The 143010-nt window shown below is 37.1% G+C and overlaps 10 protein-coding genes and 2 pseudogenes across 17 annotated transcripts in view; 7 read left to right on the top strand and 5 right to left on the bottom strand.

Moving 5' to 3' along the window:
- DIN10 (Raffinose synthase family protein) overlaps window positions 1–976 on the top strand; it is a 2914-nt gene extending 1938 nt beyond the window's left edge. For both annotated transcript variants that reach the window (XM_089145456.1, XM_089145457.1), the window contains exon 4: window positions 1–976. This exon is cut by the window's left edge and continues 1104 nt beyond it. In XM_089145456.1, coding sequence (XP_089001582.1) covers window positions 1–976 — 976 coding nt within the window.
- On the bottom strand, window positions 906–8658 carry LOC149025229 (zinc finger BED domain-containing protein RICESLEEPER 2-like). The gene is made up of 2 exons (XM_089145459.1): window positions 8450–8658; window positions 906–3831 (listed from the first exon to the last, which is right to left on the bottom strand). Exon 2 carries the CDS (start codon window positions 3815–3817, stop codon window positions 1793–1795), a length of 2025 nt encoding a protein of 674 aa, XP_089001585.1. The 5' UTR covers window positions 3818–3831; window positions 8450–8658; the 3' UTR covers window positions 906–1792.
- Window positions 8659–32323: 23665 nt separating this feature from the next.
- Window positions 32324–34974, bottom strand: LOC149025228 (purple acid phosphatase 2-like). The gene is made up of 8 exons (XM_089145455.1): window positions 34765–34974; window positions 34051–34251; window positions 33831–33942; window positions 33483–33712; window positions 33232–33370; window positions 32893–33113; window positions 32645–32766; window positions 32324–32519 (listed from the first exon to the last, which is right to left on the bottom strand). Exons 1-8 carry the CDS (start codon window positions 34951–34953, stop codon window positions 32324–32326), a joined length of 1410 nt encoding a protein of 469 aa, XP_089001581.1. The 5' UTR covers window positions 34954–34974.
- A 6369-nt stretch (window positions 34975–41343) lies between these two features.
- On the bottom strand, window positions 41344–43951 carry LOC149025227 (purple acid phosphatase 2-like). The gene is made up of 8 exons (XM_089145454.1): window positions 43742–43951; window positions 43057–43257; window positions 42837–42948; window positions 42489–42718; window positions 42246–42384; window positions 41913–42133; window positions 41665–41786; window positions 41344–41539 (listed from the first exon to the last, which is right to left on the bottom strand). The coding sequence occupies exons 1-8, from the start codon at window positions 43928–43930 to the stop codon at window positions 41344–41346; spliced, it is 1410 nt and encodes a 469-aa protein (XP_089001580.1). The 5' UTR covers window positions 43931–43951.
- A 5361-nt stretch (window positions 43952–49312) lies between these two features.
- LOC149025226 (purple acid phosphatase 2-like) lies at window positions 49313–52062 on the top strand. The gene is made up of 8 exons (XM_089143097.1): window positions 49313–49525; window positions 50092–50292; window positions 50414–50525; window positions 50640–50869; window positions 50969–51107; window positions 51190–51410; window positions 51482–51603; window positions 51731–52062. Exons 1-8 carry the CDS (start codon window positions 49328–49330, stop codon window positions 51924–51926), a joined length of 1419 nt encoding a protein of 472 aa, XP_088999223.1. The 5' UTR covers window positions 49313–49327; the 3' UTR covers window positions 51927–52062.
- Window positions 52063–53931: 1869 nt separating this feature from the next.
- On the bottom strand, window positions 53932–57251 carry LOC149025225 (purple acid phosphatase 2-like). The gene is made up of 8 exons (XM_089145453.1): window positions 57005–57251; window positions 55922–56122; window positions 55723–55834; window positions 55378–55607; window positions 55138–55276; window positions 54808–55028; window positions 54540–54661; window positions 53932–54414 (listed from the first exon to the last, which is right to left on the bottom strand). The coding sequence occupies exons 1-8, from the start codon at window positions 57200–57202 to the stop codon at window positions 54219–54221; spliced, it is 1419 nt and encodes a 472-aa protein (XP_089001579.1). The 5' UTR covers window positions 57203–57251; the 3' UTR covers window positions 53932–54218.
- Window positions 57252–62792: 5541 nt separating this feature from the next.
- On the top strand, window positions 62793–77071 carry LOC149025224 (PX domain-containing protein EREL1-like). 2 transcript variants are annotated; one of them, XM_089145451.1, is made up of 10 exons: window positions 62793–63341; window positions 68657–68767; window positions 69710–69808; window positions 69993–70079; window positions 71813–71921; window positions 72122–72918; window positions 74234–74398; window positions 74483–74725; window positions 76002–76220; window positions 76350–77070. In XM_089145451.1, the coding sequence occupies exons 1-10, from the start codon at window positions 63252–63254 to the stop codon at window positions 76617–76619; spliced, it is 2190 nt and encodes a 729-aa protein (XP_089001577.1). In that variant the 5' UTR covers window positions 62793–63251; the 3' UTR covers window positions 76620–77070. The 2 variants fall into 2 exon arrangements, with proteins under 2 accessions (XP_089001577.1, XP_089001578.1); XM_089145452.1 differs by lacking the exons at window positions 62793–63341; window positions 68657–68767; window positions 69710–69808 and having other exon boundaries at window positions 71818–71921; window positions 76350–77071.
- A 1699-nt stretch (window positions 77072–78770) lies between these two features.
- On the top strand, window positions 78771–83929 carry LOC149025222 (homoserine O-acetyltransferase). Of its 2 annotated transcripts, XM_089145450.1 has the most exons (3): window positions 78771–79114; window positions 80752–80980; window positions 83438–83929. In XM_089145450.1, exons 1-2 carry the CDS (start codon window positions 78872–78874, stop codon window positions 80953–80955), a joined length of 447 nt encoding a protein of 148 aa, XP_089001576.1. In that variant the 5' UTR covers window positions 78771–78871; the 3' UTR covers window positions 80956–80980; window positions 83438–83929. The 2 variants fall into 2 exon arrangements, with proteins under 2 accessions (XP_089001576.1, XP_089001575.1); XM_089145449.1 differs by lacking the exon at window positions 83438–83929 and having other exon boundaries at window positions 80752–81383.
- On the top strand, window positions 82293–83444 carry LOC149025223 (calmodulin-like protein 3 pseudogene; annotated as a pseudogene).
- A 2317-nt stretch (window positions 83930–86246) lies between the features above and the next one.
- On the top strand, window positions 86247–88911 carry LOC149025221 (pentatricopeptide repeat-containing protein At3g26782, mitochondrial pseudogene; annotated as a pseudogene).
- Window positions 88912–90939: 2028 nt separating this feature from the next.
- On the top strand, window positions 90940–123228 carry PDS3 (phytoene desaturase 3). 3 transcript variants are annotated; one of them, XM_089145445.1, is made up of 15 exons: window positions 90940–91069; window positions 92382–92632; window positions 92724–92856; window positions 93733–93821; window positions 94729–94786; window positions 107938–108093; window positions 110610–110758; window positions 112397–112516; window positions 116507–116720; window positions 116799–116901; window positions 118224–118271; window positions 120425–120470; window positions 121551–121738; window positions 122215–122377; window positions 122537–123226. In XM_089145445.1, the coding sequence occupies exons 1-15, from the start codon at window positions 90979–90981 to the stop codon at window positions 122606–122608; spliced, it is 1881 nt and encodes a 626-aa protein (XP_089001571.1). In that variant the 5' UTR covers window positions 90940–90978; the 3' UTR covers window positions 122609–123226. The 3 variants fall into 3 exon arrangements, with proteins under 3 accessions (XP_089001571.1, XP_089001574.1, XP_089001572.1); XM_089145448.1 differs by having other exon boundaries at window positions 90982–91069; window positions 92368–92632; window positions 122537–123228; XM_089145446.1 differs by lacking the exon at window positions 90940–91069 and adding an exon at window positions 91084–91243 and having other exon boundaries at window positions 122537–123228.
- Window positions 123229–128356: 5128 nt separating this feature from the next.
- Window positions 128357–134958, bottom strand: LOC149025219 (adenine phosphoribosyltransferase 5-like). Of its 3 annotated transcripts, XR_016171706.1 has the most exons (8): window positions 134709–134958; window positions 134507–134617; window positions 132595–132687; window positions 132052–132201; window positions 131868–131926; window positions 130832–130903; window positions 129038–130645; window positions 128357–128833 (listed from the first exon to the last, which is right to left on the bottom strand). XR_016171706.1 is itself a non-coding variant. In XM_089145443.1 (7 exons), exons 1-6 carry the CDS (start codon window positions 134803–134805, stop codon window positions 130847–130849), a joined length of 567 nt encoding a protein of 188 aa, XP_089001569.1. In that variant the 5' UTR covers window positions 134806–134958; the 3' UTR covers window positions 128368–128833; window positions 130832–130846. The 3 variants fall into 3 exon arrangements, 2 of the variants coding, with proteins under 2 accessions (XP_089001570.1, XP_089001569.1); XM_089145443.1 differs by lacking the exon at window positions 129038–130645 and having other exon boundaries at window positions 128368–128833; XM_089145444.1 differs by lacking the exons at window positions 129038–130645; window positions 134507–134617; window positions 134709–134958 and adding an exon at window positions 133825–134477 and having other exon boundaries at window positions 128362–128833.
- Between the last annotated feature and the right edge of the window lie 8052 nt (window positions 134959–143010).

Here is a 143010-nt window from a genome sequence, read left to right as displayed (position 1 = left end):
TACTGATGCACTCTACAATTCAAAACAGACGGCTGTAGTGAGAGCTTCGGATGATTTCTTCCCTCGTGATCCGGTGTCACACACCATACACATAGCAGCAGTTGCATACAATAGTTTCTTCCTTGGCGAGTTCATGTTGCCGGATTGGGACATGTTCCATTCGCAACACCCAGCTGCGGATTACCACGGTTCGGCCCGGGCCATCAGTGGCGGGCCGATTTATGTAAGTGATGGACCAGGAAAGCACAACTTTGATCTTTTGAAGAAGCTTGTGTTGCCGGATGGTTCGATCCTTCGAGCCAGATTACCCGGTCGGCCCACCAAGGATTGTTTGTTCGCGGACCCGACTCGTGATGGGGTCAGTTTGTTGAAGATTTGGAATATGAACAAGTACACTGGGGTAGTGGGAGTGTATAACTGCCAAGGAGCTGCGTGGTGTAGCGTAGAGAGAAAGAACGTTTTTCATCCTACTGGGACGGACGCTTTGACGGGTTCCGTTAGAGGCCGTGATGTGCATCTTATCGCAGAGGCTGCCAGTGCCACTGACATTGACTGGAATGGTGAGTGCGCTTTCTACCGTCACCGTGACGGTGAGCTGGTGACCCTCCCTTACAATGTGTCAATGGCGGTGACCTTGAAGGTGCTGGAATACGAGATATTTACTGTGTCGCCGGTGAAGACAGTGGCGGCGGATGTCAGGTTTGCGCCGTTGGGTCTTATAGACATGTTTAATGGTGGTGGAGCAATTGAGGGGCTGAAGTACCAACAAGTGAATGGAGAAGGGAACCTGGCTTTGATGGAGGTGAAGGGTTGTGGTCGACTCGGTTGTTACTCGTCCCTGAAACCAAGGAGTTGCAGAGTCGGATCCAGCATTGTTGAATTTGCTTACGATTCTTCTTGTGGGCTTCTGACTCTAAACCTGGATAATTTGCCAGAGGAAGGGCAGAAATTCCACATTGTTGAGATTGACTTTTAATCTGATTAGTTGTGGTGCAATCGTTATGTTCGTGATTTCAACACTCAAGAAGGAAAATGGTGGGGTTTGTATTGCAGAGATCATATTTCAGAAGAACCGTGTACTAGTTAAAAGAAACGGACGGTAGATTTTATTAACTATTCCACGTTTTCTTCTTCTCACTTCCGTGATATGCTATCATGCTGTATACTACATTACTACCCTCACTTATACTTATCTGTGGACTAACAAGCCTCCGGTAAAGATTACCCCAACATGAACAATTTCAATCAAATTGATAACCTGTTAATAGTAATGAATAATAGAGCAAAAAGAGGCCTGTTATGAGAGAGAGCATCAATCATTCATTCAGACATTATTAAAGATGAACAGACTACGCACTTACAGAATGTAATGTTAAAGCAAACCATCAGCTAAGCTTGATCGCGGAAGAACTCAAGGCTGCATCCTCCCATGCTTTTTCCTACAACTGCAACTCTTCAAGTAAGCTCTTCATTTTAACTATGATCACTTATAACCATTCAAGCTGACCAATCCGAATTCTATTTCTTCTAAGCAAAGCTGCACATTTCCAGGCTAAGCTCTTCGTCAGTCCTGAATGAGCTGAGCTTGCACATTCAAAGGCTTGGATGATCCTCACTGAGGATATGCATGAACAAAGCTAAACCATGGTTAAACAAACATTTAAGTATTTAACAAATATACTACGAGCCTACGAGTCTGAAAGAAGTAAACACAGCTCCACAAAACAACCTTCTAAATACAGTACAACGAAGGGTACAACAATGGGAGCACAATAAAGAAAAACTACAGGTACTAAAATTCCATTTTCACAATTGATTTCGTCATCTCTGTGGGTGCAGGCTGAAGCCAATCCCTGGCACAAATAAGTGCCTCCAATGTCTCTGGTCGTAGGGAAGCCCGGTAGGAATCAAGCACCTTTTGGCCAATATCAAATACATCATCATCACCAGTTGTGGACACTGGGATTGATAAAATATCACGAGCCATCCTCGAGAGTGTAGGGTACTTGAGGTTGTTCAGTTTCCACCAACCCAATGTATCAAACTCCTGGATCCGAGGCACCAGCGACTCTTCCAGGTACTGATCCAGCTCAGATTTTGACTGTTGGCTTGCTGATATCTCAGAGATATAGACATCAAAATCTAGAAGTCCATCACCAGCAGAAAGAAGTGTTCCTCCAGGAGACGTCTCCCCTTTGGTGGGACTACTGGAAATCCCATGCTCTACGTAAGTAGGTGTAAGTGGAAGTGGTTGTGCTACATAGTCAAGGAAGAGTTCATGAATACCCTCATCTATAATCTTGATGTATGTGCTGGCATCTTCCCCATATATCTTTGTGAAGCTGAACTCCACAAGTTTCATCTTGAACCGTGGATCCATAACTACAGCAATAGCCAAAGACAGGCAGCAGTCCTTCCAATATTTATCAAACTTCTCATGCATTGGCTTGGCAAGGTTGCTAATAAAGGGATCCTGGCTCACAGCTGCGTGTGCCAGCTCTAAATGGATTTTCCACACTTCATGAAAGAACATATTGGTAGTAGGATATGTTGTAGCTGTTAAAATGCTAGCTGCATCATATAGAAGCTTCAAGTATGTGCAGAGAGTCTCAACCTGTTTCCAGACCTCCATCGAGACCTCCATCGAGGGGGTTTCCTTGTAATCATCCCAAGTGTCCAAGCAAGAAAACACTTCCTTTAACTCTAAGGCAGCCACCAGCATGAGATACGTTGTGTTCCATTTGGTTTGATCATCAAGAAATAGGGACTTTTTGCTAGGGACCTGAAGCTGTTGTTTGAGCTCAATAAACTTTTCTTCATGACTCTCTGATGTCTTCACAAACTTAATACTGACACGAACTCTGTTGACAGGTTCCGACACTGCTGCTAGTGCATCTTGTGCAAGACTGCTTAAAACATGGGCATAGCAATGCCCAACTAGTAACTGGCCATTGAGCATAAATGGATTCTTGACACAGAAAAAAGATCTAAGCTCCCCAGTTGCTTCATCATTCGAGAAGCGCTGATCAACAGTGATGGTAAATAACTTGTTCTCCAAACTCCAATCAGAGAGGAATGACACTACAGCTTGAGTCAAGGCATTGCCAGAGTCGGGATTTGGTACCATAACAACATTAAGTATCAGCCTATGCAATCTCCAGTCAGCATCAATATACTGTCCCCTTACCATAACATAGCCAAGGTTTTGATTTGATGTCCACACGTCTAATGCAAGGCTGATGCGTCCAGACATTCCCCCAAGAACCTTTTGAAGGCTTTGCTTCTCCCTTAAATAAATGGCCACAGCGTCCCCTTGGACTGTGCTGAAGCTTACCATATTGAATCGAGGCTGGAGATTATGCACGAAAGATATAAATCCTGGATGTTCTACTATGTCAAGTGGGTACTCATGCATGATGATCATCTTAGCAATCTCCTGGCGGCAGCGGTCCTGATCAAATGGGAAAAATGGTGAACCAGGACTTGCTCTACGTTTTTTTGGGGGAGGATCAGTAGCACTCCCAGTTCTAGTTCCTGGAGAATATGGTGACAATTGATTCTTCTCCTGATTACGACGGGTTACAGGACAGGTCCCCATGGCTATGTGCCGTTTGAGGTGGCTGGTGCCTGCTAGTTTTGACCCAGTACTGTATGCAAATGTCTGTTTGCACTGCTTACAACAAGCCCTTGTACATCCAGGGCCCACAGGTTCAATGGTGAAATGTTCCCATACTATGGACTTCTTCCTCCGACGTTTGTTGTTAGGTGGTGTTTCTTCACTGACTACTAGCTCATTATTTTCACCATTAGCTGACATCTTGAAGACTAGTACTGAAAGAGGAAACCAGACAATGTTAGAAAGGTCATCAGATAAATTCACCTTTCAAATTATTCACGACATCCATCAATGTTACTCTATCCCAACATATCAAATGAATCTACAAGAACTAAAATTAATTACAGCTTTTCTTTGACTAATTTCCCTTTGCCATTAACCGGCCCAAGTACAGTGTCATTCTTCATCAATGATGCAAGCAGATCATGGAACTTAGATTGGCTTCGAGAGTGGTGGCCACTGATACTGAAACTTAAATTCTCAAACTACCTTTACCACTCTTCAAGAAGATTCAAGAGTTTGGTCATTATATGTAAGTGGGAATTTTTCAGTAGCATCAGCATATTGGTTATACCAAGCTAGTTCTCAGCACAGTTCAGACAAGGTTGCTTGCGACTTGGCACCTCAATCTAGCACCTAAAGTAATCATTTTCATCTGGAAGATCCTACACAAGAAACTTTCAACACAGGATCTGCTACACTCATTGGGCTGCAGAACAGAAATTCAATGCCTGATCTGTGGAGCTTCAAGAAATGATGATGAACATATCTTCTTATCCTGTTCAATTAGCATTCAGGATTGGTCTCTAATTCACTTAACAGCCTTCAATCATCTCCAATCATTGCATTAGCAAGTGAAAACTCTCATTGAACACGAGAAGCAGAATGCAACACAAAAAAATATGGTTCTGTTGCAACTCAATTGTCTTTGGATTATTTGATTAAACTGCTATAACACGATCCATAAGAGGCAGCATTTGACACCATGGCAAATTGCTCGACAAGCCTTCCTCTGTATGTCAGACTACTGCAGCATTTTACCTCATAAGGAACTGTTAACAGACGAGAAAATTCATATGGAAACCGCAACAAGAGGGATGGCTGAAAATCAACATTGATGGCTCAGCAATCCAACAAGCAAACAACAGCATACAAGTGGGTCTCGAAGGCATAAGCAGAGACCATCAAGGACAAATGCACGTGTTCCTAAGAAGATTGTGGAGATAGATCAGCTCTAGAAGCGGAGGCATTGGCAGCAAGGAAAGCTCTCATTTGGGCACAAGATCTAGGACTGTTGAACCTGATTATCAAAGGTGATAGCGCAGAAGCAATCAGCCTACTCAACAACAAAGACGGAGAGCCACCATGGAGGATCAGAGCAATGATCCAAGGCAGTAGGTCTCTGACATTGGGATTTGACTCTATATGCTTCATGCACATCTTAAGGGAAGGCAACAACTTAGCAGACTTATTAGCAACACAAGGAGCAAAATCAACGTTCTGGAGTGATAGTGTCCCTCCCCCACTTCCTGCCCTGGCCAATGTTACTAGACAATTTAGGCTGTAATTTGGACAGGGTTATTAAATTTAAATAAATCCATTTTCACACCACCACCCCCCCCCAAACCAAAGAAGAAAAAAATCTTAGCAGAGATCAGTGACTTGATGATGTGGCTATCCTTGGAAGTTAAAAGCATCATTTTAAGGTACTGTTGCAACACTTAAGCATGCCATGCACCCAATGAAAAGTTTCCAGAAATAAGACCTCAAGCAGATAATGTGCATCCCAGTGGGACTCAAACACACTGCATAGGTGTCTTATTAAACTGAGAGCTGAAGGAAGAGTGGAAACTAAGAACCTCTGAACAATCTCTGAGCTTGGTCAAAGACAAAGGCCACCAAACCTTGCAACTCATGGCAAGGACAGGGAAAGCATGTACGTTGTGTCACACTTCTGCCTCCCAAAGGTGCCCAGAGGATGAGCCAGACACAGCAGAGTGACGACCTAGGAGCAAAGGTTTTAGATAGAAAAAGCCAATCTCAGAAAAAACTGAGACCACTTGCCAAAGGATCTGGAAGACCTTTATCCCATCAAGACCCTTTTCCTTTTCCCCTTCAGCAGACTGACAACCTAGGAGCAAAGGTTCTAGAGAAAAGAAGTATATCTCAGAAAAAGCTGAGACCACTTCCCAAGGATCTGGAAGACCAGTATCCACCAACCTCCTTTCCCTATTCCCCCTCAGCCGTGTGTGCACTGCACTTCAGAAAGGTCCTACAGGGCGCACAGAAGTAGTGGGCACTATAGCACAAGAACTAACAGTAACGAGTTACAAGTGATCAGGCTAAAGAACTACATTGATGCCACCAATACAATTGTCACTTCGATTGCTACTACCATGGGAACATAAAGCTATTAAAGCACAGGTTGAAAATTCTAGTGACAAAGTAAAGGTATGTTTTCTCTTTTTTCTTTTTCTAGTTTGGGGAAGGTGGGGTTTCATGGCAAGCAGCAGCATAGAAGTTGCAGCTCACAGCCAAAATAAAAAAAATGATGTAAGTGAAATTTTGACAAGTGCAATTTAATAGAGATTTTCATGCAAGCAGCCCAGACATAAATAACCCAGGGCTTTGAAGGACAATCCAATAATCTAACTAAAGCGATTAGAAAGAAAAGCAGGGACTAGCAATATTTAACAAAAATCAGAGGAAGATGTCATGCAAGCAGCAGGGTCTTCGATAAGAACAAATTAACGAATGTCATGCAAGCTGCAGGGCTCTAAAGGAAATTCACTCATCTAACAAAAGCAGTCAGAAAAGGGCAGCTGGGACATGGGATGTCGAAAAATCAAAAGAGCATCTACTTTTGGGTAGACCTATAAATGGATAACCAAAATCCACCTCCGAAATCGCATTCGTATTCGTTTAAGGGTGTCCGTATCCGAAAATTTTCTTACCGAAAAATATCTGTATCCGTCCGTTAAGCATTCGGATTTAGATAATTGCTTATCGGATCGGATAATATGCGGATAAAAAATTATTCGGATAGAGTAAAGTATTCAACATTTTTTTCTTTGAAAATAGATGATAATTGGATTCGGAAAACTGGTATTCCGATTCGGAAAGCGGTAATCGGATAATTGAAAATAAAAAATTATCCGGTTAGAGTAAAGTATTAAACATTTTTCACAAAAAAGGGCTGATAATTGGATTCGGATTCCAGTAACTGGAAATTGTAAATAAATAAAAAAAAAAAGATAAAAAAAAATGACAATTACCATCAATAATCGGATAGTTTATCGGATATCCGATAAAGTTCCGGATTTGAATTCGGCAGCCTTCTCTAAATTTCTGTCGGATTCGGATAGCGGTTTTGCTAATCGGATTCGGATTCGGATATTGGTGTATCCAAGCCAACGAGCCATTCACAAGTCTACTTCTGGGTCTAACCCCGGTAGGTTCTGGGAATATTCTGTAGCATTTCAATCGGTAGATGCAACAAACTCTGGAAAGTCTATGATTGCCGAAGGTCCACATAACATGAGTTATTTTGATAAAAACACATACAGATGTGAAAATCTGACACTTAGAGTCAGCCTAAGCAGACTGACATAGGGGCATGCAATTCAAGATTTTAACCAAGAATTACAATCAAGGATCAAAGTATAAGATCACGTTTGGTATCTTGCATTATTATTTCAGAGATCAGGTCTCTGATGTAGGTTTGATGTCTTCGCGTAGATTTGTCACTAGAAACACATAGCTTCTCAACTATCCAAAAACCATAGACCATTCCTACCCAGAAAAAGAACAACAACCACCACAGATTGAACCAAAATTGGGTAGTCGAGACCCTTTGATATCAACTATAATTGGTTGAACAGGCATAACATTCTGTGAGCTACAGAAATATGAATGGGACTGAATACCAGCATTGGTGGGAAACCGACAGTATATAACAACTCAATTTGTTAGAGAGAGAGTTTACAATCGCAAAAACATAAATTACATGCATGCATCCTAAATCAAAACACACCTAGAACTAGGAAAACATTCATTTAAAATAGCGGCTCGCATGTCCCAATGCGCAATAGCTGCCTAATACAGAGTTTTTATGGTTATCTCAGAAACAATACCATGTTGAGACGTCATCATGAGGCCCAGTCCAAGTCAACTGGGCTGGGCCTTAATAATGATGCCTGGGCTTCAAAAGCTAAAGCCCATTGCTGCGGTCCTTCATCTATACCTTGGCCGGTTCCGGTTGGGAAAGAGTAAAGGCTGAGCCGGCTGGCTAGACCATGAGAAGCTCCGCCGGTACATGAAGCCCACTGTCAAAGCCCAAGTCAGGGTAGATCGAATTTTGACGAGGGCTTCAGCAGATCATCATTACTTCACTGGAATGGGCTAAAATCTTTTGGAAAAATACCCGTCGATGAGCTCAGATATGTTAATTTAAATGATCGCATTCGGCCTCTCCAGGAATTTCAAGAAGAAATTCGAAAACCCACAATATCTTTCAAAGTTGCCGACAGTAACTGGTAATTAGGGCAAAATTCTCTACCAGAAATCCGATCTTTCTACCGTTATATCGAGAGAAACTAAGATGCTACTGTAGAATCTGCGTTTTCGTGTTGTCTGAAGTAAAGTACTTAAGCTAAACAGATCAAACAAGCGAACAAAAAGACATCTAACTAAATCCAGCCATACATAATCACGAACATGAACAACGAAAAAAGAAGATCCATGTTTCGAAGATGAAAAAAGCAAACAGAATCATGCTAACCTCAGTAAAAGTGATGGAAAGAAGAACAGAGAAAGAGACGCTAAAATTCTCACCTGCAAAGTTGCACCGAAGATTCGAGAGGAGATGCACGGAGATCAGTTCCTCCGGAGGTCAGAAGGAGCTCCGAAGCACAGCGAGATCTAGGGTTTGCAGGAACGGAGCAGGCGAGGGGGAACGGGGAGCGCGCGCGCGAGAGAGAGAGTGTGTTAATGGGCTTGAGCCTAGAAACCTAATGGACCCAAAGCTATGGCTATGATAAGGGCAAGTCTTTGGAAGGAATGAAAAATATATATTGGTTATTGGATTTGGACTTGAAGTCCATCATCATATAAATCTCCAATGGATCATAACAAAACACCTCTACCACCCGTACATGTAGCATGTAGCCCACCAAACTCAAATTCAACTCTGGACTTCACCCCAAAACAAAATTTAAAAAGGAAAAGAAAAAAATCAACTCTGGACACTTCCATGGGCCCACTCTCTTTGTCTCCGTCACGTTGATGAATAGTCTCCAAACCAACATAAACATCACCTACACTAGTGAAGTATAAATATTCACTACGTGGTGAACTATTTTGTTCACTACCCATTGTGAAGCGTAGTTGCCCACCAAGTCCTTTTGGGCTTCACCATACACGTGGAGCGTGACACATGACCGCACCTCTGCATGTCGAAGTGTAAATTTTGGAGTCTGGATCTACGACCCTGTCGGGTGTGCTCCTCGACGGCTTTTCCACCCCAAAATACAGGGGACCTAAAGGTGGGTGATGGGAGTTTTTTTTTTTTTAAATAATTTTCAGCTGTGGGCCCATCAATTTTGTGGTGGTAAAACTGTCGGAGAGCACTTTGTGCTCCCCGACGGGGTGATGATCCGGATTCTAAATTTTGATCGCAAGTTATGAGTCTAGACCCTCTATACCTTAATAGTTAAACCTAAATTATTTCAATTAATTTTATTCTTAAAACTCCTATATCCTTAAATGTATATTTGTTTCTTTCATTTGTTAAAAAAAAAATGGAAAGGAAGGAAACATAAGATAAGTGACTGATTTTTTTCATTAATTTTTTTCCTTTTTAAATGAAAGAAAAATGTCCACATTAAAGAACATGGGGATTTTTGGATTCTAAGAAAAAAAAATTGATAGTGATTTAGGGTTTTAATTACAAAGATAATTGAGGGTAATTTAGAGTTTTAATAATAATATTAATTGAAGGTAATTAGAATTTTAACTATTAAGGTAATTGAGGGTAATTTGAGATTTAAAGTAAAATATATTTTCAATTAAAGGAAATTTGGAGTTTTAGAAACATATTTAACTCTAAAATTAGAATTTAATTGAAAATATTAACAGAATAGAATTATTTAATACCCTTGCAAGGAAAGAGAGGAGGTAAGTAATATTGTTCAACTAACAGAGGGTCCAAGTGTCATTTGGTCAACTAAGAAGGAAAGTAAATAATATTTATCCTAATAATAGTTGATACTAATCGTTAATAGTATATCATATACTACTAATGAAATAGGTTTTCTAATTTTTTTTTTTTTAAAATTCTTGTGTTTTTCACTTTGAATTGAATTTTAGTCTAAAATTTATATATTTGTGAATAAGAAAATGTATATCAAGAGGATTTTTTTTTTGGTAATTATATTTGAATGTATCTCAAGAGGAATTGAGATTATATTAAAACAAACTTAAATTATAACTCTCTAAGGGCCTGTTTGGTTACATGAGTCTGAAGATTTCAAATATCTAGAGATTTCAAATCTATGGAATTATAATTTATAAAATTAGATGTTTGGTTGTGGAATGAAATATGTGGATTCATCCTAAAAAAACTATTTGATCGACGTGATTTTTGTGAATGTGCAAATGTATAGTTTTTTTTTGAAATCTCTGGATTTCACCCCTTACCCATAAATCTACAGATTCACGTTTTTAGTGTAAAAATGTGAATCTCTAGATTTCATGAATCTAGAGATTTTTACAACCAAACGAGTATAATTCTCAGATTCATGAATCTAGAGATTTGAAATCTCTGGATTCATGTAACCAAACAGGCCCTAATAAATAAATGTTAAGATTAAAATGAAATGATTGATTTGAGTATAGCACTTCGAACATTAAAACGAAACTCACACTAACTTCAATGGGAACTCGAGTGTCAATCCGATGCTAAAAGTAAAGATTGATGCAATCAACTTAAAGTCTTTTCAAGCTAATCTCAAAGTTCCCACTCACATAAACTGAGTCCTCATTTATTTTCTGTTTCCCATCTGCAAAAATAACCCTAAACTTGGCAGCCATTCATGAGCTCTTATATCACTGATAGTAGTATATTTTTTTTATATATATAAAAAATATTTATATATATATATATATATATATATATATATATATATATATATATATATATATATATATATATATATATATTTTGGTAAAGCTATAAAATTGAATAATGAGGTTTCAAATCACAACACCTTTTCGTTCATTTTGATTGTGGATTCGGATAATCGGATATGAACCCAAACTTCAAAGCCCATAACTCCATATCTAATATAGTTTGCCTTTCAAGGCTATTCTGCATGGCTGGTGGATTTCTTACCTCTAGGTTATTCCTCTGGGTAGTTTTTTTTATGAATGCAGTTTTATTACAAACAAAAGAAAAATAATAATAATAAAATAAAATATAAAAAAATCTCAAAAAATCATATATTTCTTTTAGGTTCATTGAATGTCTTAGATCGTGGATTATTCCAATAATTATATGACATACGATATAAAGGCTTGAATTCGATGTCGTAGAAAGCTTTATGAAATGGATTGTTTGCTTTGTTGCAAGAAGATGTCTTAATCAAATTGTTAAGGCAACTTAGAGGGGGGTGAATAGATTACAACTAGTAAAATTGCCCAATTTTTCGGTTTGATTGCAAATATAAGATGTTGTAAATTTCAATGTAATAAGATAGTGCAATCAACCACAACACAAAAATATATAGTGGTTCGACTTTACAAGTGTACGTCCATTCCTCTCTTGACTTTAAAAGATATTTTCATTAGTGATTCTCTTTCAATATAATGGGTAGAAGTATAAATCAAATCCTTACAATCTATGTTCACTAGAACAAGAGCACCTTTTATAATATTTGTTCTAAATAAGGCAATAGCATCCTTTACAATCTTTGTTTATTCTAAGGCAACAACATTCTCTTCAATATTTGTTTACGAGCAATAGCATCCAAAACCAATTCTAGTCTACCTAGACTTAGAATTGAAGACAAGTAATATGCAAAAGAAGGACGTTACCTAACAAGAGGTGTGACACTTTATCTCTTATGTGAGTATGATGCAATGAGAGTGTATGCTCAAATGGAAATGATTACATCACCAACGCCTTGAATCACCTCAAGTTTGGTTTCTTCCTTAGTATGTTCTTCAAGGTTGAGTGAAGATGATAGATAAAATCCAATTGATATATTATAATTCGAGATCTTGAGAATACTTGGGGAGTAGTTGATCAATTGGCAATGTTTAATGCTCTCAAATGGGGTTGGTTGGGCTTATATAAATAACATTCAATTACTTGGCCCAACCTCCCAACACATAAAAATTTCTATGAAATTTCAGTCCAGACGAACGTCCGTTTAACTCCGACGGAGATCCGTCTCAAAATAACCGTTTAAAAAATAGCCGTTGGGCTTAAGTCAGGACCAAACGGACGTCCATCTGGCTTGCTATAGTCAAACGAAAATTTCGTCTAGCTCTCTGTGACTAGACGGAAGACCGTCTGCAGCACATAGTGCACAATACTGTGCATTTAGGGATTTGATTGGGTTTTTAGGGTTTTCTAGCCAATCCTAAGCCTCATACACTCTCCTAACATGTCTCAAGTCAATCTAATGAAATGATATGTGCATAATTGAATGCAATTACATATGAGTGTACATAAAGTGACTTAGGTCCTAATTTGTTAAATCTTTTTGTTTGAGTTTGAGTTGATGATCATTAATGTTCTTTGAGTTTTCTTGTACTTCATTCTTCATGCTCATCTTGACTTAGACTTCATGTCCATCTTGACTTGGTCTTGGCCTTGATTTGGGCTTAGGCATTCAACATTGAGTTGGATTTGATCTACGTACTCTCATATTAAACTAGACAAATACAACTCAGTATAGCCATTAGTAATTTATGTTTGTTATCATCAAAACTAATAGAGACTGATGTAGCAATGCTGACATGGCATTTCCCAACACAAACGTTGATCATCTAAGGTAGAAAAACTATCAAAAGCGTACTCTTTTTGAGAGTAAGAAAATTGCTTTTACGCAATCTAACCTACTACCCTGTGGCGGCACAAGAATTTCAAAGCTGATGAATCAGTTCCTTGGGGCGACTGGTGTGTTTTTTCCAATCCCTTAATAATTTGTTCTAAGTTCCCAGGTTAAAATCTTAACAATTACATTCTGTTATAGATACTAATATTTCCACTTTCCCTTGCAAGCAAAATCAAAAAAATTTCAGAATCAAATCTTCGTCTTTCCACATCTTCTCACCTCCTCCTCTGGTGGGCCTATGGGCCCTGGTCCTTGGGAACGAGTTGGTGATAAAAAAAATAAATAAATAAAATGACGGATGTAACATATTAGTAGTTAGAACTATAGAAGTCTCCACTAGTCAACCTTTAAAAAAATGGACAAAACCAGTAAAATATGTCCCATATTTAACAATTACAGCGACTTGATAGAAGATCCAGCGGTGACAGCAACAGCAAAAATAGTGCATAAAAGAAAAGAGGGTAAGGAGATGATTGGATAATATTTTATCATAAAATCCAAAGAAGTGGGTAAGTGGGTGAAGAGTGTTGCATGTGTGTGTGTCTGTTTTAGCATATAAAGTTCTCCAAAAGCCTTGTGATCTGTTAGACATGCTAAGAAAGCTTTTCTGTATAGAGTTCATTTAAAAAACAGCCCATGAACTTAGCACAATAGAACAAGAAAGGAAGCTCTCAAATTAAAATTTTTAATTACAATTACGGATCCATTAACCAAGGAAGATAGTGACAAATAAAAAAGACACTAGTGTGGAAGTGGATCGATTAGAAGTTTTATATGTTAAGTTCTTCTTTTGGGGTTTAGGGGACATTTAATATCTCAGGTTAGCTGCAGAGGTTTGGGGATGTTGACTTGTATCTCCCCTTGGCTAGATCTCAAATTATTTTATATGATAAATTACAGAATAATTGGTTGAGATGGTAAAAGCTATGTGGATTAGAAGCTTTTATATGTTTTAGTACGTACGGAAGGGTGATTTGATTAAGAAGAAAATTTTTGATAGAAGATTTGAATCAAACTTGATGAACAACATGAACCTGGGAGAAACTGTGTTGCAAGAATCAATTAACTTGGAATTGATTGGAGAACAATAATTCATAAAAATGGGTGGACTCAATGCTCAAGGCAGGGACAATTTTGTTACTTAGTCTTAGCAAAACAATTTTTGGTTGAGCGATTTTTTCGATTCCTTGACCTTAGACTAAATATACTAAAGGAAAGTTCATTTAAAAGGCCCTAGACAACTATTCATTCTCCCATGTGGATGGTCACGTGGTATCACAAAGATAACACTTAACATGATGGCACCAAACACCGAATGAGCAATTCATGGTCTGACAGATTGGTTGTCATGCGACACTCTGTAGGAACTAGGAACCCCCTTGTCATCTAGAAATCGGTCTGATCACGATATTATTCCAAACCGAATTGAATCTTTGGTTCAGCTAGTTTAGACTCAGACTCGAGAATTAGACTGGCGATTCGCCCTTTTTTGACCCAATAATCACAAAGCAAAAAAAAGAATATGATTAAAGTAGAAATTTGAATCCATAATCCTCTATTCATCAACAGTGTTGGAGAATTTAGATCATTGTTGATGTGGGGTTGGATTGTTATGGCTATGACCCTATTCTTAACTTACTTTATTCTCTCTATCTGAATTCTTCACAAGGACTACAAAACTTACACAATATTTGCAAAGATAGGAAGGAAGTTAGAAGTTAGAAGTTAGAACAGTCCAATAATCCAGACAACAAAGACATAAAACTTAGCTGTATACCCTATACGGCTATACCTACCCCCAACATGGTGAAGCTTCTTCACCCACTACACTATCTTCCAAGTTCCAACCAATGCATCACTGTAGTCTGAAAACGACAGCCATTGGCCATCACCAAAAATTCCTGGAAAACTACTAAATGGGTCCTGACAAATTTGTGGGTTAAATCAATCGACAAACCCTTCAACCGTGTCGGGCATGGGTGATGGGTGTGTGTCTCTCTGCACCCATGGAGAAAATCTCAGAAAGAAGAAAGAGATTAGCTAAGTAATTATTAATATTATTAACGAAAGATTAGTGATAGTGGGCCTGATTAGTGTTGGACAGCTATCTAAAGCCCACTAAGTTTTTTGTTTTGGAGTTTTTGTTTGTACACGAGTGTTGTGGTTGTATATATATATATATATATATAGTACAAATACAAATGTCTGCCAGGCCGACAACAGTAGTTTTGCCTTCCGAGAAAACCGGGGTTTATGTCAAAAAACACACACGCTCCGATGGTGGGCCAGGCCCAACTTGGTTCACATGCATCCATGTGGCCCAGAATTTCGAATCATTTGAGGTTCATTTAGTCTTAATTTAGCCCTTCAAATTATAGAATTTAGCAGTTTTACCTGACAGATCTGATGTGGGTCCCTCGGCCTTGTACCCCACAAAGGGTACAGCCACCGTTGGATCCGGCAGGTTTGTATCAGAGCCACGATTATCTATGTCAAATCCTCCCCTTTTATTTTTTGTTTATTCTAAATTTTTCTTCTTGGTTAATGGGCCCGAAAAGTCTAACAAGTTTTTTCTTTTTCTTTTTCTTTTAAATTGGGCTTAATATTCTTTTCGGGATTGGGTTAGAAATCTTCTTTCTTCTGCTATAAATACATGTCTCTTCTGAACCCTAAATCTTCATCTCCTTCTCCTTTCCTCTCTTCCTGACTTTGTACGATAAGTGTTCGCTTGTTCACCTTATCTCATCATCTATTTAGGGCTAGGGTTTGCTCAGAGGATGTTTGGATATTCTGTAGGGGGAATCTACATGTGTCCCTCTTCTTATTCTTCCACAGCTTTCTTGAACTGCATGGCATCGCAGAGTTAATTAAATTATACTCTTACAGTGATATGCAGTTCGGCTATGGCTTCTGCGGTTCAATAAAGCTGTGGGAAGATAAGGATAGGGCCTTATCAGTTCTACACAATCAATCCTTGGATCTTCCATTCAGCGTATCTCTCTGCAATACTTGTCCTCTTTTTTTTTTTTTTTTTTTTTGGGTACTTTTTGGGAATGATTTTTCTGACAAACATGTTTCTCTTGTGGTGTAGGTTTTCAAGATTTCCAAGTTCTATTTCTCTCCATTTGCCTGGTGTGGCTTATGTTTATAGTTTTCAGTTTTGGGTTTTGCTTAGTTTAGGTTTTTGATGTTAATGGATCAAAGAATCCAGCGATTAGAATTCTTAATTCAGTTCCCCCCTTCATGTATTGCTATTGCTATTTTTAAGAATTTAATTTGATTGTTAATCATTAAAGCAGTCTCATCTCTTAGATCTAAGGTGCACTTATTCTCATTCTGGAGGATTGACTCTCTCGATCTCTCTTCCCTCTGGATCTCTCTTCCCTAGGTTTCCACAACTCACTAATTTCTTATTCCTTCCTTGAACAATAATTGCAAGGAGAACAAGTGTAAGAAAAAGGATATTTTATTTTTGAATAAATATGGCGAAAATTAAAGTAATACTATTCTTTCTGATTTTGATGCCTGTCTTTTCTGGATTGTTGTATTCATGGTTTATTTGAACATTTCTTTTTGTTGAAACTTTCCTGTAGGACATGGTTTGTATAGTCCAAGCTTTAGATTCCATAGAACGCAATGCAAGAACTCCGAAAGATTGTACACAATGGTCTTGCATTAGCATAGAACCAACAAACTGGGTTGATGCTTGAAGTAGCAAATCCAGTTATTTCCACTCATTCCCAATCTGGGAAAAACTAATTACTGCAATCGAGAAACCAACAAACGATATTTGCGCTTAAAACAAACAGACCCGGCCAGTAATCTGTCTGCTTTGCTGATAATAATCCCCCCCCCCCCCCTTCTCAAAATTCTGGAATTCCATCTTTAAAGTTTGTTTGTGTCCATCATATGAAACTTTTTTCAATTATTCTTCTCTTCAACGTTTTAGTGTTTATTGAATGAGATCCAATCATGTTCATTCACACCTTGTTATATAGACTGTGGTCCCAAAATTGCTTTGCCTTTTACTCATCTGGAACCCCATCAGCACCACTTAGACAAGCTCCTATCTAGCTGATTGAGATGAAGAACAGTAGTTTGGTGAGGCTTTATGAAAAGAAATAGTGAAAGCACTTCTCTCTATTGTTTATCTTCCAAAAGGCAAATCAACAAACAAAACATGGAGAAAAAGAATTTGTTTATTGAGGCTTAAGCAAAAGAAAAGTTAGCTTTCCTCTAATAATACCCACCTCATGGTTTTGGAGATATATAAAAACTGAGGATTATGGACAATTTCCATTGATTTTAAAGCCAGGGAGGTCCCTTAGATCAGCTCCTGTTGCATGTGTGTTTTCTACAATGGTGGTAACAGTAATTGTGTTTATGACAACCTTGTGTTTTATACCATGTACGTCTTTAAGAAGCAGACCCAAAATGTACTGTTTTTAAGTCAGCATCTGGAAAGCTGCATTTATTATATGCGCTGAAAAATGTAGAGACATGATAGAAAGTTAGAAACTGGAAATTTCTACTACGCAAAAAATTAGATGAATAAGATTATCTTAATTCCTGCTTAACCTTGAATACTTTTAAAGTTTAGATGCTAATTTCATAGTTAAAGAACAATCAAGAAGTCCTCTCTCTTTTTAAGGTTTTGATTAATTCGTTTCTCACAATGATGGCTATTTCATGGTTTCTTGTCGATAGGTAGCTACTTTACTTTTAAGGGTCCAATTAATGATTCTTGCTGCTAATTGAGCTCACTTTTGAGTTAAAATGTCGAATTAAACTTAAAATAATTAAACTTTTTTTTCTTCCCCCCTCTCGTTGATTAGATTCATATATTATCAGTGATTAAGTAAAAAGATTGGTTTTTGGTTTGGTTTGATTGATCTCTTACAACTGACGCTACACTACTTTGAAGAAACAATGACAAGGGAAACACGGGAATATCATGACTGTTTGTTGTTAAAAAATGGAAAGCAAAAGCGATAGGTCTTAATTGAAACAAGAGAAAGTGAAACTAAAGAAGTTTAGTGAATCTAATGCAATCTTCCCACTTTGGGAGAAGATGGCACCCTAACCCTAGCTAGTATTCTTTAATATCTATTTTCATTTGAATCAAATGCAAAATCTGGCTGTGTATATCATAGCTGAAACATCACCTGATGCAGTACCCAAGCGCCTTCATTCCTTCTTCAGTTGTATAGGTAGTACACTGCTTGAAAATCAACTGTTCCTGCAACTGATGGTGGGCTCAAGCATCTTGCTGCAAATATACCGTGCATGAGTCCTGCCGCATGAAATTATATAATCAAATCTTGATTTTCAAAGTCAAAAAGCAATGGAAGAGCGAAAATTTTCTCTCCAATAGGTGGGTGCATGTAGAGAATGAAAATTTATGGGCACTATCAAGTTTAGTCCATGATCAAGAGAGAACTAAGTAATTTCATCTGTGTTTCTTGAAGCGTATTTCTTCAGTTGCTGATTTCGTGCATACAAGAAGGCTGAATATTCAGGTTCAATCTTGTTAGCGACAAAATATATTGGAAGCTTTCTGGTGCCATTCCGCAGTTTTGGTTGAAACTCAATGGATACTCATTGGGAAATTCAGGAAGAGCAGGGACTAATGTTCTAGACAATCATGCCCAGGTGGTTTTCTCTTTTATACAGTTAATTGGCGTCTCCATGAATTTGAAGCTGAAATTTGATCCCTTGTATTTGGGCTTAGAGAATGCTTCTAGGCTGAAATCTCTTAGTCCATTTTTCAAGAGGAGGTGGTGCAATTCACTAGCAAATACAAGCCAATATGAAATAGAGTGAAAGGCATGCATCCATAACTTCTCCTTTTGCTTGCATTCTATGGCTTGGCATGGCTTTCATAATTATGCATATAACATTACTGCTTAGCTAAGCCAGACTGGTTCAGGATCTAAAGACACTTGAATTGTGAAAAACACGTACAATGAACTTCATTACCAAAATCTACTATTCATGCTCAGAACTTCAAGATCTTTGATATGACTATTTGAGGGCCCTCTACATTTAAGAGGTGTATTTTGCGACATTTTTTGGAACTACAATTAAGGTGTTCAGAAAATGTTCTAACGCTGTATTCATGTTTCTTCTTCTTCTTAGTGAAACTATCACAGAGCTCAATCGTAAACATAACTTTCTGGTGAACTACGTAAACTTTCGTCTTGCATATGTATTTTCTCCTTTTTCGTTTTTATTGTACAGCTTTGCTAGCATACCGAATCGATAAATCTTGAAACCAAATGATTTTGTCAATGGGCATTAGGGCCCATTCAGCTTCCATTTTTTTCAACTTCTCCTAACAGCTACTTGCTAGTAATTATGAAAGTTTCGGCCTTTGTTATTCTCAAGCTTTTCTTGTCAAACTCAAGCATCTCAAGACATTTCATTTGGGGAAGCTGTGATGGAGACATATATTCTTTCTTGGACCACCATCGCACAATCCAATGTACAGGTTTTCTGTTCATCCATAGTTTCCCTATTCATATGCTTCATAAGCCAAACATAGTAAGAATTATAATTAACAAGATTCCTGTATATTTCTAGCAAGTTTAAGTGTTTATTTTCTTGTGTCCTTTTAAAGCTTCAATTTGGAAGGAAATTTATTGGGACCCTTTGTTCCGATAGCAAACAATAGTCACAACTGCCTTGATTGAAGTAAAATGGGTTGCAGAAAGTGTTGGAGGTCACTGGTATTGTTGCACATGTAGCCAAGATGGCTTTCGGTGCTAGTTATACCATCACCATTTGGCAAGACGGAAAGACTACAAAATCAAACATCGCATCATTATGGAATTTGGTTTGATATAGTAAACAAGAGTAGTGGGTGTTTGGAAATCAAAGGATAAGAACCAGGAAGCAATTGGTTTTTAGTCTATCAGTGGGGTATACAGATTATGTGGACTCTTCTGTAGAGCTTCGTTTGGCCTGTCTAGTGGGACTTAGGCCTCTTTTGCATGTTGTGTTGATGTTGTTTAGCCTGTAGAAATTGTTCTTCTGTGGTCTGTGTAGGGCAGCCATATCTGATTTGCTTGTTTTGATTTTGCCTCTATTTGGGTTTTCTCATTCTTCTTCTTTTTAGGGTTAATAAAATTTACATTCAACAAAGCGTAAATTGCAACAACTCTCAGAAGGGAGTCAAACTTAGAGAGTCTCCTACTCACAAACCTGCAATTGATTCTCTTTCTTGCTAATAAGTTTGATATCTTCAAAAGAAATTGTTCTATATTAAACTCAAAACGAATGAGAATAGATCCTTACATATATGCTTGTTTTTCTTCATTCTCTTTCTCTCTAAGCATTTCTGAAGAAGCAAGGGAGATGAAATGAGTATATATCCACCTTCCAGCTCCTAATTGCTCTTAAGCAGACTCTTACAGTTAACAAGTTCCTCAAAATCACAGGTCATTGGTAAAATATGAGCTACCTTAAAAACCCTTGTAGCAATTTGCCACAAGGCAGAAGAACACACTCACACAGAGACACAGAGACACAGAGACACAGAGACACAGAGAGAGAGAGAGAGAGAGAGAGAGAGAGAGAGAGATCTTACATATTGAGAGAGATCTTACGTATGGACAAGAGAATACCTTTTCTCATTAGATATAAAAAAGCATAAAAATTAACCCAAAGGACCAATCTATGTTCACAGGAAGGAAAGCTATCTGTGAAAACTTCCTTGTAGGGTGCAGAACACCATCTAATTACCGGATTATGGGAAAGAAGTAAAATAGAAAACCTGAAATATTCTTGAAACCCTGTTTATATGAAGTCAATATATAAATTAAACAAATTAACAGACAAGAAGCAATTTAATAACAGATTATCAATTCACCTTCTCCTTCATGCACGCCTCCCAGCGATCTACCCTTAGATTTTTCCTTGGGATTTCTTGTTGATGGATTTATATGCTTCCCATCAAAATCATCAAAAAAATATAAGAAAAAGAAGGAAGTTATATTCAAGTACTACCCAATTTGCAAAAATATAGTTTTGAAACCTAATGCAACCTCAGATAGTTCTATCAAGAACTGATGATGAATTCTGAGAAAAAATTGAGGTACCATAATTGTTTGTGATATTTGTCTGTAGATGTTGAAGATCCAGCAACTTCCCTTGATCCAAGTCCAGATAAAATCCTAACTTGCCATATCTTCCCACAGCTTTCTTGAGCTCCTATGCCGGACAAGGAGACTAGTAGAAGTTCAAGAAAGCTGTGGAAAAGCATGACTAGGACTGCAGCGGGAATCATCATCTCTCCTGATCCTCGGATTCTACAGACCTTCATAAGAAAAAGGAAGAAGAAGAAGAAGAAGAAGATCCAGAGAGAGAGAGAAAGAAAGATAAAACCCCATACACTTCTCTTGGGCCACTCTTCCCTGTGATCTTTCCACCAGCTTTATATCGGATCCAAAGATCAAAAACAGCAAGAAGAGGGGAAGATGGAGAAGCCAAAGTGGAAAACTGGAAACCTAAATAAGTAAACAAAATTGAAGAAGAGAAAACATTAAAGATGAACATGATCATATTTTCAACCACTGGATTGATATTACAAGAACTTAAATATTAAATACTGACAGAATACAAGATAAAACACCATAGATGGAAGAACAATCTAAAAACAATCCCATCCTATCACATGGTGGCATGTGATGAAGGCCTCTCCTTCCAACCCCCCTTTTTTCTGGGAAATAAAGGTGTGAGGGGAGGGATGGGAAGCTGTTAATGGTCCCCCAACCATTTTTTTTCATAAACAATAAATGAAAAAAAAAGAGAGTAGGGATTATGGTATGGCATAACATTTCATCATCCTTGCTATAAGACAGTTTAGTTCACTAATTAATTTTTTGACCCATGATCAATTATAATGGAAGCCAATTAAATTTATGGAAAAGAAATTTATTTTGGTGTGATGGGCTCATAGGAAATATGTTATGTGGACAGAAAGACACAGAGAGGGAGAGGGAGGGGAAGTCGGAGATTTGATGGAGTGGTGGATGCTAGTGGTGGATAATAGGGCCCACAAGTCCCAACTTGGTTGGATTATTTAAAAAATTCACAAGCCTTGCAACTGTCAATCCACCTAAGGCACCAACCTATTCTGTGGCAACCTTCACATTTACTTTCTTTCTCACTTGGAATTTAATACAGAAAAATTGCTGTCTGTTGCTGTTGCTCTAACCAAAAGCCCATACTTCATTACTGGTCGCATGCAGATGGGCCGAATTTGACTGGACCAGCCCGGCTCAACCATTTGTGTTCAGTTCCGACAATACAATCTCACGCTATTTTGGGCCCCATGGACAAGATCTAGGCCCAACTCAACCCATTGGTTAATTGCACTGCGGTCCAGTTTTGGAGTGACGTAAGAGCTTTTGTGAGTTACGTCCATCCATCACCATCCACGAAGCAATTTCTGTTTTAGATTGTTTTCACTTTTCACGTGCTGGTGATCAGTTTGTCTCGCCCACCCAGGCATTCATTATGGCCTTTCATTCCCTAATGAACACCACTGCACTTAGTCACTTACGGTGTGTTCTCGAAATTACACTTTTGACCTCCCCCCACTATTAGAGTTGTGGATTTGTATGAGTTGGAAACTTGCTATTGGCTGCAATGCTTCTGACCCCACTCAATCAATGAGTAATGATCTCTGCCTCCATTCTTCTTCTCAGTGCCTTACCCACTTGTTTGGAACCCTTCGTGGTTCCTCTATCTCTGTGTCTCATGATCGTCGCGTCGACTTGGTTTGGTTTGCTTTTAATTAATCGTTTATGATTGGACCAAATTGAGATCAGATTTATAAGTTGTTCAATCTAGGAAAACCAACTGAAACTGATAACATTAGTCCGGTCGACTTGGTTCTGTTATTAATCCCCTAATGCTTTTGGTTGGTTTTCTTTGCACCAAACTAAACCAAACCAAACCAAAAAAAAATATGTGAACCGGAATAAAGAGCAATATGTATTCGTACTTGCATAGCTGATCATAGCGATAAACGTTAATATGAAATTTCAAAGCTTCCGTGATTTTGCTTATTCAGTGAATCAGGTTTGATTCTCTGAAACGACTTGTCTTGTGTCTTTTCTCTTGGGTTTGAGGTAGGCCCTTAACCATGTGCTGTGCTCTAATGTTGAGGGCTTGTTTGTTTGAAGTTTTTTTAACATGCTGGCAGTGTAGGACAAAATCTGTCATGCCAAGTTAATAACAACATGGAAGGACTACCGTATATGACTTGATACAATGGGCATCAGGAGTGGAGTCGAGATTTAAAATGAGGGAGGATGGGCCGTATGGTGGTACGCCTTGATTTATACCAATCTATTGTATTTATTGTTAAAAATTTTCTCCAATCGAGGAGACGAGAGGGGAGAGTGCTAAGCATTTTCATGCATGGAAAGAGGATCGGAGCCTCATAGAGGTATTTATACAGAAAAAAAAAGAGAAGGAATTTAGTCACAAACCCCTGGCCCTAAGGAAGTTTCACCCGTGATTGGCATATAGAGGGTTTGTATGTTAAAAGGGGATTATAGGGATGCTGCAATAAGGTTGAGTCGAGTCGATCTTGTCAAAATATTGACTGCCCTTGATTCTCATTCTAAAATGTCCTTGTGGTTAGCATCTTGAGCCTAAATCCTTTTGAAACTCAAACAAGTTGAGACGGATTGAAACTATTAGATCAATATCATTAATCAAAATACTAAAAAATTCGTCAAAAAAAAAAAATACTAGAAAACTATTTTTTTAAAAGACAATTAAAAGGAAGGGAAAATTACATATAGATCCCCAAATTTACAATCAATTATATCTACTATCCCTGAAAATAAATCAATCACAAATGCTCACTAACGATTAAGAATTTATTTAAGTGATGATGTCATCATTGAATAAAAATTCAAAAACCCAATTTTACCTTTATTTGTTCAGACATTTCTAATATAGCAACTTTCATGGTAAAATAAATTGTTGAATTTCAGTCATTTCAGCGAGTGGAGAACTGGCGAATATTGCGGAAATGTTGAAGGTCCATCGATCCATGGCCACCACACACCACCACTCTCCACTATTGCTTTGAATTATCTTCCTAACAATGATGAAGCTTTAACCAAGAGCATTGATAGTTATTTTGAAGGATTGACTTTGCAAGTGCGGCGTGGATCTTGTCTTCGAGAATTTAACCTATGTGTTGTGGCTAGGGATCTTCCCTTAGGAAAACGTAAGTAGATATTCGTCTTCTCCCTTGCCCATGCATATGAACCCTATCCATTTTCTCTGATATCATGGTGTGAAGATCTCCCCAACTCATCTTTTCCGAGTTTGCGCATAGCCAGTGACACTTATTTGACTTGCCAATCTTCTTCTCTCTACTTCACCCAACCTCTATATCTTGTTTTATTTACTTCACCGGCGGTGATTGTTTTCTCCACAATTAGGGGCTCTGATCATAGATTCAATCTAGTGATGGGTATTAACATATTTTTTCTCTTAGTTCCGAATTATCGTTGAAAATGTCCTCATAAATTACTAAAGAAGTGGGTGAAAGGATTTCCTCTTCACCCATCTCTTTCCTTAACCCTGCCCGAAATCACTCATCGGCCCCACCTTACTGGAAATCACTGCCATGTAAACAAATTTTCGATAGGGTGGGACTCATGGATGATTTTTAGCTGGATTAAGAAAAGGGATGGGTGAAGAGAAAATCCCTTCTCCCATATTTTTAGTAATTTTTGAGGGTATTTTAGTAATTTAATATGTGAATTAAAATTACTATTATGAGAAATGCCTGAACAAAAAAAAGGTAAAATGGGCTTCTAAAATTTTATTTAGTGGTGACAATATCAATTAACCTAATTCTTAACTGTAAAGAAATATTTGTAATTAATTTTTCTCATAAATAATGGATGTAATTGATTACAAATTGAGGAGGTCTATATGTAATTTGTTAAGAGCAAATAATTTTTGTGAGGTTGAATAAAAACAAATAATTACAAAAGGGTAAAAGACCCAGAGTTGAAATAATAAATAAATAACAAATGTGAAATAAAGAAAAGTTAAAATAAAAGAGCAGCCATACCCTACTACGGACTTTTAAAAGGAAAAGGTACAGAGAAGTATAGAAAGACGCAGTTGTTCTTTCTTTCTTCTCCCTCTGCAGAACTGAATGGTAGTGGGTTGTGGTCTTCTCACTTCTGGATGAGAGAGAGAAACAGAGAAAGAGAGAAAGAGAGAAAGAGAGAGATTTTAAGTTGTACTGTTTAACTGTCACTCACGATCCTTTTGCTGCGGTGTTTTTCCCTTCTTCCTTATTCTCTTCCGGTCACGTGTGCTGTGGGTCTGTCACCTCTTTCTCTTCGCTTTTCTCTGCATCGCTAGCGTATGAGAATGGGATGTACTAGATTAATAAATTCTGGGCCGATCACCTAGGCCCACTATCATCACGGTTTGTCGTCTTCTTGTTTCCCTTTTTAAGTTATCGGAATCGCACCATTCACAAAAATCTTCTTCTCTTCTGCTACCTGCACCAACGGCCAACGCCATGGAAAAGCTTCTGCTTCATTTTCTTTGGAAAGTTGAGGTGAAACCAAAGCTCATGGGACCCGGATGAATACTCTTTTAACCCGACGACTCAACTCGGAATCTACTTAATTCATGATTAATCCAAGTTTTACTTAATTTAGAAACTGTACCTTGGATCCTAATGGTGGTTCAACTAAGAAGACAATTGAATAAAAGATATATAAAAGTGGGAGATGATTCTTTCCACCATAGTATGTTACAGAGTGGTCCATCTCTAAATGCTGATTTAGACCACTCGGTCCTGTCCACCATAATCCGATTTTGCTGAAGATAATTGCAAACCACACACAACTACCCACATTGCTTCACAGACCCAGCTCCTTGCTGATGTTAATGTATTGCACCCATTTTGAAGTATGTTTCAAATTTGTTCTCAGTTACAAGAAGATTAAGAAAAAAATAGAGTTGAGTAAGCAAAAACACTTGAAAATTATGTCAAATTGGCAATGATCTCCCAAAACGTCTCTTAAATTTGTACAATATACACTCTATTAGCAAATTCTATTGAATTATGCTTAGATAATTTCTTTGTTTTTGAATTGCCTTAATCTCTCGCTACTTTTCAATGTAGTGCTTAATAAAATGGAGTACCAAATTTCATCTTTGTTCTTTCTCTATGAGTTTCTTCTTTTTCTTATTCGTCATTTTATATTATAATGTATAAAATAATACAACTAAGGGTATATTCATCGTTTTCTCTAACCAGCTAATAGTATTAATGGAAAAGGGGGGAGACTACCAATTTAATATATTTTTAGAATACCTATGCTCTTATCAATTGTTTTGGGGGTATTTTTAAAATTCTCTAAAATCAACATAGGTGGAGGGGATGTTTGTAATAGGATAAATACTAGAAACAAACATTATATTTTATGCAAATTACATATAGATCTCCTAGTTCTACAATCAATTATTTACTATCTCTGAAAAGAAATTAATTACTAATACTTCTTTACTATATATTAAATAATAAAGCTGCATGATATTAACATTTTAACAACAAATGAATATTTATAATTGATTTTTTAGAGATAATACATATAATTAATTATAAATTTAGGCAGTCTATATGCAATTTACAAAGTAAGGTTGCACTTGTAATTCTCTCAGGGTACTTTTTGAATGAGTAGTGTTTGGGTGGCGAACACCAGTGACAGTAACGCAGGCTCTAGATTCTTTTTAAGTACTGGAAATACTATAAAGCTGCAACTAAACACTAGCTACTAATTTCCAGTGATTCTTATGGCCCACTTGGGCCAACATCAGGACTGAAGAATTGGAAAACTTACATGCAAATTATCATGTAGGTACGTAATGACATTGCAGAATAAAAATAATAATAAAAAAAAAACTCTGTGACTAGGATAAACAGTGCAAAATTTGGCAACAAGCATCTTGTGGGGTCTAGATGCTTAGGAGTTTCTGTTGTAAACAACCCAGAAAAAAAAAAAAGTCCAAAACCCTAAGCATGCGATGGATTCTGGTACACCATTAGTCGGGGCATAATAGGATAATTCTGATCGCAGTGATTCCATTATACTATACCTACTATGCTAATAATTGAATGGTGATGGGTCCCACAAACAGAAGGTCCACTTCACCAACAGCCCAATCAAATTTTGCCATTTTATGGAAAAAAACGGGCTATGTAATGCATCATAGCTGGATCAAAGATTGATCAATCAATGAAATGAGTGGTTGTGATTGCTCGATATATTTTATGGACCACAAGTACAAGAGGGACATGGGGGTAGTATAATACAGTGGCCCGGCCCGGCCCAGGCCCATGTGGCCTATGAAAAGCATTGAAGGGGAGCCAATGGAAGTAAGGAATCACGGGTTGGACAGAGAACGGGACGGAGTGTGATTGTCTTTATCCGTTAACGTCGTTGTCATGGGTCCGTTCACAGGCTGTGAAACCTCCATGGTCCGTAACGGCATCTTCTTTATCATTAATCAGTAGCGTGGCTTTGTGAACGGTGGTGGTGGTGGTCGCCGTTAATCTATACCATCATAAGGTTGGGGGGTTGGTGAGGAAATGAAATCAACAAACCTGGCCCCACACCTCCACCTCCCCCCACACCCACACCCCCACCCCCACCCCCACCTGCCCCCCAAAAAAAAATCTAGTGCTCTCCAACACCCCTAAAGCTCAATAATGTTCATCACCCCTGGATAAATCTTTTTCTCTGGGTTAAATGCATCCAGGTGTCATTTACTTATTGGTCCAAAAGCTACAAACGTTGGGAATTTACCATTTTTTTTTTAAGTGTATGCGTGTGAAATCTCAGGTAGATTCATGGTATAAAGTCTTGCATGCCCAACATAAATTGTGTTACTTGCATGGATGGCTAGTGTGTAGGGAAGCAACAACAGTCAGATCCGGACTTCTCTTTCTTGTTCGTTTGATCGTTGGATGGAAAACGTGTGGACGGAGAGGATGGCAACCGAAAGGCTGAAACGGAATCATTCTGTCTTCAAAAGGTATTCTCTCCATCTGATGGTTACTATCCTTTTTCATCCACACATCACCCATCCGACAGTTGAGAGGGAGAGAAGCTTTTAAAAAAAAAAAATCTGATCCATTCAAGCAATAATGGGTTAAAATAAAATTAAAAAAAAAAAAAAAAAAAACACGAAAAATGGAAAGACTTCCCCAGTTGTCTTCGTATCCCATAAAAAGGAAGTACTGGACTGAAAAAACAAGAGACATGAGCTTCCTGAACAAAGCCGAATGCATTTGCATTCTCTCTATCTCTCCCTTTTCTTCAATTGGGTTTTGGTGCTCTTCTTCTTCTTCTTCTTTTTCTTCTTTTTCTTGTTCCATATGAACCCTTTCATATTTTTCCACAGCTTTCTTGAACTTAAGAAATCAGAAGTGGGTGGCAGTGATATCGATGATGAAGAGAAGTTGTTGCGATTCTACAGTTTTCAAGTTCAAGAAAGCTGTGGGAGAAGATGGACTGGTTCAAACGTCTACAGTGAATCAGCATTGGTAGATCTTCTCCAGTGTGAAGGTAAGTCGCATTACTTCTCAGTTTCATACGAATTTTTAGTTTTATCAAGATCTGTAAGCTGCGACAAGACAAAGAGGCCATGGCCATGGCCATGGCTGTTCCTTGGATGAGCAGCAATACAATGACCAAGCAAATTAATTATTCTGACATGGGAGAAAGGCGTCTATAATTTACTTATTGTGTGTTAGTTGCTTGTTGGGTTAGATTGGGTAGTTCAGATGTTTTTGCATTTGGGTTGATGGTCATGGATGATTGGTTGCACCACAGATCTGGATGCAAAATGTCCTTTGCAAACATGTGATGTATCAAGCTCCCTCAATTATTTGGGAATGGGCACCTTTCAGATCTCTTCAAAAGCTGAAAGGCTAGCCTAGCTAGCTATAGCCAAGCCCAGCCAAGCTAAAGATCTTTTCCACCTCTGAAGATCTCATTTGGTATCAGTAAATTTGGTAAATTTCGTTCTACCTAGGATGACAATGTAGTCATCTCACCACCCATGTAAGAGACTGAGAAGGAAGGGATGAAACTTGAAAGGGTTCTGTACCTTATCTTGATCCTAACCACCCATCCACCTACCTGATCCTGCAAGAGAGAACCGAAGATGAAAATTTGAAAATTGGGTGTCATTAGTGTCTCATTTGAAAGATCATTCGAAGGCATTTGATAAAACCTAAAGTTTAGCATAATCTGAAATATGTCAATTTAAACTTTCTTTATGGTTTGGGTTTCAATTTGGATTTTCTTTCGTTGGTGCTGATGTTGTTTTGGTATATGAGACAAAATCAGAGATTTAACACAAAATTGGACCCCTTGAGACCGATTTTAGAATCAAAAGATTTGCTGATAAGCAAAATAAAGATGAACTATTGCATGGTTTGTACCTTCCATTACATTAGAAGGATAATGTGGTGGTGAAAATGGATGAAAATTGAGTTCTATGATTATTTTCGGAATCTGAAATTAAATCATAAATAAATATAACTTGGTGTAGAGGATGGTTTTTTACAGAAATTAACATAAGATGAATAAAATGGAGAGATGCATCTAGAATGGTTTTTGATTTACTTTCTTTAAAACTTCGAGGCTAATTCGTTTTGGTAAATTTTAGGCTAATTTTTAAAGATGAATTTACTATCATTATGATTTATATATGATGTAAAATGTTGGACAATTGTAGGGCATCATATAGATAAATTCAATGTTGTGATGAAGATGTTCAGGTAGATACGTGGTTGAACTTATTTATTAAATAGTTCTGGCATGATTACCAAAGTCTACAGAAATCTTTAGATGTTCTAGTATAGAGAAATATCAAGTTATTTGACTTCAAATAGGGTTCAACTGTTCTGCCCAAAATTATTTATTTTTTGTAACATATACCGCTAGGGAGAATTGAACAGACCTATTCACTAAGAGGCATTGATCGTTGTGAATGGGCAAATCTTTAGTGTTCAACCAAAATTATTTATTTTCTACATGAATGGCGATTGTGAAACCTTGACATTTGAATGTTTAGAGCATCATGTGAATTTAAATAGCAGGTCTCTCTCAAATGACACTACCCTTTCTCTTCTTCTTCTTCTTCCATTTTTTTTGGCTTATCAGTTGGCAAATTTGTGTTTTGTAAGAATAAGTAATCTTTGCCACATACATTCCCAAAGTTCCAGCCCACTTGGACTGCCTTGTGATAGTAAATGAATGAAGTTTTGCTTCTGAAGGAGGAGATGCTTAGACCCTGCTCTGATAAATTATTGAACAAAAAGGAGAAACATAGGAGGGGCAAGTTGCTTCCAGTACTTGGAAACAAAACAGAGGGAAAGAAACAAAATAGCAAAGCACTATACGAACTTGATCACACCACTTTAATTCACTGGACAAGTGGGTCAACCCAGATTTATTTGTGTAGTTTGTTAGGTGTATCATGGGAAGCTACAAAAAAAATTAAGTAACCTGAGAACCATAAGATAACTAACCAACCCAAAGGCCATAGCATTTTCTTTTCTTTCAAGAAGTTTCATTGATTATTAAGAGGAAACTTCCATGGAAAAACTCCTGCAAGAAACAAAAGCAACTGATTTACAAACCTTAAGAAAAAAGAAGGCCTGGAACTACTAGAGAGGCTAGGAATTGAAGTCAGCTAAAGACTTAAGATCTCTCCAGCGAACCTAAAAGTAACATTTGATTTTCCTGCATGCTTGTATTATGGGTTCTTAAATGCATAACTGGGTTGTCTTTAATTTGTAGGGTCATATGAAATTTGGTGGTCATTTTCGTTCTAAAAATGCAGTGGTTCTATACGTGGTTTGTTATGTGTGACTTTAAGTTATTGTATTCAACTTTGAAGATTGACCTGCACTTATATATTTTAATGAATAACCTAAATGACCCAGGGGAAACTATGATAGACTCCACCCAACGAACACTCGTTTACCAGATTAAAAACCTATGCACTGAACCTCAAGATCACTTTATTTTTCAAGAAAAGACGATTAAAACGGATCTTTAGACCAAGACAAGCATATTCTTTCTTTGAAAATTGTTGGTCTTCTTTATTAATGCCGTTCATGTACAGCTAACCAATGACTGGGCACTACATGATAGATTGATGGGGGTCTCAGCCGTTCATGAAAGCCTGCACAAGATCAGTTAAATGCCATAAGGAAATCAATGAGAGTAGATTTATATCATGATCAAGAATTTTAATTTACATGGTCAATGTTGAAGTAGATGAAATTAAAGACAGTTCTACGAAGCTATTATTGCTCAAACTCGTATCCAAACTTAAATGTATGTGATATATGCATCAGTTGCAGACCACCTGAACCTTAATTAGGGTTATGTGAACCGAAAAATTCTTCTTTCATCTGGTTGGAATCGTGAGATAGAGCTATATTAATTTCGAGTGGTTCAGTTATAAACAAATTATGTTCAATATTGTAGTTTAATGTTCTCCATAATTCAAAGTAATGTATTACACATTTACACGCTTATGAAAGGATCTCTATGTGCTTCACATCATGAAAACCTAAGTTACTAAGTTATATTGATAGGATTTACAAGACTTTGAGTTTAAGTCAAATTCATCTTGAGCTGTTATCTTATGTGAAAAGAGTTCCTCTTAGTTATGAATTGTTATGGCATGTGACAGTTTAGGGTTTGAACTTTTAGTTTGTGCAAACACTTCGTGCAATGAAATTCAATAATCCATTAGGATTAGGACTTCTGTTTAGTTTGTGCAATCAATCTTTGTGAATATTTATCCTTAAACATCCTATATACTAAACCGATCAAATACTTGAAGTACGTACATACATAGATATAATGTACAGCTCATTGCTCTCACCATGCCCCAATTCAAATGCTCTCTTCCTGGTGTTTGACATCGGCATCAAAGTATTCCCACCCATCAAGAGCATTTTTGCAAGCAAAATATTGACTCCATCTCTTCTGGGTAAAAACTAGCTTGCCACAAAAGAACGGTTATGATAATCTCTTATTGGTGAATGAAGGGAAGACCATGACCCATATGATGGTTGGAGTCCTCCCTTCCTCAGTGTTCTTTAAAAATCTAGAGGGCTACACTAAAGCTAACTTTTATTGCAGCCAAGAATGGATATTAGGCCCAATTGGAGATTGACTTATTTTTTGAAGCCCAATCAAAAGATCTGATACTGTGAGGTGTACCCATAAGCTCTGGTGATCTGGACTCAATGAAGATATAGCTCATCAACAAGTCCAGAAATTAAGCACAACCAAATTCTCAATTTATGATCGATTAAAAAAAAAAACAAAACAAAATGACATATATGCCTCTGGGGAGAGAACCCTTAATTATTACAAAAGAATTGAAAGCCAGGAAGCTAATACAGGGAGAGGAGAGACATTTAAGATCGATAGTAGATAAGATCAGGGTCCATATTTATTGAAGAGATGCATAGAGGCAAGCACTCGATCTGTCATCAATACATTGCGAGTGTCTCATTCATTGGATAATAGATTCTGTTGTAGAACCATAAATAATCAGATTCAACAGCATATCCATCTTGATTGCGATTCCAGCTGAAGTAAGCATGAGTCCGATTCTTAATGGAAATCATGCCATGACCAAAGGCTGCCTCTCTAAATGCAGAGTAACTTGGTTGTGGCTGTGTGTAGCTGTAGAATTTATAAACAACACAGAAGAAATTAAGCATGATATTAACCACAGATTCATTTAAGATTCAATGAGGAATAGGAAAATGAATTCTTCAACTGAAAACAAGTTGTTCTATTAAACTTACACGCTGGCTAATCCTTCTATATTTCCTCCATCACCAATAGTTAGATATACAGGTGCAAATTGGTTAGGTATTGGGGTGCACAAGCCATTTGTTATGTTGTACGCAATGTTCGATATGCGGTGCTGTAATATTATGAGAAAAAACAATGAGTTGTAAAGTTAGTCATTTGCAATGGATGGAAAATAGAGCAGATCAACAGAAAACACAAGTTTTGTTTTGGAGATCATGATCAGATAATTTGCACTTACGGATCTTTCATATGCGTGAACATGACCAGCAAATACAGCATCAACTTTGTATTGTACCAGCATTGATTCGAATTGTACTCTCATAGTTTCACCCTCCATATAATGGGTAACATCACTGTTATACCAAGGTGCGTGCACAACGATAAATAGCCAAGGTGTCTCAGTCCTGTTAACTTTGGCCAATTCTGCTGCAAACCAGGTGAATTGAGGTGTAGATCTCCCTAAAAAAAAATACAATGGAAGTTAACATATATGAATATGAGTTAGTCTAATCTCACAACTAAACCGGATTTTAGGGATAAAAAACTTTTCCTTGTTTTTGTAATTTGGCATGTTTACCATAAGCTGAATATGATGCTAGTACGATAATATGTGCTGAAGCTCGCTTGATTGAGTAAAAGAATGGCTCAGTACTTCCAGATGCATTATATGGAGTGTGATAACGGCTTGAGAAAGGCTTAAATGGTACTGGTTCACCCTGCAACAAATTCCCAGGCCACCATTATTAGCCTAATGAGCTTCTGGACTATATATAATCTTCTCCTGCTTAACATTAATTGTACTTTGATATAAGTCAACTGAGAACTTACAAGTTGAGGTGCAAACTCAATCTCATGATTTCCAGCAGCCCATATCCATGGTTGATAAGCAGCATTTTTTTCAATAAGTCTGCCAAAAGTGTCCCACTTGACACCGTCATGGTTTGGCCAGTCATCTGCATAAGAGAGATCACCAAGATGCAACACTGTCTGTCCTTTTAGTGGATCGTTTATGTAATGATCCAGTGTCATATTCGAGTCATACGTCTGCCCAAGATCTCCTGCACCCACCAAACTTAATCATTTAGTTTCAAATGTTCAACACAGAGAGATTAAAAATACCCCATTAATTAAGATGGTTAGCAAGCTTGCAAATTTTACTAGAAGAAGGTACTTCACCTATGAGACCAAAAGTGTAGGGCACATCAGGACCAACTGGTGGAGGAGTTGTGAAATCGAACTGCCTTGTGGTGTTTCCAACTCCTACCTCGTAAAAGTATTTGGTGTTATACTGCAAAAAATTATAGAGTAAACAGGAAGACATAAGTTTCTGTTCCAAGTAACTTGAAGTAGAAATTGAAATGTAGGTTAAAATTTAGAGAAATCAAAGAAAACCCACATCCAGATTGAGGAGAGTGGTGTGATGGATGTAGCCTGAAGTGTAGTTATAGTATTTGTAAGTCAAGTAGTAGCCCTCAGCAGTGTAAATCTTTGTGGTGTTGGCAGCCCAATAAAGCACTGTGCTGGAACCGGGCTCAACCGGAGTGATCCAGGATACAATGATTCCTTGTCCTAGATAGTCTCCTTGGGTTATATGAACCTTGCAAAAAAAAAAAAAAAAACAATTCAGAAACATAGAAGAAGGCTCATCAACTTGTAGTTAAAATAGGGAATCACATACGTACACAAATTTAATGTAGGAAAAGTCACTTGAAGAATGTAGTCATGCAAAATGCCTTCCCTAGATTTTTAAAAGGATGAAGAACTTATCTTCTACTTCCCCAAAAAAAAAAAAAAAAAAAAACAGAAAGGGTGTGTATTGAAGAAGTCAATTGGGCTGTTCAGGGTTCATGCCATCTTGAATTCTTAAATGGCCTAGCTTGTACTTGCGAAATGGATACACTCGAAATCCTTTTTTCTTGTTATAGTAATATGCTCAATATCTATAGATATATAATGTGCTTAATTAAGATACGAACATTGATAAGGCTATAATTGGTTAGCAAAATGACTACACCAATAAAATCTTGTCCCTGTCAGTGGTTAGATTTCAACCCATCTGTATGCCCTAAGGAACAAAATTTCATAGGAAAGAAAGAAACTTAAAACCCACCTGCTCAGGCGCATTATAACCTGGAGGAACATAAAAGGCAGGACTGTTGTATGGCATATCAACAGATGGAGCTACTGCTCTAACATAACTTCCAGTGATTCCTCCATCGCACAACAAAGCTGAATTCAATGTCAAACCCACAAGAACAACACAGAAAGCACTCAACGATGAGAACTCCCACTTTCCCATCTTCTCAATCTCTGAACCCAAGTTTCCTTGACTTTGAGAATGGAAGCTTATTCATGGCATATTTATAATCACTTCCTTGCATTGACTTTGAAAAAATGCGGCGGATATTCACAGTTTAATCCTCTTGAAGAGAAGAAGAAGAGGTAACAGCACAGGAGAGAGATGGCATGCTTCATTCTATTAGTAGAGATGTACAACTATCCCATTCTGATCATGCATGATGAATGCCATCAACTCGTTCGCTTATTTGCAGCTCTGATCATGGAGTTCCTTTTGTTCATCTCTCGTATCTAAGACACTTCTGTTCTACGGAAATCATTTTAAAGAAACGTGCTCAAATCTCAACAGGACCACCTGCCTTGGTCTGTTCCAAATTTGTATCATACATTGTTTCGTGTAACGTATTTTCTTTCCTTCTTTCAGTTTTACATAGAGAGAGGACCTGTCTGATAACTCACCCAAAAACAGATTGTATTGTTTCTTGCTTTGAGAAACTAAAACATTGGTCAGAAACCGATTGATTAAACTATTTTGTTTGTAGTGACTTTTGCAACACAAATTGTAACTTATGAAAACTTCTCCTTCACGAAACACAACTGATGCAACAACAAAAAGTTAGTCAGTCAAAATCTAAGTGAAATAGTTTTAGAAAGGGATATATATCCAAGGAATTTGGCATCCTAAACATAACCTGTCAAAACCCTTTTCATACTGTGATAAAACCCTTCCATTCATTTGCTTTTTCAATCGATCCCAATGATATCGATCATTCAGTTATTCATCTTTTCTATTTCTGTTGATTCGCTTTATCTTCTCTATCTCTAGTTAAATCCTAGCCCTTGTCTTTATGAATTTGAATTATTCATCACTTTATCTTGATCAGTTACCATGATAAGATGCCTGCTACTGCTAGTCTTGATTTTGCTTTAGAAACTGAAGTTTTATCAAATCATATCATACTACTGTTATAAAAGCATGAATTCAAGTGACACAACTGTATATCTGTTTCCTTAAATTCCCTTATCTATTCTTTCAAATAGACTTAATTCTCTAATAAACGATGTCCAAAATTGTAATTTTAATTCATAAATATAATAGCAATCCTCCATCATTAATCCTTTTAATATTAATTGTAATTCTCTTTCGAAAAATTATTCTGATAACTCCTAGATGTCTCTTCATGTATTTCTTTATTAAAAGATAAATTTCTTATTTTTGTTAGATTTTAGTATAGAGATTTTTTTTTTCAGACAAAAAAAAGTAAAAAGATTTTTTTTTTGGGTAAATGTTAATAAAAAGATCTCCTATCACAATCCATTTGTAGAACCTTATAACCTTCTATAAATACAAGAAGGAAAGAAAAATCCAAGAATCTCAATTCCCAATAGAATGAACTATATGAAGACTTCTCTCTACCCAAAAAAAAATTATATGAGGACAATTTATTTAACTAAAAAAGAAAAAAAAATTATTCCAAAAGCAAAAACATTTGATTATTAGAAAAGAAACCGAATGGTTTCATTACTTTATCCAAAAAACAAAAACATTTGATTATTAGAAAAGAAGAAACCCAACGGATTTCTCTTGCTGGAGTATTAAGGGGAAGGACATAGGAGACAGTTCGGCATTCAAATATATGATGACTCAACGTTGTTGGTCAAGTCCAGATGATGACATGTTCTCATCTATTTGTATTTATTTAGTTATTATCCCTAGGCAAGTCATAATTTGTCAAGTTAATGCATTTTAGACTTGATTAATACCAAAGAAATATGTGTTGCATTCATTTTAGTTTATTCAGACCTAATTTCCTCCCGCCCCTCCTATTTTCGTCTCTTCCATTGCATGTTCTTGCAATATGTTTTGTATTATCTTGAAATTTTACTTTGAGTGGCTTGTTAGTTGTTTTCATTATATGCAATTTTGGTTCCTTGAAGCAGGGTTTCCAATTGATACTAGGTCAGTTCATATACTGTGTAGATACCAAGGGAAGTATGTTTTGATGCAAGAAAAGCCACTGTGAAGTAGTTTGGTTCAAGTGCCAAAGAATTTTTTTTAGGAATATTTAAAGTGATAAAATATTAGCGACTAATTAGATCATTCAACAATTGTTATATCCCTCCCCATATTCTCCGCTATCCAAACGAATGAAAGTGAGATGATGACCAGCGAGAGGAGAGAAGGTGGTAAACTCTTAATTTAACTAGTTTAAAACCTCAAACTGATATAACATTGATTTTGACTTTTTCTTTTTAGAGCTCTTGAAGCAAGACTAATACTTCATCAGTTACAAGCATTATAGGTAATATAAGAATAGAAAGAGAGATTTCTTATAAACTAATTGGTATTGATGTGGACATGAAGTATCCAACAATCAGCACCTGGATTTTGCAAAATATTGATGATCGCCTGATTGCTTTGAAAAATTTGTAGGTTTATGTAGGAAACTCGAGTGCGGATATTGGTCTTCGAAAAATACCTAACTTTGCTTGAGAAATCTTTGAGAAACCAGAGTGGTTTTTTTTAGCTAGATAAATATAATCTTTAAGTGTAGAGTGAGCCAACCCATCCCTGATTAATTAGTATGAGGAGTTCATGGCCAATTCAGCTTTGAGTGACTGAGGTGGCTCAAGGTTTTTGATAGCTATATGTTATATAGTCTTAGTTTTAATGTTCTCAAATTTTGAATTGACCCAACAATAGAGATATATGTTTACTTTCTATTTTGAAGATGGTCTTACCTCCCATGAGAGACATTCCACCTAAGACATGATTTTTTTCATATATCTAATATTCATTGGATACTTCCTCCATAAATTTTTTTTTTGCTGTTAGCCATGGCTGTTGAAGGTTGACAAGAAGACTAAGATTGGAGCTTTGCATTCTCAACTTCGGGGAAGATAGCTCAATCATCGGCTTCAAATTCAAGTGGTCAAGAACTGATTGGGACACAGGGTTTTGTATAAGGCCCATGTTATTTAATATGTTCAAAACCCATGAAAGTATACAAACTACTTTTTATTTGACATGAGTTTACACAGAATGGTGGGAACTTAGATGCCATGCAACATTCGGTACAACTTCCTACTCTGCCTAGAGGGTAGTGAATTTTGCAGTATTTCATAAGCAATCTGAGTAAAATTTAGAGCAAATTGCACTGGCATCCAAAAATGGAGGCCTTAAAGCTATGACACCCCACTTTATATTTAAAAAGCACATAGACCCCAAAATTGAATTTTTATTGGATATATTTGTCAAATTTATCACTGAAAACAGGTAAATCACTGTTTTTTTTATTTTTTTTTATTTTTTATTTTTTATTCTTGACAAAAGAGAGTAAGTGGCAGTTTCTTTATAGATTTCAATAGTGATCATCACTTTGTTCACTTTAATTGAATCCTTTTTTTTTGTACACTAACGATAGAAACGTAGAATAAATAGCAACCCAAACAAGATGGGTTTCCTATTTCAAATTTCATGGCTTAAGGGTTCAATTTGAGGTATTTGAGTCAAATGTTACCCATCTTATATACCATGCATATGATTTACAAGAAGGGGCTTTGATCAACTAACAAACCCAGCCACTTAAGAGAAATCATATTCTAGATTCCATGAGCTCCCTTTTAACACCTCTATCTTTTTCTGTTAACAATAGAGAGTAAAGAAAAGAAAGATATTAATAGTATTAAAGAGGATCGATGGCACTTGAAAGAAGAGAGACCATACCAAAATTGTATTGTGCACTTGGTGCATTCCCTGAACCATGTTGCATGCATCGGCCCTCGTCAGTGTTATTGCTATTTTCGCCCCTTGGAGGTAGCATAGGAAAGAAGAGGATCTTTTGTACTGCGTCTGCTAACGGAGCCATGGACACCTTCTTCAAGAACCCATCTTGGTATTGTGCTTAATTAATGCTGAGTGAACTCCACGTACTACTTAGAAATTTCAAAGAGAATTTCTCTTCTTCTATTCACTGTACACGAAAGGCCAACCCCACCCCATCCAATAGAACAACCAACAATTATTCCTGATAAACGCGCCAGAAAACTTGCCTGGGGAACAATTATTGAAGTCAAGATAAGGGATTCAAATGGAGCAAAACTGATAGGCAGTGAAAGAAACCCAAATAGCTCCAACTTTATTGTTTTTAGATTCCATTCAATCCGTTTATATCAGCCAGCACGAATATTGTTGCAACGAACCATCCCTTTAAGAAATTTCTTGCCATTCCTTTTCTGGAAAGTGCAAGCTTTACACGCATCTTTGCTTTTGTTCATGCGCGGTTACTTTGCGCAATCCGCAATAGCACATGGTAAGATCAGCCGAAGCGATCAGAAGAACACTAAATATTTTCTTTGGAAATCACCATTATCTCTGCAGTGGATTTACGGCTCGATGGACAATCGGCAAAGAAAAATGCGTTCGTGACCGTAAGAACTGATTTAGATAACCAGAGATCGAGAGCATGGGTAAAAAAGCTGCGAGCAACTTAACATGGAACGAGAAGTTAGAGTCATAGTTGCTCTTACCTAGCTCGATTCAGTTAATTACAGTGGAGATGCATGCGTGAATTTTCAAATTCTGAAGTTTCCTTGAGATCAAAGGAGAAAAGAGCACGCCAGGTTTTTCGGTTGCAGTTTACTACCACCACACTTTTCTCTTCTCTCTCTCTCTCCAAGGACAGAAACTTGTTTGTCCTCGTCTCAATCTACACAGAAGAGTTTCTAATAAAATAAGCAAAGCATGGCACGCATGATGAGCATGACCAGAAGAGAGAGATGGTCTTTGAGGTCGATGCGATGAAAAGTTCAATTGTCTCCAACTGCTCCAATTGCCTGAGCAGGGATGTGGGAGGGACCAAAATCTGGTCCATTCCTTACAAGGAAATGGACTCTCAAAAATGGACCTGATAAACTTTCGATGTGGGAGGCCATGGAGATGAGATTGGTATCACCAACAAGCGCTGCGTCAAATCTTTCACTCTCAAGCTCACATTGACTGAAACTCACAATAAAATTCAAAATGCTTTAAGATTGTTAGAGTTACGGTTTAAGCCCAAGGTTGCTAAAAACATTACACTCTGAGTATCTAGATTGCAATATTCAGATCGTTGCTTCCACCTAGTATTTATAGACCAACATTAGATTCTACGGTTAGTTGGACTCTCCCACAAAGACTCATTACAACAAACTGTTGGATTGTAACTGATCCAATGGCATATATTAGAACATACATTGAGTATAACTCAAATACCTCAACCATATTTGAATAAGACTCAGATACCTCAACAACATAGTTTCTAATATCGATGGAGTTTATAAGAGCTTGAGTTCAAGTCAGATTCAACTTGAGCTCTCATGTACATAGTTATTTAATTCTGCGGATAATTTGCGAATTATTTTCTCGAATCCAAATTTTCTCCGTTGATTGAGTAAAATTTTCGTCTTTTACCCATATGAATAAAATTCATGATTAATTATGGCTTAACCGAATTATATATGAATAATTTTGGTTAATAATGTCATGAAAAATAGTGAAAATCATTCCTTCTACAAATGATTATGCACATTCTTCTATCGATTGATTGAGATTTTCAAGTTGAGAACGACAAATGAAGTTGAGAGGCCAAGGGAGAGGCCAAGTTACCTGTTCCTTCACCACTTTTTGATCCAGTAAAATCCACAGCCATAGTTTTTTTTTTTTTTGTATGTATAATTAACTTCTCTGTTGGGTGTCAATGGTAGTTTTAGATTTTGATAAACTATTGAGTGTAGATTGTGTTTGTTAAATAGAAGAGTTTTTTTCACTATTTATATAATTAATTTCTCTTAAACTTAGTTTCTCTAATCATACAAAAGATCCCGGCCAAGTATACTGGCTTCTCTATTATCTATATGGTTATACTCATACTCTGAATTTTATTAATATTTGCTCGACTTAGACATCTGAATTTTTTACCTGATTTTTCTTTTAGCAAACGAATAATTCTCGAATCTGAATTTAAATTTATGCACTTCTTTTGACTGCTTTGTTGACTGAACCTGAAAATTCATTGATTGAATCACTCCGAAAATCCCCGAATCCGAAATAAATAACTGTATGAGCAAGTAGCAGATCAAAAGACTCATATCATTAGTTAACTACACTTGAGCAATGAAGATATATATAGCTAGTTAAGAACCCAGAAAATAAGTATAATCAAATTCTCAATTTGACACAAAATGACATATATGCCTCTAGGGAGATCCCAAGAGATTCCTTATTTATACAAAAGAATTGAAAGCCAGGAAGCTAATACAGGGAGAGGAGAGACATTTAAGATCGATAGTAGATAAGATCAGGGTCCATATTTATTGAAGAGATGCATAGAGGCAAGCACTCGATCTGTCATCAATACATTGCGAGTGTCTCATTCATTGGATAATAGATTCTGTTGTAGAACCATAAATAATCAGATTCAACAGCATATCCATCTTGATTGCGATTCCAGCTGAAGTAAGCATGAGTCCGATTCTTAATGGAAATCATGCCATGACCAAAGGCTGCCTCTCTAAATGCAGAGTAACTTGGTTGTGGCTGTGTGTAGCTGTAGAATTTATAAACAACACAGAAGAAATTAAGCATGATATTAACCACAGATTCATTTAAGATTCAATGAGGAATAGGAAAATGAATTCTTCAACTGAAAACAAGTTGTTCTATTAAACTTACACGCTGGCTAATCCTTCTATATTTCCTCCATCACCAATAGTTAGATATACAGGTGCAAATTGGTTAGGTATTGGGGTGCACAAGCCATTTGTTATGTTGTACGCAATGTTCGATATGCGGTGCTGTAATATTATGAGAAAAAACAATGAGTTGTAAAGTTAGTCATTTGCAATGGATGGAAAATAGAGCAGATCAACAGAAAACACAAGTTTTGTTTTGGAGATCATGATCAGATAATTTGCACTTACGGATCTTTCATATGCGTGAACATGACCAGCAAATACAGCATCAACTTTGTATTGTACCAGCATTGATTCGAATTGTACTCTCATAGTTTCACCCTCCATATAATGGGTAACATCACTGTTATACCAAGGTGCGTGCACAACGATAAATAGCCAAGGTGTCTCAGTCCTGTTAACTTTGGCCAATTCTGCTGCAAACCAGGTGAATTGAGGTGTAGATCTCCCTAAAAAAATACAATGGAAACATATATGAATATGAGTTAGTCTGATCTCACAACTAAACCGATTTTTAGGGATAAAAAACTTTTCCTTGTTTTTGTAATTTGGCATGTTTACCATAAGCTGAATATGATGCTAGTACGATAATATGTGCTGAAGCTCGCTTGATTGAGTAAAAGAATGGCTCAGTACTTCCAGATGCATTATATGGAGTGTGATAACGGCTTGAGAAAGGCTTAAATGGTACTGGTTCACCCTGCAACAAATTCCCCACCATTATTAGCCTAATGAGCTTCCGGACTATAATCTTCTCCTGCTTAACATTAATTGTACTTTGATATAAGTCAACTGAGAACTTACAAGTTGAGGTGCAAACTCAATCTCATGATTTCCAGCAGCCCATATCCATGGTTGATAAGCAGCATTTTTTTCAATAAGTCTGCCAAAAGTGTCCCACTTGACACCGTCATGGTTTGGCCAGTCATCTGCATAAGAGAGATCACCAAGATGCAACACTGTCTGTCCTTTTAGTGGATCGTTTATGTAATGATCCAGTGTCATATTCGAGTCATACGTCTGCCCAAGATCTCCTGCACCCACCAAACTTAATCATTTAGTTTCAAATGTTCAACACAGAGAGATTAAAAATACCCCATTAATTAAGATGGTTAGCAAGCTTGCAAATTTTACTAGAAGAAGGTACTTCACCTATGAGACCAAAAGTGTAGGGCACATCAGGACCAACTGGTGGAGGAGTTGTGAAATCGAACTGCCTTGTGGTGTTTCCAACTCCTACCTCGTAAAAGTATTTGGTGTTATACTGCAAAAAATTATAGAGTAAACAGGAAGACATAAGTTTCTGTTCCAAGTAACTTGAAGTAGAAATTGAAATGTAGGTTAAAATTTAGAGAAATCAAAGAAAACCCACATCCAGATTGAGGAGAGTGGTGTGATGGATGTAGCCTGAAGTGTAGTTATAGTATTTGTAAGTCAAGTAGTAGCCCTCAGCAGTGTAAATCTTTGTGGTGTTGGCAGCCCAATAAGGCACTGTGCTGGAACCGGGCTCAACCGGAGTGATCCAGGATACAATGATTCCTTGTCCTAGATAATCTCCTTGGGTTATATGAACCTTGCAAAAAAAAAATCACAATTCAGAAACACAGAAGAAGGCTCATCAACTTGTAGTTAAAATAGGGAATCACATACACAAATTTAAATGTAGGAAAAGTCACTTGAAGAATGTAGTCATGCAAAATGCCTTCCCTAGATTTTTAAAAGGATGAAGAATTATCTTCTACTTCCCCAAAAAAAAAAAAAAAAAAAACCAGAAAGGGTGTGTATTGAAGAAGTCAATTGGGCTGTTCAGGGTCTGCCATCTTGTTCTTAATGGCCTGCTTGTCTTGGTGGATGCCTTGATCCTTTTTCTTGTTATAGTAAGCTCAATATCTATAGATATATAATGTGCTTAATTAAGATACGAACAGTGACAAGGCTATAATTGGTTAGCAAAATGACACCAATAAAATCTTGTCCCTGTCAGTGGTTAGATTTCAACCCATCTATATGCCCTAAGGAACAAAATTTCATAGGAAAGAAAGAAACTTAAAACCCACCTGCTCAGGCGCATTATAACCTGGAGGAACATAAAAGGCGGGACTGTTGTATGGCATATCAACAGATGGAGCTACTGCTCTAACATAACTTCCAGTGATTCCTCCATCGCACAACAAAGCTGAATTCAATGTCAAACCCACAAGAACAACACAGAAAGCACTCAACGATGAGAACTCCCACTTTCCCATCTTCTCAATCTCTGAACCCAAGTTTCCTTGACTTTGAGAATGGAAGCTTATTCATGGCATATTTATAATCTCTTCCTCGCATTGACTTTGGAAAAATGCGGCGGATATTCACAGTTTGATCCTCTTGAAGAGAAGAAGAAGAGGTAACAACACAAGAGAGAGATGGCATGTTGCATTCTATTAGTAGAGATGTACAACTGTCCCACTCCGGTCATGCATGATGAATGCCATCAACTCATTCGCTTATCTGCTGCTCTGATCATGGAGTTCCTTTTGTTCATCTCTTGTATCTGTACACTCCTGCTCTACGGAAACCATTTTAAAGAAACGTGCTCAAATCTCAACAGGACCACCTGCCTTAATTGGTCTGTTCTGAATTTGTATCATACATTGTTTCGTGTAACGTATTTTCTTTCCTTCTTTCAGTTTTACATAGAGAAGAGGACCTGTCTGATAACTCACCCAAAAACAGATTGTATTGTTTCTTGCTTTGAGAAACTAAAACATTGGTCAGAAACCGATTGATTAAACTATTTTGTTTGTAGTGACTTTTGCAACACAAATTGTGACTTATGAAAACTTCTCCTTCAAGAAACACAACTGATGCAACAACAAAAAGTAAGTCAGTCAAAATCTAAGTGAAATAGTTTTAGAAAGGGATAATATATCCAAGGAATTTGGCGTCCTAAACATAACCTGTCAAAACCCTTTTCATACTGTGATAAAACCCTTCCATTCATTTGCATTTTCAATCGATCCCAATGATATGGATCATTCAGTTATTCATCTTTTCTATTTCTGCTGATTCACTTCATCTTCTCTATCTCTAGTTAAATCCTAGCCCTTGTCTTTATGAATTTGAATTCTTCATCACTTTATCTTCAGTTACCATGATAAAAACACCTGCTAATTTTGTTTTTGTCTACTATAAAAGTGTTTTTAACCCAAGAAATACTAAATCTACTTCCCATGTTTCTTGAAACAGAAGCACTTGGTGGATTTCTGTATCCACTCAACTAGTAATTTTTGTTGCAGTGTTTTCATTTTGTAAAGGTCTAAATATGAATAAAAAACGAGGTATAATTGGTCTGTACCATAGTAGGTTGACTATTAAATTTCTATTTGGCTTTAACGAAGTAAGCACAATTTTAAATTTTTTAAATATATATGTTGTTCCATATGTAGTTTAGCTTCTTTTTTGGTACTTTGCTAGGTCAATGAATAAATGATTTGATACTAATTAAAAAATAAAAGAAATTGATAAATTATAATCTAACATAGGACTGGAATTAGGATTTAATTTTTATTTTATTTTATTTTATTATTTATTTATTTATTATAAAACTGAAGAGTTAGTTATTACATATAATTAAATATAAAGTGGGGCTTTGCACTTGGCCTTGAAAGGATTCAAACCTTTAACCTCATACTATGAGGCGGTGCTGGTCTTTTATCGAGTTACCTGGTTCCAAAGGCTTTCAGATTTAATCCTAATGGTCATAACCCACGTGTAGGGTTGGAAAATCCAACCCTCTGGTAGTCATTATACCCTAGTCTAGGGCAAGAGATTGATTACATCGTCATTTGTTAAAAGGCAAATTCACTGTTAAAGACTTCCCTGCAAATAGATTCTAAAGGTCAATTTTCTTATGTAGTCTTATCCTAATAATTTAAAAAAAAAAAACATTTTAATATATTGACTTTATATTACAAATGTGATCCAATGATCATTGGACCAAGGCCCACCCCTCATAACCTGGCTTCTTGCTAATCTTTGTCAATATGGCCACCAGAATACAAGCAACATTGATAATAAATTTTAAAGGTTACGTAAACAGGTAAACAGGTATCGTAAAAGATGCTAGGAACAATGGAAAGGAAGACTAGGGCCGGTGCTATATTGTGGAGACCACAGACAGTGACTAGCTATGGAAATGCCTATTCTTTTAATATGGTTTCCTTAGGAAATAAGTGACGTTGATGCTGAGTTCTCTGATTTATCAACCATACAGGTAGGAAACCCCATTGGAGTTATGCAGATGGATATATGGGATGTAATGCATGAATAGAAGAGAATGTAACAGGCCATTTATAATCTTTTCTTTCTCATCTTAACCAGTATAAAACCGTGAATAATCCGCCGCATATTTCTGAAGTCAATGTGATGAAAACATTATAAATATGCATGCCATGAATAAACTTTCATTCTCAAAAGTCAAGGAAGCTAGGGTTCGGAAACTGAGAAGATGGGAAAGTGGGAGTTCTCATCTTTGAGTGCTATATGTGTTGTTCTTGTGGGTTTGATATTGAATTCAGCTTTGTTGTGCGACGGAGGAGTCACTGGAAGTTATGTTAGAGCAGCAGCTCCATCTGTTGATATGCCATACAACAGTACTGCCTTTTATGTTCCTCCAGGCTAGAATGCGCCTGAGCAGGTGAGATTTAATAATCTTTGGTTCCTTTAACAAATAATAAATATCAAGGATTAAATATTTTTTGTTCTCTAATTGTGAGTTTTGTTTTGCAAGGTTCATATAACTCAAGGAGACTATTTAGGGCAAGGAGTGATTATATCTCGGATCACTCCAGTTCAACCCGGTCCTAGTACTGTGCTTTACTGGGCTGAAAACACTACAAAGGTTTACACTGCAGAGGGCTACTACCTGACCTACATGTCACGGCCTTAGTTATTAACTAAGCCAACCGTGCCGGAATTTAGCACTTATTTGCACTAAGTCAGCCTAAAACCCAACCAGAGAGAGTAGAAGAAAGCTTAGAGCTCAAAGAGAACCTTGAGAGAACTTATATTAATCACTTGGTTGATGCTTTGTACAAATGAGTCCCTCCTCTATTTATAGGTGAGGTAAGATACAATGAATGATTATGATTTGTACAAGTGTCAATAATCTAAAGGTTAAGAATATTCTAGTGGGTCTAGATATTCCTAGGGATATTTCTAAAGACAAGATACTTTATAGATGTAGATTCCTCTAGAATCTCCTTCATTTTTAGAATGTGGGCTAAGTTTAGCCCATTAATAACTTTAGCTAAGTTGGGATAGACCATGTATGGTCCATTAATATTAATATCATTGGGCTTATGATAAATTAGGCCTTGTCATTCTAATTGAGCCGTGTCACACAGCTACTACAACTCTACATTTGGTCATGCCATGTTCTCCGTTAAGAATCGGACTCATGCTTACTTCAACTGGAAGCGTAATCAAGATGGATGTGCTGTTGAATCTGATTCGTTATGGTTCTACAACAGATACTATTATTCCATGAATGAAACTCTTACAAAGTCCTGATAAATATGAATCCCTTGTATTAGCTTTCAGCTGGTTCTAAATTCTTTTGTATAATTGAGGGTTCACGTACTCGTGGCCGGGAGGTATGTATGTCGAATTTTATTTTTTTATAACTTGGAATTTATAATACACTTAATTGATGGGATGATATTAATCCTTCATATTGAATACTAGAGCAAATTATAGTTCCTAACTCGTGGAGGTTCTCTAAAACCTATAAATTAAAGGGTTTTACTGGTCTGCACAAGGTAAAGCAGCCAGTCGATCATCCCAACTTAATGTAGCACGCCATGCCTGGTTATAGTGATGGAGCCAGGATTTAACATTGGTGGGGCCGGATAATGAGAGTTTGGATCATCTCCCCTGACGGAGAACACTCTACTCCCCTGACGGTGTTGCAACCATAAATTATGTGGGGGCTATAAGTACAAAATACTAAAACATTTTTAAAAAATAAATCCCATCACCCTAACCCTGTAGGCCCCTTGTAATTCGTGGTCAACAGTTGTCGAGGGAGATGATCCAGACTCGATCATCTCCCCATTAGAAGAGCACTAATGTTTTTCACCACACATTGTATGGATTCATGTAGGACCCACTAAAGATCCCACCTTTAAATTATATTATCATGTTTAGACATGACCTTCACACATTAAAAATATAGGTAATCATTAATAATGATATTTAACCCTTACAAAAATATAAGTAAATTATTTATCCAAAAGAAAAAAGTAAATTAAAATACAAGGATGGCTAACAAATAAATATCTTAAAAAAAAACTTTTGTTTTAATTAATTTTTTTATTAAAAGAAAGATGATTTCAATAGTGGAAGGGTAGAAGCAAACCAAACAAATCATGGTAGTTGCTTATTTTACAAATTCTAAATGTTCAGTTCACAATATAAAAATAATAACAAAAAAATAATCAAGAAAGAGATATCATATAATTTCAAATAAAAAAAGAGAGATAATAGAAAAGGGAGAAAGAGCAAGAGAACAAATCATTGGTAGATTTTTTAATAAAAAAAATCCTTTCCTTAACCTTGCTTATTTTTGAAACAAGGATTCTAGAATGGGAGAGATAAATCGGGAGAGATTCACAATATAAAAATAAGAATAACAAATGAAAATAATCAAGAATTGAGGATGATGTTTATGCTCATCATACCTCAAAAGTTTCAATATTTTAAAAGGAGAAAAGTGATATTTCAAATGTAGAAAATGGAGAAAGAGTAAGAGAATAACTGATTATGGAGAATATTTTAGAGGCCCCAATACAACCTGGTTAATATAGAGCCAAACTTTTTTGAACATGTGGAGTCTATTTATATAAAAGGGTGTTTTTATATACATTACTCGTGGGAGATGGTGGGGGCTATTACATATACACTAAGAATGGTCAAAACCGTGAGAAGAAGATGAATAATAGGTGGAAAGAGAGAATATTGGGAGGGATTTTAGAGATTAGCAAATGAGTGCTGTTTCCGGTCCCCCGGTTATAAACATGTTGAGTCTATCTAATGGACCATGCAAACATGGATATCTAGGAGAAAGAAAAAAAATTTTTTAAAAAAAAAAATTGGTAGGCTGTGCCATATCCCAAACTCTCTGCATCTATCAGAGGTGTTATAAAATATGTCATTCGGATAAAAGAATTTGGTTACGATTGTTCTATTTTGTGCACCGAAGACAACTCTCTGTTCGCAGATTTGTGCCCCACATGATTTGTTGTTTTGGTATTATTAATTGAGCTTTCGCCTCCAAGCAGCCCACTTGGAGAACCTATTCCATAATAATAATAATAATAATAATAATAATAATATAAAACATGTTATGAACAATGATAGGAAATTCATCCAAAATTGGAGAAACTAGGAACGGACCACCAGAAGGGACAGATGGACATTGCTAGGACTGCTGGAAGGTGAACGTGCATACCATTTATAATGTTTTGTTTATCTTCTTGAACAGTATCCAACACTGGATATCCTCTGCCTGTTTTCTCAAGTCAATGTGAGGAAGATTATAAATAGCATATGAAAAAGATTTCATTCTCACAGTTAAGGAAGCTTACTTGGGCTCCGTGATGGTGAAGATGGGAAAGTGGGATTTGCCATCATTTGCTGCTACTTGTGTTCTTCTTGTAGCTTTGATACTGAGTTCAGCATGGCTGTGCAATGGAGGACTCACCAGCAGTTTTGTCAGAGCAGCAGCTCCATCAATGGATATGCCTTACAACAGCCCTGCGTTCTATGTTCCTCCTGGTTTTAATGCTCCTCAGCAGGTGAGAGAATTAATTTTCCTTGATTAATCCTTTTCAGTTGACGTGAGATAGAATCATGAGTGTTACAGTTTATATATCGCCTAAATTTCCAGACGAAATTCTTTTCCAAAATTTTATTATTAATGCATTACGTGCAAACAATTATAACTAAGGTTCCTATCAAAGAAATCCAGTAAAAACTGTAGGAAATTCTTCCCTACATATTTTGGTCGTTTATATTTTTTAGTATTAAACAATATTACTTATATTGGTAGGTATTTAGTGTTGTGAGGAAGCCTAAATAAATTGGGTTTTTTCATTTGACTAAGATATTAGTTAATTTAATGATTATACACTAATCGGTAGATAATGAGAAATGATTTAACCTTGTTTGGTATGTTTATAACCTATTTATTGTTAAATTGATGGTATTTGGTTTATTCTATAATATTGCCATTATCTTATGAATTGACTTCAATTAAGATATTACAGTATTTTGTTATGTATCGTATAATATTGTCACTACGTACCTTCATCCATAAGGATCCATTTTGATCCTAAATTGTGGGTTTGGATTGTTTTGCAAGGTACATATAACTCAAGGAGATTATTTAGGGCAAGGAGTAATAGTGTCTTGGATCACTCCGGTTGCACCCGGGTCCAGTGTGGTCCGGTACTGGGCTTGCAACAGTAAAAAGATACAAATGGCAAAGGGATACTATTTGACCTACACATACTACAACTACACTTCAGGCTACATTCATCACTGCACTCTTCTCAATTTGGAGGTGGGTTTTCTTTGATTTACCTCAATTTCAATCTTTCTTTCCCCCAGAAATATACATACATGCATTTCCAGTTCGAGTAACTTGTGCCATCTTAGTTACTCTTCTTCTCATTTTTTTACAGTACAACACCAAGTACTATTATGAGGTTGGGGTTGGAAGATATGCACGGCAGTTCTATTTCACAACTCCTCCTCCAATTGGCCCTGATGTGCCCTACACTTTTGGTCTCATAGGTGAGATTACCTTCTTCTAGTAAAATTTGCAAGCGAGCTTGCCATGTTAATGGGATATTTTAATCTCTGTGTGTTGAACATTTGAAACTAAATGATTAAGTTTGGTGGGTACAGGAGATCTTGGGCAGACGTTTGACTCAAATATGACACTGGATCATTATATGAACGATCCACTACAAGGACAGACAGTGTTGTATCTTGGTGACCTCTCTTATGCAGATGACTGGCCATATCATGACAATGTCAAGTGGGACACTTTTGGCAGATTTATTGAAAAAAGTGCTGCTTATCAACCATGGATCTGGAGTGCTGGAAATCATGAGATTGATTTTGCACCTCAACTTGTAAGTTCTCAGTTGACTCATCAAACAATTAATATTAAACAGGAGAAGGTCATAATTCTGTAGCACATTAAGCTAATAATTGTGGCGAAATTGTTGCAGGGTGAAACAGTGCCTTTTAAGCCTTTCTCAAGCCGTTATCACACTCCATATAATGCATCTGGAAGTACTGAACCATTTTGGTACTCAATCAAACGAGCTTCAGCGCACATTATTGTACTAGCATCTTATTCAGCTTATGGTAAGTATTTATACAGATTTGAGATGAAAGTTGGTTGCTTCAAAAAATTCATATTAATTCCAGTTCCAATTACTTTTTTCAGGGAGATCCACCCCTCAATACACTTGGCTCACATCAGAATTGGCCAAAGTAAACAGAACTGAGACACCTTGGTTGATTATTATTGTGCACGCACCTTGGTATAACAGTGATGTTACTCATTATATGGAAGGGGAAACCATGCGAGTACAGTTTGAATCATTGGTTGTGAGGTACAAGGTTGATGCTATATTTGCTGGTCATGTTCACGCATATGAAAGATCTGTAAGTGCCATCTTTCTGCTACTATTTTTAATATTCATTTCGCAAAACTGATTGGTGTACATTAATTACAGCATCGCATATCAAACATCGCGTACAACATAACAAATGCCTTGTGCACCCCAGTACCAAACCAATTCGCACCTGTATATTTAACTGTTGGTGATGGAGGAAACATTGAAGGACTAGCGGGCGTGTAAGTTCAATACTAGAACATAACATGTTTTACTATTTCAAACTTTGATTAAATTTTTGAGTAGTTCTGTATATGATTGATCGATGTTATGGTCTCCTCTTTTGTTGTTTATGAATTCGATCTACAGCTACACACAACCACAACCAAGCTATTCTGCATATAGAGAAGCAGCTTTTGGTCATGGCATGTTTTCCATTAAGAATCGGACTCATGCTTATTTCAGCTGGAAGCGTAATCAAGATGGATATGCTGTGGAATCGGATTGGTTATGGTTCTACAACAGATACTATTATCCCATGAATGAAACCCTCTCCAAGTATTGATCACTGAGAAACGAAATTGTCTCCTCCAGCTTCCGTCCCTCGAAATAAATATGGACCCGCCCCGATGTTTCTCCTTATCAGTTGTGTTAGCTTTTTGGTTCTAAATTCTATTGAGTGTCAATTTTTGTTGTAATTTGGAAATTTATTCAATTTAATTACTAAGGTTGTTGACAAAATGCATTTCAATCACTATGTCTCCAATAGAAAGCGATGAATAGGGCGGGATTGGGTTGATTTTCTTCATTCATATTGTTAGACCGGATGACCTTAATTGCCAAATAAATATCAAAAGAAAAGTTAGCCCGGATGGCAATCCCTGTGAGGAAGGAATTGGATCTTCTCCACCCAATCTACGCATACAGATGCAGTTATACACCACACTCATCCACGCTACCCTGTCCTAAGTGTGGGTCAAGTCCAAATCCTCTCCACCCGGGTGCACCGTCCGCCCATTTTTCTCTCTCACCTTATACTTGACACAGGTGGGCCCAAGTGGCCTGTGTCAGGTTGAGTACTGTGAGAGTGTAAACTTAGGTGAATGGTGCACCGGTCAGTTGGAGAGGATCTGAATTAGTGTGAGACTTACACTCATATGAGTGAGAGTGTATGATTGTATGGGCAGATTGGGTAGAGAGCATCTAGGAGAAACGTATGTTGTTTGGCTATTTAACATGTGTCTTCCTTAATTTTTTTTCTTCTCCCCTTTGAAAAGACTCCACTAACAAAATAAAACTCATATTACCAAAAAAAAAAAATGAAAATCATACAAATCGAAACTCTTTCTCATAAATTACAATACATTGTACAAATCTAATGACAAATGAAGAATTTTTCCAATCTATATACTCTATCTAACGAAGAATTTTTCCAATCGACATACTTTCTCTCTCTCTCCAGCACCATAAGAAAAAAGTAAGTATTTTTGAATAATCTACAAATTAGGTTAGCTCTCACTTTCTAAATTTACAACTTTGCGCGGTTCTTTAGGAGTAAGTTTTTTTGGTTTATCTACAAATTAGGTAAACCTGTTTACCAAAAATACAAATTAGGCAAACCTTCACTAGCTTAAGTTGTGGCTATAACATGCTTGCTTACAAGTAGTTGTTTTTAGACACTCCAAATAAATTCAATGCCATCCTTTAATTAATATTTTTTTTCAAAAAGAAAATGAATTGATTAGTGGCGTGTAAACATCATACGTTGGATTGGCAAAACATCCACTCCACACACACACACCCCCCCCCACCCAATATCCCCCATATAGATGTTTAGGCGAGTGCTTCCATTGACCTCCTACCAACGTAAGGTTTGAAGTAGGAGATTTTCATACATAGGGGATGGGGGTATGGCATATGTTGTCTGCAAAGTTTGAATCCACAACCTCTTCACTAAGAAGTATGAATCTTTACCACTCTATCAACCTTGCGTTGGCTACCAACATAGGGTTTATGGAATCAAGTAGCTTTCTCTCTCCTTGTGATTTAGACACAAATAAAAATGTGCATAGGCACACGTGGCCATGTATATGCTAGGGCAACAAAAAGGATTTTAGAAGTGATAAATCGAAACAATAAAAGAGCTTGTGAACATAGGGAGAATTCTGGGATGAGGCATATTGAAGAAGAATTTGAAGGGAAAAGAGATAACTTTAGCTAAGAAAAGTAAAATATGAGAGTGTTCCTTAAATTATTTTTATATATTTATAATTCAAATAAAAAATTAAAATTATTGTAGAGAGAATGACACAAGGTCCTTGGAGAATGAATAAGAGAGATTAGGGTTGAGAAAGTTTTAAAACACATAATCATATTGATCTCTATATACAGGTTCCAATTTGATTTATCTAACATCCATGCCACAATAATTAGCCCAACATCAAGTACACTAAATAAGGTGGTAGTTAAGCATGCAACACATCCTTGTAATGACCTAATGCTTTCACAAGCTAAAAAGTACCAAGGATTTCATAGAATCAAGAGAGAAAGAAAATGAGAAGCCGAATGAGAAAATAATCGTATTTGACTGGAAGCCTTTCTTTCTCTCTTTTTGGGTTAATGAATTCTTATTCATCCAAAGAATGAAAATACAAACTTAAATTTATTCTCAAATTAAAACAAAAATGAAAGACTTGTCCTCAAGGAATGAACCCTCCATTATACAAAAGAATTTGGAAAGCAAAATGCGTACAGATCGAGCAAAGAAAAAACATTTGGTATCAGAAGCAGATTAGATTGGGGGCCATGCATATTTATTGAAGAGATGGATAGAAGCAAGCAAGCACTCGATCTGTCATCAATACATTGCGAGTGTCTCATTCATTGGATAATAGACTCTGTTGTAGAACCATAAATAATCAGATTCAACACCATATCCATCTTGATTGCGATTCCAGCTGAAGTAAGCATGAGTCCGATTCTTAATGGAAATCATGCCATGACCAAAGGCTGCCTCTCTATATGCAGAGTAACTTGGTTGTGGCTGTGTGTAGCTGTAGAATTTATAAACAGCACAGAAGAAATTAAGCATGATATTAACCATAGATTCATTTAAAATTCAATGAGGAGTAAGAAAATGAATTTTCCAACTAAAAGCAAGTTGTTCTATTAAACTTACACGCTGGCTAATCCTTCTATATTTCCTCCATCGCCAATAGTCAGGTATACTGGTGCAAATTGGTTAGGTACTGGGGTGCACAGGCCATTTGTTATGTTGTATGCAATGTTTGATATCCGATGCTGTAATGCATAATCATTAGTTTTTCTCAGTTTTGAGCAATAATGGTCGAATATAACACCTTTCAGTGAGGAGATCATTGGTCAAACAAATAAAGAAGAAGAAAAAAAGGAGTGAGTGCAGATAATAGTCATTATTTGGCACTTACAGATCTCTCGTAAGCATGAACATGACCAGCAAAGACAGCATCAACTTTGTATTGTACGAACATTGATTCAAATTGTACTCTCATAGTTTCACCCTCCATGTAATGAGTAACATCACTGTTATACCAAGGTGCGTGCACAAGGACAAATAACCAAGGTGTCTGAGTCCTGTTAACATTGGCTAATTCTGTTGTGAGCCAAGTGTATTGAGGAGTATATCTCCCTGAAAGATGGAAAAAAGATATATGTTTTAGTTTGAGTTTATATTTCAAATATGTGTATTTTTACAATCAATCCATTCTAATGACACATTTGGAATTTGATCTTTTTACCATAAGATGAGTATGATGCTAGGACAATAATGTGTGCTGAAGCTCGCTTGATTGAGTAAAAGAATTGCTCAGTACTTCCAGATGCATTATATGGAGTGTGATATCGGCTTGAGAAAGGCTTAAATGGGACTGGTTCACCCTGCAACAAATTCACCACCATTATTAGCTTAATGAGCTTCAGGACCATAACCTTCTCCTGCTTAATATTAATTGTTCCATATGAGTCAACTAAGAACTTACGAGCTGAGGTGCAAAATCAATCTCATGATTTCCAGCAGTCCAGATCCATGGTTGATAAGCAGCACTTTTTTCAATAAATCTGCCAAAAGTATCCCACTTCACATTGTCATGGTTTGGCCAATTGTCTGCATAAGAAAGATCACCAAGATACAGCACTGTCTGCCCTTTTAGTGGATCGTTTATGTAATGATCCAGTGTCATATTCGAGTCATACGTCTGCCCAAGATCTCCTGTACCCACCAAACTTAAATCATTTAGTTTCAAATGATTAACACTCAGGGATTAAAACTACCCCCATTAACATGGCAAGCAAGGTTGCAAATTTACTAGAAGAAGTTATTTCACCTATCAGACCAAAAGTGTATGGCACATCAGGGCCAACCGGTGGAGGAGCAGTGAAAGAGAACTGCCTTGTGGTGTTACCAACCCCTACCTCGTAAAAGTATGTGGTGCTATACTGCAAAAGATTAGATAGTAAACAAGAATATGAGATGAAATCATGTGGGTATGTGTTAAAATTGAGATGACATCAAAGAAAACTCACCTCCAAGTTAAGGAGAGTGGTGTGATGGATGAAGCCTGAAGTATAGTTGGAATATTTGTAAGTGAAGTAGTAGCCTTCAGCAGTGTAAATCTTTGTGGTGCTGGCAGCCCAGTACAGCACTGTGCTGGTGCCGGGTTCAACTGGAGTAATCCAAGATACAATCACTCCTTGCCCTAAATAGTCTCCTTGAGTTATATGGACCTTGCAAGACAAAGCCACAGTTTAGAATACAAGGAAAACAAAAAAAAGGAAGGAAAGAGGTGTGACATCTAAGAAGTCAAAGGCTTCAAGCCAGTGCATTTAACTGAACCCAGTTTCCTGGTTTTATTTAGTAGAAATAAGTGTTGATTAGCACCAATAATAATAATGTTTTTTTGGTGGGTGTGGATGAAATTGATTCTGGTTTTGATGGTAACACGTCAACTAATTACAAGCAGATATATTTGACTCCTAAATTGGCCTATTGTGATTAGGAAACCATCTGTGAGATTACAATGAGAACACGGATTTACCAAACAATTAAAAAGAAAAACAAACACCCTCTCTCCCCAATAAAAGCTCTAGTCAAAGCATTAATTAAATATGGTGGTGGGTCTCATGAAAAATATTAAATTAGAGGTTTTGTATTAACAGATTGTCACGTACCATAATGCATGCAAAGGGCCGGTTTGGATGTGATAAGCATTGATGTCTCCAGTTTTAATGTGGAATCTGGCACGCCTAATGTAATCCAATAAGGATCTTACCATGTCTTATTGGTCTGTGGACTCTGGTGGATCAACATCAGGTCACATACAGTGAGGGTTTCAATAAGGTTGAGTTGGGCAGGGTTCTTAAAACTCTAGTTCAATCTTGAGTTTCCTAAACTGGGCATGAGTCTCTGGTTGATTTAGAGCCGGAAAAATTCAATCCTGACTCATCTTCAAGATTAGGTCGAGGTGATCTCAGAGAGTGAGAGAGAGAAGACATAAGTATTCCAGTAGCAGAGAGACATAATGAATACTGAAGTGGCAGTGGTTGTGTTTGCTCCATCTCTATGCAGATGACTAAAATACAAAAGAAACAAAGAAAATTGAAACCCACCTGCTCAGGAGCATTATAACCTGGAGGAATATAAAAGGCAGGACTGTTGTATGGCATATCAACAGATGGAGCTACTGCTCTAACATAACTTCCAGTGATTCCTCCATTGCACAACAAAGCTGAATTCAATATCGAACCCACAAGAACAACACAGATAGCACTCAACGACGAGAGCTTCATGTTTCCCATCTTCTCCATCTCTGAAACCAAGCAAGCTTTCTTAACTCTGAAGATGAAAGTTTATTCATGTCATATTTATAATATCTTCTTTATATTGACTTCATCAGAACTATGCGGCGTATATTCATAGTTTGATTCTCTTGAAAAGAAGAAAGTAAATATTAGAAGAGAGGAGGGATATGGCATGTCTCTTCCGCTGAAATAAGAGATATGGCATGTAACATTACACTAGTACCTTGACAATACGTGATGAATGACATCAAAGCATTCTTTTATTTGCCAGATCTCATAGAGTCCTTCAATGGTCAGCCCAAATTAATTCTCTCCAGTAGCACCTGCCCTAGTTCGTTTGAAATTTTGTACTATGTTTTTTCAAAATACAATTTTGTGTTATTTAATTCATTATATGGGTGGGTTCGTCAAAAAAGGCAGTTTATCATGGATCATTCAATTAAATAGATTCAAAGTAGAAGGAAAGGTACTAATTGAAGTCTAACCTTCATCAACAAAACTTAAAGATGTCAATGGTTGGTGAAAGAATCAAATTTGATCCTTTTAGGAGATACCTATTTAGATTATATTGGAACCATTTATGAGAGTCCATTTAAAAAAAATTAGGATAAAATGAGAAGGCATTTTATGTGGTATGAAATAAAATCCTAACCGTGTTAAAAGAATATATTACCACTTAAATTATTTTCAATTTGATGTTAATGAAGGATATTTTTATCCCTGTATATGTTTTTTGGGGGTTACAAATGTGGGTAAAGGTATACCGTTTTCACCCATCTTCTTCCATAAATGCTAGCTTAAGTCAGAATTTTATGCATTATGAACTTCCTTTCCTTGCAAAGGACAAGACAGTGAACTAACAATTGTACTTCATGAGAAGCTGGCGATACCGTAAAGAATATATCCGACACAAGAAAGCATCACAAAAAGAAAAAAAGAAAAAAAAACATATAAGATGGTACAAATAGATTTACAAAATAAAATAGCATCACCAACCAATATATCAAATAAATTTCTACATGAGTATGAACTCATGAACCTCAATTTTGTAAAAAAGCAAGCCCTACATAACACTATAATAAATTATATAATCTTATAATGTCAGCGCAGATTTTTTCTGTCAAACAATTTATTTCTTATTAAAAATGAGGAGGCATTTTCAGCAGCAATATTATTTGTTTGATTCCTTAAGTTTCTTTTTTTTTTTTTTTTTTTTGTATGACCTTAAGTTTCTTGTTGTGAGTTGTAATATCCCAATTCTTAATATTTAATCTCTAACCTAGAGGGGCCCTTACACCAAAGGTTAATTTGACGTTTAAATCAATGACCATGATTAAATAATTTTTTTTATGAGAATTGAGTTTTTTTTTAATGTGAAAATTGAGTTATCTAAACATATGATGATAAAGGTTTATGTATGTTATTTAAAAAGAAATGGATAATAATAGAAGTCTCCCATACCTGTTGAGGTGTCACAATGACAATCGCAGAAAGTCTAATAGACATCTTTAAAAAAAATACATGAATTTAATTCCTTCATTTTATTAGGAGTTGTATGGTAATGGTTCAATTTTGTTTTTCTTTTTTTTTTTTGGTAAAATTTTTTTTTCTTGTTTTTATATGTTTTTATTGTTTCTAACGATTAAAAGTGTCAATCAGTATAGTTTTGATAATTCGGTACTATTTTGGTACGGTACTAACTTTGAATACTGAAAACCATAACTATACCATATTGTATTTATACGATACGGTACGGTTTTGGTATTTTTGTAAAAATGGTTCGGTACGATTTCGATATTAAATCGGTGCGAGAAAACTGTTTAAACATGGTATCTAGTGCGATACACTTTTGGTATGAACGAACTCATGCCACTTTTTGTTATTAGTTCATTAAGATCCTAATAAAATTACGATTAAACAATCAATAGAATCTAATATTAACAGAGACAAAGCAAGTAAATCTAAGAAGAGGAGTAAAGAACGAAATGAAAAACTGAAACACGGAATTATGGATAGGGTGAAGGTAAAGTGTTTTAATTGTAAAATTACATTTATATCATTTAATTTAGTATGATACCAATTATACTGAATTCGGTACATACAATACTTGAAATAGGAATTATACCGAATAAATTCGGTTTCGGTACGTACTGTACTGAATTTTAAACGGTGCGGTTTAGTGCGATTTTAGATGGCACAATTCGGTACAGTTAAACGGCTTCGGTATTGCCATTGACACATTTACTCACGGTTTCTAGCTAGATTCCAATTTATGGCCTAGAGATAGAGAGAAACTATGGTTGGGGTTTACGACTGCAGCTGGTAGTTTAATGGGCTGGCTCATGTTCAGCTTGGGCCTATAAAACAATATCAGGGCTTGAAAATTGGGCTTTGAAATAATGGAGGCTGGCCTTTGAAGGACTGAAATACACAAGAAGGCCCACTGGATCAACAGAAAAATCGATTAATAATTTCTTTTTGGTGCAGATGCGAGGCGCGAGTTTCTGTGATTCTTTCTTATTTAGCTAATTTGGGCTTCATATGAAGCCCATATAGACGATCTTCGTTGGTGGAACATAGAGATTCTTTTATAAACTGGCATTTTGGAAATACCTCTCCTGAGAGAAGCGTAATGAAATTTATTGGAAAAGATTATACGCCAGTGTTAATAATATGTTACGTATTGATAGGAGTTCTATTACAAAGATAAAACAGGTGTTTGAGCTACTTTTATCCTCTTCTCAAATAAATTTTCTTATTCCTAGAAGGTTTTCTTTTTAGCACAATTAGTGTATATTGTAGATTTTTTTTATTATTATTATTTTTTTATATTGGTTAAACTCTCTGTGAAACTTGAACTTGACATTTGGCTGGCACTGTTGTTTTTTTCTTTTTATAGGTAAACAACAGTCTTATTCACAGCGGGCAGGGGGTGGGGGGAACAAAGCTCCACCGACCACTTAGCGGAAATCGACCATTCTTTAGGGTTTGAAACCAAAAAGGCCTTCCTGGCTAAGAGATTTGCAATTACATTAGAATTCTTAGGGATATAGATAGGGATACAATGCACAAAGTTATCCATTAAATAACGGATACCTTGGATCAAGGGCTCCACTATCATCGAGGGCTGAATCTCGCCATCAAGATATTTGATCTGCTTGCAATCTAATTCAATTAGGACGGACTCATATCCACATGCAAGTGCCTCCAATAGACCTGCTCGAAAAGCAATAATTTCTCCTTCTTCAGCAGAATAATAATTTGTGGGTAACGATGAAGCACCCATAGGTCTTCCTTCGACATCTCTAACAATAATGCCAGCCCCACCTTTCTTTGATGTCTTAACTCATAATGCATCAATATTAACTTTCACAAAGCCAATTGGGGGAGGCACCCTTCTTTGATGTCTCAGACCCGGCACTGTTGTTTACTAACTTCTAAGACACTACATGATAGTATTTTTTTTTTTCTTTTTTTTTCTTTCTTTTTTTGGTAATCACATGGTAGTATTTTCTATTGTACTCCATAAGCTTAATCAATTCAAATTCACTAGATATATCTTCCTCACAAAATATATAAATTTTGTTAGAATTTATAGTAGGACTAGATGGCTTAGATTCTCCATCCGGATGAGTAGAGTGGTTTATGCTTTCTTTAGATTTTCTATCACATATTAAGGATTAGAGTCACCTTTGAGTTTTGACAAAATAAATTAGATATGGAACCCCAATAGACTTCCTTCCAAACATGTGATTGAGATGTGTAAAGAAAACACAAGTCTCTATCTAGACAAGTAAAGGATTCGAACTCAACTAAATGTCCGTAAGAGCACTAATAGTGCTATTGAAAGACTAGAATTCGTATGTCTAATCTTAAGTAAAAATGAATCCAAATCTTTTCTATCCAAGTAGCCATCTCCATCCTCCCACCCTCACGGTTGAGCTAACACAGACTTACCCGTGTACCATAGGCGTCCCATGTGTGAGGGTGGGGCGATAGGAAGATGGGCTGCCCCAAGATGGAGCCATTTTTTTGAAATTGTGAATATCCTTGTTTTTTCCTTTATTTCTCTATCTTTAAATGTGAAATACCATTCTTTGGCCCCCTCCAAAAATTAAAAATAAAAATTTAAGATAAAGATGATGGGTACAAATGTCATTCATAATCATAATCTAATGGTTGTCATCAAATCCCTAGTTTTAAGGAATAAAATGTTAAATTTTAATTAAAAACTAACCGATCCATGAATTTCTCCTTATATATTCTTTCATATTTTCATTCTTATTTATTCTCTCATAAATCTCCTCTTTTATTCTTATTTTTTCTCCTTTTTTTTTTTCACGTCTCACAAAATATTGAAGCAGTTAGCAAACTTTGGAATTTTCCTAAATTTTCTCCACATCAGGCATTCAATCTCTCTTTCTCAAATTATTCCTTTCTTTGTCACACTCATGAATTTTCTATTAATTTACCTAATTTTTAATGTAGAATCCACATTAAAATATAATAATATATTCTGAGATGGGAACTACAGTGGGTCCCACATTGGCCCACATCCATTCGCCCCCCCCCCCAATGTTCAATTCTGGCTCCGCCCCTGGGGCTGCCCCAATATGGAGATTCTCTCTTTTTATTTTTGTTGGGGGTAAATAATGGAGATTATCTTGATTTTGTAAAGATATGTTCATATATTACTACTTTATCTCTTATGTATCTTCATTTATGTTTTACTATTATTACTTCTTTCTTAGCCGACTTCAATGTGTTGGGATAAGGATAAGGGTGTTAATTGGTACGGTTTCGGTAAGGTACCAACTTTGAATACTAAAAATCAAAACTGTACCATACCAAATTTATACGTTACTATACGATTATAGTATTTGTAAAATCTGTTTGGTATGATTTCAGTATTAAAATCGGAGCGAGAAAACGGTTTAAACATGGTATCTAATACGGTAAAATTGTGGTATTCATGCCACTTTTGTTATTAGTTCATTAAGATCCTAATGAAATTGCGATCAAACAATCAAGATAATATGATATTAACAGAAAGAAAAGTAAGTAAATCTAATTAATAGAGACAAAACAAGTAAATCTAAGAAGAGGAGTGAATGACAAAACAACAAACTAAAATAAGAAATTAAGGATAGGGTCAAGGTAAAGTGTTTTAATTGTAAAATTATATTATATCCCTTAATTTGATATGATTTCAATATATACAGGGGTATGAGTACATAAAATTGGAACCGTATCAAAGAAATTCGGTTTAGATACATATCGTACGAATTTTGAAAGGTGCATTTTAGACAGCACAATTCGGTATGATTAAACTGTTTGGATACGCAATCTGACACTCTTAGTAAGGTTAGGACTATTGTTGAATCATGAGTTCAAGTCGGTTCTTGGCCTAACCCGGGTTATTTGAAGGGTGGGGAAAAAATCATTCATGAATTTAAACCGGCAAAATCCAGAGTTAACTGCCAGCTGAGAAGCCCAAACCCGGAGAGCGGCCACCATTTCCTCAATTCCGACGTTTTTTAACTATCTGAAATCTACCCAAAAGAAAGAAAAAATAAATAAATAAAATAAGACATGGAATGCTTTACTTTGATCGATGTGCTTGTGTGCTTGTGGCGTAAGAACGATGGGAAAGAATGAAGACAGTTAGGTGAGGTCGTCTATTCTTTCTCTTTGTAGAACAAAAAGAGCTGCGAGAAACGAACCAGGAGTGAACAAATTAAACAAAAAGCTACAAAAGCCGAATGCAGGTGGTGGGTTGACGGAGGCAGACTACACCGGCTCCGTCTAGCCACGTCTACTTCTCAGTTTTTGCTTCACACGCGGCGCTCTTGTTACCTTCATCACTGTTCCATGCCCTTCTTTCCCCCCACGTCATTCTAATTGTTGTCAGCCAAAAAAAAACCGTGATGTATGGACGCAATTCGCTTCTTCTTGTGTTGTTCTTGTAGATTTCGTGTGTATCCGATCAAATCGACGGGGAATTAATTGAGGAAACACAGAGAATTGACGAATCGATCGATCCACCGATACAGCGATGCTGGGGCGAAGTCCTCCTAAGCATCGCCATGATGGTACCTCGCCTTTGCCGCTAGGAATGGATTGGAGCCCTCCTCCTAAGAAATGGGTCAGCTTTCCTGTTTTGATCTTCGAATTAAGTTTGTTCTGTTGGTTGTATAATAGATTCATCCTTGGATATTTGAATTAATGGTTTTGCCTGATTGATCGGATTAGCAGTGAGATTTCACTTTGATTTTCCACTTGTCAGTCCACGAAATTGTTGATTCTTTGTGTTGAAGCTGAAATTTTGTTTAGTTTAAGCCTTGGCTGATTCGTTGACTTGCTTAAGTATTATTTTCTTCGTTTTAACTGATCTCGTATTGAGATTTAAATGTAGCCCTAATTATTTCCAGGCGCATTTGAAACGTATTATGTCGTCTCTGCGAATTAAATATAAGCATGTAGTGTTAACTATAGATGATTAAATTCTGGAAGGAGAAGACGATAGCTATGAAGCCGGCTAGACACTCCTCTTCTTTGCTCAAATCACGTTTTGGTGGATGCAGAAAATGAAATTATTAGACTCAATTCAATTATTACATTGAGTATGATGCTGCATCCACATCTGTATGCCGACCTCATCTGCAATTGATCTAGATTTTTCAATGGGTGGAGTGGTTATATACTTCCCACAGCAGATTTCTCAATAACTTATTAGTTCCTGAATGATAAGCTGAAAGGCCATGAACGTATTTAAGGAGCCTGATCTTCAATTTTCAAGGTGACATCTTGTCTTTTAACGACTACATATAACTAGTTATATACAGTTAAACTGTAAAAGCATGAGTTTTCATTCCCTCATTTACGGCTGTTTCTTCACCACCATTTTTAACAATGACCAAGAAGCTGTAGCCAGTGACATCCACTGACACAAGGATATAACACGTCTTTATAGGCATGGTTAAACCGAGTATTAAAATGGAGTAGGAAAAAAAAAAAAGGAGAAAAAGGACTGTATCTCATTAAATATGAATGGGAGCCTTGAATGATAAGCAAAGATTAATTATTATGACAAGTTTAATGGGGCGTTCTAGATACCTGAAAATTAGAGTTTGAAACCTCATGTAATCCACGATCATAGGATTAGGGACTCAATTTTGAAACCAGAGGCCTTGATCTACAAGGTAGACAATAGAAATTGAATCCAAAATTAGAAACAAGAGACTGGATTAGACAGAAAATTATTTGCGAGTTCAGATTTAGCAAATGGTGATTGGGAACCAAGAAATAGCAAGTTAAATTCGAAATATTTTTCAAGAAAAGAAGGGGAAAAAGAAAAACTCAACTTAGTTACGTAGTGGTGATTTACTATTTAGCAGGACAGAAATAGCAAGTGAATCAGAACTGAATACTCGTAGAGAAATGGCAAGCAGCAATAGAAGCAGTGCTCTAAGAGCGTCAAGGGATAACTGATGAATTACTAATACTTGTGAGGATGGGAGTATCAACACCAGAATCTGATCTAAAAACTTGATTGAATGAGAGAAAACATTGGAGCCATAGGATTTTAACTAGGCTTCTGGCCTAAAACTTCACTAATATCGCACAGTCATAATCTACATCTCACAGAATAGAAGCATTAAGCCAAGAAAACTGTTGTCAAATTAGTTATCTCTAGTGCTTTCGTCTTTATTTATAACCCTGTAGCAATTACTAAAGTAGGTATCCTCTATGTGATGCAGTTGACATTGTCCAATCGTGTCAATTGTGTCTTAGAAGACTTCTATTTGGCCAATGGTTGGGTTCTATAGGTCCTGTTGAGCCATGCATACGGGATTGACATGCCAAACCTGATTTCTTCTGTTCTTTTCACTTCTATTATCTTTTTTCTTTCTTTTTCCTCTCAAGATTGATCATTCCCTTTGTGCCAACCCCTATTCTTCTTCTCATAATCCTAACTACAAACCTAGCATCCACTCCATCTCTAGACACCATTTCCAAATCCTAAAATTTCCATAGGCAAAACCAGCCACCAAGACTGCCCCATATTTTTGATCCAGAGCGCCCCTTGACCAAGCCCAGATCCCATCTCTTTTCAACCGAACCCATAAACCTATACCTAACTTGCTGCCAATTCAATCCAGCACTCTATCCACCATTAAAACTTCACATAGCCTTCACTAATAGGCTTCCCTATCAATGTAACCTAACCCACCCTACCATCAAATGCTAATTCTTATTTGATTAAAAAAAAAACCCTATTCTAGCTGAACTTAGTAGTTCATTCTGGACCCTGGATATTGGCTTCTAGTTGAATGATTGAATCCCTAGAACACGTTACCATGTTTAAGTGGAATGCCTTACTATCTTAATCTCTCTACAAATTTGTAAAAGTTGAATACTTCAAAATTAAAACCAACTACTTAATCCCATATAGGACTTAAGTCCATAATATTTGGTCCTAATACAATTGGCATATGTTAGAGAAAACCCAAAATAATTAGCCATGGCTCATATAGCCTATAGACGTCAGTATGTGCATTTGCACATGTAACCTTAATTTCATTTTCAAAATTAATGTGCATTTGCACGTGTAACCTTTATATCGTTTTCAAAATTAACATCAGCTATTAACATAGTTTGAGATTTTGTCCCATCTCGGTGTCTTGACTTGATTTAAATTTTGGTAAAAAATGGTACACCATTGTACCATGTTTCGGTTGCATGTTTTGGTGGGTTTTAGGGGGTTTTTGGGTCTGCTTTTTTGTAAAACCTAATTTGAGGGCAATAAACAAAATGACGATGTTATCTTTTACAAAAACCTAACACAAAGCCATCTTCTTGATTTACGCATGTCCGGTTGTATGCGGATGAAATTGGATCATGTATTTTCACAAATCTTATACACGGATATACAAGAAAACATTGGGACTTCCATTAAAATGCAAGAAAAAAAATATATTGAAAAGTAGTCAAATCTCAATTACAATTTACAATTGTGCTCCCTTGGAATTCTTGAAATTTGTTGAAATACCAAAATTTAGTCAACTGACTCAATTTCATCTCGGACCATGTTTTGTTTTGGTAGGCTTGAGACAACCTACCGTGGTTATTGATACTAATTTTCACAAATAATTTTGGAAAATCTTGATGGTTCAAGCAGTACTATTGTTACATGGTCTTTGAGATGTATTTGGTTTTATGACCACATACATGTCCAATAGCTAATAATGCAATACTGCTTTTTGGGGGACCCAATGGATAATTAACTACTTGAATGGGGAATTTTTGGTTTCTCTTAGTTGCAGTCTACATGTTGGTATCCACTTCATTGTAAACATGAATGTAGTTGACATTTGGCATGTTAGGCAGATTTCCAGTGGGACACTACCCCTTTCCTATTAATTCAACCTATTTGTGTTGCACCTTTATTATCAGTCATAAAGACTTTGTTTGGGGCCATTGCGTAAGGATCCCTTAGAATAGAGAGAAATCTTTTCTCTGCTCTTAGTTGATTGAGAATTCAAGTACTACTAAAGCATTTCTGAATTGTATAGATACAAAGTGGATATGATTCTCATATTAGAGCTAGTTTGAAAGTAGCTCCATTAACTGATAAGCTATGAGAAAGTCAATTGAGGTGGTACGGCCACGTTCAGTGAAGGCCTTTAAATGCCCCTGTGTGGAGAAGCAATTCAATCCAAATCGCGGGAATTAGAAGAACTAGGGGCTACATCTAAGATAACCTTAAGAAAAGTGGTGAGAAAGGATACACATAGGTTAAGCCTTGTATCTAGTATGGCCTCAAATACAGCTGATAAAAAGACAAAGATCCATGTATCTGACCCCATTTAGTTGAGACAAAGATTGTTGTAGTTGTTCTTGTTGTACAAAGTGGATATGATTGTATGGGAAATTTCGAGATCAACATAGATTCATAGTGTGAAATCATAAGTTGCCACAAAGTGGAAGTTTGAGAATTTTTTCACTTCCTCTCTTTGATATAGCCTTGGAAAAATACAATGACCAACAGAACAGATTATAACAAGAAGTAGGATTTTCAATATGTTTTTTTAACGAAGATGTGCTTGGTGCAAATTTTATGTTTTGATACTTTGATTACCACAAATGGCAATTATACTTTCCATATGTATTTTTTATTTCCCTTTAAAACTCAAGAGATTAATTTGCAAAAATGGAAGAAAATTTTGATAAATGGATTTGAAATGATTCAAATTTACAAATCAAATTCTGAATGAAGGAAGGAATTGCATGGTTTGAGTATCCCATGATACGACACAATACTAATCGACACGTGTCCATATTGGATATAGTTTACATGATACATAATGTTGCATCTCTTTCTCTCTCTCTTTTAATTATTAAAGGTCACATATGGAATTACACCAAAATGTATAGGCCAGTATGATACAATACTCGATACAAGACCGTATGTCTCTTAAAATCACCTAATCGATATGATACTCAATACCGAATTGAACCTTGAGGAATTGTTCAATGTAATCGGTTTATAAGTCTGAAATTTCAACAATTTAGGGTTTTGGTCTATGAATTTTTTTGTACCGAATCATCAAGAATCGAATTCAATGATTACAATCTCTGATTCTAATCGTCATTCCTATTCTTGAGATCTTGCTTACACCACATGCTAGATTGCGATTGTTAAATATTTTCAATCCTAGCCTGTCATCAAGGCATCAGCACAGCCTCCTGGCAAAAATTTCCAGGGTAAGGCTGCATAGGAAAACTGCCCCACCCCCCTGGACTTTGCTTGTATGGAAGCCTTTGGCACTGAGTTCACCCTTTATTTAATAAAGAAGTTCATGAAGCTAGTGAGAAAATTATTGCATACGCCGTCTCACCTTCGCATCACATTGGACCCTTCCTCCCTTTTGATTTTTGAGCAATTATATACACTCCCTGGGTTTGTAGACCATTACATTTACAACCCCCTTAAATTTTTATTATTATGTTTACGCCTCTTGTGTTTCAAATTATATATTGATTGTATCCCTACTGTTTGAATGATGGGGTTAAGTAATGACTTAGCATCTATTGTATTTTCAAAATTTCCCATATGACCCTCCTTTAATTCTTGAGAAGTATGGGAATGTCTCCCCCCCCTTTCCCCCTAAGGAGCAGATACTATATTTGTAGCTATATTTTGTAATGTCTAATAAGAATTTTCTCTATTTACATCTTTGGGTGCTCAATCTCTAGTAAAAAGCAATCTATTTTGTTTTATTGTATTCATTTGAGCCTGAAATTTCAAGGATTTTGTGAAGTACATGAACCTATTGCCTTGAGGGCTCAAAACATTTCTATTAGCCTAAGTACTTCTTTAATTACCATGCCATCTTTTTGAAATCAGTTGTGATCCTTTATCTTATTTATTAGGTTATACTTTATTTCCTTGTATAGGATGGACGAGACACTGTTTGGCCACACGACCCTCATACAGGATGGAGTTATTGTGTCACAATTCCCTCATGGATTGTCTTGCCAAAATCAAGAGGTTCAGATCCTGTTGTGGTGAGATTTTTTTTTAATCTTTACCTGCAATTAAGTTGAGTTTTTGACCTTTAGCCCCTCATATTGTTACTGATTTTGCAACATATCAAATACACTTGAAGTTTTTCTGGGTTTCCTATTTGTTTCTCTATGTGGTTTATGTTTTCTGTTCACTTCAGACCTGTTAAATTGATCATAATTCATTTCCATTATCGTTATAATTAATGAGAAAATGCTCAGATTCCTATTTATTACAAACGCGATGTCATTAAACAATATCCAATGCTTTATGCTAGTCCTTTCAATAAATGGAAAGATATATAGAGGCTCTTTGAATATGGAATTGAAAATGCAGAGAAAGCACTGTTATCTGGCATATTCCTTATTCTGCTTTTGATTTTTACCTCTGCCTTGCTTTTTCTCTCACTCATTCATTCATGAGAACAATTGCATACACTGTTGCCCTTGTTATTTCTAATTTGGTTTATCCACACATGGCTTCATTCAGTTAAACAGAAACAAAATGCTTTGCTTCATATTTTTAATGGAAACAAAATGCTCATTTGTCTTGCTCAGTTAATATTTTCTGAGCCATTTGTTACTTTCTATCATTCCTTTCCAACATTTGACCTTATTAAGTTAAGCAAAGTCTCTAGAAAAAGAGATAAATTGTTGGAATTTGCCAAGTTGAAAATGTTCCTCCTGATCAGTAGCACTGTGAACAAAACGTAATGCATATTTCTTGAGTTCATCACGTGGTACAGGGTGTTTCTTTTAGGGATGCAAAAGTTGTCATCTTGCCTACTTGGTTTTTCGAGTTTGTATATTGTAATCGAATCCTTTCAATTTTTCTCTTATGGTTTGTCAATTTGTATATTGGCCTTGTGCACAGAAGTTTCGAACTATTAATTTAGTTTCTCTCTTGCTTGAGGCATTGCCCATTATAACTTCCGTAGGTTACAGTTTTACAGGGTTCAAGTTGGTATACAATCACCAGAAGGGATCACTACTACTCGAGGGATATCACGTAGATTCAATGATTTCCTTAAGCTATTTGCGGAAGTAAGTATACTAATTTCCTGTGAGGTTTTAGTTTGGAAAAGAAAAGAGAAAAGAAAAACAAAAGACTCCTGTTTGTGATGTTGTGTTAACTTTATTGTTGACATTTTTGACCCTGCATTCTCATAAAGTATTGATTTTACTTTATATGTATATTCAAGTGGTTTTATGTTCCTTTCTTTTACAGCTGAAGAGGGAGTTTCCAAAGAAAAATCTTCCCCCAACCCCTCCCAAAGGCCTTCTGAGACTAAAAAGCAGGACACTATTGGAAGAGGTAAGGATCTTGTTTTCTATTTCACATGGGGGAAAAAATTCTACTCTAGCCAGCTTGGAAAGGTGTCCTAAGAAGTCTGGCTATTTTTGTGATATGGAGGGATGATGTGGGGATTCCTACCATTAGATGTCTAGCAAATGGTCAGGATTGACCATGTGTAACATGTCAGACTGAAATTAATTGGATACCCCCATCTATGTCCAGGCCTCCCATATTTTCAACCTTCATTAACCCCTACCTAAATAACCTCTTCCATTTCTTGTTATGTATTTTTCTTTTAACAAATAAAATATCCTTCGGGTATCATTCCTAGATCTGAAGTAATCCTTCTCAGCTCATTATTCTACATCTAAAACCACTTTTGTCATATCTTCTTTCTTGATTAAAATAAATAAATAAATTGCTGCCGGGGGTCAATAATATAAGTTGGTGAAGCCAAAGAAGAGCATTTCACAATGAAGCTTAAGTTTTTTTGAGAAATTGCTCTGGCATGAAAATTTGTGTTTCAGAAAATTTACGAATCAACCGGGAAAGAAATCTCCTTATATATTTGGTTCTTGGGGGTAATGCTTCTAGTTTAGAGTGATGGAGATCAACATTGTAATCAAAATGTTTTAAGTCAAGTAGAATAAAATTGAGCACGGGGTGCAAATTTAGAAACATTAAAAATGGGGGTGATGAATTGATGAGAGGGAGATGCTGCAAAGTGAATATTTTAGGTACCTAAGTCTTAAATAAAGGTGTAATAGAAGATGATGTTGCAAAAGGAATTATTAGAATAGGGTGGAGGGGTGCATCTAGAGTATTGTGTGCTTAGTTGTCGCAGCAACATGGCAACCCAAAGGAGTAGCTGGGCACCTTGTCACCTTGGCAGGTGCCTAGGTTGCCTAGGTTTGTTAAGTTGGGGATTTTGACTGCCGAAGTACGCTATTTATTCTTCTTCAGTTAAATCTTTAAGGAATTTTTTTTTTCTGTACTTCTGAAGACAAATTTTTGTTTTAACAAAAGATAGCTTCTTTTAAACTAAATCTTAAATGAGGGTTTATATGTAAAATTACAATTGTTTCTTCTTTATTTATAAAAACACACACACACATATGATATCAACATGAAACACCGTTCCTGCATCATCTTGTAAGTCATCGAGCCTGCCTGATGTGACCCAAGAAAAAAGTCTTGTTTGGCTTCTTTCTTCCCAGATGGAGGCAAGACGTGCACTTTTGAAGAGTAGTAGCAAGTATGCGTTGAATGGAGATGAAGGATCCTAGTATCCAATCCCATCTAGTTGGGATTAGCCTGAGTTGTGCTAAGTTGAGTTGTCTTGATAGGGTCAATGTAGGTTGACTAGGTCTGGGCAGCTGGGAATGTTATTCTTGGTAATCTTGTACACTGCTCCATAGGGTACAGATACTGGATCTGTTTTAAATATCACACATATTAAAACTGCTTAGGATTGCATATTGTAATTAGAATTATTGAAATTCAAGCTGCCTTGTTCTTTTTCTTAGTATCTTTCTTTTTAGTTTTCTGTTTTCTTTTGATAAAATCCAATTTTAGTATTATTTGATTGTTTACTCCTCTGCCTTGAAAGTACTGTACATAAGGACTTGTTGAAATGCTTTCTAGCATTAACAAAATATAAAGAAGGTCCAGCTAGAAATTGGAAACCAGCTATCTGCTGCCTATATGGATGAGTAATGTTCTCGTTTCTCAACATGTTAGCTTTGTCGCAGCGAAGGTGTTCTTTGGAGGAGTGGATGGGAAATTTGCTCTCCGACATTGATATATCTAGAAGCACTCTTGTGGCAACCTTTCTTGAGCTAGAAGCAGCTGCTAGGTCTTGTAGGTGGCTCCTTTTTATTCCCCATCCTCTCTTTGTTAGGCTTTAGATGTTTTCTTAATGCAGTAAGCTGCATGGTCTAATTTTTGCAGCTTTGGAGGCTACTGACAAAAATTTTCAATACATAGGCAATTTTGAAAATTTTACGAATTTTCTTGTGCAAGTGTTCTAATATCTGGTCCATCTTTTTTGTTTTGTTCAGCATTCCATGATGGAAACCAGCATACTATAGAAGCAAATTCATCTCAGAATAACACGGTTTCTTCATTTCTAGTTCGGCCCAATTCAGGTGTTTCTTTTCTTTCCAGTAGCTTGTCAGTCACATCTGATTATGGTAGTGATAATGCTTATGAGGCATCAGAGCTTGGAACACCAAGGCAAGGAAGGTATAACAGCTCTGAAATTGGTACTGAGGATTTGCCTTTGGATCTAGAAGTGGCCAATTCCATTGGAACATTCATAAACTTTGGCATGCCTAGTGAGAATGGCCTTCTTGTGGGTGAGTCCGCTCTAGATCAGCTAGAAGAATTTTCTGGGCACAAAAGTCATACCAGAAAAGGAAAAAGAGCTGAAAACCGAGATTCATTTAATGGAGATTCTTCCAAGGTTGCATTTCTTTCAGGAGGTGAGCTTGTATCTGAACCAGAGCATGGTAAACTAGCAAGTCATACTCGAAAGCTTTCTGCTGAGAGTCTTGAAAGTGACATAAGCTCTGTTAGAGGTAGTGAAACATTCAATTTCGGTGCTCCTAATTCATATGGTGATGGCACCCCTGACTTTAATGGAGGTGCTGAAGCTCGACCTTCTGCCGAAACTCTCGGAACAGCTATGCAGTTCCCAGATAGTGTACAGATAGTACTTCCATTGAATCAGCGAAATAAAATGAATAGAGTCCTTGTGACCATGCAGCAGAGACTCACTACAGTGAAAACAGACATGGAGGATCTTATTGCAAGACTAAATCAAGAAATGGCTGTGAAAGATTATCTTACTACAAAGGTGAATGTCAGAACATCCATTTGCATTAGAGGAAATTATTTATTTATGTCTTATTTGATTGGATCATTAGCTCTTATTTCTGTGGTATTCAACTCCTGTAACTCTAATTTTGCTGTCATAATTAAATCTCTCAAGGTCTTTTTAAGATTTGCTTGAGATATGGATACAGCTGCAGTTAGATTGGAGATCTGAATCTTCTGTAGTTGCTATGTGGTGCTGCAGGTTCTATTCTTCTATGGTTTCCTTTTCTTTTTGCTTTCTATTTTTATGTGAACAGAATATTGGACTGAATATTCTGTAATATTTTTTTTGTTTCTACTTTTAGTGGATAGAATTTTCTGTCCTAGTAGATTGTTCACTGCTGATTGCAGCCCATAAATAAAGTGACCTACGATTCTGAGAGATCAATCCAGAATCGCTGGCAGTTCTTCCTTCTTCTTCCTTGCTTCTTTATTCATTCTAGAATCTGATTTCTAACAAGTCTCTTTTATTTTATTATTATTTTGGGTGTTTTTTCCCTTCTTTTTTTTTTTTGGGGGGGGGGGGGGGGGGGGGAGGGGGCGGGAATCTTTTGAGCTGTACTAAAGAAAAAAGTAGCCCACTTTTTGGACTTTTGCTAGAGTTTTAGTGCTTTCCCTCTCAAGGTCTATGTTTATGTGTTTTCTTGCTGTCTTTTCAGATTTAACTTTTTGTGATATATAGATTTAGTTGTTTTTTTTCTTTAATGGTTTCCATATTGAATTCTGAAAGGTTATGGAGGCACTTTGTCATGCTTCCCCCTGATGCTGACTTTTAGAGAATTGTGCCTGCTGTGCATTCTGACCCATTTTGCTCCCATTTCTGTTTTCCAAGCATAAGAATCTTGGATGAGCATAGATTGGTCCCATTAGTTGATAGCTTGTGATATTTAAACAAAAGCCATTTTTATTGTATTGATAGACCCAGTACCCCCTTTTTTCTTTTTCACAGTGCAGTTAGTTCTTTTCCCTATTTTCTTTGTGTGTGCGTGTGTGTGCTTCTTCTTTTTTTGTTTTGGGGGGGTGCAAGGGGGATCTTTGCGGAGCTTGATTATGATTCTAACCCTTCCATTAGTGGGGGAGCTTGTATTACTAGAGTCAGTAGAGAATAGGTTGCTAATTGCATTGACCAAAAGCTCAAACCCTGTTCTTCTAACCTACCCATGAAAATTACCGTTAGTTTCTACTGTCGCCAAGTCCATTGAACTTGAAAGATGTAAAGAACCTGAACTAACCATTTAGTGCTCTCATTATGATTGTCATACCATAGGTCTAATATCATGATTGCACTTGCTCAGGTCAAGGATTTGGAAGTGGAACTTGAAAGCACAAAGCAGAAAGGTAAAGAAAATCTCCAGCAAGCCATTTTAAGTGAAAGAGAAAGATTTACCCAAACACAGTGGGATATGGAGGAACTTCGGCGAAAGTGTTTGGAGATGGAGTCAAAATTGAAGGCTGAACAGGTTCTTATGCTCTTGACAGTACTTTTGTTGATTATCCCTTGAATTAGTAACAAGTATTCCTATATGACCATCAAAACATTGCAGGATGAAAAGGTTCATACAGAGTCAACCAAAGTATCCGCTGTCAAGGAGAAAGAATTGTTGATGCAGGAATTGGAGTTGACTAGAGAACACCTTCAAAATTTGCAAAGACGTCATGATGAGCTAGAGATGAAATCAAAAGCTGATATTAAAGTTCTTGTTAAAGAGGTTAAATCTCTCAGAAGTTCTCAATCAGATCTAAAGCAGGAGGTTGGTCGATTGCTGAATGAAAAATCTGAACTAGAGGTAGTTTCGTGGTTCTCAAAATTTACTGCTATTAGGAGGTTGAATTTTTTTTTTTTTAGGGGTTAATCTTGCCTTAATTCATTTTTCCTTGGGATGTGGTTTTTAATAATGAACAGATACGCTTAAATAAAAGTAAACCGACCACAATGATCCAAATTTTTAGGCACTCAGCAGACTATGATGAGGATGTGTAGCAAGACTGAGAATATGCACTCTTGCATTTATTTTATGTTACGTATATTCAAGCTATCATATTAAAGCCCTTGAACACCTTATAATGACTACAAGAAGCCATATTCCAACTAAATGGGATTGGCTGCATGGATCCTTGTCTTCCATCACCTCTAATAGAGGTGATGTCACATACAAGGTGTAAACCATGCATATCCTTTCTCTCCATTTCTCCCAAGGCTATTTTAGGTCTACCCTAGGATCTTTTAATTCTTTCAGTCCAGATAAATCACTCCTTATTAGGGCATTTAAGGCCTAGGTTTGAACATGGTTGTGCCACCTCAAATATCTTTCTTGTAGCCCATAATTTATCATTACTGTTGTCCAAACCTCTCTAATGTGATCATTGCTTACTTTATCCCTCTTAGTTTTACTACTCGTCCATCTAAGAATCCTCATTTCTTCTACACGTAGTTTATCTATATGATATTTTTTAACAGCCAAATACTCTGCACCATAATTTAATAGCTTAGCATTTCCAAAATTATTTTAATTGCAGTTGAAATATATTTTTAATTTATGCTTCTTCTTCTTTTTCCTTTTCTTTTTTGTCGGTGTGTTTGTGTTGCTAAATCCACAAGAAATAATTATGACCAGAAAATTGGAAAGCTTTGACACTAAGAGCTGGGGAATCAGTATCCATATGAAAAAAATACATGCTTTCCCAAATTCTTGTTCACACGTGCTCTTTCACATTAGGATGTGGAATTGGAGTAGACTGCATTACGGATGCATTAGAATGCAGCATTTCATTGTCCTAATTTGCTTTGATTATCATGAAAGTTTTGTGCAGATTTTATGCTTAACAGTGAATGATGTTATATTGCTTCAGTTCTTGGTCATCCATTTTTGCTTTTCTGTCCAATAGTTGGATTGTAGTTTTCTTTTAGTCATGAGAACATAAAGACATGAATCTCTTGGTTATTTCTCTGCATTCTAAGGTTAGGTTGCTTTTAGTTCTATTTCTATGTGAAGCTTGGTTTCTTCATTCATTTCCTTGGCCTGATATAATTTTAACCATACATTTGGTTATCAATATTATCAGAAAGCTCTTGGAAGGGAAAAACAAGGAAGAGAACATGTGGAAACTGCTAGGGTGAAACTGCTGCATGAATGCAGAATTCTTCGTGATCGCCTTCAAGAATGCAGTGTTAACTTCCTTGCAGAAGAGGAAGATAAATTCACTGTGGATTCTTCATCATTCTCAGATGCTTTGGATCTCTTGGCTACCTCTGATAACAGAATTGGCCTCCTTGTTGCAGAGGTACCTTCTATAAAATGGCTCACATATCATTACATCTTTCTTTCTTGGTTTTCTTTCACAGGTTTTTATTGGGTGTGAGTAATGTTATTCTCTGTCTCCGACTTGTTCATATATCCAAAACTTTATCAGGCACAACTTCTAGCACAAGATGATGAAAACCCTGTTGCTTCAGCAAGTAAAGATCCCAATGTGAAGGGCGATGATCTAGGCATAAAAGATGACCTTGTGAGGAAAATGCTTACAGATATCTTCATCGACAATGCCAGATTGAGGAAGCAGTTCAATTCTGTAATACGTTGTGCTCTCAAGACAACAATTACACCAGAGACTGATGATGATGATGATGGGGAGGAAGAAACAGCGAGGAAGACAGTACTGAACAAGTTTTTAGAAAGGTGAACTATGGGTGACTACCCTTTTTTTTTTTTTTTTTTTTAATTCAAAAAAATAGATTATGAGTGTGCTGCTTCAACAACGCCGCCGCCAGTGATGCATGGAAGTCCTCTGCTGTTCTTGGTGGTGAATCCAGTAAACGAGTGAGAGGGAGTCGTGTCTGCTGTTCTGAGTAATACTGAAGCAGTCGCCATGTAATTTTGTGATTTAATTATATAAACCTTAGCCTTGGGAATCATCATTCACTGCTGTAAGATTACTTTTGTGAATTGTCCCTTTTTTTTTTATTGTCAGAAGTAAATAAAACAAAAGTGAGAAGAGCATAACTACTTGCGAAACAAAGCATCTGCTGCAGTTTCCCTGGTTTGTGTACAGTTCTAAATGCTTTCCCCCTTCCACAAAGCATCTGCTGCAGTTTCCCTGGTTTGTTTAAAGTTTTAAATGCTTTCCCCCTTCCCTACTCCTCAAGGTTGGGTTTCCGGGTTATTTTTTATTTTTTAATGCTTTCCCCCTTACCTGACCCTCAAGGTTGGGTTGGTTGGTTGGTTTTTATTTTTATTTTATTTATCAAAAAAAGTAATCACCAAGAGAATTTAGTGAGTCTGGATCGAGGATTGTATTATTATTATTTTTTTTTTAAATTTTTTTAATTTTTTTTTGTCATACATTAAGGAAGGAACTTATTTCTAATTCTGAACATACATTGATAAGGTAGACAATATGTGAATTTTTTTTCTTGGAAGGATGTGAAGTACAAGCTAGTGTCATTATCCCAACTTTTTAATTCTACCATATATATTGAGTTTGGATCACCAAAAAGTACAAAAGGATCACCTTTCGGTCAAGAGAGTGCATTGTTATGCATTGCTTCTTGATGCTTTACAACCACACATTGAAATCTGTTTGAAACACTTAATTATAGTTACGGAGAATCAATTTGGGTTTATGCCTGAAAGATCTACAACGGATTGTTTACATAATTTGGAGACTTATGGAAAAGTATAGAGTTTGTAAGAAAGATCTTCATATGGTATTTATTGACTTAAAAAAAAAACTTATGATAGAGTCTCTAGAGCGCTAATTTGGCAAGTACTAGAGAAAAGAAGTGTTGCAAGTAAATGTGTAGATATAGTTAATGATATGTATGATGGTTCGGTGACTAGTGTTAGAACTGGGGGGGGGTACAGAGTAATGAATTCCCAATAACAGTTGGGCTACATCAAGGGTCAATTTTAAGCCAATATCTGTTTGCATTGGTAATGGATGAATTAACCAAAGACATTCAAGATGAGGTCCCCTGGTGTATGCTTTTTGCAGATGATATTATATTGATTGATGAGACCCAAGTGGGGATTAATACCAAATTAGAATCATGGAGAGTAGCTTTGGAATCAAAAGGCTTTAAACTTAGTAGATCGAAGACAGAATATCTAGTTTATAACTTTAGTCATGATCGACAGATGATGAGGTGGTGATTCTTGACGATAAAGAGATTCCTCAGAGTGATTGTTTAGGTACATATGTTCAATCATAAGTAAAATGGGTGATTTAGAGGATGAGGTTTTCCAAATAATTAAAATAGGGTGGATGAAGTGAAGAGATGCGTCCGAGGTCTTATGTGATTGGCGTATTCCATTAAAGCTTAAAGGAAAATTTTATAGGACCGTTGTTCGACCAACTATGATATACAGTGCAAAGCGTTGGGCTGTTGAAAATAATCATATAGATAACTTAGTGTAGCAGAAATGATGATGTTAAGATGGATGAGTGGCAAAACTAAGATGGATAAGATAAGAAATGATCATATTAGAATTGGTCTAGGAGTTGCTCCCAAAAGTGATAAGCTTCAAGAAAGTCGTTTGAGGTGGCATGACCACGTTCAACGGAGACCGATAAATGCCCATGTACAGAGAAGTGATATAATTCATATTGAAGGAACTAGAAGAGCTAGGGATAGACCTAAAATAACCTTAGAAGAAGTGATGAGAAAGGATATGTATAGCTTAAGCTTTGTATCTAACATAGCCTAACTGAATGGAGGGCAATAATCCATGTAGGCAACCCAATTTAGTTGGGACAAGGCTTATTGTTGTTGTTGTTGTATTAGAATATATAGGGCTGAGCTTGAGATTTTAAAAGCTCGGCCCAGCCCAGCCCGCTTGCAGTCTCCTCCGCACGCTCACCGCCCAAGTGAGCACTGAAGAGCCTCCAGTGCCCCAGCTCCGCGAACGGGCGAGTGAGGAAGAAAGAGTATCGAAATGGCTGTGGCTTGCGTTCTGATGGCCGTGGAATCGTCATCATTGTGCTTCTTTTCCTCCGCTTGTTCTCTTCGAAGGGAGACTAATGGTGTGCAGATGGACCCGAGCAGGATTGTCATTTCCAGTGGAAGAAATTCATGCTTATCGATGAGAATGAGAACAAGCTCTTCTCCTCCGTCTTCCAACCCTCAACCAGAAGAAGACGACACCACCAGCAATGATAGCAAGCTTTTCGCTTCTCCGGTCAGTTTTGTCCCTCTATTTTTATTCTAACTTGTTCTTGTTGATTATTTGGTTTTCAGGTCTAATGACTCAGTTCCCATATTAAATTCTCTCCCTTCATTAGGTTGTTACTGAATTCCTTTTTGAAATATATCTCTTACAATAATCTGCTTGTGTTTCTATTTTATACAACTCAGTTACTTTACTGAATGCTACTAGTTGGTGGAGTCTGAAAATGAAATTTTAAAGCTTTGGCCATAATCAATATAAAATTCAGTATTCAAAGCCGTCAAGGCAGTTGCTGGGGTCTTATTTGAAAGAGAATTAAAGTTAAATTAAGCTTTTAAAATACAGACTTGTTCTTCCTGAGTCTTCTCATCACCTTTCATAGTGGTTTCTTTCAAACTTGAGGAGCCAAGTTGAATTCTCCTCTGAAACTTGGTCGGTCTTGTGGAACCTTCTTGATTATCTAGGCATCCACAGGTTGATTGCAGTTTTGGACTATTTCTCGTCTTCCATAGGTGCGGTAAGATACACTATGGTCAAAGTAAATCTTTAGAAATGACCCATTCTAACCAACTTCGACCAAAAAGAAAAGAATCTAGACAACCACCAATTAAATGCTACCAGACCATAAGGGTGTCACTGGAACTGGATTGGTGATCCACTGATCCCCTATTCAAGACTTTTATTTTTGGTGGTTGAACTGGGTGGAAGGGGTTAGGGGAGAGAAGAGATAGGACTGTACATCAACTATAAAAGGAACATAAAAACAATTAAACAATCACCCAACAGGATTTTTACATGGTCCAGCGAAGTGCCTACTTCCATGGACAGTTGAGGGTAGTTTTCACTAACAATAGAGAAAGAATCACACGCTTACTTCATCACTCCTGTCTTTGTATCTTGGAAACCCTAATAACCCCATCACAACAATTGTTAAGAAAACAAAGATATTGAAATTTCCTGAATTATCCCTATGTAAAACCTAAATTTTTTCCTGAAGGCCTTTTCAGGTTGCCCACAATCCACATAATACAAGAGAACCTTCAACAGTGAAGCCCATATTTCTTACATAAATGCATGGAATTTTTTACTTAGTTTTTTCATCTGGTTGGAATTTGCCTTTTCAGTAAATAATAGTTAAGTGAAAGCAAGGTTTCCACCAATTATCCGTGGAGCTCATAATTGTAGAAATAATTGCCTGGTTATGGATGAACAAGGCCAGCAATATGGCAGTGGCTGTATAGAACAGTCATCATTCAGAATAATTTCCTCCCAACACCTGGAGTGAGATTAGCTGGTTTAGTGTTGGAACTTTTTCCAGTTGGCATTCAAAAAAAAAACCTAGTTGAGCAAATTACATTGGGTTTTCTATTGACTGGACAGACATGGTGATTTTCAATTTGCTTCTAAAACAACCATGTATTGCAGCTTTGGAGTGTGAAGTCCTAGCATGCTTTCTATTATACATTTTCAGTCTTTGTTTCTTTATTTAATTCAGTCACTCTCTTTTTCTGCCAACTTTTGTCATTGAAACTGTAGATGTAAATCAACCTAAAATTTCTTTGAAATCATCTTTGGAGCATCTCAAGTTGCATTCATGCAATTTTCTCGAATTCTCACAACCGGACCATTTCATTATGTGGTTTCAACAGGAAGACTTGAATTATTTGTTGAAATTGGGAGCTGGTTCTGTTGGGGGTGCTGCTGTGATAAAGTATGGAAGCATTATTTTTCCTGAGATAACAAAACCAAACATTCTAGAGGCTTTGATTATCATCTCACTGCCAGTAATTGTTGCTGCATTGCTTTTGACAATTCAAAGCCACATTGAGAAACAAAAGGATGAGCCTTCTTAATAGACCTTTTCAACACCCCAGCAAGGTAAGTCATACTTTGATCTATGTAAATTTTATGGGTCTTACTATTCGAACATGTAATGATCTTTTCTGAAATCTCTGTGTATGTGGTGGAATTTGAATCCTTTCATTTGAGGGTGGGGAATGGATGTGGGAATTTGAAATTTGGCCTTTGCCTTACTCTCCCCATTTTAACAGCTTTGCCTCCTTCATGGCTTCATACAATTCTTCTTGTACTCTTCCTGTCATCGATTCTGACCAATTCCAATCCAACTGGGACAGATTCAGATCCAGATTTGGAGTTTTTTTTAAGGCTTAACATCGATGCAGTTGGCCTAGATCCGAGCTGAAGGGTAATCACCATGTTCATGTGTGAATAATTAATGCTTCATTGCAGGTCTCAGCTCCCAATACACGGGGTAATAAGGGTCTATCAGTCTATGCACCATTTGTGTTTGGACATTTGGAGATTCACGCCCATTAATTTGGGCCGGAGAACCAGTCTGGGTTGGTTTAATTTAATTATCGAAGAAAACAAGAAGATAGAAACCCCTCAAACAAAGAAAGTCATTTCAAGATCTACATATTATATCATAATTAAAAATCATATCTTTTTTCAATTAAAGGTGGTGGATGAAGAGATTCTTGGTTCATCACATGTAAAATAAAACATAATCTTGACTCCTTTTGTGAATAAAACGCTTGTCTCTGTTACAGTGACTGGTGTGTACCTTTGCATCTAAGGAAAGCAAAGGTATATATCCCCACCCATCACACAGGAAAAGATGGGGGGAAAAATGCTTTCTTCTTACGCGGAAGACTGATTTCAAGATCTACATTATTAAGGGCAATATATTCATATACTCCATTATTTGTTGAAGGAGCTAATCAATTTTCAGTGATAAACATGGCGTTGAGAATTTGCAATTGAATAAATAAATTTTTAACTTATGAACAGGATTGTATGAAGTCTGAATTGGGTTGTAACGAATCTTAATTTTGATTAGTTTAATGTGTCTGATTCATGCTCAAAAACCCTAAAAACATTAAGATTTTCAGATCTTAAATCATCAACTCATTCAACTCAACAGTCACCACACCTTCTAAACCATTTATGGATCCAACTAATGCGTTAAGTGAATGATTTATATTCCTGTAACCCAGAAAAAAGCGTAGATTGATATAATATTCCTCAATAAAAGTCCACTTATAACATGGTGGGTCAGACCATAAGTTCGCATTAAGAATATGATTGAAACGTGTGAGACTCTTTCTCAGGTAAATTATAGATGTGGTCTTACCAAATAACACACCATCTTTATTTATAATTTTCAAGGTTCTCACGCGGTTTTTGGAATCAATTGTCAGCCAAACAACGCGTCGCCAGTCTTTCTTACAATGAATTCAATCCTCTCCTTTGCCTCACCACTTCACATGCTTTCTGCTTGTTCCAAACATTTTCTGCTTCTCTTCTCCTTGTTCTGCTCTTCGTTGGGTAGCTTCAGAATATGCTGCAACTGTTAAGCTTTGTGTTGTTCGGAGTTATCTTCCTTTTTAGTCTACTAAATCCTCCTATTTTTTCTGTTCCACCTGAGAAGTTTATTGGCTGGCTTCGATCTTTGGTTTTCACCACCATGTCATCTACAACGACTTCAATTGCCATCACTGAAGCTTCAATGAAAGAAGAGAATAAGGAGAAGAAAAGCAACTCCCATGGCCATGATAAGGTGGAGCTTCAGAGGGTTTTTGCCACATTCGACAAGAATGGAGATGGGTTCATAACGAAGCAAGAATTAGGGGAGTCGTTGAGGAATATGGGTATTTTCACTGCAGAGGGAGAAGTGGAAAGCATGGTTGCTGAGTTAGATTCTAATGGTGATGGGCTTATCGATCTTGATGAGTTCTGTGAATTATATGATTCCTTGGAGAGGAATCGAGGAAAGAAAGATGGTGAGGAGGAAGGAAATGATGATGTGGAGAGGGATTTGAAGGAAGCGTTTGATGTGTTTGATGGGAATGGAGATGGCTTGATTACTGTGGAGGAGTTGGGATTGGTGCTGTCTTCTATGGGACTGAAACAAGGAGTTGGGATTCAGGATTGTGAACAGATGATTAAGATGGTTGATGTGGATGGAGATGGTAAAGTTAATTTTGAGGAGTTCAAGATGATGATGAAGAAGAAGCCCACTTCACCTGCAACTGATCAAGCAAGCCTTGCTGTTTCTTCTTAATTCCAACCCAAAACAGCTACTTCATGCTCCTGGTTTTTCTCTTGTATAGAAAGCGATGTTTAAGTCTTTAAATCATTCCTCTCTTTCTCTCGCTCTCTGAGTTGTCTTTCTCTGGTTAGCCATCAATGACTATAATTGCTCTATCATTGCAAACTGGGTTGATGTGAAGGATTCGTTATCAATTTAGTTAGGGAATTTCAAAGGACTCACACCCCTTTATGATCTGTTTAGTTTGAATTTTGTTTTATCAGAGTATCATCTGCTCTGCTAGGCCTGGAAGCTCTCCTATATATGGGGTGTTCGTGTCTGATACACCGGTGTTCGTGGAATTCGTTGCTTGCTTCAGTCTGCTATGCTCTATTTCAAATTGTAAATAGGGTTTTTTTTTGGCGTCTCTTGTGTTTTTGTTGTGTTTAATGGCAGTCTCTTGTTTTATTACTTTAAGTAGGATATTTCTTTCTTTTTTTATGGAGGTGGATTTGGTGGATACTTTTGTCTCTAATTTTCTTTATTACGTTAGATGGTAATTATACAGAATACTTTCCATACGTTTTTTTTTTTTTTGCCCTTTTAGATTCAAGAGATTATTTGCTAAAAGGGAAGATTATTTTTTTTAAGCAAGTAGATAACTGTTTCAAAGGGAAGAAAATTTTGATAAATGGATTTGAAATGGGGAATTGGTCCCTAAAATCACTCTTGTAGATGACGGCCAACTTTGATTTTACCGAAAAGAAAAAGAAAAAAAATTGATTGACTCAGACGGTATGCAAACTTGAAGCACAAGGCTCATCCCTAGCTGTAAAGTTTTACTTTTAAATCTTCTTTTTTTTTTTTTTTTTTTTTTTTTTGTTGTATGAAACTTTTTCATTCAAGGAACCAAGACAAACACGTGGGGATGTTCACAGAGTCATCCAGCCACGGAGTGGTATTAGGCGATGATGTCGAGCTCGGAATCGACAAAGCCACCTTTGCTAGTTTATCGGCCACACCATTGGCCATCTTAGGAATATAAGTAAAACTACAACTCACAAAATGAGATGCTAAGAAGAGAACATAAAAAATCAGTGGTTGTGTAGATAGAGGCAAGGTTTAAAGTATCCCACGATACCGTACGATACTAGCCGATACGTATCCATATTTGACCCAAGCGATACGATACATCTCGATACGTCTCTCTATTGAACTATGCTAAAATACATTAGCCAGAGCGATACAATACTCGATACAGGACGATACGTCTCTTAAAATCATATAACCGATACGATACTCGATACCGATACTTTAAACCTTGGATAGAGGACCAGTTTTGGTAGTATCCCTCAATAGTGAAATCAGTTCCTTGCTATCAGCTTCGACTACCACATTAAGAAAGCCCCAATCTTTTGCTTCTTTAAGTGCTTCACGCATCGCTAGTGCTTCTCCATCAAGAATGTCAAGAAAAGAGGAGGGAATCGATTTAGCAAGTAAATGTTGACCACCATCATTTCTAATGATAAAACCAAGACCAGCTTTATTTGAAGATTTGCTGAAGGCTACTTTAAAATCTTGAGAGTTGCTCGGTTGGTAAAAGTCTAATGTCTCATAGCATGCGATTGAGAGTTCGAATTCCTTTGGGGTCAAGCGAAACTTTGCCTTATGTTTAAATTATATGTACAAGCTACCTCATGAGGATGTAGTTAAGATGCGCAAAAGCTGGCGAGGCAAACTTAATTCCAAAAAACAAGTCATGCTCCGGATAAAAGTTGGCAACAACCTATCTAATGAAGATGTAGTTAAGATGCTCAAAAGGGCGAGACAAACTTTAGTTCCAAAAGACAAGTCTTACTCCTTGATAAAATTTGGCAACAACCTCTAAGCATTGATGTGGAATCTCATACGGTATTTTGAAAAAAATAATAAAATCTAAAAGAGGCACTTGTATGCACACAAATCCTCTCCACCCGACTACCCAAACTCTCATCTCCCACAACCCCCCCCCCCCCCCCCCCCAAAAAAGAAAAAAAAAAAAAAAAAAGAAAAATAAAAAGGGAATTCTGGGCCTGTCTGTGTACCACGAGAAAACTTGTGTCAAGCCCTTTGTGAGAGTGGGGCGGGGGGATAGCCCACCTTGATTGAGAGGATCTAGATCCTATTCGCAAACCCAAAATGCAATGGCAACATTAGGAAATTATTAGCTAAGACAAGTGCTTGCTTAGGTAACAGGGTGATTGATGGCTAATCAACTCAATTTTCTTTCAGGTAGAGCATTTTGCTTCTCACATCTTTCTATAAAACATTTAAAAGGGATCTACTAGAGAATTTGCTTCCTAAACGAATCTAGATCCTCTCCACTAGGACAGTTAGTCCATCTCCCACACTCACACAAGGGGGATTCATATAGGCTTGTGTCAACACACATGTGACACTGGGAGGATGAGAGGACAGCCCACCAAGGTGGAGAGTATCTGAATTGCTCCTTAAACATGTAATGGAGGGGCAGATAAAACCATAGAGCATCCCAATACAATGTTGTACAGGCCATAAGATTTGGGATCCAAATCCTCTCCGCTCAGGCGGGTTGTCCACCCATCCTCCCATGGGCTTACCCGCCCTCACATAGGCGGTTTATTTTTGATGGACGGCAAGGGGTCAGGATTTTGTCACGTATACAAGAATAAATCTAAGGGTTGTGGTAAAAGATGGACGACAATTGGTGGGAAAGATCTGCAATTGGAGGAGTAGAGGATGGTTAGGACCGCCTCGGGAGGGTCGGGTCACCCGCCGGCGAATTCCATCCCAAAGATCTGCCAAATGTCCAATGGAGGAGTAGAGGGGAGGAACTGCTTTTCGGGTCTGGGTTCAACTCCTACCGGCTGCATATGTAATATCCATGTAATATCCCTATCCTATATATAAAAAGGGCCATTGTACCAAAAAAAAAAAAAAATCTACAGTAGAAGATTTGAATCGGGGAATACGTCCAATTTGAGTTTTAAGCAGACGCCACAGGAACGTTAGGCGAGACCCAAAGCAAAATTTATTTATAAGAATGTGAGATAGGTAAATTTACGTCAAGAAAATTTTCAGTTCCTCTCAAGGTCTCCCAGTCCTAATTCAGAGTTTCAGACCATATTGCTCCCTCTTCAGCTTATTTTCTGGTGGAAGCTCTTCAGTTCTGTTCACATCATTCCGCAGAGGAACTGAGTTGATCTCGAAATGGGTTGCTTTTGATGCCTTGAACCATTTCCGAGGCAAATCAGAGACCATTGTTGGGATGTAACCGAAAAATGAGATTCCAAGGGAATGCGTCCTCTACGTTTAGGTTATTTGCGTCTGTTAACTTCAATTTGGCATAGGAGAAAAGTTTGCTATGCAACGGATAATCATTCTCTAAACCATCGTTTATACCTCTCCTTCTCCTCGTTTTACTTCTATTGTTATAGTTCCCTCTCATCAACCACCACTTCTACGACTACTCTGACCAATTTTGGGTGGCAAGGATGCTTACCCTTCTACGATCGTCTTCTTCAGTCCTGTCGTTGCTTGGATTCGCTAAAGCAGGTTCATGCATCCCTCTCCACTACCGGTTTCATCCGGGAAAACCCCCATTTGAGTGCCCAAGTCATCGTCAAATACTCTCTATTCGACGACCCAGAAAGCGCCCGATACTTGTTCGATGAAATTTCGGGAACCAAATCATTCCTATGGAACACCATGATCCGAGCCTATGCCAATGGCAACAACTTCACAGAAGCGCTCGAGCTTTATTCACTTATGCGCAAAATGGGTATCGGACCCAACAACTACACCTTCCCCTTCGTTCTAAAATCATGTGCCTCGAAGTCACTGTCTATTGAGGGTCGATTGATTCATGTCGATGCCATAAGGACTGGTTTTGAGTCGGATTTGTTTGTCAAAGCTGCTTTGGTGGATATGTATGCCAAATGTGGTGAAACGGATGACGGACGTAAGGTGTTTGATACAATGTCAAATAGGGACCTTGTCTGCTGGACTGCCATGATAACTGCTTATGAACAATCAGAGCGTCCGGAAGAATCATTGGGGTTGCTCTTGGAGATGCAGGATGAGGGTGTTTCTCCGGATTCGGTCACAGTGGTGAGTGTTGCTTGTGCCATTTCTCAGTTAGGAGATGACAGGAAAGCTCAATCTGTTCATGCCTATGTCATTCGGAAAGGATTTCTTGAAGATGTGTTTGTGGGGAACTCAATCTTAGCGATGTATGCAAAGTGTGGTCACCTTGAAGATGCACATTTGGTTTTCGATCTCATGGAGGAAAGGGATGGTATCTCGTGGAATTCATTGCTTTCAGGTTATACCCAGAACGGACGAGCGAGTGAAGCTCTGTCACTTTTTGATAAAATGCAGGTTTCTGGGGTGAAACCCAACCCAGTTACCGCATTAATTGCAGTCTCTGCCTGTGCTTACATTGGTTCTTTGCCCCTTGGAAGGAAGATCCATGGTTTCATCATCAATAGCAGAATGGCCATTGATACAACACTGTACAATGCCTTAATTGATATGTATGCTAAGTGTGGAGACTTGAACTCTGCCGTTCACATGTTCTATGATAGATCCTCAAGCCAAAAAAATGTTAGTTCCTGGAATGCGATGATTGCTGGGTATGGCATGCATGGGTATGGCCAAGAAGCACTTGAGCTCTACTCACAGATTCTTGAGGAAGGAATTCTACCGAACCACATCACTTTCACATCTATTCTTTCTGCCTGCAGTCATGCAGGCCTAGTCAATGAGGGTAAGAAGTGTCTGGAAGACATGAAGAAACTTTCTGTGACCCCTGAGGTGAAACACTATGCCTGCATGGTAGATATGCTTGGAAGAGCTGGGTTGTTGCAAGAAGCCCTTGATCTGATAGAAGAAATGCCAATGGAGCCAAATGATGGGGTGTGGGGAGCATTACTTTTGGCTTGTAGGATCCATGGGAACACCAAGTTGGGGGAATTTGCAGCTAAGAATTTGTTACACCTTGAGCCAGACCATTCTGGGTACTATGTGCTGATGTCAAATATATATGCAGCATCATGCAAATGGAAAGAAGTTGGGAAGCTTAGACAAGATATGAAGGACAAGGGACTAAAGAAACCTGCAGCCTTCAGTGTTATTGAATTTTCTGGAGAAGTTCATGGGTTCCATACTGCAGATCAGTCCCATCCACAATTCTGGGAGGTGTACAGGAAAGTTGAGCACTTGATGGTAGAGATGAAAATGGTGGGATATGTATCAGACCTATCATGTGTTCTCCATGATGTAGAAGAGGAAGACAAGCAGCATATCCTCAACTACCACAGTGAAAAGCTTGCTGTTGCATTTGGTATTATGAATATCGACTCTGGAATGCCCATCCAAGTCACTAAGAACCTTAGGGTCTGCAATGATTGCCATTCAGCATTCAAATTTATCTCACATGTTTATCAGAGGAAGATTATTGTTAGAGATGCAAATCGATTCCATCACTTTGAAACTGGGTCTTGTTCATGTAAAGATTATTGGTGAGCTGCATTAAGTTACAGGTTGGCTTTGACATCTTACGATGCTTCAATTTTTTTAATTTGTTTATGGCAACAACTTCTTCTCTCAGACATGATTTAACTGCTTGTACCCCTAGCAGGGTAGAGAGTTACCTTTCTGTAGAATAAACCGTCCTTGAAAAGGTGACTTATGCTGATGGAATATCCATCAACCAAATCATTGACAAAATAAATATGGAATATCTACCAACCAAATCATTGACAAAATATTTATTGGTTTTCTTTTGGTAAGAGTAAGTTGTGGAGGAGTTACTTCACACTTTCCTTGATTGATTTTGTTTTAGTTTTTTGACTTACGAGTTGGAGACCTAGAGTTGATCTTTTCACCTCCTTTCTCCCTTTCCTCTCATGTAAGATCCATTTCATTGTCTTCTATTGCTGTTGTTTTTGTCGTTGATTTCTCTTTATCATGGTTCATACATGAAGCTCAATGTCACCATCATTGTCTTCTTTTGCTATCATTGTTGTTGTTGATTTCTCTTTATCATGCTTCATACATGAAGCTCAATGTCACCACCTTCGGGCAATTCAATTGCCAAACCCTAGCAATTGGTTCCCAAGACTCCCCATCTGTGAGAACCAAATCAGCCATGGCCGATAACTAGGCTACATTGTTATCACAGATGAGTGGTAAAAGCGTGCGTCTGATTGTGAAAATTGATATCTAGTTTTTTTTCTTTTTAGGGTTAAAGGATATGCAGATTTTATTTTTTGCGTTTTTTTGATGAAAGGGTTTGGAGGTTTTCTAGATCATGCACGTGGGGTTTACTCCATTACCATGCAGGAGTCTGACAAGTGAGTTGCACCATGTGGTAAGCACATCTCCCTCGAATGGGTTCGGGATTCGCTATCCTTCAATACAAGTGTGCTTCTCACATACTTCTTTACCACACATTAAAAATGAGGCTCATGGTGGATAGAGAGTCTTGTTTAAGTTAAGTTTTTTGTTTTTTGTTTTGGGTTGTTTAAAAGAGGCTCATGTGAGATTTATTGGCGGTGAGGGTGTTAATTGTGTACTGATACTGTTTTAACATATGGAATTGTGCCGTTTAAATCGTACTGTTTTCAAATTTGGTACAGTTTGTATGGAAAATATTTTTTAAAATTCGGTACGGTACAGTTTTAATTTTAGGTAGCATATCATCGGTATGCATCGAATTATTGTATACTGAAACCATACTGTATACCGAATTAACGTACTGAATTTGACACCCTTCTATCTAAGTTGGGTTGGGCTTAATTTAAGGCCCAGTCCATCTTGACATTATTCTTGGGTTGGGCCCTAATTTAAAGTTCACTTCATATTGACATTAGTCCTCGGTTGGGTGCACTTGTTAAGAGAAAAAGAAAAATAGACTTCAAATTAAGAAAGTTTAGATTGAAAATATACTGTATGAAGAATATAAGTATATTGTTCTTTTATTTCATATATTGTAAATCTGAAAAGTTAAAATATAAACTAAAAAACCATATTACACAACTAATACGATATATAGTATCATATACCAAACCGTACCCATTTTATACCAAAATGTTTATAAATATATTATTTTTATATCATACTATATAAATTTGATATGGTTTCAATATGATGGTTTGAAATTTGGTATGGTACCGAAATTGACACCTTAATTAGGGAAGTTTAATCTGTGATTTATTTTGCCAGAATTTAGGAGTGAGATATTCTTCTAATATGTGGTAGAGAGATGTAAAGAAATGACGTGTTCGTTAATTTGAGATCCTCCTATCCAAGGTTTAAAGTATCTCACGATACCATATAATACTAGTCGACACGTATCCATGTTTGATCCAACTGATACGATACATTTCGATACGTTTCTCCATTGAATTTCTTAAAATACATTAGTTAGAGCGATACAATACTCGATACAAGATGACACGTCTCTTAAAATCACATACAATTCTCGATAGGGATACTTTAAACCTTGGTCCTAGCTAGATGCAAAGGATTTGGATCGCTATCCGGCACTTCAGAAAACCTACTTTGATAGTTGATGCTGTAGTCGTATTTTACGTCCCGATGGCCTGTCCATTATCCAAGTAGTGCCGTGAGCGATGAAACCACCCAAAATTTTGGTACTGGCACGGCACAGCACGACACGAGCATTTGTCTCCCGCCGTTCCTTAATTAGGCGTTTCGGTTTTTTCTTTTTGCTTTTTTTTTTTCTGTCCGGAAAGAGGAAAAGAAAAAAGATAGCATTTATTAATCAGCACGCTGGACACTCATGCGGAGCAAGACGGTTAGCCTCTCTCTCTCTCGTGTTCTTCCTGCGGTTCGAGAGGAGGGAACGGAAGATTCTACATCTTTTAACCAAGGTGAGGAATTGCACTTCTTCCTGCTCTGCTCTCTCTTTCTTCATAGGTGGTGTATTCTTCTATGGTCCAGCTTCTTTTGTCCTGCACACTTGAGTTTTAGTCTGATGATAGTCGTGGTTTGAGGTGACGCTGCAACTGCGTGTTCGATGCTTTGATTGCCCTTAGTTTTCTCAGGTTTAAGTTACAACTTAGTGTGCATTTGAAGTTAATTTTTCTCATAATTCTGTTTTGGAAGTGCTTAGACCTTCAGCTTGCGTCCCTTGTAACCGTGTAAAAGCCGGTCATTTACTCATTTTCCTCGCGGGATAATTCAATACTGAAAGTCTGCTTTTGAATCAAGCTTTGTCTTCAGGCTTTTCCTTTCAAGGTTTCAGTTTTCTAGCTAATCCTCCACTCGCCTGGATCCCTGACCAGCAAGTTGAATTTTGTGAATTTCTATTTGTATATGGATTTTGGGGCCCTGTGGAGAAATGGGAGAATTGACATCACAAATTCCGATTAGTGCTTTTGGACTGCTAAAAAGGACTGTTTTAAATATTATTTATGTCATAGCCCAAAATCATCATTCTGATGCTGGTGGGCGTCTCCGAGCGATGCTAAAACTTCGGCACATTTGCTCATTTCTAGCCGTCCTGCCCATGAGCTATTATGTCAGCTTTTAAGAATATAGCCACTCGGGATCAAGGAATTACTAAGGGGTTGGATCAGTTCTACATCAATGGGAGCAGAGATTATGGTCCCTTCACCCAGCTTTGGCCTTGGGAGCAATGTCCTGGATGGGGATGTGAAAGCTTTAAGTAATTAGTTAAGAAAACTTACAGGGTTGTTTGTTGCCTGAAAGAAATTTATATTTTTGGGCGTTGGTATGTAAAAATTTCAGGACCTTAACCAATTCAGGATTTCAGGACCTTAACCAATTCAGGATTTCAAGACCTTAACCAATACAGGATACAATCTATCTGGAGTGACTTCACAATATAAGATTTCTTTTCCTGTGAAACCTTGTATTGTGCAGTATATCCTCTACTTTCTTATAAAAGCTACTTGAGATGAACTTTGGAGCTGATTGCTTCAAACCCTTGTGACATGTCGTTGCCTTGACCGATTGTAGTTGTCCGAAAATCTGAAATCTGTTTATATGAAAGATGAAAAAAGATTTCAGCTTGCTTGTAGATTTATTGGATTAACTGAATTTAGCTTGCTTGTGTATCCAAACTTTTAATTTTATTTTTGGTGTTGATTCTGTAGCATTAGCACACATTAGACTTGGTTTCCTTAATATTGTGCTTAATGTGTAGTTTCATCACTGTAGGAGTTAATGAGAGATTGGAATCGATGAAAATGATGGCAACAGGTTATGTGTCTGCTGCAAATTTGAGTGGCCAAACTGATATGAGATACCTGGGGAGCTCATATTCCAACCAAAGATCTGCTTTCCCTATAAGTTTGCAATGTAAGACTTCACTAGATTGTAGGGGCAATGGTTTCATGGGTCATCAGTTAAAATTTCCTAATTCACTAGCCACTGTAAAAAGGCCCAGTAAGGATGCTGGCTCTTTGCAGGTATACTATTTGTATATGTTAACTTAGTTACAGGGTTCTAATTAGACCATGAATAGAACGATTAAATCCTTAGTTTGTCTTTGTTATGCAGGTTAATTGCATGGATTATCCAAGACCAGAACTTGAAAATACTGTTGATTTTTTAGAAGCTGCTTACTTATCTTCATCTTTTCGTAGCTCTCCTCGTCCAAGCAAACCATTACAAGTTGTTATTGCTGGTGCAGGTGAAATTTTCTTCTTTGATTCTTAGTTTGTGACTTTTTTAATTTCTTTAAAGCTAGGTGTTGTAGGAGAACTCCCAGACTCATATTTAGTAATTTGGACAAACTGACAAGAGAAACCAAATTTTAAAAGAACTGCGGAAGTTCTAATCTGCCATTTGGGTTGTTTAGGGTATCAAATGAAGGTAATAGACCAAACAAACAATGCTTGACAACTTGCAGTAACCATGCCTTATTAAAATGACAATTTAAGTTATATGAAGTGGTCTATTGCAAAATAATGATAGTGTGGCTGCACTACGGAAGTTCCTCGTCTGAAGATCAATGACTCTGAGCATGGGTCTAGATCAATAAGGCCAAAAAGGCTGATGGATGGGATGGAAGTTATTGATAGTCACAATATGTTTCCTTGTAAAAGTATGAACTACTTCATACTTTTGATTGTTCGCGGTGTTGGCTGTTGTGCATGACCTCCTAAGAAAAGAAGTAAAAGGAAAAAAGCGTGATGAGAAAGCATGCTTGAGTGGATACTGTATGAAAGCTCACAGCGAGTTATGTTTCAAATTATAGAAGAGTTTACTGATGCTATTGAATGATTATTGACAATTTCTACACCTTATGTGTTTTTCCCCATGTGGTAGCAAACATTGTCTTGTTTTCCCTATGCTTCAATCTAGAAGAGGCTATTTCAATGATAGTTTTGGTGTATTGCTTCTTTTTTCTTTGTACTTCCATTGTCTAGAATTCATTGGCAAATTCCATCTCTCTCTCAAGTACTAAACAACAAAAAATTATGAGTACATAGTTGATCTGATTTCTGGTATCTTTGCAGAATTTTTGAATATGGTATTGGGATTTAAATCCTTCACCTACTTGTAGGTCTGGCTGGTCTTTCGACTGCAAAATATTTAGCAGATGCAGGTCACAAACCCATACTATTGGAAGCAAGAGATGTTCTAGGTGGAAAGGTTTATCCTCTGGCATTGTCACTTACACTATATTTGCCACTATATGTTTTCTTTTAAACGGATTGGAAGATCTTCATGATCTCTCTGTCTGAAAGAACACAGATCAAGGAAACTTGTACGATGTGATAAATAGTTTCTCTCAACACTTCAGTCTTGTACTTTCTTATCACCAAAGATGATGCTAATTAATGCTCACCGAACTAGAATTCTGCAACTTCTTAGTTATTCTGGAAAACTCATCTTGAGTTTTAATTCTTGTGTCAGAGTGAAAGAATGACCAAATCATTAGAAAACGTCTTTATACAACAGCCCTGAAGCAAACTGCTTTTATGACACCTACCCCTGAAGCAGCTGCCAAAACAGCAGCACCTTCCCCCCCCCCCCCCCCCCAAAAAAAAAAAAAAAAAAAAAGATAAAAAGAAGAACACAAATTTTTATTTATTTTTTAAAAAGAAAGAAGCTATATTGAAAAGACTAGGAGCTATGAGGTATGGCTTAATGGGAAGCTTTAACCTCTCCCCTTCTTCGTGGTGTTTCGACTTATCATTTATTGGCACTTAATCTTCTCTAGTTTTATCACTTGCCTATCTCAAACTTCCTGATTTGAGTACTCAGTTTTATAATGAAGAGGCGACCATCTTGAAGGTAAGGACAAAAATCATCAATTTTATTGATGGAGGGATCAGTGAATAGTCTAGTAACTGATGATAAAGAATACACTAGGCTGAATATGAAATTCTTATTGGCAGTAGTGCTACTCTTAGGCTACCCAGAACTCATATAAGGCTTCTGCTAAGCTCCTGGACCAATTTGGAGTCTAAAATATTTTCAGAAGAAACTTTATTATTATTATTATTATTATTGTTATTATTTTTTGAGAAACTAACATTGACCGGTTACCATATAGGTGGCTGCTTGGAAGGATGATGATGGAGACTGGTACGAGACAGGCTTACATATATTCTGTAAGTTCTGCTTTCTTAGATTTGTGTTGTCTGAATGAACTACATTGAAAATTTTCTTTTACAATCCATTGTTTAGCAAAGATATAGTTGAAGATTTGGTCTCTTCATATTTTAGATTACAGACAATTTCTTTTAATCAGAACTAGACTACTTGAGGGGGAAACATGCCTTTGGCCAGTCAATCTGCTGTTCTGGATTCTTGACTACCAAGGTGATGCTTGAACTGTATGAGTTTCTTTAGTCTGTCAAAAGTGAAGCGGTAACTGAAGATAAGAAAATCATTATTGTAATGATATCAAAACCTGTAATCAGAATCAGAGAAAGGAAAAAAGACGAAGAAGATGATGTAGTAAACCAAGTGATGTAATCAGCGAGGGGCATTCTACGAAGGCTCAAAAAGAGCCTAAGCCAGCAGCCAGCTTGTGGCACTTCCAGTGGGGGCTGAACTACATCAGGGGTATTTTGGTCATTATCCACCCCCACTTCAAGTCCCTATCAGTAGTTGATTAGTTTAGAATATTATGGAGAGTCATTATCTTTTTTTTGTTTTGTTATTTGAATTCCTATTGGTTAAGTTATTAAAGAGTTTCAGTCCAAGTAGGAGTCCTTTAGTTAATTACTGGGGGACTTTTAAGTTGTCTAGTCTGATTAGATGTCTTATGAGTGGTTAGTTTGGGATTCTCAATGGTTGAGTCCAAGTAGTTTCACTTGTGGTAGATTATAAATACAGATCTAGGCCATTACTTTGGTGTCTTCGTTGAAGATTGGTGCAAGAGAATGCCCAAATTGATGTCGGATCTGCATTTTTCAGGTACAAATAAACTGTGAGTTATTGAGATACTTTTCGTTTTATGATAGAGTGTCTGTCGGATCTGCTTCTTAGGAGAAGAAGCAGCCATCGCTGGTGCTGGCTGTGGGTGGGAAACAAGTCGGCGATCTGTTTAGGGTTGAGAGTGTCTGTTGGATCTGCTTCTTGGGAGAAGAAGCAGCCGTCGCTGGTGCTAGCTGTGGGTGGGAAACAAGTTGGAGTTTTCACCTACCTACACTGCTTTAGATCAGAAAGAGAGAGAGAGAGAGAGACTTCGAGAAAGAGAAGAGTGTGCCTGCGATCGATCGTCTAAAATTTCTGGTTATGACTTCGTGAGCAAGTTTTCTGGTTTGGTTTTAAGTTGGTTTTAGGTTGTTTTTCTGGTTTGGTTGGTTCAAGTTGGTTTATTTATGGTTATGAGATTAATCTGGGAATATTTCTGATTCTGGTTTCTGATTTTTGATTCTGATTTCTAGGATTTGATTTAATTGTGTTTGGATATGGGAGAAACTTCAAGTAAAAATACTATGACTAAAATTATTTCTTCATCCTCTCATCGGTTAACTGAGAAGAAATTGGAGGGTGTATCAAATTTCCACCAATGGAGGGCTATAGTTAAAATTGTTTTTACTGGATGGGGACAGATAGATCATTTGACTAAGACTGTACCTAAAGATGATGATACTTGGGCAATTGTTAATGCACGAATACTTGGGCAGATGTTTAATTACTTGGCCGATAATATTATAGATTTGGTTACTCACTTACAAACTGTGAAGGAATTATGGGAGTATTTGAATGTGTTGTATTCTGGTCAGAATAATCTGGCTAGAATCTACGAATTGTCCCAAGAATTTTATCGAGTAGATAGGAAAGGTAGAGATATTACCCAATATTTTGCAGATTTTAAAAGAATGGATGAAGAACTAAACTCTATTTTACCTATCTCCTCTGATGTCAAAACTATGCAAAATCAAAGAGAACAATTAGCTGTTATGGGTTTCTTGGGAGGTCTTGGAAAGGAGTTTGAGGCAATTAGAGCATAGATTCTTGGTAGTGATCATGTACCCAAGTTAGCTGACACATTTTCAAGAGTTCTTCGTGTTGCGATGGAGAGTACCAATAACTCTACAGAAAATTCAGCTTTGGCAACAATTTCTCGAGGCACTTCTGGAGGATAGGCCCCTGGTGGACAGAATATAGGATGAACTCGAGGTAATAATACTGGAAAATATCCAGGTTCACACAACTCTACTGACAGTCCAGGACAAGTTAAGACTTGTCATCATTGTGGTCGTCCAGGACATATTCAACAATATTGTTGGAAGCTTCATGGGAAGCCCCCACACATGGCGAATGCCACCCTTTTTCAAACAGGTAATGCTACTACTTGCCTTTCAACCACATCTCGCCCATGGATCATTGATTCAGGAGCTTCTGATCATATGACCGGGGCTACGGGTATATTTTCCTCTTTTGTTCCATCATCCTCTTTGGTTACACTTGTTGATGGCTCTTATATCAATGTTAAAGGAGTGGGTACAGTTCAACTCACTCCATCCATTACCCTACCCTCGGTTCTTTACGTACCTAATTTGCCATTTAACTTATTATCTGTTCATAAATTTACTTCCACTAATAACTGTTTGGTGAAATTCTTTCCTAGATATTGTTTATTTCAGGATCTTACGACAAAGAAGATGCTTGGTAGAGGCCGTATGTCTGGGGGTTGTATCTATTTGAGGAGATATCCTCTATTGCTTGTTCTAGTATTTCCATCCCCCATCAAATACATTGTCGGTTGGGGCATCCCTCTCTGGAAAACCTAAAATTGGTAGATAAAAGTTTTCATTCTCTTTCAAAGTTGGACTGTGAGTCTTGTCAATTTGGAAAACTTCATCATGTGAGTTTTCCTCGTATAAATACCAGATCAGACCACCCTTTCTCTCTAGTTCATTCTAATGTGTGGGGGACCCTGTCCTGTTAGTTCTACTTCAGGTTACATACATAGTTGTCAAGGCACTCGCCTTAGGCTTACTTAATAAGGCGCTCGACTCGGCGCCGAGGCTTCGCCGAGTCGTCTCCGAGTCGTCTGAGGCGACGACTCGGACGCTATCTTACACAAGGCAACCGCTTTTTTAAGTTTTATAAATTGTAATTTATTTTATTCCAGATCAAAGGTAAAAAATAATTTGAAAAGTAGATTCCAATCAGAAAAAAATCTAAGGGGTGAATTGTTATATAGGTGTTACATATTATCATAACATTAAATTAATTAAAAAAAGAAAAGAAAAAACGAGATACTCGCATAGTCGATCGAATCGAGCATTCGATCGAATCAAAGCCCTAACTCCTCTCTGCTCTCTGTTACTCTCCCTCTCCCTCTACTACTTCTTCGTCTCCGACTCCGACACAACCCCGCACGACACACCGCACAAACCGGCATCATCACCGGCAACAGCCAGCGTCATTGGCGACAGCCAGGTCTTCCCTACAGCTCCATCTCCCTCAGCGTCAACGTGCTCATCTCATCATTCTAGCAAGCTCTTGAAGTCTAAATCAAATCGACCATTTATGTAGCTTGAAGCTGATGCTTACTACGGCCCTGCTTCGTTATTTCTCTAGAGCTTGAGTAAAACGAGACAGACCCCAGAACCCTTTTCTCGGTTGGACTCTGAATCTCTGATTTTTGTTTTTCATCAACCAAAACTCCACCATATCTCAGTTGCAGGCTTGTAGCGAGTCAGCGACCAAGTTGTAGTAGATTCCGATCACTCTGGTCACCATCTCAGGCGACGGTAAGTCGCCGAATTTTTTTTTCTTCCCCCTTCTGCAACTAATCATTCATTTTTTTTCCTAAATCCATTTTGCAACTGTTGCAATTGGCCGATTGCAACCTTGCAACGAGTCAGCGACCAAGTTGCATAGCTTCTGGTCACTCTGGTCACCATCTCAGGCGACGGTAAGTCGCCGAAATTTTTTTATTTTTTTCCCCTTCTGCAACTGATCATTAATTTTTTTTCCTAAATCCATTTTGGAACTGTTACAACTGTTGCGATTGCAGCCTTGCAACGAGTCAGCGACCAAGTTGTAGACTTGCAGTAGCTTCCGGTCACTCTGGTCACCATCTCAGGCGACGGTAAGTCGCCAAAATGTTTTTTTTTCTTTTCTTTTTTCCTGCGTTGTAGCTATGTTATATACTTATATAGTTAAACTAGTTATATGTCGTCCGTAGCTTTGTTCACCATTTCTGTGAGTCTGTGACTTGCAAATTGCACCATTTCTGTTGTCTAGTGTTTATTTGTTTTGCTCATGCATCTATGTGTTTACTATTTAGTATTTAGTTACATTTTATCGTATCTTGATTCTTGTTAATGATAGTATGATACTTGAAATTTATTTAGGACCTACTATGTGTGGTTTTTAGTATGTTGGATGACTTGAGGTAGGCTAAATGGCTAATATTAGTTTTTTTATTATATATAAGATATGTTTATAATGAATTAGTGTATGAGATGTACACTAAAACGCCTTGACCGCCTCAAAAGCGCCTCGGAGGGCGCCTCATCGACTCATCGCCCCAACTAGCTAAAACTACCTCGCATCGCCGTGACAACTATGGTTACAAATACTTTGTTACATTTGTGGATGACTTTTCAAGAGTCACTTGGCTTTATTTAATGAAAAAACGTTCAGAATTATTTGACATATTTTGCAATTTTGTTATTGAAATTCGTACTCAATTTGGTGTTCCTATTCGTACTTTTCGTAGTGATAATGCCAAAGAATATTTATCTGATCCTTTTTGTAAATTTATGGCTTCTAATGGGATTCTTCACCAATCCTCCTGTGTCGATACTCCTCAACAAAATGGGGTTGCAGAAAGAAAAAATAGACACTTATTGGAGGTCACCCGTTCTCTCTTATTTGAGATGAACGTTCCTAAATCCTTTTGGGCTGATGCAGTTTCAACTGCTTGTTATCTTATTAACAGGATGCCTTCATTTGTCTTAGAAGGTGGCATTCCTCATTCTCTCTTATTTCCTTCATCTCCCTTATTTACTTTGCCTCCTCGCGTTTTTGGTTGTGTATGTTACATTCGTAATCATCGCATAGGGATCTCTAAACTTGATCCTCGTGCACCTAAGTGGACTTAAGTGTGTTTTTGTGGGGTACTCTCGCACTCAAAAGGGATATTGTTGTTATTCTTCTGACTTACGAAGATATTTTACTACTGTAGATGTGTCATTTTTTGAGTCCACTCCTTTTTCTACTGAATCTCATTGTTTAACTAACCTAAATGATGATCTATGTATTTTTCAAAGTGTGTTTCCACAGGGTATAGTTCCTTCACCTCCACCTCTGCTAGACATCACCAAAGTGTACATGCGCCGTCCAAAACCACCAGCTCCCCCCTCTGCACCTACGGTCTCTACCTTTGTGCCGACTTTGTCTGTTGATCCTGCGGACGTTCCTGCCAAATCTGACCTTGATATTCCCATTGCTCTTCGGAAAGGTACTCGTTCTTGTGTTCAGTATCCCATCTCTAACTTTATTTCATATTCTACTTTATCACCTGGGTTCTCTACTGCTCTATCTACTATAGAGACTTATGCTCTTCGGAAAGGTACTCGTTCTTGTGTTCAGTATCCCATCTCTAACTTTATTTCATATTCTACTTTATCACCTGGGTTCTCTACTGCTCTATCTACTATAGAGACTTATCCTATTCCTAAGAATGTTCTTGAAGCCTTGTCTAATCCTTGGTGGGTCAGTGTAATGAATGAAGAATTACAAGCCTTAGAAGACAATCAGACTTGGGATCTTGTGCCTTTACCCTCAGGAAAGACAACTATTGGTTGTAGGTGGATATTCACTATGAAAGTTAATCCTGATGGTTCTTTAGCTTGCTTGAAAGCTCGTCTCGTTGCCAAGGGCTATGCTCAAGTTTATGGTGTAGATTATGTTGATACTTTTTCGCCTATTGCCAAGCTTACTTCCATCCGCATTTTAATCTCTCTTGGCACTACTTACCAGTGGCCCTTGTTTCAGTTGGATGTGAAGAATGCCTTCCTTCATGGAGATCTACATGAGGAAGTGTATATGGAGCAACCACATGGGTTTGTTGCTCAGGGGGAGAAGAATAAGGTTTGTCGCCTCCGGAAACCATTATATGGTCTCAAGCAGTCGCCTTGAGCATGGTTTGGACGATTCACTACTGTTGTAATAGAATTTGGGATGACTCGTTGTGAAAGTGATCACTCTGTATTCTTTAAAAACTCTGATGCAGGCAAGATCTTTCTTGTAGTTTATGTTGATGATATTGTCATTACAGGAGATGACACTTCAGGAATTGATAGGTTAAAGACCTATTTACAAGAGAAATTTCAGACCAAAGACTTGGGCAAGTTAAAGTATTTTCTAGGAGTTGAAGTTGCCCAATCAACAAAGGGCATCTTCTTATCTCAACGGAAGTATGTACTGGATTTGCTTTCTGAAACAGGAATGTTGGGATCAAAACCCATAGACACTCCCATGGAATGTAACTTAAAGTTAATGCCGAAGATGGAACCATTCTTGATGATCCGAGAGAAGTACAGAAGGCTTGTTAGGAAGCTGAATTATCTGACTGTGACTAGACCTGACATTGCCTTTCCTGTCAGTGTTGTGAGTCAATTTTTGCCTGCCCCACGAACATCACACTGGGATGTAGTTATACGAATTATGAGGTATCTTAAGAAAGCACCAGGATGCGGACTTCTTTACACTAATCATGGACATAGAAATGTTGAAGGATTCTCTGATGCTGATTGGGCTGGATCACCTATTGATAGAAGATCGACTACAGGGCTCTGCACCTTCGTTGGAGGAAATCTTGTATCATGGAAGAGTAAGAAACAAACTGTGGTAGCAAGATCAAGCGCAGAATCTGAGTATCGTGCTATGGCACAGGTAACATGCGAGATGATATGGATAAAACAATTACTCCAGGAATTAGGAATTATTGATGACACACCAAAGATGTTATGGTGTGATAATCAAGCTGCAGTTCATATAGCATCAAATCCAGTTTTTCATGAACGTACCAAGCATATTGAAGTAGATTGCCACTTTGTTCGTGAGAAGTTACTGCAAGGCATAATATCCCCCAAGCATGTGAGGACTGGAGAACAACTCGCAGATTTGTTCACCAAAGCTCTAGGGAATACAAGGGTTACCTATATTTGTAACAAGCTGGGCATGAGTAATATATATGCTCCAGCTTGAGGGGGAGTGTTAGGAAAGGGCAATTTGGGAAAGGATTGATCCATCGAGAGTTAGTGCCTTGCGCCAACTCTCGATAGGAAAAAGATGGCGGTAATTAAGAGTTTTATACCAATTGGAATTGGTTGATACTTTCCTATATAGAATAGACTTGTAAATTAGCCTATATATAGTGAAGTTATTTTGAGGTGTGCTCACAAGTTGAATCTGAGCCTCCACAACTAAGTCGTGGCTTCCATCTTCTCCTCTCCCTCATTCTTCACCTTATTCTTTCTCAAACTAACACACCTCAAACTAGTTGCTGATTAATAAAAACATTTGACTTTTGAGTTGCAGCCAGGAAGTGCATGGAGTGCTTCAGCGCTTTGGAGTCCTGTGGCACCTAAAGTGGTTGATTTTTCTTATTCAAGCTTCATTCTACAGCAGTCCATCAAGTAAGATCACCCCTAAACCCACCCAACCTCTAACATCTTCTACCTTCCCTTTTCTTCCCCAACAGCCTATGACACCTGAAAAATTTCCCCCAACCCTAGAAGTGCAGCAACTTCCTAATCCCTCAACCAAACCTCAATCCCTTCTAGATTCACAACTGCACCCTTCCCCTTTACCTTTGACCTCAAGTAAAGCCCTAACCCAAGTTTCAATCTTCTCTTTCAAATACAAACCCTAAACCCTAGAATTCTCCTGCCACTTAAAAACAGTAAAACAGCATTAAAAGTGTTCGGAAACAAGCTTTAAATAATCAAAACAACGGTTGAACTTGAACAAAGAAAAGAGAGAAGAAGAAGAAGAAGAGAAGACAGATGAAGAACCAGTAGAAGAGGCCTGTGATTCTAGCTTTCTAGCTAAAGAGTCTAGAATCACAGAGCCCTTTTATTTATAGCTTCTAATGAATCTAATACAACTTGAGAGACAAGTAATTGTCCTCTAGAAAAAGGAAACAAAAAATTACAGCTTTAGTAACTTCCTAGCTCCTAAAATAGAATCTTCTAAAAAAAAAACTACCACCAAAATAGAAACTATGCTTTCTAAAAACTCCCAAAACTTATGTAGCAAGACTCCTACATTAGAAATAGAAAGTAGAATAACATCAATAGCATAATACTTTTCACGTGAATAGTACCGTGAACAGTAAAATAGCCCAAAGTGCGTATACTTCAAAACTCCACCTCAAGCTGGAGCATACAAAGCTCTTATGCCTAGCTTGCAACAGATAGATTGAAAACTTGTTCTGAATAGAGCTTTGGTGAATAAATCAGCTAGCCGTGTAAGAAGGAAATAAAATTTAATCTAGGTAAAGACAGATGGCCTAAACGACAGTGCCACTGAAGAACATCTACACCATCATCAAAGAGAGCCGTAATAGGGGTAGCATAGTCTAGATAGTAGAGTCCATTCCTTTCACACCCTCCACCAATCGTCTTCCTGGTGTAAAGGTCCTGGAAAACACAATAAGTGGGAGTAAAAGTCACAGAGCAATTTAGTGCTTTAGTTAATTGACTAACATATAATAAGTTAAAAGGAAAGTTAGCAACATGAAGTACGGATGACAAAGTAAGAGAAGGTGTAGGAGAAACAATTCCAGAGCCTAGAATAGGTGTGGAAGTCCCATTAGCTATGACAACAGAATTTTTAATTGTAGATTTAAAAAAAGAGCTGAAAAGTGATGACTTACCAATCATGTGGGAAGAGGCCCCTAAATCGATGATCCAAGGGGTGGGAGTGGAAGTGAGAAGTGATGTGTTACCTGCATGAGAAAGTGTGGCAAGAGAAGTACCAGTGGATGTGGAAGCGCCAGTCTCAATATTTTGCAATCGGCGAAGGATTTGGCTTACATCATCTCTGAGAGTCTTAGACAAGTCCCCTAAAGAAGATCCAGAACCACTATCATTATTTGCTACAGTATCGGTACCACCATCAGAAACGGCATGATTGGCAAGGTGCTTGGCCCACTCTGGCTTTCCATGTTTTGCCCAACAAGCTTCCATTGAGTGCCCTGTTTTACCGCAATGAGTACAAAGTCGAGATGTTTTATCAGACGGTTGAACACCACAACCTCTAGAAGACCTGCTAACTCCCCTTGAACCACGACCACGTCCCCTTCCACGAGAAGTAGTGAAGGCTAAGTTTTCTCCTTTAGAATTTTTTTCTGGAGAACTCCCTTCAGGAAAGGCAATACATTGAAGTCTAGAATATGCTTCACTAAGGTTAGGGACATTCTCACCAGCAAAAAGATGTGATTTGACAAATTTCAAGTTCGAGTTCAATCCTGCAAAAAAATTGGACACAAAATTCATTCCGTTGGGCCTTAGGCTTCTTTATATCTGTGGTGAGAGGTTGAAAGACATCAACTCCTCCATCATGCCTTTAAAGTAGTTGTAATAATCCTGCAAAGACTTGTGAGCTTGCTAAAATTGAAATAGCTTTTCATAAATACTAAAAATCCGAGTCATATTTTTAGCTTGGTAATAGATCTCTTGCAAGTCATCCCATATTCCCTTGGGGTGATTGGTCTTATGGAACATAACAATTCAACATTCCATCACCTTGAATTTTCGAGGGGGGGGGGGGGGGGGGTGGTTGTTGGGGGGGGGGGGGGGGGGGGTGGGGGGGGGGGTTTCAGGTTTTATCCTATTCCACATCCAAATTTTGATGATTGCATTATCTTGGATCCAACTAAAATAGGATTTGTTAGTCTCAGCAGGAGGTTCATCCTCAATGAACTTAAGCTTACCTTTTGCAAGTATGTACACCCGAACAGCTGATGACCACAACAAGTAATTAGAACTACCTTTGAGCTTGATAAATGTAATTTGAACATTTACATGATCTCCTTGAGATCCTTTAGATTCAGCCATACTCATGGTTGAATCACGTGTAAGTGAAGACATTAAACTGATGTAGATATCACTCAAATCAGTTTTCCAAAACTTGAAGTAGAATGAGCACCAAATTTTTTTTTCCTGCAACCTTAGGACCGAATAGGAGAAAAAAAAGGTTTGCAAATTGTAGCAAAAAAGAGGTAACGAAGGTAGGTAGAAAACAATATTTAATCCAAGTTCTGCAACATGTAAGAGTAATGTAACAGGTAGAGAAGATCAGTTCACATGAATATCTGATCTAACAGTCCATAATATACAGCATTAGGTGGCTGCACACCAAAGAAAACAGGAAAAAAAGAACTTCAAAAGAGAATATTAAGAACAATCGGTTTTGATTAAAAAAAAGCTCTAATACCATGTTAGAAAACAAGCTTTAAATAATCAAAATAGTAGTTGAACTTGAACAAAGAAAAGAGAAGAAGAAGAAGAAGAAGAAGAAGAGAAGAGAGATGAAGAACCAATAAAAGAGGTCTATGATTCTAGCTAATGAGTATAAAATCACAGAGCCCTTTTATTTATAGCTTCTAATGAATCCAATACAACTTGAGAGAGAACTAATTGTCCTCTAGAAAAAGAAAACAAAAAATTACAGCTTTAGTAACTTCCTAGCTCCTAAAATAGAAAGTTTTGAAAATATAAACTATGCTTTCTAAAAACTCCTAAAACTTATGTTGCAAGACTCCTACATTAGAAATAGAAAGTAGAATAACATCAATAGCACAATAGTGTTCACTGTGAACAGTATCGTGAACAGTAAAAAACAGATTTTACTGTTTACGTGAACAGTAAAATAGCCCAAAGTGCATATACTTCAACAAAAAGTACTTCGAATTCAGCATTGGTAGAACCTATTAGAACCCTACAGCAACCCTAATTCATTCTCAAGGTCAAGATTAGCCAACTGCAGGGTCCAGAGGTTATTCTCCCTTTGCTGCGGACCTCTGAAACCCTAATTTAGCTACTGTCCTTTAAATTTCAATAAAAATCCCTAGGTGCAGAATCCTAAGAGCCCTAGACTGCTGCTGAAGCCTAACCTAAGATCCTGAAGAGTGGCACAGTATTCTTGGGTTACATCACCAAGATTGAGAAGGTAGTTATGTGATAGATTAACTGGGACTATCATGACAGCCTGATTGTAGAATAACCAGAATTGACTCTTGGAAGTTTAGTCTACCAAGAATCAAAGAACTATCCTATATAAAGTTAAATCTGTGACAGACACTTATCTAAGGCCAGATTTAGTTAGATTGATTTCATGAAATAGTCAAGAAATTTATATGGTTTTGGTTATGTCAATATGAAATAGAATATTTGGTAGTTCAATTTGAGAATAGTTCTCTATATTTTTCAGGGAAGGATGGTGGCAAAAAGGTATGGCTGGTGCTGGCAGAAGGTGGGGGTGGTGGTTGGGGTGAGGGGGGTGGAGGTGGTGGTGGCATGGTGTTGGTGAGACCATTAGGAGAAGAAGGGTGGTCTCTTATTTTTAACCTGAAATTACCATTTTCTTCATCAACTATCCATGAGCTCATTATAGAGCACAACTGAAAGCAAATGAAATAGAAATAGAAAAACAGCTCCTCTGCTTTTTGGTGTTTTGGTTTTACATCCTTGGTTAGTAGTAGACACCAAACCCTGGAGTTCATATTCCACATGTTGGTTTGGGATTTATGAGACAGAAATTAGCAATGCTCATATAAAGACATATCATTAATTTAGAAATAGTTAAAGACTTAAAGTTTCTAATACAATTCCATAAGTGTTTATAATACATATTACATGTATACCCAACCTAAGTATGCAAGTACTGTGAATTACGCTCAAGTCATTGAAACCTTACAACCCTAGTCTTTCCAAGTCTCAACTCCCATGTCAAGCAAAATAATAGTATGTAATTGCCTACCAAGGAGATCGAGATTTCACTGAAATTTTTGAAATATATCAAGATTTTGGTCATGTTAGTGAAACAGTGCATTTTTCATCTCACGAAGGTTGAGATTCTCAAGTTCACCAAGATGTTGCCAAGCTTTTGAGTAATGGATCAATCTTAAACAACTCTTGTAGAACTTTGATCGGAGCAACTCCATAGTCAAGCCTGATATGTTCATAGCTAGATTTATCCTTCTTTGTTTGTCCACACATCCATCTTAATGTTCTCATCTCTGCTACACAAAACTCATATATATGGCACTTCTTAAGTGGCCAAGATTCTGCTTCGTACATCATGGCCAGTCAAACAACAGTTCTATAAAATTTGCTTTTATCTTTGAAGGAATACTTTTAGACACACCTCTCCACTGTTATCCTTTTTGAACATCATCCAAACCAAATTCATCCTAAAAGAGTAACTTTGTGGTATCTCTTCCTCAATTTGAACCATATTATTATCCATCATAGTGTGAAAATTACACATCACGTACCCTATCTTTGTTCTATTTATCTTCAAGCCCATTGTTCCCAAGATTGACCTCCAAAACTCTAACTTAAGAGTTAATCCCTTCTCTTGTTTCATCCAAAAAAACCGGTATGTGAATGATAGGAATTGCTGATTTATTAGTGCTCTGATGCTATATAATAATAGCAGCAACTATAAATCAGCCATCACGCAGAAAAGAAGAAGCAGGTGAGACTGCCATGGACAGAAGACTTGTAGATTGCAGTCCCTAGCTCTCCCCCCCCCCTCCCTCTGGAGGGGGGGGCCATACTGCTAGAGCTAGTTATTCAGATCCAATTTGGTCAGCCAAAAAACCAAGTTGAACTGAGATCTTACCAAGTTGGTACACTTTTGTTTGGTTGAAATATGAGCTAGGTTTGGATTGGAAGCATACAGTTACAGTAAAATCCTTTAGATATTCCAAGATCTTGCCCAGATATTTGATATATTACCCTGTTTCCCATCTGATTTTGGACTTCGAAAAACGTAATATTACTGAGATCTTGGCGAATTTTCAACCTACACCCCTGCTGCACTTGGGATGAAGAGGTTAAACTAACTAAGCAAGAAACAAACCAAAACTAGCATAATATGTAGCCATGTTAGAGACACTTGAAACATTTACGCCCTGTGATACAGAGGGTCCCCTATCTAACAATTGATATAATTTGTTTTTATCCTTTTGCAAGTGCTCTAATTCATTGGTTTGTCTTTCTTTGGCTATTTTATCCAATGTTGAATAACAAAGGTCTTCTGTTTCTTGAAGTTGGAGCTTACCCGAATGTGCAGAACTTGTTTGGAGAACTTAATATAAATGATCGTCTGCAGTGGAAGGAGCATTCTATGATATTTGCAATGCCAAACAAGCCTGGAGAGTTCAGCCGTTTTGATTTTCCTGAAGCTTTGCCTGCACCATTAAATGGTATATTATACATTGAGCTAGATAAATATTTAATTGTATCCTTGTTTTTTAAAGTTTGCATTTTGTTCCAAAACTAATTTTGCAATATTGTGTAAAGCCAAAATAAAAAAACAAAAAAAAACTCATACCATTTATATGGAAGCATTCTCAAGCTACTACGAATGTTTGGAGCATGCAATATGATGTTCACCACTGTTTCACCTAGAAGATCTAACTGTAAAAGAATGGCAAAGTAAATTTATAATATCAGTGTACATGTGGGCTAAGATCACATGACCAAGGTCACATAGCACACAGTGGGAAGAAATATTTGTAAAGGACAGAATAAATTTATACTTCACCATATATCAATACTTCCATGCACAATCAGATTAAAAGCTCTAGGACTGCTGTTCAAGTGTATGTGAACCTTGTTACGCTTCCTGCTTCTTATGTACTAATGGTATTACTAAATTTCTGTGTGTTGACATAACTTTTTGTTTCATATTACTGGATTAAGCTGCATTTCTTCAACATCTGACCTGAAAGAATTTTCTCCAGTGTGTCTTTGTGGTGTCAAAAAGTGTAGCAAAAACATAAACATGAAAAGCCTATACTCTATCTCAAGCCTCTTCTTTGTCTGATTTTTGAAGTTCGGATTTGTTGAGAATTTGTGACCCCATTGATGATTAATATCTTAACTTCATATTGCAGAGTGGTACTAGCTGAACAAATAGGATTCTAACAAAGAAATTTTTATCTTGCCATTGTTTGCCCTCCCATTAACCCTTCCTCCCTTGCCCCTTTTCGTTTGATAGGAACAAAATTATGTGAGTTCCACAATGTATAAAAATAATAGAAAGAAAGAAAATTATAAAGGTGGTAAAGTAGCACCTCTAATTTAGAGACCTCCCTTTAAGTAAAATAAATAAATAAAATGAAGTACAAAGATAAAGCAGCTTCTTACCTTTAGACAAGACTATAAAGAACCCTTAATAATGAACATAGGACCAAAAAAAGTTCATAAATTGAGACCCCTGGCAGAAAGATAGAGCAAATAGAAACCAGTGAAAGATAACTGTCTCCGATATTCTGTGTTTCTTCCCCTCATCTGAGCAGCAGATCCCTGTGTGCATTGCATATTTTTGTATATTAGCACATCAGATACCAGTCAACTACTTCTTAATGATGAAGGCTTTATTGAATCTCTACCAGTTTGCAACCTGTTGATGCATGAGCCTGAGACTCCCGTGTTCTTTCCAACTCTTTTCCGCAGACCAGTACTCCTACTGGAATTCTGATCAATTGGAATCCGTAGTTTTGAAGATTTATGTACTAATTGGGACCTCTTCTTCTGTTACATTTATCAGGTCCTAGTGCCCCAAACCCTTCTGCAAAAAATAAATAAACATAAGTAAATAAATAGAAAAATAAAGCAAATGATCAAATGTGATATTCTGTTAGTCCTTTGATGATCCTGCAACTAACTGAAACCTTCTACTACTCCGTAGCCCCCACTTCTTGTGAGGGGCATTAGCCTACTCAGACTTCAGTCAGTCTATACCATCACGAAAAGGTGAGGAGAAATAAGGTCACCTTCCTATGTGCCCTTTGTGGTAAGGAAGAAATCATCTTGGATCCCGTTGATGAGGGTGTGGGTCAGGGACCACACCAGAAGCCACAACAATGCATTCGTCTCAGTCACTGAAAATGAGGAACACATTTTTACTATGCTGCTAATACTTTATACTTGTACTGGCTCTGCTATTCTCTGCCTCTGATTGGCTGAGGAAGAGTTATGAGAGTAAAACATAAAAATATGTTGTTCCGGGTTGGGCATGCTATCTTTACTGATTCGAAAACTAAAAGAAAATAAATAAATAATTAATAGGTCATTCCATTTCAACATAAGACCCACTGCCCCATTCCATAGTTTTGGGTCAAAGCCCATTCTCTTCTGATCATCAATAAGAAGTCTCACCTGATCTCAGATCATGGCCTTTCCATTGTTCTCTGAAGTCGAGTTCCTAAACCCATTTCCAAGGTGAAAATATTTGCTTTGTTCAATATTTACTCCTTCACAAGAGGGTCTTGATTTGTCCTTGGTGGCTTTTAAAATACACTGTCAAGAACATGCGAGATTACTTTTTCCACCACATTGTTAAGTGGGTTGCCAGTACTTCCTGCAATGTTCTATACACTAAATATTAAATGCATATACTCCCCCCCCCCCTCTTTTTTTCTGGAGGCAATCACTCTCCATCCCCCTTTCTCATCTTGTTCATTTCTTCCCTTCCCCCCCAAAGGGACAAGAATTACATGACCTGCCTCTATTGTGGAAAGAAGAGTGGATAAAGCCACAAAAATACAAATAGAAATGTCGTTGTTATGTAGTTCTAGTTTCCTCATTTATTTCCCTACTGTCCAGCATTTCAAGAGAGATGGTGCATAATGAGGATATGTTTCTAGATATAACCCATTCTGGCATTCCATTATCAATCGTTGTTATTAATTTTAGTCAAGAAAGTGATTGGCAGGAATCTGGGCCATATTGAAGAACAATGAGATGCTGACTTGGCCAGAGAAATTGAAGTTTGCTATTGGTCTCTTGCCTGCAATGCTTGGTGGACAGGCATATGTTGAGGCTCAAGATGGTCTGTCTGTTAAAGAGTGGATGAGGAAGCAGGTAGTTAAAATAGTTTATCGTGATTTGCTACATGTTTCTGGATGTTTTGTTGATTTCTTTTGACATTGATAGTTGAGTTATTTAATTAACGTAGTGGTAGAACAATATGGCTCTGAGTCAAATCTCAAAGCCCAAGTGACCTATAAGCAATGTTGGGCATACCTGCAAACTGCAGGTAATGGGCCAAGACAAGGATCAACCGTGAGTTAGGGTCAGAAATTCAGAGATGAAATCAGAAACTGATATTGTCCAAACATAACCAAAGTTTCTAAAGCTCTCCTAAGGAAACATGTCCAAATTCAAGTCTGAAATAGAGCCTACCTGGTGTTGAGCATATCTGCGCACTTCAGGTGGCCAAGACTAAGGTCGCCCATGGTTAGGGTCTGACATTCAAGATGAGGTCAGAAGTTGCAGTAGTCCTAACATAACCAAAATTCCTAAAATTGAATCTAAGGGAACACTTCCAGTTATAGATCTGAAATAAACTTAAATAGTTTTTGTGAACCAAAAATGCAGAGAGAGAAAGGGTTCTGATTATGTATATAGAAATCAACTTGAGAGGTATTTTCCCAGTTATCAGGGTTATGAAAAAATTTGGATGAAAATGTTGATATATGCTTGAAGGGTAATGTTGGAAGAATAGAGCAAGGACGATCTCAACTACTCTGATTTGAGGATCCAAGTTTCATTTTCTGTTATTTCCTTTTTTGTTTGATTTCCTATACCGGATGTAATCTTTGGACTTGCATATAATAAAGATATTGGCTAGAGGAGGCTTACACAATGAGTAAGGCCTCCTAGACTTTCTCTGGTTTTCATCTTCTCCTTCTCACAATTCTGTTTCCCTCTTATTTCTCTGTAATCTAAAATTTAAAATCTAGAAAAATATTGAAGCATTAATTTCAGAAAGAATTTCTGGAACTGCAAAATCAGAAACATAAAAATTCTGATGTGATTGTCTGAAAATAGGAACAGTAATGGCTTTGCAATTTGCAGAACGTTATCATTAATGAAAAAGGCTAATATAAAGTGGCTTAAAGAGAAGAAAGAAGGTTAAAACTTGAAAGCTCATCCTGCATTCATTTTCTTAGTTGTGAGAGAAATTTGTGATAATCTCAGAGCTTACCTGCCACTTATTTAGTGCTTGGTCTGGCACAATGTGGTGACATTATTTCCTGCATATGATTAAAAATAAATAAACGAAATTCGAAGTGTAAGCATCCTCACCAGTCTTTAACCTATCTACAATGTGTCTAAAAATTGCTACTGTTGGGGATTCTTCGTCCCTACTTAATTTTCTGAAACTTCTGTCATTCCATAATACAGGATTTTCACCTAAATTGCTACTTGTATGTACTTAATCTTTGCTAATTAGTGACTTGAAAATCTCTAAATGCCAACCATATCATCACTCACTTTATCTTATGAATTCTATGTGACATTTTCTTGTCCTTGTGTTACAGCTTGAAATTGATAATTTGCATTGTGATATTTGAACTGTTTGATGAATTGATCTTATAATACTTCGAGACATCTATAGGGTTAACATGAGTTTGTAGGAGCCCTCAAAATGATACATTTTACAGTCATTTCTGGCCTTCATATTTCTCTATTGATGACGAGTTGACTTTATTACAGGGAATACCTGATCGAGTTACTGATGAAGTGTTTATTGCCATGTCGAAGGCACTGAACTTCATAAACCCAGATGAGCTTTCAATGCAATGCATTCTGATAGCTTTGAATCGATTTCTTCAGGTAAAATCTTGATTTGGTCATCATTGCATTAGAATTTTGTGAACTTAATTGACAGACAAACTCAGTTCAAGGTCAATTTCTGGAGTTTAGAACTGGTTCAGCTAAAGACATGATTGAAGTTGATGATTTTCAAAAGTATAGGTTGGCTAGAAATGAAGCTAAGAAAATTGCGGGAAAAGCAAGGAAGAAGAAGTATGAAGAGTTATACAATAAGTTGGCACGAAGGAAGGGGGAAAATCTATTTATAAGATAGCTAAAATAAGGGATAGGAAGAGTAGAGATCTTGACTATATTAGATGTATTAAAAATGAATATGGTAAAGTACTAGTATGTGATGAGGACATTAAGAAAAGATGGGAAATCTATTTCTCTAGTCTACTAAACGAGCATGCTTCAAGCACCTGTGAGTCGGATGATTACACCATTCACCAAGGCACCAATTTTAAAACATATTTGCGGAGAATTTCGACGTCCGAAATAAAAGAAGAACTAAGGAGGATGAAACTAGGCAAGACCCTAGGTCCTGATGAAATGCCAATAGAAGTATGGAAGAGCTTAGGAACCTGCGGACTAGTTTGGTTGACTAAGTTGTTTAATAAGATTATGAGCACAGGGAAAATGCAAGATGAATGGAGGAGAAACATTGTGGTTCCAATTTACAAAAATAAAGGAGATATTCAAAGTTGTAATAACTATAGGGGCATTAAACTGATAAGTCATACTATGAAAGTATGGGAGAGAGTAATTGAAATTCGTTTGAGACACTTAACTACAATTACAAAGAACTAGTTTGGGTTTATGCCGAGAAGATCTACAACGAGGCTATTTACCTAATTAGGAGACTTATGGAAAGGTATAGAGAGTGTAGGAAAGACATTTATATGGTATTTATTGACCTAGAAATAGCTTATGATAGAGTTCCTAGAGTGTTAATTTGGCAAGTACTAGAGAAAAGAAGTGTTACAAGTAAATATGTAGACATAATTAAGGATATGTATGATGAATCAGTGACAAGCGAAAAAAATAGTGGGGGGACAAAGTAATGAATTGCCAATTACAATTGGGCTACATCAAGGATAAACTTTAAGCCCATATTTATTCGTAGTTGTAATGGATGAATTAACCAAAGATATTCAAGACGAGGTCCCTTGGTGTATGTTTTTTTTTGATATTGTGTTGATAGATGAGACTTAGGTGAGGATTAATACTAAGTTAGAATCTTGGAGAGCAATTTTGGAATCAAGAGGCTTTAAATTAAGTAGAACAAAGACAAAATATCTAGTTTGTAACTTTAGTTGTGATCGGGTAGACAATATGGTGGTGAAACTTGATGATAAGGAGATTCTTCATAGTGATTCTTTTAGGTACCTAGAATCAATCATAAATAAAAGAAGTGATATAGAGGATGATGTTTCCCGAAGAATTAAATAGGGTGGATGAAGTGGAGAGTTACGTCCGGGGTCTTGTGTGATCAACATATTCCATTAAAGCTTAAAGGAAAATTCTATATGACCGTCATTTGACCAGCTATGATGTACGGTGCAAAGTGTTGAGCTTTTAAAAAGAATCATATAGATAAACTCAGTGTAGCAGAAATGAGGATATTAAGATGAATGAGTGGCAAAACTATAAAGGATAAGATAAAGAATGATCATATTAGAATTGGTTTGGGAGTTGCTCCCGTAAGTGATAAGCTTCGGGAAAGTCGTTTGAGGTGGCACGGCCATGTTCAACAAAGACCTATAAATGCCTGACTTGAGAAGTGATATAATCCAGATTGAAGGAACTAGAAGAACTAGGGGTAAACCTAAGATAACCTTAAGAGAAGTATTGAGAAAGGATATGCATAGCTTAGGCCTTATATCTAGCATGGCCTCAAACAAAACTAATTGGAAGGCAAGAATCCATGTAGCCAGCCCCATTTAGTTGGGACAAGGCTTATTGTTGTTGTTATAATTGACAGACAAACTCAGTTCAAGGTCAATTTCTGGAGTTTAGAACTGGTTCAGCTAAAGACATGATGGAATCATTAATATCAAATTTTACTGGAAGTCTGAATTTCAATTAGTAATGGCTGATTCTTTCTGTTTTTCTGCAATGCTTTTCCTAATTTTGATGAATCTTCTATCTCTGGACCTTGAAGTGATTCTCCTTTTTCTTTTTGTGCTTTTTCTAATTATTGACCAATCTTCTTTCTCTGGACCATGAAGTGTCAATAAGTGTATGTATTCTCCCTGCCATGTAGAAAGTATTCTGAGTATATTTTCATCTTTTGCTATTAAATTTAAGACCATTGTCCATGCTCACAGTCCTCTCTCATTCTTTTTAAGTTTCTCATGTCAAAAGAACCCGAGAGTATCTGCTAGATTTGGCACCTCACCGCAAGCTAAAATATAGACTGAACAAAATCATCTTCTTGACCAAGGCTTCCTAGAAAATCCATGACTGCGAGCTGCTCTAATGGTATTGCATTTTGATCACATGAGCATTAATAGGAACAAATCAATTCAAATCCTCATGCATTTTCTGTAATCAGCACAATATTGGAGTATTTGCCTACCCTTTTGATCAGCAGGATAGACGTCTTGACAGTGTATAGATCCAGGATGTTAATACCTGAATATAAGAGATTTAGATAATCCCTCAAATCTTTCACCATATGGATACGGGTAACCCAATCAACTATCGGACTGTCCATGCTATTCAAAAGATGTCCTAAAATGCATGCAGCCATAAGCCGCCAAGATGGATCACGATTTGACTTATACTTTATTAGGTGTTTTGATCAACCATGACCAGCCAAAACTAGTAACGATGTGTTTCCACTGCTAGAAATTATTGGCTCCTTTCAGTTTCTGGTCAACAAACCGATTGGGGAAAAGGACATCACCTCTGCAACCACACTCTTCTCTCCATTGATAGAACATTCAGATTTCTTGGCCATAGAAAAGTCTAATAACAAATTCTGACTCTAGAATTTCAAATGCAGCAGTACTTCCAACTAGGGCAACAGAAAAGGTCCTCAAATAAATTCAGAAAAGGCAGCTGCAAAAATAGATCTTCAACTAATTTCAGAAAGGGAGTTCTAACAGAAAATTAATTTTTCAATAACAAATCTTCAGACACAGGCAGCACTGCAGCAGCAGATACTTCTGCTGTCCTCAGAAAACTGAAAATGGAGCAATTGACTCTAATGAAATCCTTCACCCTGAAAATATTTCTCAGAAACATAGAATAAGTCCTACCTCAGATATTGGATCAGAAGTCGTAACCCAAACACAAATCAGAAAATGAAGTGGTTCTTTATTCAATCCATGAATCATTCTCTACAACATACCAAAAAACAGCAGTAAGGGTGCTACATGCCTGCACCCTTTAATTGTAAAATCAAAGGTCCTTCAAACCAGCTTCTGGAGCTATCCACCAACAAAAGAAATAGGTAAGAGGAGGAGGGAGACCAGTCTAATTGAACCTCCATATCAGTCTCTAATAGGCTGGCTCTGATACCATGTAAATTAGAAAACAGAACCAGAGAACTGAAGAAAGAAAAAAGAAGAGGGAAGATGAGAACCAGGGTGAGCTTCTCGCAGATAGCAAGCAGTCACCAAACATCTAGTTAAGTTGCAATAGAACCAAGTATAAGAGTTAGTCCCGAAGTAGGAAATGGAAAAAGAATATATGGCACTAGAATCCTGTGAATTAAGGCCTGATGCTAATCTCAAGAGGGATTTCTCCCTTTTTTGTATCCTCTTTGCCATTTGCACTTTTAACAGCTATCCTCACAAAGTTGGCGGAGTCACACTCCATAAGTTCTTTAACCTGTTCAAAAGACTTGATGATCTTAGGCGTTATTCCTGTATGCTTGGTTTCTTTTAATTTCTGTAGTCATGGAATGTAAATTGAAGGTCTGTGTTATGGTAAAGGAGTCTAGAGATTATGTTGACAGATGATGGAATTAGCTTTTTAAGATTGTTTAAAACATGGCAACAGGAAAAGCACGGTTCCAAGATGGCCTTTCTAGATGGTAACCCTCCTGAAAGACTATGCTTGCCAATTGTTGATCATATTCAGTCACTTGGTGGTCAAGTCCGACTCAATTCACGTATACAAAAGATAGTGCTGAATAATGATGGAACGGTCAAGCATCTTATTCTTACTAATGGGAGTGTAATAGATGGAGATGCCTATGTATTTGCTACTCCCGGTATAGTTTTTCTATTTGTTCCTGTGATATATAAATCTATTTTTTCCAGTAATTCCTCATATGTTCTATTTGCATCAGTTGATATCTTGAAGCTTCTTTTACCTGAAGACTGGAAAGAGATTCCGTATTTTAAGGGGTTAGAGAAATTAGTTGGAGTTCCAGTCATCAATGTTCATTTATGGTAAATTTCCTGTTATTCTTTAGTTTTGTCTTGATACTAGAGGCAATGCTTTGAATTTAATTTTTGTCTTGTATTAATGACATCAATGGGTTCTATCTAGACCATGCAAGCCATCATATTCTTTTGGAGAGTACACATTTACTAGAGCGTCACCAAGGCATCGGAGAGTGCATAATTCTCAGAGCATCATGAAAGCAATGCCTTGGAGATGAGACCATGGAACGAAAGTTCGCTCGGTTCGCCGGGTTCGAGCCATCACTCATCAATTCGCCGAAATTTCTTTCCATGGATGAGACCTTTTAGGAGGCCCAAGGCGATAGCCTACTTTCCATGCATGCAAAAAAATGTACACTCTGTCTGTAGGCGACACGAAGGGAACGCCTTGTATGCCATATGACGCCTTATGGGTTGAAAGTAGTTTTTTTGACATTTTTTGTTTAGATTTTACTTTTCAATGATAATAATTTATGCCACAATATTACAAACTATTTTATTACCATGAAACAAGAAGCATGAGATCATTTTAAGATTAAAGAAACAGGGTCAAATGAGGGCTGAGGTTATCTGTAGAATACTTCCATAATTATATATATCTTAATCATTTATTGTTATGCAATGTTGCAATGATATATGGTGAGATGAAGTTATTTATATACATACATACATACATTAAAAAAATATATATATATATATATATATATATATATATATATATATATATATATATATATATATATATATATATATATATATATATATATATTATTATTTGTTTAGCTTATAAGAATTACATTAGTTTTAATATCACATAAAATGGGCATATAAAAAATGTATTCTAAGGTGATGTCATATGCATCGGGTATCGGTGGGTATAGACAGACACTTTTTTCCGGACAAATGAAATGTGTATTGACCAATACAATTAACATACACTCAAGATGCTTCCTTTAAATCTTCAACATTAAACCATCAAGTGAGATATCAAACTGAGAGCAAATGAAGTCCTTGGGAACTTGGTTTTGTATTTGATATGAGTTGGAGAGATCATCTATAGCGTTCACTATCTCAACAAGTTTTTGGGACAACAGTGCTCAAATCATGGATTGAAACAGATTTGAGTGAAATAAGTGGTAGAGCTGCAGTCCCTTTATTTCTTTTCTGATTGTTAATGATTTTTTTAATTCTTGTTATGCATCACCAGGTTCTCTGGAAATGGTCAAAATCCTTGCATCAAGCTGATATTTGTTTGTGTGGCATGATAATGTTTATACATCTCTTCAATACGATATCTAATACCAATACTTAAATTTTTACTTTTACAGGTTTGACAGAAAGCTGAAGAACACTTATGATCATCTACTTTTCAGCAGGTTCAGCTTCAACTATGACAACCATGTTTTCCCTTTAAAACTGAGAATGCAATTGTGTGGTAATGCTAATTGATTTGTTGCATAAGTTGCATCTGTAGGAGTTGGATTACTAGCTTCAAATTTATAAAATGGGAGAAGAAATAGAAGGAAGAGGGAGTTACTGGTCAACTCCTTGTATTTTAAATATGCAATCTGCTGAGAGCCTGAGAGATCCTTTGGGTTAACTACACATTAAAATTAATATTAAGTAGCCCATGCCCACTGGTACCTAGAATTTCTTTATATGCTTGTAGATCTTACAAACAATACTAACCAGTCTTCTATTTATGAGTTCTCCACCAAGATTTGAGTATTGTTTAGCAGAAGCTTTGCTTTGAAGTTGCTGAATCATGCTCATGTTAAAAGTAATTAATAAATAATGATAATAATAAATGCTTTCATCCATACTCCATACAGTCAACATACTAGAGTTAAGGGTGCAACATTGGAAGGTTGATCAGGTGGGAAACTAACTAGAAACCAATATTTAGGATCTTTAATGAACAGGCAACTTGAATTGGTCAATTTTAGGTTTAGAGTTAGGTTGGAGTAAGGGTTGAATGATGGGGTTATGCTAGACGAATATAGATGGCTATCAGTGAAGGCTTTTGAGGTATTGCAGATGGTGGAATATTTGCTGTTAAGAATCCGTGTAGCCAACGCCAGTTGGGAAAAGGCTTCTTCTTGTTGCTGTTGCAGATGGTGTCATGTTGCTGGATTTGAAGTGTCAACAATGTATGGTTAAGGTTTCAGGTTTCTGGAAAGTGAAAAATGAGGGAATCTAGGATTTCTAGTTGGAATTTGTGTAGCGTTTCCAGCTGTGGGAGGACTGAGGAGTATCAATCCAAATATAAGCCATAACTGATGGTTGAATTGTGCTTGATGAGTTTTAGCGTTTCAAGAAGAACCTGAGATGGAGGATGTGAGGGTTTAAATGGTTAAGTGTGTATATGTTCAAAACATCGGCTGCTTCTGATGCTGGGAATGACTCCCCCCCCCCCGGCCGCAGCTGGAAATGACTTGCCCCCCTCCGGGGGGCCGGGGTGTGGGGGAGTGTGGTGGGGTGTTAGGTCTTGGAAAGTTTTTAAAATAGAAAAGGATAAGATAGGGTCAATGCATGATTTTGTGTAGTATTCAAAGGAAGACAATGAGGAGTTAGGGATGATTCAACTTACTGATGTGAGAAGAAAATCTACTTGAAGGCTTGAAGATATCCTTGAACACACAGGAAGTTCCAACAACCATGAAGGGTCTTTTGCAAAGATCAAACTTGACAGCTTGGGGAATCCTGAGAAAGAAAAGTTGAGAGGGGATGGGAAATTTCAGTCCCTCTCACAAGGCCTAACAATTCTCAGCTAACATTTCTTATTCATTAGTTCATTTCCAATATTTGCCTCTCTTGCAACCTTATACTAAAGGATCAATAGAAGACTCCTACAGATCTATGCAAAAAGGAAAGGCCTAACCCGATCTTAAACCTACTAGGTAACTTAAACTGACTAGGAAACTGAAAGACTCAAAACAGAGTCAATCACAACTTGAAAGAGTGTATTCTCTTGGCGAAAAGGAGAATATTCCTAGTCGATTCAACAGATATTACAAAATGTTGTAAAAGTTCTCTTTGGATGTTTTATATACTAGAAGATATTGCTTTTAGCAATAGAAAACCATACCTTGAATCTTAATCCTTCAACTATAGATCTAGGGATGTAGCAAGAGGTGAAATAAGGAAAACTGTTGAAGAAGCAATAAACACAGAGACTGAATCTTCCCATTGAGTCCATAAAGAAAGGACATTCTGATATCTTTGCAGTGTAGATTTCCTGTTAAGCTCAATGTGAGGCCTGAAAATGACAGCCTACCTGAACCAGGTTGAATTATGTATCAAGCTTGAGTTGAACCCTCTCTGGAGGCTAAGTAGGTACCAATTCTTGTGGTCTTTGTTAATACCGAACAGGAGCAATTTTTATTTTTCAAAGTCAGACCACTATGTGTGCTGCATGCTCTTGTATTCGTCCTACAGACTACGAGGCAGACTCTCTGTCAGATCTAACTGGTGTTTCCTTTTCAAGTTGTTTACTCTTCTGATACTGGCATCTGTATTTCTCTTGCAGAAGCCCCCTCTTGAGTGTTTATGCAGACATGTCTGTGACATGTAAGGTAAATTCTATTCCATGAATTCTATCTAGAACTGCTTAGAGTATGCGCACTTCTGGTCCTCTTGTGATTTTATGCCATCTCATCCTGTGGGAGTAAGGTACGATGTGTTGAAAGACAATTCCTGAAACTTCTTTGAATATGTGCTCTTCCATGTGGCTATAACCCAGTATGAGGATTTTTATTGAATGTATTCAGCTTCTTTCTTAGTTGTTTTGAAATCTTTAGATTAGATGTGCTCTTATCAGAAAAGCAGCAGTTGATATTAAGTGGAAGGTACTTTAAGCCATCTCCTAGGTCAATGTGCCTGGACCTTATAAGTAAATGTTGGGCTCTTTAATCATAAGTGTCAAGCATTTCTCAGTTTTACTTTTTTAAGTTTCTACAATATTGTTTCCCTCTCTTAACATTAATATTTTGACCCCTATGCTAAGGCAAACCTGGAAAATATGTCACTCAAGTATAGAGTATGTCATCCACCTAGATGCAGTGGCCTTGCCTAGGTGTAGGCTTAGGTGCCATAGCATCTGCCTATTGGCTTTAGCATCATAACTACTATGGATTTTACTCAATTATACTAAAATATGAACTCCCTTGGTGCCTTCCCCTTGGCTAACATTATATGTTTCTGTAGCTTTTTCTCTTTTTCTTAAACTAGTTACTCAATTACACAAGGGGTCTGTGTGTCTTGTGTCTGTGTCTGTGTGTGTGTTGGAGGGGGGGGGGTTACTGCTTGAGTTTGGACTCAAGGAGGTCTGTTCACCTGGCAGATTGAGGATAAGATTGGGATAGGAGAAAATGGTTGGTAACATGGCTTATGTTCCTCAAGTATTCATCAGAAATCAATCAAGGTTCACATTATCTTTTGTCTGCTTTATCAATGAGTTGATGTTTTAGGAAAACTGTACATCTCAGCAGATGTCAATTACTTTCCTGTACCTAGTATCTTTTCTTTTAATGGATTAGAGATTATTTAAGTGTTATGACTTAGTCTCATTCGGCAAAGATATGTTGACCTACTTTTTTTAACACCTAAAGTTGAAATTTCAATAATGGATTTCTAGCTTTACTTGCATAATGCAGGAATATTATGATCCAGACAGATCAATGTTGGAATTGGTATTTGCACCAGCAGAGGATTGGATATCACGGAGTGATGAAGAAATTATTGAGGCTACCATGAAGGAGCTTGCAAAGCTCTTCCCTAATGAAATTGCTGCTGATGAGAGCAAGGCCAAGATTTTGAAGTATCGTGTCGTCAAAACTCCACGGTTAGAATCAAACTTTTCCCATCAAAACCTTTCTTGTCTTGTTTCAGTGAGAAGGATTGTTCTCTGAATACAAAGTTGTGGAGATCCTCTCTCAGGCATATCATCTGTTGTGGAGTCATATGCTTGTTGGGATGATTTTACTTAACATGGATGAAAAGTAGATTAGGTTATCATTGTTGGTCCCTTGATTGGCCATGTGCTGTACTATTGAACATGGACATTGTCCAATGTTTGTAGGCTATCGAGTATCAACTAGCCTTAGATGCTACTGTTACCGCATGCATAGAGATTCATGCCTGAGTTAGATCCTGTTTGCCAATTTTAAATTTTGAAATTATTTTCATTGATCATTCTGCAGGTTTGCTTATCTTTCCTAATATTTGGGGCATCCTTAGTACCGATAAGCAAGAAATTTACAGTTAGTATTCCAATTCCTTCTCTTCCTCGAATTTTATTTGTATAGGTTTCTGTTTCAGGTCAGTTTACAAAACCATACCAAATTGTGAACCATGCCGGCCCTTACAGAGATCCCCCATAGAAGGGTTCTATTTGTCTGGTGACTATACAAAGCAAAAGTATTTGGCTTCAATGGAAGGTGCTGTTTTGTCTGGGAAGTTTTGTGCACAGGCAATTGTTCAGGTAAAAGCTTCATGGACTGTACACACCCCCCCCCCCCCAAAACACACACACAAAAGAAAAGAACGTCTACAATTGTTAATTATGCAGGGCGGTTATTTGTTTATTCTTTTTCAGATATTGAGAATCAAATCTCACCTTTAAATATGTTGATATTTGCAGGATTATGAGTTGCTCCTTGCTCGGGCAGAAAGGATGCCGGCCAAGGCAACAAATATTTACCAGCAACGATGAAAAATTTGACGATTAGATCAAGAACGGTAACAATTGTCTATGTGACAATTATCATGGATCTTATGTTTCAATTATTCCATTCAATTTGGGCAATGCGGGAAACTCCATTATACCCATACATGGAAGCATTTAAGTTGTGATTCTAACTGGAAGCACTACCATGAACATCATTCAATGCGGAATTGGAATGTAAAGAGCATTCCACAACAAAAGGCTACACTCAAAGATACATTGCTTTGTTTCATTTTTTGTTGATAAAAGAAGAAAACACTTACAAATATTAACTAGAGTCCCACTATTATCAGTCATATGATTAGATGTTGTTATAGCTAAATGAACAAAACAAAGTTGGAGCATTGGGGATGGGAATTTGTCATACTTAATTGTTTGTGTTGTCTTAGCAACATGCATTAACCTAGAGATTACATCTAGAGGTCATATTCCTACTATTGGCTTTGGTAAGAGAGTTGGTAGGCTTGGTGGTTGCTCCATATCTCTCTTATTTCTAGCCATTGTTCTGTTGTTGTATCAATCCTTTATTGTAGACCAAAAAGTGTTGCCTCCAAATCATCCATTGTATTTAATTTGCCAAAATTGATGAACTTTAGATGTCCATCTGCATAGACCCCCATGCTCTATCCTACATTTCCTATTTGTTATTTAAATATCCTTAGAAGAGATGTATCGCTCCAATTTTTCATTAGTCCCAATGGCCTGTAGAATGAATTCTTTTCACCTAATCACACTAGATAAAGATATGCCAAATTGTTTCATTCTCCTTCCCGCATAAAACACATTCAAGCGGGACATTTGTCCATTGAGTTAATTTTGCTCGGACCGGTAATCCTGCATTCAAGACACGCTAGAAGAAAACTTTAAATTTTGGGTGAACTGGTAATTTCTACATGTGCTTCTATCATGTCGTAAATTGGTATTCATGGGGTGAAAAGCGTTCTTTTACTATTTCACAAAAAGCCAGTTTGACCAAGAATTCCCCATTTGGGGAAAGTAAGGAGGATCACGAAAGAGTTACTGGCAATGTTATAATGGGGGTGAGATAAAAGGAAGGTGAAGAGATCTCCCTGTTGAGAATTTGTAGGTTATAGAAAACTTAAGCCACCGTTACTCATCGATACCATAGAGAGAAATCTTGTAGAGATGTCAAACTATGTGTTCGGGAAGGTACCATGGATCAAACCAAAAGGATGTCTTTGTTCAATTCCAAGTTTTGTGGATTACCATTGTCCTTAATTAAAAAAGGATACTGGTGATACTATTCTATATCCACGATCCCTTTTGAACATATACTTTGGGATAGAAAATAGAGCGATGCTTAAAGTTTCTAGCTCTTAGAACTCGTACCCACATTGCTTCAAGTTAAGAGATTATTCTCCACCCTTACTTCAATATCAAGGCTGAGATGTAATCCTCCATCTTCTTGTAACCCATTCCTCCTAATTCTTTCGGTTGGCAACATTTCCCCCATGATAAGAGGTTCAATTATCTGTCCTTGCTAGATTGTCCATTCCAAAACCTTTGACACACTGCATCTATTTTAGTGCATAATGTCTTTTTGAACCTAAGACATTGCATTTAATAGAGTTCCATTGATTGAAATACCACCTGCATCAATACTCCCCTTCCAACCTATGATAAATTTTTTGATTTCCAACATGCCATCTTCTTGGTCATTCACTCCAAAACTATTTGTAAGATTTTTGTTTTCTCCTTTCCAACCAACAATTTCATTTCCCGGATAGGTGGTTTCCCCATTGATCTCTGATACCCTCAAAATTGAAAGTATCAAGTTCCTCTCATCTCTAGGTACATTACGACTTAAATAAACTCAACTTTTTTTGAAGTTGATTTCTTGCCCCGTTAAGTCTAAGAATGGTTCCATTACCACTTTTAAAGCCAACACTTCTTCGATGTCTGCTCTGCAAAATAGAAAAGTATTATCTGCAAAAAAAATATGGGTAATCTCTAGTGCCTCCCTTCCCACTTTTATGCCATTTAGAAGATTGAGGGGTTTGTACTCGTTAAGGAGACAAGACAAAACTTCCATAATTAACAGGAAGAAGTGGGACTGAGGGGGCACCCTTGTCGTAAACCACATGATCCATAGAACCACATGTAAGGGGATCCATTGAGCTTAATAGAGAAAGTGGGAGAGGAAATTAAAGCTTTAATTAACATGCACCATTGATCATCAAATCCAAGGAATTGAAAGAGTTTGAGTATGATGCCCCTATGTGCCTTATCATAAGCTTTGGACTTATCCAATTCCAAGGCAATAAAATCTTTCTTACTCCAGGTCTTTTGCATGTAATGAAAGATTTCATGGGCTACAATAATATTATCAGTGATCTGTCTGTGAGCCACAAAAGCCCACTAATTAGGGGAAATGATACTAGAAAGAAGTGGTTTCAACCTTTTAGCTAAAATTTTTGCAATAATTTTATAAGACACATTGCACAAGCTAATAAGTCGAAAATCAATGATAGTTTTTGCATCATCTTTGTTTGGAATGAAACACAGGATTGTGTGATTAACTTCATCAGGAAGTATGCCTTCCGAGAAGAAGGAGGTTACAATTGATCACATCCTCATTAATTAAATCCCAAAACCTTTGATAAAAAAATGCATTGAACCCATCAAACCCTGGGGATTTATAAGGTCCAAGGGAAAACACAACATTTTTTATCTCTATTGGATCCGAACAGCCAAAAGAGAACCACCCCTCAAATCAATGGGTGGAAAGAGACTTTTAACAAAACTTTGGGTCCAATGGGCAGGTAGCTTGATGTAGTTGTTTCATATAATCTGCAAATACCCTAGCTATCTCTTTTAGATTGGAGAATCGCCAACCATTTGCCTTAATGAAGGTAATCCCTCTCTTCTGGAGATTAATTTACTAGAAAAATGATAGAATCTAGTATTTTGGTCTCCATAAAAAATGTATATACCTCAAGACTTCTGAAACCAAAACATCTCTTTAGCTTCTATACCCAAGCCAACAGTTGTTTCTTTTGGTGGATGAGATTCCAATCCGGGTTGGCATATTGTTCCTAAACATCAATTTCAAGTGTAGTTCTGTGGAAAATATTGTCCACATAACCAAACACCGAATTGTTCCAATGTTGCAAATAACGAAACATATTGACCAATTTTTCATTGAGTGGTATACACTAATTCTTTAACCATGCAAACTGAAGATCTACTAAGAAATTAGGATGAGATATCTAGGCATTTTGAAAATGGAAGAGTTTGTGGTTATAAGTTGGTGCAACACAAGGCTCAAGTATTAGGGGGTTGTGGTCTGAACCAGTAGCAAGTAATTTTGCAACCTGCTGGTTTGAAAATCAGCTAATCCACCTAGGTGAAGAAAAGACCCAATCCAGCTTTTCCTTGACCAAATTGAGGGTTTTTGTCTATTAGTCCAAGTATACGAACAACCCGGCGCTGAAATTTCAAAGAGGTTTTCCTTATTAGTGATCGCTATCAATGCGGGTAGCGCAACAGAAGATCTAAACACCCTTCTAATTTTATCTTTGGTTTCCAAAAGTTCATTGAAGTCCCCCATAATCACAAATTGTTCTGTAAGCTTTTGCAATAAGGAAGCCACGTGTGATCAAAAAACCTTTCAATCAGAGTAATTTGGCGGGGGGCATAAATGAACACAACAATGTATGAAACATCAATCTTTCAACATCGAATCATAGAATACGGGCCGGCCCCAAGGCGTTAAACCGGTCTGTGAGGTCGAAGGGTCTTCCACAATAGGGTATGTATGTATTGTGGTTCCCTCTTCGTCTCGAGCACCCCGGTCCCTCCCGCCGGGGCACGCTCCGTTCCACCAGCCTTCGACAAATTTCAGATACATGCTCAACAGGGTCACCTATTACAAGCCCATACAGGGTTTTGGATGCTAAACATCAAACAGAGAATTTTGATGATCCCACTTCTTTCCATCCCATCGAGTTCGAATGTCCCTTGTAATTTTCCCTCGCCGGAGAATCTGGATTATTTGAAAGGTTGCCAACAGCAAAAGTCCTGGAAGAAGGGGTGTGTCAAGAGTTTCCCACACTTAGCTGTCTCCCCATTTGCACCGCCACACAACGTTGTTTTCCACAAACAGTTCAGCACTAAGTGCACATAGAACAAGAAAAGGAAGGAAGATAGAAGCTTCTTCAACACTTGCAAGCATACAAAATGCAAGACAAAAAGGAAGAACAAGAAAGAGAAAAGGAGAAGATGACAGTTGAAGCAACACTGGGTTAAACAATAGTCGTGGGGTCTTAGTCTTCGAAAGATAAGGATATGCAGGCTGTACTTCAGCTATTGAATAGAATTTAGATGGAAATAAAGACTGTTAGGTGCACATTAAGGGTGTTGTTGAGAGTCACTGTAGCTGAAGTTTGAAACGTTATAACACCCCCTGCACAGAAGCCCGTTAATTTCTCATCCACCAAACTCACCACTCCTCTCGTTGTCCCATCAGCGTAGTGGCTTCATACGTACCAGCATCCCTCAGAAAGAGATCTAACAAGGAGAAAGAGCGGAGCACTCCAGGGGAAGGAAGGAGCGTGGGTTCGAATAGCCGAGAGAAATGGAAAGATAGGTGATGAAAGTCATTCTAGAGCCCCCCATGATTGTTGAGAGAAATCTCTATTCTAACATGGTTTTGATAGACTTTTTTGTTCCTTTCCAGGATAGTTTTGATCTGATCACTCTTGGGTGGTGACCAGTGAACGAGTTGCTTTGTTTCATATGTTGAAGAAAATTGAGTTATGCTAGTAGGTTACTCTTGATTCTGAAGGAAATTATGCTACTTCTTTCTGGAGCCCCCCATGATTGTTGAGAGAAATCTCCAGAGGAAGGAATGGAATTGGACCAAATTCTCATGCACGGGATGGTCAGTGTCTTCCAAGCTAGGAAATGGGCAAAGCCCATGAACCCTAGAAAGAGGACTGTAACCACAGCAAACAAAGGACGCTGCAGCCTTTGCACTCGGTCCTCATGGATGTTGTAGGTCTGAAAACAGATCAGAAGGCCTACAGTAGAACCGGTGAGAGCTCTGAGTGACTTGAGTTCCAAGTAGATTAAGGAAAACGTTAGAGAATCCAAACAAGTGAGAGAGCCGGTGGGAAATGAGAACTGAGTGAGAAGAGAGGCTACATCAAGGCTAGCTTTATAGACGGTTAGGGTTTCCAGAGAGGCAGAAGAGAGTTAGGGTTTTAGGAAATTAACCCTTCAACCTCTGCAGCAAACTTGACATGGGAAAAAGCATGAACGGTTTCAAGTTTTGCGACATTCTTTATTTCATGTTGATCATGCGCTGAAGAAGCTATTCCTTTCATATACTTAACCATAAGATGAAATCTTGTTGGCTTCCCCCTCAACACATCTTCTCCTCTGGTGAGTCAAATCCCTCTATTACATTTTTACTGATGGATCTTGAGATTCTACTTCGTGTTCAGGTTGTAGAGGATGCCTCATATGGGACTGATGTGGAAATCTTATAGCAGCCAAAGCTCAGATAGGAAAAGTTTGCTAAGGTGCAGCAGTTGAATTTTAGGCTATTAGATACGCTATCCGGCTAGCGAAGGCTCTTCCAATATCGAAAGTAACTATCTTCTCAGATTGTTTAGAAGTGCTCTATAGCTTTAACAGATCGTCAACACTCCTTGGATTGGATGTGTTGAGTGTTGTGGTCTCGCTGCTGAGATAAAACAACTCTGTCTTCTGAGTTTTGTAATTTTGATCATATTTCAAAATCCAGCAACTCTTATATTCCAAGCCCCATGGTTGGAATTTCTTTGTAATCCTCCCATGGTTTTTCTGCATTTGAATGAATACGTACAGGGAAATTATAGATTTTTACCCAAAATAACAAAAAACTCTAAATAGATTGCCAGAACTTCTCCATCCCCATGACTTTCACTAGCTATGTGTTCCAAGTCATCTCACTTCAGATGAGAAAACTCAAGATGCTAGTAGTAGTAATTTTCAATGATACAGATGCCCATCATCTCACTTCAGATGAGAAAACTCAAGATGCTAGTAGTAGTGATTTTCAATGATACAGATGCCATCAAGTCTAGAGACTAGAAACACTGAAGCCTAGAGTGAAGAGCAGCAGCACCTTGCTTGGCATTTGTCAAGGCAGTAACTACCATTCCGACTTGTAACTCAATAACTATCTACTTCTTTCTTGGATAGATTCTGAAACGAAACAGATAATGAATGAAAGTAATTGCAGAACAGTTAGCACAGTTGAGCTTGCTTATCAACAGCAATTAACATAAAAGAGAATTGCAGCAGAGTCAACACAGTTGAGCTTGCTTGCCAACAGCAAACTGAGAAAATAATAATCTAAGAATACCTCAGTTGACAAACTAAAAAAGTAAACAATAATCCGGAAATCACCTGTAATCTATGCAAATGATATAGAATCAATACCCGAAGAAGAACAATGTTCCTATGCATGCCCAAGTGGCAGCTGAAACGATTTAAATCCAAGTAGACTTTATATTAGCCATCTTGATGTACTCAATCCAAGAAGAAAAAAACATCATTCATGGAATAAAAACCAGAATACTTTTCAGCTGAAAGGATTTAAATCCAAGTAGACTTTTTATTAGCCATCTTGATGTACTCAATCCAAGAAGGAAAAAAAAAGTGTCCTTCATGGAATAAAAACCTGAATACCTTTCTCTATAATGTCACAAATTTTTTTTTCGTCCAAATAAGGTCACAAATTTGTGTCAACCAAGTCCCTTTCTCCATAATGTCACAAATTTGTGTCGAACAAGTCCTAATGGCCGTCAAGGCATCTGTACAAGAACAACACCACTGCTCATCTTTATGGATCTCAACTCTATGCTGCACCGCTTATTCATTTTTGGTTCGAAATTTTTGTTCTGTTATTTGCATAAAATTCCTCGTGATAAACATCAAACCACATTCATTGTGGGATGCTATTACAACTCCAGTAGTCAAACCCAGAAAAGATATTAGGGAAATTTATGAATGACTTGTCCCCCCAATCCCAAGCAGGATCACAAGGGAAAAAAGTCTTTTAAGGAAAGTTTTGAGAGTATCAAGTTTCAAGGAAATTTAAGAATCTGAGATTTTGTAGAGGTATTCTTGCCTGCAATGAAGCATAACTTTGCAAATCACATTATACACTATGCTCTAAGAGAATAACCCCAATTAACAGCATGAGAAATCTTTAATTGTCTACTTGGAATTCACTCCAGCATCTCCTTTTCAGAATAGGGCACAAGAATAAACTTTGGAAATCACATTATACACTATGCTCTAAGAGAATAACCCCAATTTTCAGAATAGGGCAGAAGAGCCTAGTTTGCTATCGGAATGCACTACATAGGAGAAGAGACCAAACAAGACTAGGCAGAAATTGAAAGCGTTCTCAGAAAAAAAAAAAACTGTTTAATTCCTGCAGTAACTTCTCTCACATTAAAGATGACTTGTGTAACAAGTGAAGCTGTAATCAGCCAAACCAAAGTCATAAATAACAATATCCATAACCTCTTTACTGTAGGAATATTTATAAGATGTCTTACCATAAGAAAACTATAAAATTGAAAGGGAACTAAGAAGTGCCTCATTAGCCCTTAGAGTCATAAAAAATCAAAGCATTTCACATGCCCAACAAAGACATGCCATTCATTGAGACACTGAAGTTCATGGAAGATATATACACTCTAAAGCAGTTTAATCTACTTATTTTTTTAGCTTTGGACAAGCATACTCAAGCACTTCCAAGGAAAACAAGATTCGAAAAACCCAATGTTGTACCCAGAATCATAGACAGGTACTCAAGAATCAAGAAAGCTGCATCCATTATCACACGATGGTGACATAAATGGCACATTGTACTCAAGAATCAAGAAAGCTGCATCCATTATCACAAGGTGGTGCCATAAATGGCACATTTTCCATTTGTGATGGGCACCTGGTTTCTGCAACATCCTCTAAGCAAAGAGCTCCACAAGGAATTTCTGAGAAATTCTATACATATGAAGGAAGAGTTTTCAGATTATAATGACACGACCATATAGAAAGAAAGAAATTTCATTCATCAGCATTGTGCAGCCATCAATCCAACATAACCAGTAAACTACTTCACTTGAATGTGGTTTGGATTATAAAATCAAGCCACTCAATTACATATAGAACAAAGTACCAATTCAATACCTCAACAAATAAGCTTTATAGGTGAGGCTCCACAAGTACATACAGTGGTTTCCCACTAAGCCTTCGTTCTTCCTGAAAAAATGTAATCATTAGGAAACAACTCAACTAGACATGCAGGAAAAAAAGTATCAAGTTTTAGTACAACTTCAGGGACTCCGCAGGGGGTGTCCACATTATAAGGTTTATATTTACACTAGATTCTAGAGAAAATCAGTTTAGAGCTCCATTAGATAAACAAAATGGCTATGGTCAAGCAAAGTATGGACATCCAAATTATCTTGTATTCCTACAGCTACTGCACAATTTAACAAGTTATACTCAGTTAATAGTTCAAGCTGCAAAAACTATGGCCCCCCTTAGCAGAGGGGCCATAAACATCCTATATATTGACAATTATAGGAGTGACCTCTAACATTTATAAAGCAGAGGGCAAAAAAAAACATGAATGATGGATCATCGAGCAGGGAAAACCAAATTATAGTTGGAAAAGTAAACATGAGCAATAAGAGAAAATCATTGCTACCTAACTATAGGTGTTAAAAAAATTCTCTGCATGTTTACCAATCTTACAAGCAGATGCCTTGGCAGTTGGCATCTTGAGGATTCAAGCACTTGGTAAGGCACAATAACTGAATTGCCAATTCAAGTATGTCAAAAGTAAAAAAAAAAATTGATAACAGTTCATCTTAGTTGCATTAAGCATCAGATAAAAAATATTTATATTTTCCTAATAAACACATGAATGGAATGTTAACTTATCATTAATGTTCAATGATACTATATTTTCTAGATTTATAAAAGGTCTATGTTAAGTTAGACCTGCAGTTGCAGCAGTAAAGGCAGGTAGTGATAAGATGCACTTGACAGTAATAGATGTAACAAACAAAAATAAGAATGATTATTCAGGCACTTGACACCAATTAGAGAAAAAACAGTCCAAATCACAAAGTTGTGAGTTGTAACAGAACGATGCTGAACTAGATTTACAAGATTAACAGGTGAGAGAATTCATTTACTTTATGATCTCAAGAATTACCTTGATCTCAGGCAACCCAATAACACATGCACACTCGACTACTTCAGCCCCCACACGTTCTATAAAATCAGCAAAATAAAGTTGATGTAATTTTAGAGAAAATGCAGAAAGACCAAGTTCTGAAAGAGAAGAGAAGAGATACAATAACTATGGATCCTTCAAAGTGTGAGCTCCAGCATCTTACCAAGAAGTCTAATTGCAGCAGAGAGGGTGCCACCAGTGGCCACCAAATCATCAATGATTAATGCACGCTCTCCAGGCTGAACAGCCTCAACATGCATCTGTAAACAATCAGTCCCATATTCTAACACATAGTCTTCCGATATCACTTTACCTACAAATTGAATTTTTGAAAGGTTAGGAGTCATAACAGTAAACCTTCACCCTCCCTTTGCCCCAAACACCCTCCCCCCTCCCCAACCCTTTCCCCAAAAAAGACCACAGGCACATAGGCACAAGAAAACTTATCAACTTCTCGTTGCTGATAAATTTGATATTTATATCAGCAAACAAAATAACATGGATTTAAATGCAGGAATTCAGAAGGAAACAGCATGTTGAACATATATATCAGCATTGGAACGGAAATTATTTTACTTTTCTTATGTAAGGAAATGTACCATAGTCACTTTCCATTGAACAAAAGAATTTGTTCAAAATCCTTAAATTGAAGAGCTACTAAATTCTTGAATTCTAACAATAAAAAAGACCTCAAAAAGTCACTTACCTGGCAACTTTTTAGGTTTGCGTAGGGGCACAAATTTTGCACCAATAGCCAAGGCAATTGAAGGGCCAAACATGAATCCTCTTGCTTCAACTCCTAGCATTTGTAGGATTTGGTAAGTGGTCAATCAATATAAAGAAGAAGAAGAAAAATCAGTGACAGAACTACAACTCAGATGACCTAACTATAAAAATATAACTGCTTACACATGATCATCCAAGACTTTCCAAGCCACTTAAGGTTGGCCTCAAACTAGATGACACACAAAACTAAAGGCTGTTGATTGAGGTATGAAATACTTATAGGTCATAATTGTTGTTGCATTCAGTAAGGTAACAAAATGTCCTACTCCAGGAACCCTAGAAAATGTGGTTGACAGGCCAGGCCAAATTGCTACTATGTTTAGAAGTTTTAAAAGAAAAACATAATAAATTTTATTACTGAAAGAAGATTCTTTATGAGAGAAAAATAGAACTCAAAATTATAAAGATGGTACTAGGTGTTGTACTAGTATGCAAGCAAAGAATGAAAATTAGTAAGAAATTATTAAAATAACTTCTGAGGCATCCGAAGTTCAAACCAAACATGTGGAAAGTCATTGGCCCACTACCACATATTAAAGTTATTGATTAACTCAGAATTCAGTAAGTCAATTGAGTTACATGCGCAAGTCATCTATCTTGAAAATTTTGTGCTAGAAAATAATTCAGGTTTTAATCCACAATCATTAACTTAAAGAAAACAGGCATCACTAACTGGAAACTTTCATGGACAGCCATGAAGTATATAAATATTATTCATTAACCTCCAGGTAACCGTGAAACCTCAGAATTGATTTTAGAAGAAAATTAACAATAGAATTCACAGAAATAAATAAGAAAAGTTAAAAAGAACAATGGGAGGACCCCAAAGCCTACCATCAAGAACAATGGGAATCAAATAACTCAGCAGGTATAGACTTACCAGTTGGTTGAGATAAAAGTGCAAGACCAACTGAATGATATTTATTTCTACCAAAAAAAAAAAAGACTCAATGATATTTATGAAGATCAATATAAACAGAAGTAGATAGAAAATCTTCGAACACTTTCTAAACCAGGGGGCACACATGCAAAGATAAGAACAGAAATATATGACAGACTAAAGACGAGTGGTGTTGCATCTATTGTTCTCTGCCACCAAATCATCGAAAAAAATCTCTGAACTCAGGAAAAAGAAAATTTAACTGAACACCTTTCTGTAACAATTGGTAATACAATCTCCCAACCAAAAAAAAAAGGAATAAACAAATGAAAAATCCAATGTTGGAGCACAATTGGTTTCGGTTCATCCACTCTTCCCCAGCACTAAATTCCTTTATGTTCCTTCAGCTTTAGACAATATAGGGAAACATAAAGAAAGCAGATTGAATTACACCAAAAATTTACAGGAAAAAAAAAAATCAAATGCATCTGCTCTTAAAATAATAATCTCTGCAGGGTCAATGGGAACTGCGCTGCCTGACCCCAGCCAACAGTTACGGGAAACAAGAAAAGAAAACATGAAAACAAAACAGCAACACAGGGTACAAATGTACAAAGTACAATAGAAAAGGGTGCAAATTACTAACAGGTCAGGAATTTTCTGCATGGCAAGAAAAGGGTCATAGTTAGCGCTTTGGATAAAATTAATTATTTTTATTGCTGTGAACAGTTCACAAGACTTCCTTGAGCTGCAGAAAACCATTTTCTTCTTGTTCTATAGATTCTCTCCATCTTGTGACCATAACACGAAGAACCAAAGTACGCAACACTACATCAGAAAAAATAAAGCTGCAAGAACCAAATAGAAACCGACAAAGGAAGGGGGATAAAAGAAAAAAAGAAAAGATAACACACACACACACACAGAGAAGGGATGAAATAAGAACTATTACCAGCCACAACTGTGATATTCATATCTCTGTAACGGTCAATAAATATGTCAACGGTGTCTTTGAAGGCCTTGTGATCCAGTAAAAGTGTAGTGATATCTTGAAACATTATTCCTGAAAACACCCAATTAAAGGGGAAACAAAGTCATCTGTTTGATCAAAGTGAAATGTATCAGCCAAAAAAATTACAGTAAACAACCAAAACCTGCTTTTGGGAAGTGAGGAACAACTCTAATAGCTTCATATATGCCCTGCAGCCTTGGGTCTCCATGCAGTTGCAACCCATTCTCTCTTTCCAACATTTCCTCAATCTCTGCTTAAAGTTTCTTTCTTTAGCTCTTCTGCGGAGGAGTCTCTCCTTCCAAGTCCAAACAGAACTCTATAAAACCTTTCTGCGTTGCAGAGAGAAAGAGAAAGAGAGGGAGAGAGAGTTTTGAAAAATAAAAATAAGAAAAGGTGAAATTTTTCTGTTGGCTAAAAACCACGACATACGAGTACAAAGAAGGTCTCAGTCCTCAATGCTTGTACGCAATCTTTCTCGGTATTTTCTCAATTCTTTTTTTTCATTATTTTCAAGAGGATAAATATCCCGTGTTACAATTCTAACTTCTTCGTTCTCCACCATGGAATCTCTACCGTCAACATAATTTGATGATTTGAAAGTAGCTTCCTTTGTGCTTATCGAGAGGTTTTAAGGAAGATGAGCAGCAGTGAGCAAAGGAAGTACACGTAGTGTATCATTTGTTCTCTCTCCTTCTTTGAGTGGAACGATGTGGGGCTTTTTTGGGGAAGCGATTCTGAGAAGAGCATTTACGGCCGAGTATCTGAAGACAGTCTGGCAGAAGATTTGGGTTCCTGTGGGGTCCATTATTGTCCTCTACTTGCTGACACATAGATGACGTAGGATTCCTCTTTACTGATTCATCATCAAGTTCATAATCCATCATTTTTCTTGACCCAAAACTTAAAAAAAAGGTTTCAAAAGTAGGATTTGCATCCGGATGTGGCATCTGACGTGTTCACTGAAGTAGGACCAATCAGCAACTATGAACAAGAACGTAATGATCCAATGGGAACAGTACAACACTCCCAGCTAACATTTTCATGTGAAAATTCAAAAATATTTATATTTAATTAAATTCTATAATTGATTGGAAACTAATTAATAGTATTAACTCATTAAGGGCCCGTTTGATTACACGAGTCTAAAGATTTCAAATATCTAGAGATTTCAAATCTATAGACTTCAAATCTATGGAGTCATAATTTATAAAATTAAGTGTTTGGGTTGTGGAATGAAATCTGTGGATTCATCCTAAAAAAATATTTGATCAGCGTTGATTTTTGTGAATGTGCAAATGTATAGTTTTTTTGAAATCTCTGGATTTCACCCCTTACCCATAAATCTACAGATTCACGTTTTTAGTATAAAAAAGAGAATCTATAGAATTCATGAATCTAAAGATTTTTACAACCAAACGGGTATAATTCTCAGATTCATGAATCCAAAGATTTGAAATCTCTAGATTTATGTAACCAAACAAGCCCTAAGAGATTTCCTTCCCCGAAAAGAACAAAATACTCATAAACTATGATGCATTTTAATGTCATTATCAAATTTACAGTTATACCCCTAGCTTAGTGACATCATCCTTTTCTACTTTTCCTTTCTTTTTTTCGATGGGGGTTTCAAAGTCTCTCTCTCTTTCTCATTACTTACTCAAAAGAGTGTCTCCAACTTCTTCTTTTTTATTTGATAAACTATAATGAAAAATGACGATACAAGTACCATACACAGTGTTTTTGGTAGAACTAGCCAAGAGAATCATTTATTCCTACGAAAATGTGCTACATTTGATTGGATGACGAGCAACATATTTTGTTGTTCGTTCGTTAAACAAAAAAAAAAAGGTTCATTGCAACTATTGAGTATAGCTCAAGCTTGATGCAGATTGGATTGTGCTTTGGAATGTATTGGGGGTATATTGAGTTCAGTATATATTGAATTGAAAACTCATTTTTCTAAGATACTTCACTGTACACTTAAGGGTCTTTCCCACACTATGAGTTGTACTTAGAATTGGGCAACTGTATGAATGTTATGTTGGGTTTGGGTGTCTTGTATTCTGTGAGTCCATGTAATTATGGTTTTTGTTATATTTGTAATTGAAACAGGGTTTGTATCCATTACTAATATTAGGGTAAAATTGTAATTACATTAGAATTAGGGTTTTAGGTGTCTATATAAATAATCTCAGTGGGATAACCTATAGGCATCAATCTTTGTAGGGGATTGGGGAACTCATCATGAGGATAAGGATTGGGGGCAAGCAAAAGATAATACTTTGTGGGTGTGAGAATAGTGTGAGGTTTCCGGAAAATAGTAAAACTCATTTTCTCTCTGATGGACGTAGGCATGGTTTTTTTTAACCACGTTAAATTCCCTAGTGTGCTTTGCTTGTGTTCTTCTCTGTTCGTGGTTGTGCATCTATTATCCCCCTAACATGTTAGTCCCAAAGATTGTCACAATGCTCAATCATCCGTTTACTCAACCAGGGCATCTGGAGGAGGTAGTTATGATGCTACGTATAAAAACTAAACTATACTTGTTATGTTGGCTATCAGTCTTTCCACAATTAGCTTGTCACAATGGTTCCTTAATTTAGAAAACCAGGCTCTTTATTCTACTCACCCATTATCTCTTTTTTTTGGCTTCCATTCTTGATGGGGTATTTCTATATTACAAGATAGAGAACACATGAGGTTATTGGGCCCCAACATAGAAGATAAATATGGGCCTTAAAGGGCAAGAGAAAATATTATTTAAGAAAGAAAGAAAAGAAAAAAACGAACGGTGGCACGGGCACCGGGGGCACCACACACGTTTGGAAAGCGAAACGGAGAAAGACATCTTTGTCCGTCAATTAATTAGAAGGGCCCACAAGAGAACGTGGAGGATGACTGTTGAGACGCACGCGCATTGTACTTTTCAAAATTATAACCTGATTATTGGACGTTGATACGGCCCAGTGGGCCCCCATTTCTGGCATATCTTTCGTTCTGTCTCTCTTTTTCTCTCTCCCGTATCTGAAACATGTACCTTGTAAATCTTACCATCGGGACCGCACGTACAGTTTGTCTCCGATGGACGGTTATAGATGTTCTGTTCACCTATCTTTATCCTCATCTCAGCCGTCGAACGTTCCAAAAAGCAGATCACGCGAGATCTTTTTGTTCCCCTGTACCTTTTCCTGACGCGCACGCCCAAGTCAAAGCAAGACAAGACCCTCCTTCTAGTAGGAGTTGGATCAATTCCTTCCGATCCACACAGTAATGGTGGAGTGGACCCACATATAAATATATTAAAAAATAAACTAAAGATAAAAATTTTATTGAATATTACGTGGGACCCATTATTTAATATATGGATCAAAAGTGTCATGAGAATACATTGTTGGCTCTCCTAATGAGAAGCTGATCGAGACTCTTCTACCATTTACCCTTTTAATTTGGAGTTCAATTTCAATGTTGCGCAATGCTGTGCTGCGAACAGTCTAAATTTCGATCTCGACAATTTGTTTATCAAAGTATGAAAATATATTTTTTGAAAATGATGCGTTCAAAATCTGCTCAGCCCTTGGATCTCCTTGTGATGACCTGCAAAACGAAAACGTCATATGTGGCCCGACCGCTGGGGTCGGGAGTCCACCTCCGAAGGCTAAGTCAGTTGATGAACTTAATCACGAACGGCTCTGCTAGAAGCACAAAGCTAAGGAAAAAACGGGGAAAAGTGACCTAGATTGTAAGCCTCTGATAGTTTATGTCTACCAGTGTGTATGTGGATCTGAGTCATTTCTCACCTTGTAGGTAAGTAAGGTTTATATAGAGTGTATCTTCGAATCTCCTTTGTTGGATGCACTTAAGCATTCTTCGGGAAGTCGTTGGATCCTAAGAGTTAGATCCATTGAGCGATAGACTACTACTAGTTTGAACTAGTAGAGGACTCCTGAGATAACATCAAGGTTATTCGATGATTATCCCTTTAATGATGATAAGTGACAGCCGCCAAGTTATGCCTGCCGTCATTAAGGTAATTAACTCAATCCATAAGTAGGATTAGGGCGTGCCTATAGCTGATTTATTTTTCTTCCTCAGCAAGCTATCTTCTGGACCCAGCTCGCTCGGAAGCGAGTCGATTCCCTCCGTCTCAACCGGGGTCGAGGATCAAACCGAGTATGAACCAGGTTCAATCATATTTTCTCCGTATCAGAAAATGAACAGTCGAGATCGAAATCTAGGAAGTGTTGCGCATTAATTGCATAGCACCCAATGAATTTTATTTAACTTGTCCCAAAAAAAAAAAATATGATCGAACCCCCAATTACTGGGATCAAGGATTAAGTGTTCTTAGGCACAAAAGAGGCGAATGAAGGGAATAAGGCATAGAGAGACAAAGGTTTGAACTCAAAACTACTTTGATTTACTGTCTCTGTATAAAAGTTTGTCACCATTAATGTTCAAGCAACAAGTCTGAAAGAGTAAAACTCAAATTCTAATAATTAGAAATCATACTCTCCAACATTTAGATTGATAAAATGTCAAATAGGATTCATAGATTTAGACATGAAATAGACTATATGATCAAACAATTGAAACATCCTCACACTAAGGTATACATAGAAAATGAACTTTTATTCTAAACCACATTTTGATGTCTATCATCAAGGTGGAGAACTCAATACTTTTTAAAAGTGCAAATTTGTGGCTCATCTCTAACTTAGATGAAATCATTGGTTCTAATAATTCTAATGTGCTTCACGTTCTTAGAATTTTTCATCTCATGGAGTTGGTTTTGCCTTCAGGATTTGATCCAGTTAATAAAAATCAATGTGGTTTAAAACCTCGTTCAAATTCTACCCAACTGGCGAACACTAACAATGACAGCAATTATAAATTAAGAAAATTAATTAACTAAGCCAACATGAATGCTTATGATGAGTAGTGATACGTTTTCTTAGCTTTTCTTGTCCTCTCTTTTGATATGGAAATCTAGAATTTGAAATTTGGTTAGATCTTTTAAAAAATTCAGATTTGATATCTATGTGAGAATCTTAACGAAATCAACTTTAGTAGGCATGACTTAGTAGACTTTTTGAATTTTATCTGGATCAAACTACAACAACCTTAATTCAATACTATTCTAAAATCCATTCAACATATAAGAGGGGTCCACCCATCAACATTTATCAGAATAGATTTTTACATTTAAACTCACGATCTAAAGAAACTAGTTTTCGAGCAAAGACATGGGACAGAAAATCAATGTATAGACAATCAAATATAAATATGAAAGTCGTTATTCAAATCACTTTGTTAGGTACATTTCTACATCAGATCAGCATCAACAAGACTTGATGCAATGATCTTAAATCGACGCAATATCACGCATGCACATATATTAATTCTCTTTGTCATCTTCTCTTGTATCTCTAGTCTATGAATACTTCTCATCCACTTATTTGGTGCACATACACCAAATCTTCTTTCAAATTTAATGCACCAAGGGATCAATAGTCACTACTGTCACTCTCATTGCAAGCTCACTAGGGTTTCCACTTTACTAGATTCTGCAAATCATATATGCCTTAAATAACATTTTCTTGCCTAAAAGCAGTGGAGTTGCTGTTTGCAGATTGAGATGGGCTGAGTTTGGGCCCAATCTACATTTTTGAGGCCCAAATTTAAATCATGGCCTTATAAGCCCAGCCCAGGAATCCAGGCCTTATTGTTGCCTTGCATGATGATTATTGTAGTTGATTAATGCTAATTAAACTACATTTAAAAAGCATGATAATGCTAGATGACCCAAGATTTCCCTTTACAGTATAGTTGTTTTTTTTAACTTTCTGGAGCTGAAATGGGATTTTCTTGTTTGCTCAAATGATGGATATGAGTGGACTTAGAATGATAATCTCACTCTGTAATCAATTTCTTGGTCACATCAGATCCTAATCATATGGTTTAACCATTATTAGGGAATCCTAATAGGATCTGATGTGGAGGGTGTGGGGAATCCCTTGAACAAAACCAAGTGGGGGCTATGGGTATCACCACTTCCCCCACATGAGTTTCCAACACTTAAAAAGATTGAAAAAGAAGAAGAAGAAGAAATAAAAGCATCTGCTGTAGCTCTTTCCCTCTAAGCATCATAGAATCCCTTTCTCTATGGTTGTTGGAGGAATGACCTTTCACCAAAAGTGCCCCCACCCTCTCTCTCTCTCTCTCTTTGTGCAGAGAGAGAGAGAGAGAGAGAACCTGATTGGGTTCACTCAAGTATGCTGTTGACCATAAGATTATGAAGAAAGCTTTAGGGAGAGAGAGAGAGAGAGGGAGAGAATCAAAAAAGTTCAGCAACTGATGATCTGAAAAACCCAGAAAAGGAAGAGGAGAACAGAGAATGATACCAGAAAACCTGAACATTTCTGTGGTAATCCTTTCTAAAACAAGTGAATGATTAAGATTCCCATAAGTTAATATTGATAGCTTCAGTGATCAAACATGTCATTATTACCTGTTAAACTGTTCATTAGTATATATGAATTAGGGAGTAATTTAAACATATTTGACTCCACTACCCTATACATAGCTCACAGAGATCCAACAGATCAAGCACAAAAAAATATATATATAGAAGGAAAGGATCACATTTTGATTCGAAGAGGGTTAGTTTATTCTTAAAGTTTGATATTGTTTTTCATTGCGAGAGCATCTTCATGATCTTTAGTGCAAATGCTCTCTACCTAACTGCCTTTGCTCTCATTCCTTCGACATCACACATGAGCCTGCCCATGTATCTCAGCAGGTTTCTGTTAGCTCAACTAAAAGAATGGACAGGTAGGGACAGCCCGTTTGGGTGGAGAGGATCTAAATTAGTATGATTTTGAAATTAAAAAAATATGATTAGTGCAAATAACAAAATATGAAATCATTAAATGCTAACAATGACCAAGGAGCAATATGTCGCTGACATATCACGAAATATCGGCGAAAATTCGGTTTGTCGCTCATGATGACACGAAACCAACCTCCAAAACGAAATATACCAAAAGTAGCCAAAATTCGTCAACAAATTGGCGAAATGTCAGCAAAAATCACTGTTATTGTATGAGTTGTTCTATGTTCAAGGAATATGACCAGAGCACTAGTCCCTCTTTTGGCTCTATAAACCCCAAGGTATTGTTTCTTGCCTTCCTTCAAATACATTGATTTCCTTAGTAGCTTGCTCTCTCTTCCTTTTGAAACGAAGAAGATCTAATTTAAGCCTCTATTCTCGATAATATTTCAAGGCATGGGTTTTGTCTCACTTGCTACAATCAACTTTGTGCGCATTCGGAAGTAGATCGGCTAGAAGTGCTGGCTCCAGTCGACGAAGCCCAAACTGACCATCTCATGTATGTTTGCCGCCATCAATGCCAATGAACGACAAAGATGATGCCTAGGATTTGCTTTATGCCGCTACTTGGCAAGTTGAGAGGATGAAGATGAATGACGAAATTCCCAAGTGCCACCAAGGGCAAGGGCTGTTAGGTCCCCCAAAAAAACCAGCTTCAATCACTCTCCCTTTTAAAAACCGTTAACCTCTCTGGAAAAATTATTTCCAGCAAACAATGAAGAATGCACCCCTTTTAAGTTTTAACCCTTTTAAATATTGGTGATATTTGACGACCTATCAGGGTTTTGGTGGTTTCACCGGCTCACCGACAACGGAATTTGAACTAACTTTTCAAACCTTGACAAGGACTACAAAAATTACAATTAATTATTAATTCTTTATCTCATTTAGAACTTTTTTTTTTTGGGGGTAGAATTTCAAAACTAATTTTTATTAGGACAAAAATTGACATTTGAGTAGGGGACCTCCCCACCCCCCATTCTCCTAAAGAAATAAATTAAAAACAGTTTATCTATATATATATATATATACCAAAATTAAATTATTTTTTTAATACTAATACATAATTATATAATTTTTATTTCTTGTCTCTTACAACTAATTATCTTATTGAAATAGCAAATTACATTTAAAATTCTTGTATTTATGAATAGTTATGCTTATCTTTTTTGGAATTCATTCTATTACAAATGTCCCCACTTAGCACATCACTTTTAAATATAAAAGAACATATTTATCCTTTTTTTAATTATAATTTGAATAGAAAAGGGAAATATTAATAGTTTTGAAAATGACTTTTCACTCAATCTTATTATTCTAACAAAATTGTCAAAATTATTATATAATTCAAAAGATTAAGAGCCTAAATGTAATAAAATAAAAATTCAGTGAGTGTAAACATAGTTATTTGCAAACACAAATGACTCTTCTACTAACCCAAAAAAATTAAATTAAAAATATTTTAAAATAAAAAAAAAAATTAAAAAATTAAAAAATTAAAAAATTCTTCTTAACGTTTTTTATTTTTTTGTTGCATGGGTTGTATAGCAATATA

Source organism: Hakea prostrata, chromosome 2 (assembly GCF_041222555.1).
Source record: "Hakea prostrata isolate BN-2017 chromosome 2, UWA_Hpros_2, whole genome shotgun sequence".
NCBI lineage: Eukaryota > Viridiplantae > Streptophyta > Magnoliopsida > Proteales > Proteaceae > Hakea > Hakea prostrata.
This window is presented reverse-complemented; position numbering and strand designations above follow the sequence as displayed.

Excerpts from the sequence above, each read along its gene's own strand:
- LOC149025228 (XM_089145455.1), bottom strand. The coding sequence starts at position 34,953 with ATGGGAAAGTGGGAGTTCTCATCGTTGAGTGCTTTCTGTGTTGTTCTT. Across the intron at positions 34,252-34,764 it reads GTTATAATGCGCCTGAGCAG|GTTCATATAACCCAAGGAGA; the intron begins GTGGGTTTTAAG and ends TTTTTTTGCAAG. Across the intron at positions 32,767-32,892 it reads TTCACGCATATGAAAGATCC|CACCGCATATCGAACATTGC; the intron begins GTAAGTGCAAAT and ends ATAATATTACAG.
- LOC149025224 (XM_089145451.1), top strand. The coding sequence starts at position 63,252 with ATGCTGGGGCGAAGTCCTCCTAAGCATCGCCATGATGGTACCTCGCCT. Across the intron at positions 68,768-69,709 it reads GAGGTTCAGATCCTGTTGTG|TTTTACAGGGTTCAAGTTGG; the intron begins GTGAGATTTTTT and ends CGTAGGTTACAG. Across the intron at positions 70,080-71,812 it reads GCAGGACACTATTGGAAGAG|CGAAGGTGTTCTTTGGAGGA; the intron begins GTAAGGATCTTG and ends GCTTTGTCGCAG.
- PDS3 (XM_089145445.1), top strand. The coding sequence starts at position 90,979 with ATGCGGAGCAAGACGGTTAGCCTCTCTCTCTCTCGTGTTCTTCCTGCG. Across the intron at positions 112,517-116,506 it reads CTTTGAATCGATTTCTTCAG|GAAAAGCACGGTTCCAAGAT; the intron begins GTAAAATCTTGA and ends ACATGGCAACAG. Across the intron at positions 116,902-118,223 it reads GTCATCAATGTTCATTTATG|GTTTGACAGAAAGCTGAAGA; the intron begins GTAAATTTCCTG and ends TTACTTTTACAG.
- LOC149025222 (XM_089145450.1), top strand. The coding sequence starts at position 78,872 with ATGGCTGTGGCTTGCGTTCTGATGGCCGTGGAATCGTCATCATTGTGC. Across the intron at positions 79,115-80,751 it reads GCAAGCTTTTCGCTTCTCCG|GAAGACTTGAATTATTTGTT; the intron begins GTCAGTTTTGTC and ends TGGTTTCAACAG.
- LOC149025219 (XM_089145443.1), bottom strand. The coding sequence starts at position 134,805 with ATGTTGGAAAGAGAGAATGGGTTGCAACTGCATGGAGACCCAAGGCTG. Across the intron at positions 132,688-134,506 it reads GAATATCACAGTTGTGGCTG|GAGTTGAAGCAAGAGGATTC; the intron begins GTAATAGTTCTT and ends TACAAATGCTAG. Across the intron at positions 132,202-132,594 it reads CAAACCTAAAAAGTTGCCAG|GTAAAGTGATATCGGAAGAC; the intron begins GTAAGTGACTTT and ends TTCAATTTGTAG.
- LOC149025229 (XM_089145459.1), bottom strand. The coding sequence starts at position 3,817 with ATGTCAGCTAATGGTGAAAATAATGAGCTAGTAGTCAGTGAAGAAACA.
- LOC149025225 (XM_089145453.1), bottom strand. The coding sequence starts at position 57,202 with ATGGAGAAGATGGGAAACATGAAGCTCTCGTCGTTGAGTGCTATCTGT. Across the intron at positions 55,029-55,137 it reads AGCATCATACTCATCTTATG|GGAGATATACTCCTCAATAC; the intron begins GTAAAAAGATCA and ends TCCATCTTTCAG. Across the intron at positions 54,662-54,807 it reads TTCATGCTTACGAGAGATCT|CATCGGATATCAAACATTGC; the intron begins GTAAGTGCCAAA and ends TATGCATTACAG.
- LOC149025226 (XM_089143097.1), top strand. The coding sequence starts at position 49,328 with ATGGTGAAGATGGGAAAGTGGGATTTGCCATCATTTGCTGCTACTTGT. Across the intron at positions 50,293-50,413 it reads GCACTCTTCTCAATTTGGAG|TACAACACCAAGTACTATTA; the intron begins GTGGGTTTTCTT and ends ATTTTTTTACAG. Across the intron at positions 51,604-51,730 it reads ATTGAAGGACTAGCGGGCGT|CTACACACAACCACAACCAA; the intron begins GTAAGTTCAATA and ends TTCGATCTACAG.
- LOC149025227 (XM_089145454.1), bottom strand. The coding sequence starts at position 43,930 with ATGGGAAAGTGGGAGTTCTCATCGTTGAGTGCTTTCTGTGTTGTTCTT. Across the intron at positions 42,949-43,056 it reads CCACTCTCCTCAATCTGGAT|TATAACACCAAATACTTTTA; the intron begins GTGGGTTTTCTT and ends AATTTTTTGCAG. Across the intron at positions 42,385-42,488 it reads TTGAGTTTGCACCTCAACTT|GGTGAACCAGTACCATTTAA; the intron begins GTAAGTTCTCAG and ends AATTTGTTGCAG.